The sequence below is a fragment of the Spea bombifrons genome, chromosome 4 (genome assembly GCF_027358695.1).
Source record: "Spea bombifrons isolate aSpeBom1 chromosome 4, aSpeBom1.2.pri, whole genome shotgun sequence".
Lineage (NCBI taxonomy): Eukaryota > Metazoa > Chordata > Amphibia > Anura > Pelobatidae > Spea > Spea bombifrons.
Window position 1 is genome coordinate 14,391,540 of NC_071090.1, and position 144,179 is coordinate 14,535,718.

The 144,179-nt window shown below is 43.3% G+C and overlaps 3 protein-coding genes and 2 long non-coding RNA genes across 10 annotated transcripts in view; all 5 read right to left on the reverse strand.

Annotated features, from left to right (window-relative positions):
* CTNNA1 (catenin alpha 1) overlaps positions 1 to 3,412 on the reverse strand; it is a 19,711-nt gene extending 16,299 nt beyond the window's left edge. Inside the window, exon 1 of the mRNA XM_053465369.1 lies at positions 3,071 to 3,412. The gene's annotated coding sequence lies outside the window, so the exon portion shown is untranslated. The remainder of the gene's footprint in view (positions 1 to 3,070) is intronic.
* Positions 3,413 to 50,238: 46,826 nt separating this feature from the next.
* Positions 50,239 to 81,907, reverse strand: NME5 (NME/NM23 family member 5). Of its 3 annotated transcripts, none has more exons than XM_053465401.1 (7): positions 81,810 to 81,907; positions 70,468 to 70,537; positions 69,400 to 69,563; positions 68,014 to 68,219; positions 62,501 to 62,601; positions 62,149 to 62,267; positions 50,239 to 50,557 (listed from the first exon to the last, which is right to left on the reverse strand). In XM_053465401.1, the coding sequence occupies exons 3-7, from the start codon at positions 69,550 to 69,552 to the stop codon at positions 50,486 to 50,488; spliced, it is 651 nt and encodes a 216-aa protein (XP_053321376.1). In that variant the 5' UTR covers positions 69,553 to 69,563; positions 70,468 to 70,537; positions 81,810 to 81,907; the 3' UTR covers positions 50,239 to 50,485. The 3 variants fall into 3 exon arrangements, with proteins under 3 accessions (XP_053321376.1, XP_053321377.1, XP_053321374.1); XM_053465402.1 differs by lacking the exon at positions 81,810 to 81,907 and adding an exon at positions 77,342 to 77,360; XM_053465399.1 differs by lacking the exon at positions 70,468 to 70,537.
* Positions 57,277 to 61,159, reverse strand: LOC128492732 (uncharacterized). Its single transcript, XR_008354129.1, has 2 exons — positions 60,743 to 61,159; positions 57,277 to 57,655 (listed from the first exon to the last, which is right to left on the reverse strand). It is a non-coding gene; the product is annotated as an uncharacterized LOC128492732 (long non-coding RNA).
* On the reverse strand, positions 58,509 to 59,303 carry LOC128492729 (uncharacterized). Its single transcript, XR_008354126.1, has 2 exons — positions 59,101 to 59,303; positions 58,509 to 58,734 (listed from the first exon to the last, which is right to left on the reverse strand). It is a non-coding gene; the product is annotated as an uncharacterized LOC128492729 (long non-coding RNA).
* A 34,101-nt stretch (positions 81,908 to 116,008) lies between the features above and the next one.
* On the reverse strand, positions 116,009 to 120,436 carry HNRNPAB (heterogeneous nuclear ribonucleoprotein A/B). Of its 4 annotated transcripts, none has more exons than XM_053465394.1 (9): positions 120,368 to 120,436; positions 119,872 to 120,054; positions 118,391 to 118,559; positions 118,162 to 118,320; positions 117,917 to 118,048; positions 117,060 to 117,150; positions 116,629 to 116,784; positions 116,472 to 116,555; positions 116,009 to 116,320 (listed from the first exon to the last, which is right to left on the reverse strand). In XM_053465394.1, exons 2-8 carry the CDS (start codon positions 120,027 to 120,029, stop codon positions 116,485 to 116,487), a joined length of 936 nt encoding a protein of 311 aa, XP_053321369.1. In that variant the 5' UTR covers positions 120,030 to 120,054; positions 120,368 to 120,436; the 3' UTR covers positions 116,009 to 116,320; positions 116,472 to 116,484. The 4 variants fall into 4 exon arrangements, with proteins under 4 accessions (XP_053321369.1, XP_053321365.1, XP_053321366.1 ...); XM_053465390.1 differs by having other exon boundaries at positions 119,833 to 120,054; XM_053465391.1 differs by having other exon boundaries at positions 119,833 to 120,054; positions 120,348 to 120,431.
* Between the last annotated feature and the right edge of the window lie 23,743 nt (positions 120,437 to 144,179).

The window sequence follows — 144,179 nt, forward strand, 5'->3', positions numbered from 1 at the left end:
ATCCAGATTTCCCGCAGCACTGAAGGGGACCTGGATCCTTCTATGCAATGCACGCACACAACCTCCCTTGCTGCATGGCACTTCCATCAGGGCTTCTATGATTCTACGACATGACCTTCTGGTGCTCCGATATAAAAGCCCTGAGCATCGTGTCTATGAGCATCGTGCAGCTATCCACTGGCTGCCCCCACTAGACACCAGGGAGTCTGGAGCACAGGGGTATTGGGGGGGGGGGGGTGCAGAGTGGCATAGAAATGCATTTTTATGAAATTTATGGGTAGTCTTATACTTAAGTTGTTTTTCTAAATATAGCTTTTATTATGCACGTTAATACCCAATTTGTTCATTAAATTAGTTGAACAATATGCATATAGTTTTTTTTTTACCCGATTAAAGAAATTATTGGCAAAGTAATCTATTATGAAAATACAGTGTCCTTTCTTTCTTGTTTTCTCTGTGCTTTGTTACAAGTAGTTAAATACATTTAGTTAAAATGCTTGTGCTCAAGAAATTATATTAAAATTGTGACATGTACTGGTCTGTGGGATAGTGATAACACCATGAGATTTTAGTTTTATTTCTGATCTACATGTACACACAGAATACTGCCAGTTATCTGTTTTCAATCCACAGGACACAGCTACGCCATTAAATTTCAATCTACTAACCAGGAACAGTCAGTACGCGTTGTGCGATATTTATCAAGGTATGATCTACAATTTTCTTAGTATGCCACCCTCCCAATTATTGTCACAAGTTATTTTGAAGTCATAGCATTACATTTTATTCTCAGAAGCCTGTAGCTCCTCCTAAAGATCCTTTTTTAATTAACATGTGATGCCTTTCATTATGAAATATTTGTATCTACATATTATCCTCACTTGTTATTTCCTATAATAAAGCTTTAAATCACTATCTCTCAACAGATGGCACTGTAGTTGGGGAGAACCCGTACAAAAGTTTTGTAACATTTGTCTGCAATTCACCATGCACGTCTCTCATAAGTCTATGGGCAAGTTAATCTGTTGTTTTCAAGTCCTGTTTAATACCAGAACAAAACGTTTGTTGGAAGGCAGCCAAAGAATGACAAGCATGTGAAGCAGCCCATGTACTAGCCACCACTTAAGTTGTGCGCCTGAACATATTTGGAAAGAAAAAAAGCGCAATGCATTTCAATTATCATTTTCATAGATAACAAGTTTACACAAGATATAAACACACCCACTTCATTTTTTAACTGCCAAGGGCATCAGCGCACCCCACAATTTCAGCAAAAAAAAACAAAAAACTTGAACTCTGATGTCCACAAAACAAAAAAAAAAAAGAAAACACATTCCAGTGTCCCAGGCAGCCAGCCTCCACAAAATTAATATAGAAATAGGCAGCAATCATCCTCCTCCAAACACGGCGAGTTGATGCCAAACAGCTCGATTTTGGTCTCACTTTCAACTAGTTCTCCTCTGAATCATTCAGATGATCACTGGCAAACTTCAGACAGGCATGTGCTGTACATGTGCTTTCTTGAGCAAGGGGACCTCGAGGCCGCTCCAGGATTGCAGTAGTACTTCAAGGAGTAGTGTGTTACCAATTGTTTTCTTGGTGACTATGGTCCCAGCTGCCTTGAGATCATTCACAAGATCCATGAGGTGAAATCTTGCATGGAGCCCCAGACCGAGGGATATTGACAGTTATCCGTTTCTTCCATTTGTGAATAATTGCACCAAATGTCACCTTCTCACCAAGCTGCTTGGCAATGGTCTTTTAGCCCATTCCAACCTTGTGTAGGTCTACGATCTTGTCCCAGGACATGCTCTTTGGTCTTGACGGAGAGTTTGGAATCTGATTGCTTCTGTGGACAGGTGTCTTTTATACAGGTAAAAAGCTGAGATTAGGAGCACTCCCTTTAAGAGAGTGCTCCTAATCTCAGCTCGTTACCCGTATAAAAGACACCCGGGAGCCAAACATCTTGCTGATTGATCAAATACTTATTTCACTGCGTAAAATGCGAATCAATTTATAACGTTACATTTCCTTGATATTTATTTTGGATGAATGATATTAATTTGTTTTTGTCCAGATCAACCCCATAGTCACTTTTATTTTTCTTAAATAGAAAGAAAAATGGCCTTTTGCACTGCTTTGTGCTAGGAAATGCACAGACAAAATACTGCCACCGCAAAACAGCACCTTGTTTTGTATAGACATGCCTGGTGTGTCTCCTTATAGTGAGAGAAGATTGTACTACATGTTTTTAAGCATTTATGCAGATACTTTTACTTCTGTAAACACTATCCTTAAGTATAAGAACAGTAGCCAAATCTGAGATAAAGTGTTTTCCACAAGAAATACTAAGTTTCTAGATGAAACATCCAACAAGGAACAGATGAGTTAGGTGGGTAGAACTATGGAATTTCTGGCATGCCAACAACGCCACTGGGCAAATTGATTAAACCCAACCTTTTAAAAGAACTGACGTAGTTGACCCCCCCCCCACCCACACACACAATTCTGTGAGATAATTCCCCACATAATACAAACATTATCTTTTTACAATTTCCTGGCCACGCCCCATCGAAGATGGAACGCCTAAACCCTAACATAAGTTAAAAAATAAATAAATATATATTTTCACAAGAACTCAAGGGAAACTTTAGATTACGAGGAAGTGCAAATACTGCAGCCATATTGAAACGAAACCAGGGAGTTTCGTTTGGGAAAATGGGGCCGGACGAAACACACACGATATATACATAATATATAATCCACTATACAAACTTTGGAATTGGGCCTACAGGAATCGGCTCCGGTAAACTAAAGAGATACATCTCGTGTATTCTCAAACAGCATTCAACAGTTAAAACTGTACGCCACGTTAACTTTTTACTCATTAACAATACGTAATAAAACGGACAAAATAAATTAAATAGCCGCTACGCGATATTCCCAAAACTTAGACAAAACGAATTTTAAATTACATCAAAAAAAACTCATAACATAACGTATACCGGATAAGCACACATTCAAACAGAATTCTTAGGACGTCAAAAGTACGATCCCTAACTCAACTTACCCCAACAATGTATTATGCGTCCAAGAAGAACGAAAGAAAACCACAGACGCTTTGTCTCAACTCCCGAATTCCTATTTCTCTAAACCCTTCAGCCCACGGAGGAAACAGGATGAGAACAGCAGTTCCTGTTTATGGGCTCCTCCCTACTTGCTTGCCCTGATAACGATCCAGAATTTGAACGAAACCAATACGAGTGCAAGTTAGACTGTTTCCTTTCATATGTAAAACTTTAGTTTGAAGTTATGGAAACCTACGGAAAGTGCTTAAAGTGCGATGATTTGAATGTAGGTTTAGAAATAGTAATTAAGCGCGGTAGTAGAGTCTCACGTAGAACGGCTTCGAGTCACACCCTAGTTTCAGGTGGGGTTGGTGCAGTCACGTGGACAGCTGGGAAACCGTAGAAAAAAATGGTTATTGATATGGTTATTTGATTTGTTTTTGTTAGACTAAGCAGATGTTAATTGTTTTATTTTTTAGGGTAAAAAGTAAATGCTGATGTCGCTTCTTTACTATTAAAATGAAGCAACAAACTACTTCATGTAGCTTATTGCCCATTGGTATGTTCATTAAACAATTAGTGGTGGTGAAATTAATTTTGTATTGCATCATTAGCCACCAAAATTTGATTAATTAATTTGGTAATTAATAATAATAATTAATAATTTTTGCACATTATCTTTCTTATTGTGAAATTGTAAACCATTGACTGCAAGTGAGGTCTGCAGTTTTTTACATGTTACTAATGGGTTCTTTTGTGACCTCCTTGGATAAGTTATAGATGCGCCCTCTAAATGTATAACTATATATAAAATGTTATACTGTATTTGCTCGATTATAAGACGACCCTGATTATAAGAGGACCCCCCAAAATCTGAATATTGATTTATGAAAAAAAAGAAAAAGCCTGAATATAAGACGACCCTATAGGAAAAAAGTTTTGCCAGTAAATGTTAATTCATGTAAACCATGTGAACAATGTTTTTTTAATAATAGCTATGATTTAGAAAAATATTTTGTTTTTATTTTCCTTTTTTTTCAACCTGCCCCCTGGCTTGCCACTCTGCCCCAGAAATGCCTTATACCCCCTATATGCCACTGTGCCCCATGATATGCCTTTTAACCCTCTAAATGCCACTGTGCCCCATGAAATGCCTTTTGACCCCCTATGTGCCACTCTGCCTCCAGAATTGCCTTATACCCCTATATGCCACTCTGGCATTTAGGGGGTTAAAAGGCATATTATGGGGCAGAGTGGCATATAGGGAGGTATAAGGCATTTCAGGAGGCAGAGTGGCGTATAGAGGGTTAAAAGGCATTTTTGGAGGCATAGTGGCATTAAGGGGGTTAAAAGGCATTTCACAGAGCACTCTGCCTCCAGAAATGCCTTATGCCCCCCTGTAACGGGTTCACCAAGAGAGCTGTAGTAACTCCCAGAGATCACCCACATGTATACTCCTCTTGTCCCCGGAATCACTTCCAGCACCAGCCAGCACGCGCACTTTGGAACCCTGCTATGTGTACCCAATAAGTAGGCACACAACTACCTTGAATTGAGTACAGCAGGAATGAACAGTTTATAGATGTAAAACAGACTCATATATCCAGAGAACTGCATTAACATAAATTAACAGATATATGCATACAACCCAACCTTTAATCCCCAGGCAGCAATCCTGTTGATGGGATTAATTAAACAATGGAGTTCCTGCCTGTTTGGCAGCCAGGCTGGAGCCATCTCTGACTACCTTGGGGCCTTGTATGACAGGTCATTCTGTCACACCCCCATTTAACACTCCCTCCCCCTCCCTCCTCCAAATTTACCGGAGCTTCTGAGTCCCCAGTGCGTAGTCCGGGCAGCGTGTAGAGCTCTACGCGATTCGCGTAGACAACTTCCGCTGCAGCCGGGAGGAGGTGCGGCTAGCAGACAACCCCCGCTGCTAACCGCACCTCCTCCCGGCTGCAGCGGAAGTTGTGTACTCGAATCACGTAGAGCTCTACACGCTGCCCGGTGCTTAATCCGGGTAGCGTGTAGAGCGCTACACGCTGCCCGGACTAAGCACCGGGGACTCAGAAGTACCGGTAAGTTGGGGGGGGGGGACAGGAGGATCCAAGTCCCCTGCATCGCTGTGGGGGATCTGGATCTTAGTCGCATAGTCAGACCTAGTTGAGGTCTAATTATAAGACGACCCCGATTATAAGATGAGGGGTATTTTTCAGACTGCTGGGACTTTGTTAGGAAGCTGATATTAAGAAAGCATTTTTATAGTACAGAGAATACATGAATGAGTAATTCTGCAGATAAAACCAAGGTACATGTGTTATCTGGGAAATCAGTGGATACTATACCTCCACTGATCCGATGACATCCCATTTCAAACCGATATTGACTTTTCCTGATGAATGTGTTGTTACTTCCCTTCAACAGTTACAATCAGAATCTTTACCTTTACATCTATCAGAAACTGGTTAAGAGAGAGATTTGGAACAGTTGGCATCCACATGTAAAAAGCATAATGGGATGCATTGCAACTTAACTTGTACCAAACACGCTGTTTCTCAAACTAGGTTTTAATACAAAGTTATTAGTAAATATTAATTCATATGTTAACTATTTTTCATATTTAATAAAAACTGAGAAAAAAGCCTTGTTTAAATTTTTTTATTTACCAAACTGCCCCCGGTTATGCACATCTGACCCCCAGCTTGCCACTCTGCCCCCATATATGCCTTATACCTCTTATATGCCAGATTCCACTGTGCCCCCTGATATGCCACTGTGCCCCTGAAATGCTTTATACTCCTTATATGCCAGAGATATGCAACTGAGCCCCCTGATATACCTTTTACCCCCAGATTTGTTTTATGCCCCCCTGATATGCCTAATATCGATATGTCTTATACCCCCTATATGCCACTGAGCCCCCTGATATACCTTTTACCCCCAGATATGTTTATGCCCCCCTGATATGCCTAATATCCATATGCCTTATACCCCCTATATGCCCTAAAAATTCATAATACCCCCCATACACCACTATAACTCACCCATACACCACTCTGGCTCCTCCCCCCTCTCATACTCCACTCTGCCTCCTCCCCCTCCCATACACCACTCTGCCTCCTCCCGCGCCCATACATCACTTTGGCTCCTCCCCTCCCATACATCACTTTGCCTCCTCCACTCTGCCTCCTCCCCTCCCATACATCGCTTTGGCTCCTCCCCCCCATACTCCACTCTGCCTCCTCCCATACACCACTCTGGCTCCTCCCCCTCCCATACACCACTCTGGCTCCTCCCCCCTCCCATACTCCACTCTGGCTCCTGTGAACCTCCGTTTCTGACAAGACACCAGGGAGCCGGGTAGAGAAGGAAGGACACTAGGGGGCGCTTGTGTATACCGGTTTGGGACAGTAAAAAAATAAAACAGAAAGAAAAAAAAACAAATGATTGCGTAATATTGTATATGAAAGATGACACTATATGTCTAAGTAATGCACTCACACTTTGTGTGAATTTTCAGGCTTCAAAAAACATCCAGTCCTCCGGGTGAATATACGGTGTGAATATGTAAGAGAAGCAGAAGATACGTGGGAAAACACAATGGTGTAGTATCTAACAGTCGTGTAACCCGCAAGCATAGACAGACACTTACACTTACTACAAGGGTGTCACACCCCTTAGATGTTTGTTCCTGGTGTTTCTCCTCCGTAGCATAAGACACTTCTCCGTATTCCCCGGATATACGCTGGTGCTTTGTGATAAAATGGAAGTACATCCACACTATGCTTCCATTAAACAAATTTATTTGTAGGCTATAAGCCAAATGTCCCCCGACATTGTAATATGTGCCCCAAATTCTCTATAGAGACCTTAAAAATCACAGGGATAGATTGGGTCCCCCCCAACTGGAGAGGGGGCAGTGCAATTGACAACTTATCAAGACGGGAAACCGAATGGATCTTTAAATTAAAAACCTTTAAGAAGGGAGGTTTGAACATGGAATTAGATATTTTGACATATATGTAACTAGTCACTTCAGATTTAATTAAAATAGGATAAACAACACGTACATAGGTTTCTTCTTCACATTTAATTTTTATTCATTTTTCACAACATTTTCATCATTATTCTTTATTATTATACATTCAGTTAATTATCATTATTCACTATTTCTAATCAATACACCTCTAAGTTCATTTCTGACATTTTTTTTTTTTTTTTTTTTTTTTTTTTCCTCACATGATAAAACAAACACATCTGACATTAATTCATACAATTACCACACCATATACTATGTACACATAATAAATATATTCAGCACGATATGTTATATTTCTCACATGATAAAACAAACACTTCTGACATCAATTCATATTATTACAATCACCACACCATATACCATATACACATAATAAATATATTCAGCACGATATGTTATATTCTCATATCAATTTTACTAATACCCACGCTGATAGCACCATACACCTTTTCACACAAATACGTATAATATATTCTACACCATATCCTCTTGTACTCCTTCGGTCTTTATTATAATTTCATCCCCCGACATCCCTAGTATCACTTCATTGCACAATATATAGACCTCGAAATTTGATTAGGTATCTACGGAAAGAAAAAAGAAATACATGGCTTAATATATATTTTCGGAATTTTCCTATATAGACATCGTAGAGATATTCCTTTTACAATGTATGACCCACGCTCTTTATGTGGAGAAAAAAGAAAAATGTCTTACCTTCGTGGACATAACCGCCGTCCCGTCTCTGCCTGTATTTTCGGTACGACTCCGCATACTCAGGACACAGTGACGCGCGATGTTCCAGATGTTCCCCCAGACGTCCCTGGTCTCCGATCCACAAGGCACGTACGGAGGGTAGATGAAATGCCGATGACGCCGAACGGATTGACGTCAGACGTCGGCAGGCCATGAGGACGCCCGGAACATTTAAAAAGAAAATACACAGCGAAAGATGAACACTCCTGATGAAGTCTTATGGACGAAACGCGTTGAGGATTTTAAGGATTGTTTAGAGCTCTTTTATTTGAACTTTTTTATTCATTTAGTTTTTTAAAGAATATCCCTGAGTGGATATTTGTTACCTTTTATATTTTTAATATTTGGCTTATAGCCTACAAATAAATTTGTTTAATGGAAGCATAGTGTGGATGTACTTCCATTTTATCACAAAGCACCAGCGTATATCCGGGGAATACGGAGAAGTGTCTTATGCTACGGAGGAGAAACACCAGGAACAAACATCTAAGGGGTGTGACACCCTTGTAGTAAGTGTAAGTGTCTGTCTATGCTTGCGGGTTACACGACTGTTAGATACTACACCATTGTGTTTTCCCACGTATCTTCTGCTTCTCTTACATATTCACACCGTATATTCACCCGGAGGACTGGATGTTTTTTGAAGCCTGAAAATTCACACAAAGTGTGAGTGCATTACTTAGACATATAGTGTCATCTTTCATATACAATATTACGCAATCATTTGTTTTTTTTTCTTTCTGTTTTATTTTTTTACTGTCCCAAACCGGTATACACAAGCGCCCCCTAGTGTCCTTCCTTCTGTTTAAAAAAAACACTTGGAGAGTGTTTTTGTACGGGCTGCAGCTGGGTATCCGGAATCTGTGTACAGAGGAAACAGGGAAGTACACTGATTATTATCATTTTTCTCCATATAATCTTTTCAGTCTGTCCTTCACCACTTTGCGTTTTCAGCCGGGTAGAGAGGCAGAGTGGCGTATGAGAGGGGGAGGAGCCAGAGTAGTGTATTGGAGGGTGGCTCCCATACACCCCTCTGACTCCTCCCCCTCCCATACACCGCTCTGCCTCTCTACCCGGCTCCGTTACTGAAGGCACTTTCACTGCAGCTTCATAGAAGCCACAGTGTAAGTGAAGGGCAGTTCTCTGTCAGCCGGTGGGGGTCTGCATCGCACAGACAGACTCCGTAACTCACCTTCACTTACACTGAGGCTTCTATGAAGCTGCAGGGAAAGTGCCTGTCAGTAACGGTGCCGGGTAGAGAGGCAGAGTGATGTATGGGAGGGGGGAGGAGGCAGATGGGAGGGGGAGAGAGACGGAAGTGAGAGAATCCAGGCCCCCTGCAGAGTCGCGGGGGATTTGGATTCCGGTGTTATAATCCGATCTCTGTTTGAGGTCGGATTATATAAGGAGAGGAGTTTTTCAGAGCATTTGCTCTGAAAAAAAACCTCTTTTTATAATCGATAAAAATCGATCCGATTAATCGATAATGAAAATCGTTGACAACGATTTTCATTATCGATTATTATCGATTTTATCGATTAGTTGTTTCAGCCCTACATCAAATAATCACTGAGACAGCTGGATGATAAATCTTCCTATAAGGACCTACCAGCAGACCCCACATCTCCATTCTTAAAAGAACTTTCTTCTCTTTTAGATTTTTTTATCTTGGTATTAATAACCCCTTCGCGACCTTTGCCGGTTCAGGACCGTCATATCAAGAAGGTCACTAAATGACCTTTGACGGTCCTGAACCGTCAAAAAATTAAATAAGCTTAGAAAGTGATCAAGGATCACTTTCTTCGCTTAAACGGCCTTGCTGCAATGCCTCGATGTCGAGGCATTCAGCAAGGCCGATATCGGCATCGGGGGCCATGTCTGGCCCCTCCCCGGGGCGTCAACAGCCGCCATACATTGTATGGCGGCGGACGCCCGTTTTAAAAGCGTTTAGGAGGCGATCAACGATCGCCTCCTAAACTTAAATGGTGTCGCTGGAATGCCTCGATCAGGAGGCATCCAGCGACACCAAACACTTACCTTTAGGTGGGCTGTGACCGCTCCGGAGAGCAGTCACAGCCGCCGCTGCCGGTGATCTTCGCCATCAAGCAAGATGGCGGCGGCCCGGGAAATAAAACAAGAGAGACGAAAAAGTTCGCTAGAGGGTCTCCAGACCCTCTAGAGAACTGGCTCCACTTGCTGGTTGAATACAGGTACTGCATTCAACCATGCAAGTCAATGGAGCCCAGCTTTCTAATCACTATGTGATTAGTAAAATATTCAAAAAAAAAATAAAAAATGGAAAAAAAAAAAAATAAAAAAAATTTGCTAACATTTAAAAATAATTATGCAGTGATGTCACTAGATGAACCATCCAGTACCAGCAAAATGTGTAAAAAAAAATATAAAAAAAGTATTAAAAAAATAAAATAAAATTAAAAAATAAAGTTTATTATTTTGAGCAAGTGCTAAAATTTCTCAAAAATCTCAACAAAGAGTTAAAATAAAAGCACTTCAAATACCCAAGGGGTGTCTAATATATAAAAAAAATGGCTAATGGGGTAAATTGGAGTGGCCTAGCTCACAGATAGGGCATAGGTACAGACTGACCAAAATGGAGAAAAAAAGCGCACTTCCCAAATGTGGCATTTTAAATATGAAACAACCCGACAAACCCATGCATGTCGGGTATCACTGCACTCAGGAGATGTTCCTGAACACACATTGGGGGGGTGTTTGACAGTGGCATATACCAGAACCTGTATATCTATAACTAAAGTACAATTTGTGTGAAAAAAAATAAAAAAAATTACTATTACAAAGTTTGACAAAGTGTAGTTCTATAATTGGTGCATGGAAAGGGTTAAAATAACAGCATTTGGAATACCCTGGGGTGTCTAGTTTTCAAAAATATATGGTTTGAATGGGTTAAATTGAGTTAACCGGCTTCAAAGATATTCCAAAGAGGAGAGGGAGGCACAATGACCAAATGACCACCTGAATTACGCATGCCCCAAAAGTACCCTTTTACCAGCCAAACAATCTGACAAACCCATGCATGTGGGGTATCGCTGTACTCAGGAGATGTTGCTGAACACATATTGGGGTGTTGTTTGACAGTGACATATACCAGAACCTGTATATCTATAACTAAAGTACAATTTGTGTGGAAAAAAAAATAAAAAAATTTACTATTACAAAGTTTGACAAAGTGTAGTTGTATAATTGGTGCATGGAAAGGGTTAAAATAACAGCATTTGGAATACCCTGGGGTGTCTAGTTTTCAAAAATATATGGTTTGAGGGGGTTAAATTGAGTTAACCGGCTTCAAAGATGTTCCAAAGAGGAGATGGAGGCAGACTGAGCAGATTTGTTAAAAAAGATTTGGAAATCATAAAACGCTGCTTGTACTTATTGCCCTATAACTTACAAAAAACAGCAAAAAAACATAAAAACATTGGGTATTTCTAAACTCAGGACAAGTAGTAGAATCTATTTAGCTAGTTTTTTTACTTGCTTTTTTAAGTGAGTAAAAGATTTTTCAAATAAAAGTCATAAAATGTGTTTTTTTTCAATTTTTCACCATGTTTTTTTTATTTTTTTTATAGTAAATAAGATGATATGATCAAAATAATGGTATCTGAAGAAAGCCCATCTTGTCCTGAAAAAAACAATATATAACTTATGTGGGTACACTAAATGGGTGAGGAGAAAATTACAGCTGAACACAAGCACCACAAAAGTGTCAAAACAGCCTCGGTCCCACAGGGTACAAAACGAAAAATGAGCCCGGTCCTTAAGGGGTTAATATTAATGAAATGAACTAGTTATTGCTATTTTTCATTCCTTGTCTAAGATCCATAAGTCGCTCACCAACCCACCGGGTAGGCCAATCCTATTGGTTATCATGGGGTTGTATGAAGGTCTCTCCCGATGATTCACTGGTGATTCATATCTATGACATCATTATATTCTTACATTCCCCATGACAGGGGGCTTTTTGCACCAGAGCAAATGTTGAAACTGAAACGCAATTATACATTGGAAACCATTTTTTTTTATTTCAGCTGAATTTCCTTTGAAACATAATTATTTTGTTTTTGACTTTTTATTTTAACCACTTAAGGACAATGGGTGGTCCCTAAACCCATTGAAAACAATGCATTTTGAGCCCGTACATGTATACGATACATGTGATACAATATTGCATGCCTCCTCCTGCCATCCATTTCAGAGGTATCCTGGTAGAAGAGCTTATTAGACTCAGACGCAATTGCTGTACATTACAAATTACAAGTTTTATTGTTAATGGAGAGGTTAGAGAACCAAGGCTATTGTAAGAATATGATCGATAAAGCATATAGGAAAGTGAAATGATCAGATAGGAGAGCTTTAATTTATGATAAGGATAGAGTAATGACTAAATAGGACCAGGATCTGCCAGTTACATTTGTTACTCTTTTAGTTCAGAGTTCTATAAAATTTTAAAAAATAAGAAACACAAGAATATATACAGATAATTTATTAGGTAAAATATCAAACAATATATTAATTGTTCTCCTCAAAAGTTGCAACAGATGTACTGCACAATATGTGGGCCGCACCTGACCACTTAAGGATCGTATACGGGAACACATTATAAAAATGCAGCTATTGGGAATTTTCATTAATTTTGTCAAATTACAATAAGACATTTATTCATATTGCTAGACTTTATAAGGTTTGCTTCAGTGCTTAATAGAGCATTGAAAAAATGATCACACCTCCGGGAGGAGGAGTTACCGTTCAACAATGTGCCAGAAAAAAAGAACTGGATTTTTACTTTAAAAACACAATGTCCTGATGATTTAAGACATATTCCCCTATAACAGAGGTGTCACTGGGCTGCACACAGCGACCAGAGGACTCCCCATAGGGTTCCCGTGACTGCTGTAGAGGATAACAGCACAGGGGAGCCCTCTATAGCACAGTGGAACCCTGAAGGGGAACCCCCTGATTGCTGTGCTGGGAACTGTAACAGGTGATGTCACCAGTGACATCAAAGGGGGATCCACTGTGCTCATAGATTTCCCTGCAGTCATAAAAGATGCCAAAGTACATTAATCAATGCTCTCTAATAGATAGCAGTGTAAATAATAATAAAATGCAATAAAAAGTAACAAATGAAAAATATGTAAAATAAAAACATATACATTTTTTAAATATCCCATTTGATCTATTCCTATACGGAGATTTTAAAATACCATTCCCACGTCTACAGCACTCCCCATTTACCTAAAATAAACCAATGAAAAAAATAGAAATATACAAAAAAAGACACTTTGCTGACTACTGTTTTAGGGAAAAACAAAGACTATGGGTGTCACGTTCTACCCAGGCTGTGGAGCTGCATATCTCAATCTTGCTTCAGTTTCTCTGTTTTGCTTCAATCCATTCCTGGATTTCCTTATGCTCTGTTCTGATCTTCCATTCATTGTTTCTAGTTCTGCTCTTTGCTTCAGCTCTGTTTCCTTCATAGGTGTGCCCCACCTGCTATGTTTATCTCAGTCTGCAGTCTAAAGGTATGTCTCATTGCTATGTCTCTAGATTTCTTGTTCGTTTCGTTCGTACGTTTCGTTCGTACGTTTCGTTCGTACCGCTGTAAGCAGGGTTTAGTGTTAGGACCCACCGGCATTGGAGTACTTTGGCACAGTGGTGGGCTAAGCATACTATGGCCATAAGATGTGACGGAATCTCCAATAGTTATGAAATAGTCCTATGCTAGTTTCTGTATTTATGTGTGTCATTCTGTGATGTAACCTGTGGGGTGTCCTGTCCTGTCTTGTATCCCCAGTAGAGGGGTGTCCTGTCTTGGAACCCATGGTAGAGGGGTATCCTGTCTTGTTCATGTCTGATCTTGAGTATTCCATGTCTTGTTCCATGTAGTGCCCTGTATTATGTATATCTTGTCAGGTTATGTTTATTCCTTGTCTTGTTCCCTGTTGTGCCCTGTATCATCTGTTTCTTGCCTGGTCTCCCTATCCCTTGCTCATTATGTTTCAGCTATTACTCTGCTTAGCTTCCATACTCCCAGCCTGCAGCATCCTGCACATGAGTCTTGTGCTATGTCTCATGCCTGTTCCCGGGTGCCTGCAGGATTTTTCTTTGCTTCATTCTGGACTACATCAGCTGCTATATCAGGGCGCTGGTATGTGGCTGCACAACCTTAGATGCTCACAACCTGGGTGAGTGCAGTCGCCCTGCACCAGGCTGTGTCCTGTGTCTCCGCTACTGCATCCTGAACTCCATCTTTGGGCTCCCTGGGTCATTACAGTCGTCTGTATGGACCCAGTTCCTGACAATGGGTTCATTTGAAGTGGGGGCATCTAAACTTGGGAGATTTGCTGAACATTAAATAGTGTGGGGGGTGCTTGCAGTCACTTATTTTCTGGGCAAGAAAATGGTGGTATTTCAACACTTCCCATGTCCTAATACTATCACCAGCCTTTGTCAAAGTTTGTGGTGGTAATTTTTTGTGTAATTAAGTTACTACCACAAACTTTGACAAAGGCTGGTAGAATTCTACATGGAAAGTGTTAGAATATGACCATTTGAAATACCCTGGGCTGTTTTCCAAAATTTTCTCTGGGAATACTTTCGGACCCCAGTGGACCTGGCCTCTCAAGCCTCTGAAGACCGTGAGGTAGCATCTCCCGCCAACTTTTCCTCCATGGAGAACAAATCCCCGGCAACAACCTCATACGCCAGAGGTGCTCCAGTTATTCTTTTCTGCACCGTGGAGGACCCTCATTACGGAGCTCAATCAGTTTTTCAGCGATGAGGTGGAGACACTGCTCTTGGATTTGAGCTCCCTGGAACACAAGGTGGTGGTGCTGGAAGACACAGCGGCCGACAACACCAAACCAATTTGCACATTCAGCAGACGAGCGACCGATAGATATTTAGGCTACCTTGGAGACCTCTGACGCTGCATCGAAGATCTGGACAACATGGGTCGTCGGCAGAACATTCGCATCCACGGGGTCCCTGAATCACCACGCTGTTCAACGGCCTCCTGGATAGACCAACTGACCAAGAGGTGGCCCAGGGACCCCACCTAGGGACATAATTTGCCATCTGCCATAATGGTTCCTGCCATAGAGGTGGGTACCTGGCCGCTGAATGGCCACCCGATATCCTTTTTTCATGACCTGTCCAACTTAACCCTGCAGGCGAGACGCGCCCTGTGGCCATTGACATCTGAGCTGCAGAGGCTGAGGACACCCATTTACACTGACAGATTATCAGATTGCCTGACATACCGATTGCAGATTGAGTCTCCATGGGCCTTGAACCTGGAAACATGGTGACCATTCCACCTCTTTATCGACGTTAAAGAGTAACGCGTCGCGGGTACCTAGTGACCTGGGTTGTTTTGGGTTTTTTTCCTCCCCCACTTACCGGGAGAAGTAATGTGGAGAACCTGGATGACATCTACTTTTGACACCATTGGCTCCTGAGCGCCGCAAGCATTGACGTTTGAGTGGACTCTTTCGAAGTGGCGAGTTAAGTGCAGGACTCCTGTCAAGTTCTGTTCTCCGCACATCTCTTGTTTACACACATACACATGTTATTTTTAAGAGTATAATTTTCTACCCCCCCTTTTTTATTTATTTATTTTTTCCCCCTTATTTCCAACCTAAGATAACATACCCCTGGTTGGTCTATAACAGGCTGGTTGATAGGCCCCTCAACACCGTACATTATTTGCTATGCCAACTTATATTACACTGGACTCCCAGATATAGACTCGACCCTCTGTGTGGGACGGTACTTGCGATAAACTACTGTATTTGCTCGATTATAAGACAAGGTTTTTTCCAGAGCAAATGCTCTGAAAAATACCCCTCGTTTTATAATCGAGGTCGTCTTCTAATCAGACCTCATTCTGCTGGGGCCAGGCTGCTTACCGGGCTTTGATCGCGAGCAGCGTCTCTGCTATTAGCAGCCGGAGAACAGGAAGCTAGCACAATCCTCACATAACTCTACCTCCCCCCTCCTTCCTCTGGGGGCGGGGCCAGATAAGTTGCTCGCACAGCCGGGCCCCTGCAGAAGTCTGCGAGTGGGAGATCTGCAGTTCAGGTAAGGGGGTGGGGTGGGGGGTTTGAGCGTGTGTGTGTGTGTATGTGTGATTAATGGAATGAATGAGTATTTAAATGTTTGTGAATGAGTGTGTGTGTGATAGCATGGATGTGTAAGGGGGGTGGGGCTGGTAGCATGGCATAGGGAGGCTGTAATCACACTTCTATCATCCCCAGGTTCCGGTATGTACTGGCTGCCTTGGCTTGATAGGAGTGTGATTGCTGTTAGCAGTATATATATATATATATATATATATATATATCCAGAAATGCATTTTAACCCCCTATATGCCACTCAGCCCCATGATATGCCTATAAGGCATATCATGGGGCAGAGGGGCATATAGGGGGTTAAAAGGCATATCATGGGGCACAGTGGCACATAGGGGGGTATAAGACATTTCTGGATGCAGGGTGGCATATAGAGGGTTAAAAGGCACATCATGGGGCAGAGTGGCAAATAGGGGGGTATAAGGCATTTCTGGGGGCAGAGTGGCAAGCCTGGGGGCAGATGTGCATAACTGGGGGGGGCAGGTTGACAAATAAAAGGAAATAAAAATATATTTTTCTCAATCATAGCTTTTATTAAATATGAAAATTAGTTTACATGAATTAATATTTACTAGTAAAACTTTTTTCCTATAGGGTAGTCTTATATTCAGGCTTTTTGTTTTTTTCCTAAATTAATATTTTGATTTTGGGGGGTCGTCTTATAATCAGGGTCGTCTTATAATCGAGCAAATACGGTAGTTCTTTCCATCAGATAAAGTGTCCGGTATGAGGGCTGCATGGACACTTACTTACTGTTATTATGTCTACACACCCCTTAATTTTCTTTCCCTCGCTTTTTTTTTCCAATGATGGGTTTATCTTAAAGCAAACAGTAGTGATGGTAGTGCAAGGTTTAGAAGATAGTAGCTCAAAAAACACACGTGGAATGACCCCCTATTCCACAAAGTGACAAAGTGCAAACATGTATATTCTGGTGCTTTAGCACCAGAAAAGTGTGGAGCACTAAAATAAATATTTTTTTAAAACTCACCCTTTATAAGTAGTTGCTGGGTGGTAACCTGTAAACGAAAAAACAGAAATACAAAAATAATAGTGCAGTATGTCTGTGTAGGATATATATATATACTATCTATTTCTATATAGAGTGCATACTCACAATTTACACGGAGCCTTTAAAAAAAGCGATCCTGAAAATCACACGACTGTGCCCTTAAGGCGGCACTTTCCTTAACGTCTCTCTGTGGTTATTTTCCTCCTTTGCTCTGAGCCATAAAATTACCTGGCTGTGAGTGTTGTGGCTTGTGCCTAATATAATGTAGGCAGACCCTTCTTTGAAACAGGTAGCAGCTGTAGCACACCAGCTGTACCACACCCTCCCAGTGTTCCCCGAGGGGTGTCTGGTGGCCTTGACAGGCGTAGTTAGTGTTATTACCGGCCTTTTGTCACCCTATCCCTTTTCGCTCTTTCCCTCCCCTCGCTTTCCATTTCCCCTTGCCCATTTCCCGTCCCTCCCCCTCTTTTTCCTTCTCTTTTCTTCTTCTGTCGTCTTCCTCTCCTTCCTTCTTTCTCTGTCTTTCTTTGTTCCTTTCTCTTCGTCTCCTCCTTGACCCCTTGCAGCCCTTCGCATTATGTCGCCTCCCGTCCGCGGAGATCTAACATTCCAACTTGCTTCATAAATTGAGGAAGGGCTGGATTGATGTTGCATTTGTACAAGAGACTCACTTTCATGGGACCCGTATACCTAAGATCACTAACCGGCACTATCCCACCGGTTTCCCCAGTAATAACCTGCTAGCCATAACTAAAGGGGTAGCCACTCTCATCTCTGGAGGGGTGCCCTTCCAGGAGCTGGATACCTGCATAAACCCAGATGGGAGACATCTCTTGGTGAAAGGGGCTATTGCGCACCAGAAATATACCTTTGCTAATGTCTACTTGCTCAAACTTGGTCAGCATGTCATGCTACACACTATTTTGCGAGAACTTACCGACTTTGAGAAGGGGATTTTAGTGTTAGGGGGAGACTTTAATGTGATATTACACCCTACCTTCGATACTTCTTTGGGCAGCACACGGACTCCCCGAGACATCTCCCTCCTCACATCACATAGACTGGTCGATTGCTGGAGGGCACTGCACCCCACTAGCAGGGACTACACCTTTTTCTTCGTACCACATCACTCCTACTCGTGTATCGATTACTTTTTCCTTCCTTGCCAGCACACCCCTTTTTGTGTCAGACTGATATAGGGTTATCTACGTGGTCAGACTATGCTCCTGTGACTTAAGACTCACCTCTCGTGTGTCCCTCCGAGTGCTCCTGGAGCCTCAGCGAATCCAACGAAAGACTTTGTTATACGAGCATTGGATTAAGACCGGAAAATATCTGCCAGTTCCCGAGACCCACTTATGTCCCCAAAATCCGCTCCTCCAGTGGTCAGGCGCGTTTTCTCCCCTTGGATGTCTCCTAATGTTTCCAGGATTGTTAGAAAAACAAGTAGAAGAACTAGATAATCTACTAGTGGAGGAAATAGCTAGAATGACAGTGAAAGGGGATGTTATAATTATGGATGACTGGGGGCGTGGCCTGCATGGCAACCTGAACAGTCGCAAGGGGAGAGAGCTCTGCTGATCCAGATCTTTACTGCACGCCATCTGCATCAATCCGTGGTGATATTTCCACATCCTACAAGTTTTTGTGTTCCCTACGAAATGGCTACCTCCCGATCGCGCAAATTATCTATTATGCCGGGTTATTTTGAGTCGAAGTCTCGGAAGAAAGTTCTCCCTCCAGACTCGGGCCTACCTCGTGCGCCTGACGATGACTCAGATGCCTCCACTGGCTTACCATCTGTGCCGCGTTCTGACGCTTCGTCTCCACGTCAAGCCTCACCGCTGGCTTTGCTCGATGATCATCCTGAGGAACAACTTACCTCGCATACGATGCGATCGCTTTTGCAAGACATGAGGATGCAGTTGAAACAAGATCTGCAAGATATTATCACTTCTCTCCGTCACGATGTTGACGCCATTGGTGAGCGCACTGACCAGCTTGAAAGACGAATGGATGACTTTGCGGACGCACATAATACTCTTACTGAAGAATTCTTCTCAAGCTGATCTGCCTGCCTATACTCAACAACTCTTTAAAGTCCTTTTGGGAACTGACGAGACTCAGGAGATTCGACTGGATCACCTCCACAGGGTCGCCAGACCACAATCGGTTAAAGCTAACGTGCCGCGCGATGTTCTTACCAGAGTTCATTATTTTGATATTAAAGAACAAATTATGCAGGCGGCCCGCCGCAAACCTGACTTACCTCCGCGCTTCCGTGATGTGCAGCTCCTCACCGATTTATCCCAACTCACACTACAACGCAGGCGGCTGTTTTCACCGATCACGACACTTCTTCGCTCTCATCAGATCCCGTACAGATGGGGCTACCCGGTACGTCTCTACGTTTCCAGAGAGGGCTCAACATCTACAATCTCTACGCCTGAGGAAGGCATGCATATCCTACATACCTGGGGCCTTACTACCGACCATCCGCCGTCATCTCCACACGCCGACACCACCCGGAACCGCTCGTCTTCACCAAAGAAACTTTGCCGAGAATGGACAGTTCAATCGAAGACCTGAATCTCCGCTGCATTTGTCCTTCTCATCTTAGTCTCCGTTTGGACTGGTAGTCCTAATCAGCTAAGTCATATCTGACTTTATTTTATATGTTCTTTCTTTTTTTTACTCCACGGTTTATTATTATTATTTCTGGATTTGGTGGTCGTTCTCCCAGAGCATCTTCTGTTCCACTCTAGCTCACCACGTATCCCCGTTGTGCTATCTACTGATTTAGCACATGACCGCTTCTACATGGTTTCATTGTTCTCGTTTTTTGTTTGTTTTCTGTTTTAAATACCATTTACCTCCATTTTATTATTTCATGACACATGATGCCTTCTTCTTACATAGGGCACGACTGCCCAGTGTTGAAACTTGCTCTGAGGTGTGGCGTCTCCCCGCGGGCGCAGGCTATCCACTAGATTTAATTTTGTGCACTTATATTTCCTCTTCCGCTCCCCATGGCTACACTTAACTTGCTTTCTTTGAATGTTAAGGGGCTTAATTCTCCCCACAAACGTAAAATGCTATGGGAGGAGGCCAAAGCCTCTAAGGCTGACATTATATGTGCTCAGGAAACCCACTTAAAAAAAGGTCCACATTCTCCCACTCTCTACTCTAAAACGTTTACCTGGCAATACCACTCAACGGCTGCCACTAAGACAGCTGGAGTATCGATCTTGCTCTCCAAGAGCTTAGCATTTACTCTTCACCACAAACTTGCTGATCCACGGGGACGATACCTCATCCTCATTTGCACAATTAATTCTTTGATATATACTTTAGCCTCTTTTTATGCTCCGAATACTTGTCAATCCTCCTTTTTCTGCTCTTTTTTAGAGAAATTAGATCGTTACAAAAAGGGCCAGTTAATTCTTTGTGGTGACCTTAACTCCCCTCTTGATTTGTCCCTAGAGACTTCGACGACACGACAAACTTCCCACACGAAACACGTCCTTAAAACGAGTTCTGACTTGACTGCCCTACTTCATTCTCACATGCTGTTTGACGCTTGGAGGGTCCTTCACCCGGGGGAGAGAGATTATACCTTCTTCTCCTCCCCGCATAAATCGTACTCCCGTTTGGACTATATTTTTTTCGGATAAACTATCTCTTCAAAAGGTTCTTTCTTGCCAAATCGGTGTAATCTCTTGGTCGGACCATGCTCCGGTCCTGCTCAGTATTAAGATAGCTAACCCAACCTCGGGCAGGGGGACATGGCGACTAAATGACACTCTCTTGCAATCTTCCACTAATAAAACACAACTCCAATCTGACCTATCCCAATACTTCCATGACAATCATTCAGATGACGTGCCCATTGAGACAATTTGGAATGCACACAAAGCCGTTATACGCGGGCGCCTAATAAGCCTTTCAGCTCATGCTAAAAAACAATATACTTTCTCCCGTGAAACCTTACTATATAAATTATATGATTTAGAGATACTTAACAAGCTAAACACCACAGATTCTCTCATAAAAGAGATTAAACGTACCCGTCAGCAACTTGCGGATCATGATTCCCAACGCACATCTTACATGTTGATGAAGTTGAAACAACGCTTTTATGCCAAAGGCAACAAAGCGGACACACTCTTAGCTAGAAAATTAAGACTTACAGTGGCTTCCTCTAGACCTTCTCACTTAAAAGACCACATGGGTCACCTGATCTCCAACCCCTCCGCTATGGTCGAAGTCTTTGCAGATTTTTACGCCAAACTATACAATATCCGTTCCGACACCTCGACTCACCAACCATCTACCTCAGATATTAATTCCTACTTAACTTCCATCCGCTTACCGACTATCTCCCCTGAGGTTGCCGATAGCATTAATACTCCCATCGAATTGAGGGAAATTGAGAGAGCGGTGGCCCAACTAAAAACCCACTCGGCACCAGGCCCTGATGGTTTCACTTCTTCTTATTACAAAACTTTTCTCCCTACATTAGGTCCTTATTTGTTAGCCTTATTTCGTTCATATATGACTTCAGGCACTATTCCACCTGAGAACTTACGAGCCCATGTGATTACGATACCCAAGCCTGGCAAACCAACCGACTCCAATTACAGACCAATTTCCCTCCTCAATTGTGATCTTAAGATATATGCCAAACTACTTGCCAATAGACTAGCTCCCCTTCTCCCCTCCTTGCTTCATCCGGATCAGGTGGGGTTTGTCTTGGGCAGGCAATCATCAGACAACACCCGTAAATTTATTAATCTTCTCTGGGAAGCGACAAAACGCAAATATCCTACCTTATTAGTCTCCTTTGACGCTGAAAAGGCCTTTGATAGGCTTCATTGGCACTATTTAAAAGCGACCCTTATTAAATTCGGCCTCCCCCCCCTTTTTGTTCAAGCTGTTTTTGCCCTGTACTCCAATCCTACTGCTTGTATCTCAATGATGGGTTTTCTCTCTTCCCCTGTCCAAATCACGAATGGTACACGTCAGGGATGCCCCCTGTCCCCTCTTCTCTATGCACTTGCGCTTGAACCCCTTGCGGAAAGCATCCGTTCTGACCCCTCTATCAAAGGTTTCCCTATCTCGGCAGACTCTGTCTGCACTTTAGGTTTATTTGCAGACGACATTTTAGCCTCCATCACTTCACCTACTACATCTTTACCGGCTCTCCTCCATCAGTTTGATACGTATGCCAAAATATCTTATCATAAAATTAATATTGCTAAAACACAAGCCATCTGCCTTAATATGACGCACGCATACACTACACAACTCATTACACAATATCAATTTGATTGGAGGGACTCTTATCTCACCTATTTGGGAATTAAATTGCCTAAAAATATCCACTTGCTCAATGAGGTCAATATTGTTTCCATATGGAAACAAATTAAATCTGATATTTTCCTTTGGAGTCAGTTTGAACTCTCTTGGTTGGGGCGAATCAATGCCCTTAAGATGTCTGCTCTTCCTAAGCTATTATATGTTCTACGTACGGTGCCTGTGGCTCCTCCCCCGATGCTGTTACATTCCATACAAACTTATTTTGTTAATTTCACTAAAATCAAGGGTAAATCACGGATCACTAACCGAACCCGTTTTGTCCCTAGGCTTCAAGGTGGTCTAGGTATCTCGCATATATTATCTTATCATGAGGCCTGTATATTATCTCAGGCCTTAATGTTTCATTCCACTTCCAACACTCCGGTTTGGGTTACACATGAGGATGCTATCCTCTCGCCCTATACAGTCTCTCAACTCTTATGGACAAAACGCACATACCACCCTCCTCTCCCGGACTTACCTCCTACGACTGCCTATATGTTGACCATTTGGACGAAAACCCTCCGACGTTTTCCTTCCCTCGCTAGGTTTTTTCCTTTTACGCCTTTAGAAACATTGGAACTTCTCATTCCTAATTTCACTTTACGCAACTGGCTTCGCCCAACACTAAAGACCTTGGGTGACCTATATCAAGGTAATACTTTAGCTCCTTTCAGCCATCTTACTTGCACACACAACATTTCACATCATGATTTTTTCAAGTACTTACAAATCCGTCATGCCCTTCACACCACGGTCACCCCAGTGACTCCATCTCCCCTTATTCTACACCCGATCTTAAAACTATTTAAGTCGGCTCCGAGTATTAAGGGAGCAATTTCATGTTGGTACTCCCTTTTGCTTTCCAGGTTTACTAGCACTAAATTATCTCACATGCAGGCATGGGAGAGGGAGTTGCAGACCACGCTAGAATCCTGGTTAGAAGCTGAATCAATGATGCAGGGTGTTTCCCATTGTTTGAACCATCTGGAACTCCACAAAAAACTTAGCTGTCGTTGGTACCTGACGCCGGTCCGCCTTTCCTTTATGGTCACTGGTTACTCCAGATCTTGTTGGAGAGGTTGTGGCCAAGATGGCACAATGTTACACATGTGGTGGTCTTGTCCTGTATTAATTCCATTGTGGAGGAAGATATTTTCCATTATCAGTTCCCTACTTCATATTAGATTAGACCCTCTCCCGGAAACTGCACTACTACATTTGTTCCCTGAGACCCCCCCCTAGTCCTGTCCGTAAATTGGTCGTCCATTTTTTTATAGCTGTAAAGTTATGTATTGCACGCTCGTGGAAATCTGCCACCCCTCCACTTCTATCTGAGGTTTTGACTGTCTTGGATAGGCACTGCTCCTTAGAAAAGATGTCACATCAATCCTCTCTTTCCTGTGAACTATATCAAAAAATTTGGTTTCCCTGGCTCAATAATCATGATACCATTTCCCTTGATGACTGATTCACGCATTTATTTACATTATGTCCATTACTGTGTTTATTGCTTACAGTCCCGCCTGACTTTTTTATGTTTTGTAATACCTTTTTATGTTTCGTAATACCTTTGTATTTACTCTTTTTACTTACATCAGCATGTTCAATGGCTTCTACACTCATCGTGAGTGGTCCTACTGTAGGGGTTGACCGCGCTCTCGTATTTGACATACTTTCCTCCCACGCCATCTCCCACTATGCCATGCATTGTATCTTGACCAAATCTCGCCGGGTTATTTGAGTGGACCCTCGCACTGCATGGTAATATGACGATTCTACACCTCACTTGGTTTCTTTATTTTGCCATGAGTTTTAACACATGTGTTGCCTTCACATGAGTCATTTTGTATTTCCAATGTTATTTTAGTTTTTTTTATTTTGTTAGCCCCTTGGGCATCTAGTTTGCGGTTTGTTTTTTTTCTGTTTAGAAAAACTAAAAAAAGATTTAATTCGGATTCATCATTTTTCACTCTGTACTGATTTCATGACAACATACCGCACCAGCCTGCAGGCTCACTCACTTTTATTTGTCGATATGGATCCATTGTATCTTTGCTTGTTTCTTTCTATATCATTGTATCTTATTATGGGTTCCTCTGTACATATTCCGCAGCATTTCATGGGATCATTTTCCTTTTTCGACTGCGGACACTAGATGTATGTATTTTCATTCTTTTGTCTAAGAATCCGAATAAAAATTTTATTTATAAAAAATAATTATGGATGACTTTAATCTCCCTGATGTAAACTGGGAAACGAAAGTAGCTGGTTGTACCAGGAGTGCGGATATTCTAAACGACTTACTGGGATTATCTTTAAAACAGGTAGTTGAGGAACCAACTCGTAAGGAGGCCATATTGGATTTAGTGTTCACAAATGGAGATTTGTTAACAGATATTTCTGTAGGTGAAAGTTTGGGATCTAGTGACCATCAGTCTCTGTGGTTTAATATACGAACAGTGACTCAGTCACACCACACAAAAACAAAAGTTTTAGATTTTAGAAAAGCTGACTTTTCTAAAATGAGAAAATGTATAGAGGAGTCATTATCAGACTGGCACAATTTGAATGGTGTTCAGGAGAAATGGGATATTGTAAAAGCTATTTTATTGAAGATAACAGAAAATTGTATTAGGCTGGTCAGTAAGAGTAAAAAATTAAGGAAACCGCTGTGGTACTCTGCAGAAGTGGCCAAAATCGTGAAAGACAAGAAGTTAGCCTTTAGTAGATACAAAAATACCCAAAGTGAGGAAGATAGACAGATCTATAAAATTAGGCAGAAAGAGGCAAAGAAAGTTATAAGAACTGCCAAATCACATGCAGAAGAACTAATTGCCCTCTCAGTAAAAAATGGAGATAAAACATTGGAAAGTAGTGAATGTTGTGCCCATTCACAAAAAAAGCAGTAGGGAGGAGTCGGGCAACTACAGGCCAGTTAGTCTTACATCTGTAGTGGGGAAATTAATGGAAACAATGTTAAAGGAAAGGATTGTTGAACATCTGAAGTCACATGGGTTTCAAGATCCAAAACAACATGGGTTTTCCTCAGGAAGATCTTGCCAAACAAATCTTATTGATTTTTTTTGATTGGGTGACTAAAGTAATTGATCAAGGTGGTGCAGTAGACACTGCGTATCTGGATTTCAGTAAGGCCTTTGACACTGTCCCACATAGAAGACTTATAAATAAACTGCAATCTCTGGGTTTAGATCCCAATGTTGTTGAATGGATTAAGGAGTGGCTGAGTGACAGACAACAGAGGGTTGTAGTGAATGGCGTATATTCAGAACAAGGTCTTGTTACCGGTGGGATACCTCAGGGATCTGTACTTGGACCCATTCTCTTTAATATTTTTATTAGTGATATTGCAGATGGTCTTGATGGAAAGGTATGTTTATTTGCTGACGACACAAAAATTTGCAACAGGGTTGATGTTCCTGGAGGAAGAAGCAAAATGGCAAACGATCTAGGAAAACTGGAAAAATGGTCAGAGCTGTGGCAATTGGCATTTAATGTAGATAAATGCAAAGTAATGCACCTGGGGCATAAAAACCCAAGGGCAGAGTATAGAATATTTGGTACTGTCCTAACCTCAACGTGTGAGGAAAGGGATTTAGGGGTAATTATTTCTGAGGATTTAAAGGTAGGCAGGCAATGCAGTAGAGCAGCAGGTAATGCTAGCAGAATGTTTGGTTGTATAGCAAGAGGTATTAGCAGTAGAAAGAGGGAAGTGCTCATGCCGTTGTACAGATCACTGGTGAGACCTCACTTGGAGTATTGTGTACAGTACTGGAGACCGTATCACCAGAAGGATATAGAAATGTTGGAGAAAGTGCAGAGAAGGGCTACTAAAATGGTTTATGGATTACAAGATAAACCTTACCAGGACAGGTTAAAGGATCTTAACCTATATAGCCTGGAAAAAAGACGGGACAGGGGGGATATGATAGAAACATTTAATTACTTAAAGGGAATCAACAAGGTAAAGGAAGAGAGTTTATTTAAAAGGAGAAATACTACCACAACAAGAGGACACAAGCATAAACTAGAGGGGCAAAGGTTTAATGGTAACATCAGAAAATATTACTTTACGAAAAGGGTAGTGGACGCATGGAATAGCCTCCCAGCAGAAGTGGTAGATGTTAATACAGTAAAGTCATTTAAGCAAGCATGGGATAGGCATAAGGCCAAGCTAGATATAGGATAAGGGCAAGTACTAAAGGAAAGTACTCAGAGGTTGGGCAGACTGGATGGGCCTACTGGTTCTTATCTGCCGTCACTTTCTATGTTTCTATGTTTCTATGTTTCTATATGGGATTATCTAACAGTTGCCCGGGGGAAATGGAACACCTTCCCCAGGCAGGATGGCAGGGATAACAAAGTATCTTGAAAAAACTATACATAAGACGCTCTCTGCAGAGGAGGTGACCTTCCTTGATGCCCCGATCACACTACCGGAGCTGATGTTGGCCATCAAGACCTCCCAGACGGTGAAGTGCCTGGGACCAGATGGACTCCCATTGAAATATTATTCACAGTTCAAACAGCTCTTGGGCCCTCATTTTGTAGAAGCTTTAATTCTATTTTAGAAGGCGGCCATATCCACGGTCACACAATGGTGGCCTTGATCACCCTCATCCAATGAAGGCAAGGACCCAGAGCAATGCGGTAGTTACTGTCCCATATCCCTTCTCAACTCATACTTGAAACTGTTCGATAAAATTCTGGCCAATCGTAAGAAGCTTGTCATGCCCTTCTTAGTCCACTCACCAAATGGGTTTCCTCCTCGGTCGGGAAGCCCGAGAGCATTATCTGGGCCCTTGCCCTAATGTACTATGCGAAACACACTTCTACCCCAACTATCTTGCTTTCTACTGATGCGGAGAAAGCTTTTGATAGAGTGGACTGGTCTTTTATGATGTCCACTGTAGCTCACATGAGTTGTGGCCCGGGACTGCGTGCCTGGATCCAATCTTTATACCTACCCCCCACCATTAATGGTTCCCTCTTGGACCCCTTCCAAATTCGTAACGGGACCGGCCAGTGGTGCCCACTGTTCCCACTGCTCTTTGCGCTCTTGCTAGAGCCGTTCCTACAGGCTGTCCAGATGAACCCTTGTTAGGAAAGTTACTGTTGAGGAGTCCAGGATGCAGGATAGAGAGTGGTGAGAATGGAGGCCGAGGTCAGGGTTATGGAAGAAGGGTAAACAAGAAGGATACCAGCAAACAGCAAAGTCGAGGTCCAAAGCTAGGGTCAGGATACCAGAGAAGTAGCAGGAAGGTCAGACAATACGGAGTCAGCAACAGAAAGGACAACAGCAAGGAACACTAGGTAGCACAGCACTGGTAGCACAGCACTGCACAGAACGGTCCAGCACAGCAGCTCTAAAGGAATCAAAACAACTGAGCAATGAGCAAAGGCTCAATGTGTCATGTTCCACCCTTCGCAGACTTGAATACTCAAATCTTTGTCCTGCTCGTTTCCTTCTGTAACCACTAGTGACCACCCGTCTCACTCTAAAGCACCCTAACCTAATTACCCTGTTCAGCTGCACCTTGTTACCTGATCAGCCGGCCTATTTAAACCTACCCTCCAGTCAGGTTATTTGCATTGAAGTTAGTGGACCATTTTGCTCTGGCCCTGTACCTGATCCTTACTTGCTATTGGCTTCCTTCGTACCTCATCCTGACTTGTTCCTGGCTTCCTTTTGTACCTGTTCCTGGCTTCCTTCGTACCTGATCATGCATTGTTCCTGGCTTCCAGCAAGCGCCCTGCCAGTGGGCTCCCAAGCCGAGCGCCTCATCCAGAGGGCTACCTGCCGTGCGCCCCATCCAGAGGGCTTCCTGCCAAGAGACTTACCACCTGCCCTCTGATATTCTTTATGCCACCCTGATATGCCGTTCTGCCCCCCTCCCAGGGCCGGCCCTATAATGGGGCAGACTGGGGCAATTGCCCCAGGCGGCACTTTAGAAGGGGCAGCACTTTGCCGCCCCAAGCGTTTTTTTTTTGTTTTTTTTTTGAAGCGGAGGAGAGAGAGAGAGAGGGGCACCGAGTGGTTTTCGCTTACCCGCTCGGCGCCCCTCTCTCTCCTCTGCAGCGAGTCTCCCTGTTCGGTCCCGGTGCCGGCTTGTAATGCAGAGCGCCGGAAGTGACGTCAATTTCCGGCGCTCAGCATTACAAGCCGGCACCGTGGCAGAGCAGGGAGACTCGCCGCAGGACTGTTTAAAGGTAAGTACTGGGGGGGGATCGTAGATTATGGCGTCGGCGAAGTTTAAAATGCCCCCCCCCGGCGTCGGCGGGGGGGCGGCGTTTTAAACTTCGCCCCAGGCGGCGTTAAGTCTTCGGCCGGCCCTGCCCCCTCCCCCAGACTTACCAATGTATCCTCAGACTCCATGGTGTCTAGCGGGGCCAGCCTGTGGACGTCTGCTCAATGGGCGTAGACAACCTCTGCTGCTTCGTCAAAGCATCCGGGGGAAGTGCTGGCAGCATTGAAGTTATCTGTGCGTATCGAACAGGCAACGCAATGCGCTAAGGCAGCCTCAGCTATGCTGGCCGGTAGTTCCGCCGGGGCCACTTTAACGGCGCTAATGCTGAAATATATAAACAAACGGGTCCTGGTAAGCGCAGTGATAGTGTATGTAACAATTGACTGAGTGCTGCTAAAAACCAATAGACAGAGCTCCACAGTTGTCTTACTATAATAGATCAAGAAAAAAAGAAGGTAGTAGCACACATCAAAAAAAATAAAAGGGCAACACAATACTTCCCCTTATTGTTGTGGTAATTCCAGTTCTTCAGGTATGGTCAATTCCAGAACTCAATAACCCAGCAAGAAAAAACACAGGAAACATATTGTAGTGTAGTAATTAATATAACTTTAATAAATAAATAACATATCCACGCTTACATTTAAAAACCAGATCTGTAGTCCCAAAATATGTTCCTTAGTGCACCTGGGGCGGATCCTGTATGTGGCACACCCCCCCACACACACACACAAGATGCTTAAAACAGCATAACTACTATCATTACCTTATTTGCCCAAATATAGGCCGCACTTTTTTCTTTAAAGTGGAAGTGTGGCCTATATTCGGGGTCTAGCGCAGGAATGCGCAATTCGTATCAGCCGACGCCCGGGACATGCAGTTCCGGGCGCCGGGCAGGCAGCAGGGTTAGGATACAGATCCCCCGCAACGCTCCAGGGGACCTTCATCCTACTCTCCAAGACGCTGAGACAGCCTCCCGTGCCGGCATCCCCACGTGGAAAGTGCCGGCAGGGGAGGCTGTCTCAGCGTCTTGGATTGTCTAAGCGCATCGTGCAGACATTCACCGGCTGCGGCGATGTGCGTAAACGACCTCCGCTGCCGGGAAGTCTGCTCGATGTGCTTTAACAATTCTCCAATTCTCCAATCCGCATAGCCCCAAAATAGGCTAACGAAAATGCACACCTCAAACTTTGATTTGTAAACCGACCCTAAAACAAACACCCCAAAAGCTCCACCGTTACCGCCCTCCTACCATCAATGGAACCCTTCCCCCTCCTTCAACCTTTCAACGCCTGTCGGACCGCAAATTCTTTGGTGCTGTCTGGAACCCCTGTCAGTTTAAATAAGAAACTAAGGCCTGACAACCGCGCCGAAGCCGAGGAAGGAGACACCCCGGAGGCCTCCCACCCACACAGAAGGGATAACAGACCTCGTATCCAAGCCCAGCGACCATGAAAGACGCCATTCTCCCATTCCAGCGCTGCCCACTCGACCCACACTTTACTATACCGCCCCCATGTGGCCCTGGAAACCGAGCTCCGAATCCAATGTATCACTCGTCTAGGCCAAGAGCCCACAGGTCCGTCCAGATGAGGTGCCGCAGCTTGAAACTCCACCCACTGAAAGCGAGATATTTTTTACCCCTGGAATGTGCATTGCCCTACAGGTCACATTTAAGCCCAGACAATGCAATACCATCTTACGCAAGAGGCGAACCACTGGAGAAAAAGATGCTGTCAACCGTTGATGGCCTGCACTACCCCTAGGTTATCGCAATGAAAGATAATCTTCTTATCCCTCTATCCCACTATTGGGAACAGCTCGACAAATGACAGATTTTCTATAAGCCCCGCCGCCCTCCATGATTCAGGCCACTCCTCGGCCCACCAGCGTGTGCCCAGAATAGCCACAAACCCCACTGACCCCGCCGCATTGGTATACAAATTAGGGCTGCAACTAACGATTATTTTAATAATCGATTAGTTGGCCGATTATTTTGTCGATTAATCGATTAATCGGATAAAAAAATACATTATTTTAAATTGAAGAAAAATTGCAATAAAAAACGTACAATTTACACTTTCATCTCTTTATTGTAATGGCCTCTCTCTATTCACCTTCTTATTTTACTGACATAATAATAAAAGCTACAAGAACCCAAACACGGTGTTAATACAAAGTTATTAGTAAATATTAATTCATATGTTAACTATTTTTCATATTTAATAAAAACTGAGAAAAAAGCCTTGTTTAAATTTTTTATTTACCAAACTGCCCCCAGTTATGCACATCTGACCCCCAGCTTGCCACTCTGCCCCCATATATGCCTTATACCTCTTATATGCCAGATTCCACTGTGCCCCCTGATATGCCACTGTGCCCCCTGATATGCCTTATACTCCTTATATGCCAGTGATATGCAACTGAGCCCCCTGATATATCTTTTACCCCCAGATTTGTTTTATGCCCCCCTGATATGCCTAATATCGATATGTCTTATACCGCCTATATGCCACTGAGCCCCCTGATATACCTTTTACCCCCAGATATGTTTATGCCCCCCTGATATGCCTAATATCCATATGCCTTATACCCCCTATATGCCCTAAAAATTCATAATACCCCCCATACACCACTATAACTCACCCATACACCACTCTGGCTCTTCCCCCTCCCATACACCACTCTGGCTCCTCCCCCTCCCATACACCACTCTGGCTCCTCCCCCTCTCATACTCCACTCTGCCTCCTCCCCCTCCCATACACCACTCTGCCTCCTCCCCCGCCCATACATCACTTTGGCTCCTCCCCTCCCATACATCACTTTGCCTCCTCCCCTCCCATACATCACTTTGCCTCCTCCCCCTCCCATATACCACTCTGCCTCCTCCCCTCCCATACATCACTTTGGCTCCTCCCCCTCCCATACTCTACTCTGCCTCCTCCCATACACCACTCTGGCTCCTCCCCCCCATACTCCACTCTGGCTCCTCCCATACTCCACTCTGCCTCCTCCCCCTCCCATACATCACTTTGGCTCCTCCCCCTCCCATACATCACTTTGCCTCCTCCCCCCTCCCATACTCCACTCTGCCTCCTGTGAACCTCCGTTTCTGACAAGACACCAGGGAGCCGGGTAGAGAGGCAGAGTGGCGTATGAGAGGGGGAGGAGCCAAGGTGGTGTATTGGAGGGTGGCTCCCATACACTCCTCTGACTCCTCCCCCCTCCCATACACCGCTCTGCCTCTCTACCCGGCTCCGTTACTGAAGGCACTTTCATTGCAGCTTCATAGAAGCCACACTGTAAGTGAATGGCGGTAACGGAGTCTGTCTGTGCGATGCAGACCCTCACCGGCTATCAGAGAGGATGATTCTCTGTTAGCCGGTGGGGGTTTGCATCGCACAGACAGACTCCGTTACTCACCTTCACTTACACTGAGGCTTCTATGAAGCTGCAGGGAAAGTGCCTGTCAGTAACGGTGCCGGGTAGAGAGGCAGAGTGACGTATGGGAGGAGGGAGGAGGCAGATGGGAGGGGGAGAGAGACGGAAGTGAGAGACCGGCCGACAGTGAGGGGAATCCAGGTCCCCTGCAGCGTTGCGGGTGATCTGGATTCCGGTGTTATAATCCGATCTCTGTTTGAGGTCGGATTATATAAGAAGAGGGGTTTTTCAGAGCATTTGCTCTGAAAAAAACCTCTTTTTGTAATCGATAAAAATCGATCCGATTAATCGATGATGAAATTCGTTGCCAACGATTTTCATAATCGATTATTATCGATTTTATCGATTAGTTGTTTCAGCCCTAATACAAATGCAACTGAGCGTTGGAAACCACAGGGGCCTGCCAGTAGACCCTTCCATTGTACGAATCTAAAGAGGTCACCCATGCCATTAAGTCATCCCTCAAGGGGAGGGTGAGCAAGATATAATGCTGTGGTTTTTGTACCCCAGCTGTCACCACCGCCAGCCGCCTACTAAAAACTCTACCCATGGGCAATACCCTGCAAGCAAAATTAAGCTTCCCCAACAATGATTGCAGTTGGCAGAGTTGAACTTTCTGAAGACCTCGCATTCTCGCCACCGAGCCCTTGAGGTCGGAACAACTTGTCCGACGGCAACCTACACTCCATTGCCAGGGAATCAATTTCAATTCCCAAAAAACTGAGACACGTCGAAGGACCCTCAGTCATTTCTGCTGCCAGCGGAACACAAAAACGCCGCATGACCACTTGGACCATTTCCAACAAGTGGAGTCCCCCGAACCTGCGGCACTGATACAGAGAAAATCATCCAAATAATGGAGGATGGAAGACGCACCCGACTCCACTCTTACCACCCACTCAAGGAAGGTGCTAAAACGTTCGAAGTAAAAACAAGATATCGAGCACCCCATAGTCATATCCACATAAAACGGGCCCTCAAACTGACATCCAAGCAGATGGTGGCACGCCGGATGAACAGGCATCAATCGAAATGCCCCCTTACCTGCATCTCTCACCGGTTTTATGGCCGCATCAAAGGATGCATAGGAGACCCTGAATAATTCAGATGCAATGTCGTCTTTCACTGAACCAGACTATGACTCGCTGCATGGCTGCTGGACTCCAGCCGCCCCGGGCAGTGACGAGCCCGACGGAATGCCCTACCCAGCCGTGCCCGGCTGCTTCCACGCGGACCGAAGCTGGCTATCTACGCCCCCAGTGTAAACCCTGCGGCCGCAACACACTCCCAACTATCTAACAACCCCTTTGGCCCCTGCAATAACTCTCTGACTCCATGACCACTAGAGAGGGGAGGGGTATACTCACGCTCTAGTGACTGGCAGCCCGGCTGAGGCGCCGTCTGTTCAGGAACACCGCCATGTGAAGATAAAAACCCGGAATGACCCTCCTGATCTGTTCCTCCACCGCGTTGCGCATGATTCACCAAGCTAGCCGGCTGGTCATTCTGCAGGGGAGGAGTAGGTAAGAACACAGGACCCCCAGCCCCCAAACAGATAAGCCACCACAAGGTGCCGTGACACAGGGACCCAGCTGTGTGGGGAAAACCTCACAACCAGCTGAAGGAATGTCATGGGCAGCTCCCCCCATAACTTCGCAGGCAGCAAGAGGTAAGCGGGTCTCATAGGGTAAAATGGGGCAAACCCAGCACCGATGGCTAGGCCCAGGCAATTCCCGAATACGCCGTCCCCTCTCCGGGATGGGGTCGCCCTCTGTGTCGCCCTCCTGGGCCTACTTACCCCCCCCCGCTTCCGGTATCGGCTCCGAGAACTGTGCGGCACAACGGTGGGACTTTCTCTTCGGCATGACCTGAAGAGATCAAGGACGTGACGTCACGACCGGACAAAATGCTCACGTATCGCCCTGCCACCGTCCTTATCCGCAGCCCTAAGAACATCGAATTAAGGTCCATTCCTAGTCAGGAGAAGCACAGTTCATTCAGGGGGTGAGTCTGTAAGCGATTGCTGGCCATTTGCCAAAAGGTGACAATGACCAGGACCACTGGAGGGACACCTTTTTATCTCCCCAGGGACCCCCACCCCAATAAAATTTACACAAGCTAATGGGCTAGCACTCCCCCGCACTCATACATGCCCCTGTCCATTTAACTTCGCCAATTCCCAGGGGCCTTTGACGATGGTACAGCATCCTACTGAGTAGGGTGACCACATCAGCCATGTTTTCCAGGACACATATAATTTGTACATATTGCTGACCAGACCAGATAAAATGCTGCCCTGCAGTATGGATAATGTATAACCAACTAATTGGTTCCCTTCCATGAGTCTATACATCCCACATACTGCAGGGCAACATTTTATCTGGGCTGGTCATCAATATGAAAAATGTATACATGTCCTGCAAAACATGGCCGATGTGGTCACCCAGAGACAGACATTGACAGTGGTATATAGTGATAGGAGTTATGCTGTACCACCATCAACTAGATTGTAAGCTTGCAAGAGCAGGGCCCTCTTCTCCTTTTGTGTGGTTTTATGTGATTTTTAATTTTACTGACTGAATGTAACAGCACTACAGAATCTGCTGGCGCCATATACATTCATATAATGTAATGTCTGGCTCGGTATACAGTGATGGGAGTTATGATCTACTTTAGAGGATAACTCCCATCACTATATACTGAGCCAGGCACTGATGGATACCTCCCACCACTATACACTGATCAAGACATTGACAATAGTGCAGTATAACTCTCATCACTCTCACACACTTACTAATGCTTTATCACCCTCCCATTCTCTCTCTTTCTCCCTCTCTTTCTCTTTTCCTTCCTCTCTCTTTCTCCCTCTCTCTCCCTCTCTCTCTTTCTCTCTCTCCCTCCCCTTTTCCCTTCCTCACTCTCTCTGTCTCTCACCTTCTCTCTCTCTGTCTCTCAGTGTCTTCCTATCTTTTATCTGTCACTGTCACTTTTCCTCCTCTTTGTTCTTCCTCTTAGCTCCTCTTCTTCTGTGTCCTTCTGGTGCAGTGTTCGCGGCTTCAGTGTTGTGTGCCGGGATATAATATCAATTCCCGACGCACATCAGCAGTTGGCGCGCACATCGTATAACAGACCTCCAGCTCCCTTGACTGATTTTAAGCCGTTTAGAGGAAGATCTTTGATCTCCCCAACCAAACCTCTTCCTCTAAAGGCAGACATTGTAGTCCGTCTCTGGAGGGGTGCACACCTGATGCTGGCTTGGAGGCACCCCCTGATGAGTAGAACCCGGGGCGGACTGCCCCCCGCCTCCCTAGGTACACTACTGGTCTGAATCCTGGGATTGCAGCAGCGATACTGCTATCACTGGCTTTCGTCCTGAGAGTGTAGATGTCTTCTTTCAGCTCCTCCCCCATGAAATGTCGATACGGACGGCGCATTTTGCAATGGACAGCTTTTTGAGTCTTCTCAGCCTCTTTCCTTTAATGTCCAAACTCATTTGCATAGAGCATATTCCATTGAAGGTGTAGTTTCTCATTTATGTATATTCACTTCTCTACATTTATGAATTTATTAAACACTGCAGTCCTTCATAATAAAATTGTTCAATTAAACGATCATGATTATCACAAAAGTGAGTACACCCCTCACATTTTTGTAAATATTTTATTATATCTTTTCATGTGAAGAAATGACATTCTGCTACAATGTAAAGTAGTGAGTATACAGCTTGTATAACAGTGTAAATTTTCTGTCCCCTCAAAATAACTCAACACACAGTCATTAATCTCTAAACCTTGGCAACAAAAGTGAGTACACCCCTAAGTGCAAATGTCCAAATATGTCTCATTTGTGTTACAGTCTCAGGTTGATTGAGGAGCAGGTGTGTTATCGCTCTCAGAACTCTCTGAGATCTACATAAAGATGGCCTAGGCTATAAGAAGATTGCCAAGACCCTGAAACTGAGCTGCAGCACGATGGGCAAGACCATACAGCGGTTTCACAGGACAGGTTCCACCCAGAACAGGCCTCGCCATGGTCGACCAAAGAAGTTGAGTGCACATGCTCAGTGCCATATCCAGAGGTTGTCTTTGGGAAATAGACTTCTGAGTGCTACCAGCATTGCTGCAGAGGTTGAAGGGGGTAGCCTGTCAGTGCTCAGACCACACGCTGCACACAGCACGAAGTTGGTCTGCGTTGTTGTCGTCCCAGAAGGAAGCCTCTTCTAAAGATGATGCACAAGAAAGCCCGCAAACAGTTTGCTGAAGACAAGCACTAAAGACAAGACTAAGGACATGGATTACTGGAACCATGTCCTGTGGTCCGATGAGACCAAGATAAACTTATTTGGTTCAGATGGTGTCAAGCGTGTGTAGCGGCAACCAGGTGAGGAGTACAAAGACAAGTGTGTCTTGCCTACAGTCAAGCATGGTGGTGGGAGTGTCATGGTCTGGGCCTGCATGAGTGCTGCCGGCACTGGGGAGCTACAGTTCATTGAGGGAACCATGAATGCCAACATGTACTGTGACATACTGAAGCAGAGCATGATCCCCTCCCTTCGGAGACTGGGCCGCAGGACAGTATTCCTACATGATAACGAACCCCAAACACACCTCCAGGGCCGGCCCTATAATGGGGCAGACTGGGGCAATTGCCCCAGGCGGCACTTTAGAAGGGGCGGCACTTTGCCGCCCCAAGCGCTTTTTTTTTTTTTTTTTTTTGAAGCGGAGGAGAGAGAGAGAGAGGGGCACCGAGTGGTTTTCGCTTACCTGCTCGGCGCCCCTCTCTCTCTCTCCTCTGCGGCGAGTCTCCCTGTTCGGTCCCGGTGCCGACTTGTAATGCAGAGCGCCGGAAGTGACGTCAATTTCCGGCGCTCAGCATTACAAGCCGGCACCGTGGCAGAGCAGGGAGACTCGCCGCAGGACTGTTTAAAGGTAAGTACCGGGGGGGGTCGTAGATTATGGCGTCGGCGAAGTTTAAAATGCCCCCCCCCCGGCGGGGGGGGGACGGCGGCGTTTTAAACTTCGCCCCAGGCGGCGTTAAGTCTTCGGCCGGCCCTGCACACCTCCAAGACAACCATTGCCTTGCTAAAGAAGCTGAGGGTAAATATGATGTTCTGGCCAAGCATGTCTCCAGACCTAAACCATATTGAGCATCTGTGGGGCATACTCAAACGGAAGGTGGTTGAGCGCAAGGTCTCTAACATCCACCAGCTCCATGATGTCGTCATAGAGGAGTGGAAGAGGACTCCAGTGGCAACCTGTGAAGCTCTGGTGAACTCCATGCCCAAGTGGGTTAAGACAGCGCTGGAAAATAATGGTGGCCACAAAAAAATTCACATTTTGGGCCCAATTTGGCCATTTCCACTTAGGGATGTACTCACTTTTGTTTCCAAGGTTTACACATTAATGACTGTGTGTTGAGTTATTTTGAGGGAACACCAAATTTACACTGTTATAGAGGCTGTACACTCACTACTTTACATTGCAGCAGAGTGTCAATTCTCCTGTGTTGTCACATGAAAATATATAACAAAATATTTACAAAAATGTGAGGGGTGTACTCACTTTTGTGAGATACTGTACATATTCATGCTCACATGCACTCATACATACACATTTATGCTCACCTAAATTTACACATACACATCTGTGCTCACAAACTTACTCATATACATCCATGCTCACACACACATACACATACATGCTCACCTGCACTTACACATCTATGCTCACACACCATTTACACATACACACTCTGACACACATACATTCATGCTCACACACCCATACATGCATATTCACTCACTCACCTCAGCCGCAACTGGATTCAGCCACATTCTTGCCTCCCCTTTTGCACTTCCGCAAAGGGGTGGCGATTCCGGGCACACCCTCCCCATGATTGGAGGAACGGGCAAATGGCTATCCCCACATGGCAAGTGGCGTCGGCAGGGGGGGCCCCTACATCATGCTGTGCCCCCCCCCCGTGTGCCCCCCAGTTGAAATGCCGTCTTTTTTTTTTTGTAATAGACGCGTTTTGTAATAGATGCGGGCAGGGGGGCAACACTGAAGCCACGCCCACCGTCTTCCGCGCGCAGTGCACCAGAAGGACAGGACCCAGAAGAAGAAGAAGAGGAAGAACGAAGAGGAGGAGGAAAAGTGACAGAGGAAATGTAGGACAAGATTCAGGGAGAGTGGATTAGTGAGTGTGTGAGAGTCATGGGTGTTATGCTGAATGTTTGTGAATGAGGGTTTCAGATAGCATGAATGTGTAAGTGTGGGGGGATAGCATGGCATAGGGAGGCTGTGATCATATTCCTTTCATGCCCAGATTCCAGCATGTAGTGGCTGCCTAGGCATGATAGGAGTGTGATTGCTGTCATCAATTATTTTTTTGGTCCAACTTTGGTGTGTTAACACTTTTATTGCACAGAATAATTCAATAACAGTATTAATATATATATATATATATATATATATATAATTGCAAACAGCAATCACACTCCTATCATGCTAAGTCAGCCAGCACATGCTAGAACCTGAGCATGATAGGATTGTGATTGTTATATATATGTATATATATATATATATACTTGAGCACATCTCTTTTTTTTCTCTTTTTTTGTCTATCATGTTTTAATTGGTCTAATAAAATTTTGAATTTTTAAACCCTTATTTGTGGAGCTGGATCTTCTATCTACACTGTTATTTGGATTAACCGAGGATATGGCTCGGCCTTCTATCCCGTGCTCCCTGCAATTTGAAGCGTCTCTGCAAAACATCTAAATGGTGAGCTGGAGTTATCTTTGTTTTTTGTTAAATTTTTTTCTATATATACATATATATGCATATATACATATATATGTATATGCATATATACATATATATATGTATATATACATATATATGTATATATACATATATATGTATATATACATATATATGTATATATATATTAATATTGTTATTGATTTTTTTGTGTTTGGTGTTACTTTTAATAAAGCATTTTTTTTTGTTTGTTTTTCCGTTTTGGCCAAGTGAATGCTGAATTTTCAGTTTCAGTCCAGAATTTTCATTTCGGTGCATCCCTATTATATTCTATGCCAGTCACTAAAGTCGTAAGCCTACATCACATCAATGTTTCGCTTAGTATATAGTGATATGGGTTGTACTGCAGTATTGTCAGTGGCTGGCTCAATGTATAGACACACATTGACGGTGGTACCGCATAATCCCTAAGTAACTAATGATAGCAGTTACGCTGTACCCCTGTCAATGTTTGCCTAACCATAGAAACTAAACATAGAAAGTAATTCTAATCTATTAATAATATAATATTATATATAACTTAACCTCACTTTATCTTAGTGGGCTTGAGAGCGTCTGCTTAGAGTTAAACTAGAATACTAATATAGCTTTAGGTTTAGCATAGTAGTAGGATAGGCGCTTAGGCCCGTGTAAATTCAAAGTCTTTAATTTTTTTATCCCCCTTCTTTTAGTTTTTTTTTTTAGTTTTTTTTTAAACACTACACTACACACAGAATACAAAATTTGAAATAGATCCTCCTTTTGGGACTAACGAGGGACAAGCTCCATCTACCACCAGCACCACCACCAGTTCTAAGATGCAGCCTTTGCGTCAGTCTAATCGGCCAAGTAGGCCAAGCTCTCGCTTATCATTTGGGGAAGCATTGTAAAGGAAAGGCACCAAAAGCAGGCAGTAGTAGTGCTGCTAGGCCCACAAGCTCTATGGTTTTTTACGGAAAGCCTAAAGCACCAGAAGCACGTTCAAAGTTAAAGGGTAGCACAACTAGTACTTCTACTAGCCCAGTGAGTAAAAAGAAGTGCCTTTTGCCCCAAGTAGCATCTTCCCCATCCACGAGCAGCATGCAAGGTACCAAGCAGAGCCAAATTAGCAGCAAGACTCAGAGGGGTCCCAAACCAAAGCGATCTCATTCCTTTGTAGGGAAAACCACCACCACCCCCACCTCTACCGCCTCTACCACCACTAGTGCTGCGCCTATTGTTCCCACCGGTACCGCCACGCCATGTCCTCCTAGTACCTCTAGCAAGCCACCAAGTCCTTACAATATTTTTGTGAAGACAGTTAGAGAGAGGGCTACACATAGTGGAACTCCACCTTGCGAGGTAGCAGAGGAGCCTGAGACTGAGAGGCCAAGTGCAGAGTCTGTTCTTCCTGCTCGCACTACTACTAGTCACAAGTCTCACGACAATATCAGTCTTAGCTCCAGCCTAGCAGGAATTTCATTTGATCTGGCTAATGAAGAACTAGACTATGAGCCAGAGGAAGTAGAGGAGATGAGTGGTCAGGAATCCGATTCCTCAGGGAGCAGTGTCCAACTAGTGCACAATTTTCCCTTGAGCCTCCACCTTCTCCGCTACGATCATCACCATCACCACCACCAGCAGCAGCAAAACCTAGCAAATCTAAAGTTAAAGCAATTAGCAGTCCCAATATGGCCAGTACTGTTACCACCAGTCCCACCACCACTAGTTCTGCCTCTGTTCATCCACCCCGAGCAGTAGGAGCAGCACCCAAGGCACACTCCAAGGCTATGAGCGCCCCAATTTGGGAGCACTTTGAAAATGTTGAAGAAGGGCGCTATGGAAAGTGCAAACATTGCGGGAAGCTAATAAGCAGAAGGAAAGTGTCTGGCCATTTTACCAGTGCTAGCATGAAGCATCACCTCAGCACTCAACACAACGCTGTGCTATTGGGGAAAGATGCAGAAGTAAAACTTAGTGCAGGCAGCATAGCTGGTAGCTGTGGAAAAACCCCAACAGCTGCTTCTGAGCCAATAGCAGCAGCAGCAGCAGCTAGTGCTGGCAGCCAGAGACCAAGGCAGGTTGGAGCACTGCATGTCCAGCCCACCCTGGAACAATTTGTGGCATTCCAATCCAAAAGGTCAATGCCCAAACAGCAGGCCAATAAAGTAACGCGACTTATTGGTCAGTTCATTGCTGTTGGAGGGGCATCCTTCTCTATGATTGAAGGGGAGCCTTTCAAACAATTGATGGCGGCTGTGGCTCCACAATATACAGTTCCGTCACGTGACACTTTCAGCAGGAACATTGTCCCCTCATTGTATCGGTCCTGTGTTGCAGCAGTGAAAGAGGAGCTTTCCAAGGCTGCTGGCCAGTCTGTTCATTTCACAACAGATTTGTGGAGTGCACCTAGTGGGCAGCATGCCTTTCTTTCTTTAACAGCACACTGGTGGCAGCCCGGTGTGCCCAAGGAAGCTGCTGCAGCAGGCTACCGATCATTCCTTCTCCATGCAGAAGTGATGGATCAAAAGCACACTTCACAAAATATTCTGCATGCGATGAGGAAAATGTTTAGCCTTTGGGTGGGAGCAGAGGCAGGCACCAATGTTGAAGTTGGTTTTGTGGTAACTGACGGAGGTGCCAATATGGTGAAAGCGCTGCGAGATGGTCATATTGTTGGTCTGCGCTGTGCAGCCCACATCATCCATCTTGTAGTGAAGGCAGCAATATCAGAAGGAACTAATGTGGCAGCAGTAGTTCTGTCCCGCTGCAGAAAGATCGCTGGGCACTTTCACCATAGTGTTAAGGCTAGCCAACTTTTAAGGGAAGAGCAAGAGAGGACAGGTCTTCCCGTACACTGCCTACGTCAGGATGTCAGTACACGGTGGAACTCCACGTTAGACATGCTGGAGGGAATTTTGGAGCAGCAGAGGGCAATCCATAATCTTGCCTCAGAGCACAATATTGGCATTACATCTCCATTGAATAGGGAGGATTGGACAGTGATCGCCCAGCTAGTGGGAGTCCTTAAACCATTCAGGGATGCCACAGAAAATTTAAGCTCAAACACTGCCAGTCTGGCCCAGGTAATCCCAGTGTTCTCCCATCTAGGGAGCAAGATGGATGTGTTCCTTGAAAACCGTGAGGCTGTTCAAGGTGGCACTCTACATCCTGACGTAGCAGCCATAGTCAGGAAGCTGAAGGATCTGCTAAAAGTACACCTTCGCAAACGCATGGAAGAGAGTCCCGAAATGATGCTAGCGTGCCTTTGCGATCCAATTCAATGTTCTCAGTAGCTACCGGGAGCAATTGGTCAACAAGGTGCGTGACTGGCAGCGTAAAATGGGAATGCTGTCCGAGGAGGGAGAGGTGCAGGAGGAGGAAGAGATTATGTGGTCTGCTACTCCTAGCAGCAGCATCAGCAGCAGTGCCACAAGCATCACAACAACACAGCTGAGTGGAGCATCTGTATTTGGGAAGAGGCACTTGGGAGTATAGTTGGACCATCTGACAGAGCTAGCAGCAGAAAGGAGAGTAGTGCTGCTGAAATGGCCAAACTTTACCTCTGTGAAGTTCCTTCAGCACCTAATGTTGATCCTCTTAGCTACTGGGATGAAAAGAAGAGTGTGTGGCCTGCACTCTCATGGGTTGCGCAGCAGCTTCTATCATGTCCGCCAACCACTGTTCAAAGAGAGCGTGTGTTTTCTATGACTGGAAACATACTGAGTCCACAGCGCTCACGCATGGCACCTCATCTGATGGAGCAGATTGCCTTTCTTAAATTCAATCTGCCTAAATTGGGTTACCCAGCTCTTAGCTTGGAAAGTAAAAAATTTTTTTCTCTAATGTTTAAGGTAGTTTCTCCCCCTGGTTGCACATGTTTGTGGTGTGGCAACGTCTGCTACCTCCACCGGTGTAGCCAATTTACGCTAGGGCCTAGTGTCTGAGTTCTGGAAGTCCGCTCCCAAACGCCATGGACTGACAGACTTTGATGCTTTGCCCTGGGATGAAACAGGTGAGCGGGTCGTCAATTGCCCACTCATTCAACTTTCCCAATGCTGCTGCTGCTGGTTGTGGTGCCAGCGTCTCTTCTCTGCCAGTTCGCTTCCTGGCTAGTGTCATGCCTCAAATGTCCAAAATGTTTAAGGTAGTTTCTCCGTCTGGCTGCGTCTGTTTGCAGTGTGGCAACGTCTGCTACGTCCGCCGCTGTAGCCAGCTTACTCTAGAGCCTTGTGTCTGAGTTCTGTAAGTCCGCTCCCAAACGCCAAGGACTGACAGTGTTTGGATGCTTTGCCCTGGGGTGAAACAGGTGAGCGGGTCGCCAATTGTCCACTCATTCGCCTTTCCCAATGCTGCTGCTGCTGCTGGTGGTGGTGCCAGCGTCTCTTCAATGCCAGTTCCCTTCCTGGCTAGTGCCATGCCTTAAATGTCCCTAATGGTAAGGGCAGTTTCTCCCCCCTGGCTGCGTCTGTTTGCGGTGTGGCAACGCCTGCTACCTCCACCGGTGTAGCCAGCTTACGCTAGGGCCTTGTGTCTGAGCTCTGGAAGTCCGCTGCCAAACGTCTAGGACTGACAGTTGTTTGGATGCTTTGCCCTGGGGTGAAACAGGTGAGTGGGTCGCCAATTGCCCACTCATTCGCCTTTTCCATTTTTCAATGCTGCTGCTGGTGGTGGTGGTGGTGCCAGCGTCTCTTTTCTGCCAGTTCGCTTCCTGGCTAGAGTCATGCCCAAAATGTCCCTAATGGTAAGGGTAGTTTCTCCCCCCTGGCTGCGTCTGTTTGCGGTGTGGCAACGCCTGCTACCTCCGCCAGAGTAGCCAGCTTACGCTAGGGCCTAGTGTCTGAGCTCTGGAAGTCCGCTCCCAAATGCCAAGGACTGACAGTGTTTGGATGCTTTGCTCTGGGGTGAAACAGGTGAGCGGGTCGCCAATTGCCCACTCATTCGCCTTTCCCAATGCTGCTGCTGCTGGTGCCAGCGTCTCTTTAATGCCAGTTCCTTTTCTGGCTAGAGTCATGCCCAAAATTTCCCTAATGGTAAGGGCAGTTTCTCCCCCCTGGCTGCGTCTGTTTGCGGTGTGGCAACGCCTACTACCTCCGCCGGTGTAGCCAGCTTACGCTAGGGCTTAGTGTCTGAGCTCTGGAAGTCCGCTGCCAAACGTCTAGGACTGACAGTTGTTTGGATGCTTTGCCCTGGGGTGAAACAGGTGAGTGGGTTGCCAATTGCCCACTCATTCGCCTTTTCCATTTTTCAATGCTGCTGGTGGTGGTGCCAGCGTCTCTTCTTTGCCAGTTCGCTTCCTGGCTAGAGTCATGCCCAAAATGTCCCTAATGGTAAGGGTAGTTTCTAGGGCTGCAACTAACGATTATTTTAATAATCGATTAATCGGCCGATTATTTTTTCGATTAATCGATTAATCGGATAAAAAAAAACAATATGCAAATTTTTCGTTTATTTAAAAGAATTTAATGAACTGGATGTTAAAAAACAACTTAAAATTTACATTAACATTCTTATTTTGTTATGATGTAATAAAAAACAATATTTTCAAAGTACAAGAACCCAAACACAATATTTATGAAACAAAATAACCCCAAACATTCTGAAAAGAGGTGGACTATTACTGTTCAAGAAACTTTGCCCCAGCAGTTTGCACTTTGCACCCAGCACTTTGCACCCAGCACTTTGCACCCAGCCCTGGCACTTTGCACCCAGCACTTTGCACCCAGCACTTTGCCCCAGCCCTGGCACTTTGCATCCAGCACTTTGCACCCAGCATTCAGCACTTTGCACCAGCACTTTGCACTTTGCACCCAGCCCTGGCACTTTGCACCCAGCACTTTGCACCCAGCCCTGGCACTTTGCACCCAGCACTGGCACTTTGCACCCAGCACTTTGCACTGTGCCCCTGCACCCAGTCTCTAACTCTGCCCTGCACCCAGCCCTGCCCCCACATTCTGCCCTGCCCCCACACTCACACTCTGCCCTGCACCCACTCTGCCCTGCACCCACACTCACACCCTGCCCTGCATCCCCACCCCCACTCTGCCCTGCACCCAGTCTCCCACTCTGCTCTGCACCCACACTCACACCCTGCATCCCCACCCCCACTCTGCCCTGCACCCAGTCTCCTGCCCTGCACCCCCCACCCCCACTCTGCCCTGCACCCCCACCCCCACTCTGCCCTGCACCCCCACCCCCACTCTGCCCTGCACCCACACTCACGAACCGCTCTGTGCGAATGGAGCCACTCGCACAGAGCGAACCGCTCTGTGCGAATGGAGCCACTCGCACAGAGCGAACCGCTCTGTGCGAATGGAGCCACTCGCACAGAGCGAACCGCTCTGTGCGAATGGAGCCACTCGCACAGAGCGAACCGCTCTGTGCGAATGGAGCCACTCGCACAGAGCGAACCGCTCTGTGCGAATGGAGCCACTCGCACAGAGCGAACCGCTCTGTGCGAGTGGAGCCACTCGCACAGAGCGAACCGCTCTGTGCGAGTGGCTCCATTCGCACAGAGCGATTCGCTCTGTGCGAGTGGCTCTGTGCGATCCGTGCACATAGACATGAAGAATACTTACCTCCGGAACGCGTCACATCCGTCACGTAGCTAAAAGAAGGCGGAGACTGCAGAGCGTGTAGCAGAAGCGGGGAACGCTCGCGGAGGTAAGTAAAAGGAGCCGAGTGCTCCAACAACGAATTGATCACTCGATTAATCGATAACGGAAATCGTTATCGATGATTTCCGTTATCGATTATTATCGATTTTATCGATTCGTTGTTTCAGCTCTAGTAGTTTCTCCCCCCTGGCTGCGTTTGTTTGTGGTGTGGCAACGCCTGCTACCTCCGCCAGAGTAGCCAGCTTACACTAGGGCCTTGTGTCTGAGCTCTGGAAGTCCGCTGCAAAACATCTAGTACTGACAGTTGTTTGGATGCTTTGCCCTGGGGTGAAACAGGTGAGTGGGTCGCCAATTGCCCACTCATTCGCCTTTTCCATTTCCTTTTCCATTTCCATTTCATTTTTTTCCGTCTGATACACAACCTACCAAACATAACACACACATAGCACATATAACACAGTGACATAATACATAACACACATAACACACAAATGTACAATTCACAAATCACAAGGACCTTTCCTCCTGTTATTTGCCCTGGCCTTTACTTCTACACTCACTAGCATTAACGCTATAACTCACACTTCACCCTATAACATTTTTCCATCCACATAGCTGCCAACAGACCCAACTTTTTCAGGGACAGTTCTGCTTTTTTCCTGTCCCATCAAATTTAGCTAAACTAGGTATGCTAGCTGGGTAGGGTAGCACTACAACATTAAATAAATATAATAAAGTAAATAATAATAAATATAACTTTAAAATAAAATTCAATAAACCCAATAAAATGAAAATTAAATTATTATTTAGACATAATACATCTTTAACCAAAACAGTGCACTGCTAATAATCTTAAAAATAACCGTACATTAACCCTAAGCTATTTTTTAGTTCTTGTCCAACATTTTTCCATTCGCATACCTGCCAACACATCCAACATTTTTGTGGACAGTCCTGCTTTTTTCCAGTCCTGTCCAGTAAAAGTTGGGTTGTTGCAAAGTATGCCATTATAAATAGGTAGCAAATGTTAGGCATGTATTACAAGTGGTCCAAAATCAATTTAAAAATGTAAAATAATCCCTATTCTTTTATTAAACATCTATGAATGTGTGACTGTGTATGATAAAAACAAAGGAGGCCAAGTTCCTTGGAGCATTTGTCTAGGTCATTTTCTGTACAGTACACCTCGGTACGTGTGTGCAACTCTATTGGTCGTTTCAGCAGGGGGCTCGCCTGCCATCAACGAATGAGGTGCATTCTGCAGTTCTTCAATTCATTTGTTGATGCCAGACCAGCCCCCTTCCGGCAACCAATAGAGTCGCACACACGTACCTTCACGGCGCGAATGCATCTGCTGCTGCTCCGATGTGTTTTTAACCCCGTATTAACCCCTGCTATGCAGCTGGGAGGAAACGAAGATGAAACGAGCATGAAGAATGGCCACGAATATTCTCCCGAAAAGAAGACAGGAACGGGCGAATATTCGCGGAATACGAAGGTTTTTTTTCCTCCGCATACGAGTACGAAGACGAACACGAAGAGCCCCCTGGTGCCCAAGTCTAATAGAAACTATTCAGTTTTAAAGTGTGTGTGGGGGTGCCACATACAGGATCTGCCACAGGTGCCAAATACAGGTACGCCCCTGCATCGTGCGGCAGTCAGACCCAACGGCCATGCCTCAGCTCTTCGTCCCACGTCTTAAAAGGGGTGGGATGAAGGGCTGAGGCACGGACATTGGGCGGCGCAGTGCGTGCACGCCGGCAGCTTTAATTTCATTAGGCGCTGGTGGAGTGACTGCCGCACGGCGGCCGCTTTCAATGTCGCTCGGAGCCGCTTTGATGGCGCAATGGGCCAGTTGACTAGACTTACCCCCCAGGCCTTAGGCTGCCAGCCTTCCCCTGGACGCGGAGGAGAGAGAGGAGCCGAGCGGTCGCTGATGAATACGTTTTGAGCAACCGTTCGGCGCCTCTCACTGTTCCCCGCGAGGCCTCTGCCTTGGTCGCGGTGCCGGCATTTCAAGCTGAGCGCCAGAATATGATGTCAAATCCAGCGCTCAGCAGTTAAGCCGTGCGCACTGCGGCAGAACAGGGAGACGGAGGCTGCGCGATCCCACCGCTGGACTTCTACAAGGTAAGTGAACTTCAAAGGGGGGAGAGGGTAGAAAGTTAAGAGGGGGTAGATAGGGAGTGAGAAGAGGTAGATAGGTTGTTGCTAACCCATTTTCCATTTACGACGCTTCCAGACAGGCATGCACGACTGGATCCTTTCTGTGCCCCATTGTGGGGGGCTCTCTATGTACCGGTATTCATTTTCTGTAAATGTGTTCTGGACAGGGTTGGATGGTGCACATTGAACATGTCGGTCATACTTGTCCTCTGTGCTGTAATGACCCTCCAGTGCTAGTTATTGGCCTTCTTTATCTAGTGTTTGTGTAGTTGCTTTCTTGGATTACAACAACTGCATTTAAATATTGGTTTACTCCACTCAATTTTTGCTGAAGCAAGTACAATATATGTATCACTAGAGCAGAAGCTGATATTAGTGCTCCTTAGTGCAGGTCATACAATTCTAAGAAGTAAACTCTAAATTCCCTAGATAGGGAGGGAGAGGGGGTAGATAGGGAGGGAGAGGGGGTAGATAGGTAGCAAGAATATTGAAATAAAGAGTGAGAATGAATAGATTAATGTGTGGATGCATTAATGAATATGTGTAAATAATTTGTGTGAAAGAATAAATGATTGAATGAAAGTGAATAAGTGAGTGACTGTAAAAGTGTTTGTGTGAATCATAGGTGTATTATTGATTTGTCAAAAAAGCAAAGATGGTATAAGCAGGGTGTTTAAGCACTGGGGACAAAGATGGCACAGGTAGTGTGTTTATGGGACAAACATGGCGTACGTTCAGCTGTTTGGGGACAATGTTGACTCATGCTGGGCTGTTTGGCGACAAAGATGGCACGTCCTATGTATGTGTAATTTAGGTGCTGGTCAGGTTCTATGTGGGCAATGTGGACGCCAGTGTTGGCTTTGGGGTGTGCGACCAGTGATCTATGCCTGTAATTTAGGGGGGTTTATACCTTTTAATGCAGAGTTTATATGTAATTTCCAATTGATATATACCTGCAAAGCTGGGTTTTGTGTTATTCTGTTGATCTGTATCGGCTATGTTTCCATACATTATTTATGTTTGCCTGCAAATAAAGGATTTGTATGTCTTATTCAGTTGATCAATACCTGGAGTGCTGTTTCCATGTGTTGTTTATTTGATCTATACCTTCAGTGCTGAGTGTACATGTGATTTCCAGTTGATCTATACCTGCAATGCTGGGTTTGTGTGTTCTGTTGGTTTATACCTGCAATGTTATGTTTCCATACATTATTTATGTATACCTGCAAATACAAGTTTTTTTTTATCTTATTCAGTTGCATGTGCTGTTTCCATGTGTTGTTTATTTGATCTATACCTGAACTACAGGGTGTAAGTATGGTTAGGGTACGGTATGGTTTAGTGAATGAGGGGACAAAGGGACTCTGGGGATGATTACAGGGGAGAGGACCTCTCGGTGCAGGACTGACTCTCACAGTCTTCCCCTGATCTGCAGTCAGTGTGGCAAATATTTTTTTTTTGGTGTGGTAGCGGAGGGAGTGATTGCATGCAAGGGAGCGTTGAGCGGGGCCCAAGGAAATGCTTGGGTAGGGTCCAATTTTTTCACTATAAAATATATTGGCAACAGGGTCTAATATTTATATATATTGGCAGCAGGGGCAAATATTTATATATGTTTTGGCAGCAGGGGCTAATATTTTATATATTGGCAGCAGGGTCTAATATTAATATATCAGCAGCAGGTGATAATATATATGGGCAGCAGGGGCTAATATATATATATATATATATATATATATATATATATATATATATATATATATATATTGGCAGCAGGAGCTAATATTAACATATATTGGCAGCAGGGGCTAATATTTATTGGCAGCAGGGTCTAGTATTTAAACGGGAGTGGGATTAAAAACAGCGGGAGCGGGATTAAAAAAGCAGTCCCGTGCAGGGCTCTAGCAGGGTGTACTATTTCTATATATCGGCAGCAGGGTCTAATATATATATATATATATATATATATATATATTATGTCAGCACGGGCGAAATAGCTAAGTACATATTATGTAGTTAAAAATGCACGTCTAATGTGTGTGTGTGCGTATATATATATATATATATATATATATATAATATATGTACCGTTTTATAATCGGCCCCCCTACTTTGGTCCCTGGCCCCCCCATATGCCCCCCCTAAATATGAAAGCTGGAGATGCCGCTGCACATGGCTCTGCCTCTTTGCACAAGTGCACTAGAAGTTCAGATAGATTCTTGCAGAAGAGACGAATAAACGCTTTTCCTTCACGTTGTTGCCCCTGGCAGAGACCCACAAGGACCCATGTTAGGGCTGACCCTGGCTCAGCAAAAGTTACCAGTGGGGTTATATTCAGACCCTTATGCGCATGTGTGGAAAGTGATCCCATTGATTGAAATGAAAAGTCAGACAATTACTTCAAAACTTTTTTTTTACTTCAAAACTTTTAGTGAATGCCATCAGTCTGTGGTGCCACACATTTTAGTGAAAAAGAGTCTGAATTTACGGACAACCTGTTAAACACACCATTATTATTAGTACAATGAGAGAATGATCAAATCACAATCTGACCACTAAAATAACCAGTATACTTTTTATTATCATTTTATGGTTTATTAACCGTTAGAGGTGATCTTTGGCAATTTTAGTTTCAAGTTCATTTAATAAAAACTGTTGAAACTGTTCGTATCAGTTTCCTGACTTGTAATTTCTCTTTAGGACACTCTACATTTGGAGCAAACAGTTATGCAGAACGGTGTTCTTATAAACCTCACAAATAAGAAACATCAAAGTATATTAACATTGCAGAACATTTCATCTGTAGAGTTATTCTAGTGGTCTTCTATCAACATAAGGTCCATTTGAGTTATACTTGAAAAGCCAGTCAGCAAGCCAGATCTAAGATTAAAAAGAGAAGAAGAAAGATCCTGTTATTCAATTTGGAACCCGTAGTTTTTTTGTTTTATTTTTAAATCTTACTGAGTGGATCAATCATTCAATGTGTAACATGATACATAATCCTAGACACACAAAATACTACTCCCACCATTTTCCACTAGTATCAGAGAATTAAGTTTTTAAAAACAAAAAGAACCACTTCTGGTTTTCGCATGATATGATGTTTTCAGGCAGCCATCCATCAGTCATTTCTATGTGCTCTAGCTGTATTATTGTGACCTAATCTTCAAGATGGACACCTTGACGCCTTTTAATGCCTTGCAGTTAACAAAAGGAATGGACCAAACAGAGAAGTTTTAGGTTAGCGGTGAACCTTCCAGAGCAGCCATCCTGCCAAAATCTCTTAAAGACAGCTCAGTCATACAGCAAAAGAATGAGCAGAAACACACAAACAATGGGGCTAATCAAAGTTCAGACCTGAACCTCACTAAGATGTTGTGGTAGAACCTAAAATGACCAGTTCATGCTTCACAGTGCTAACCCTTTTAGCGCTTGGGGTACATTTATCCCCATGGGAGGCTAAGAAACATTTCATAGAGTTGCTTAGAGTAAAATGACACTTACATACAACTTACATTTTACCTAAGAAAACCTATATATTTCAAGGCAAGTTAGGCTATAGGTAGATAACTGGTTTAAAGGAAATAATGCATACCAAGGTACAGTGGTAAATGTAACTCCCCATTATTTACTACTAAACTTCAAAACAAATAATAAAAGTAACTGTCCATTCATCCAGTAGAACATTTGTGAGGTCTGGCACTACTGTTGTAATCTCCGCTCCAGTTCATCCCCAGTAGTGTTTGCTGGGCTTGAGATCAGGGCTCTGTGCATTGCAGTCAAGTTCTTCCACAGCAAACTCTGCCTACCATGTCTATGTGAAAAAAACCTGCCAAAATTAACATTACAGCTCCCTTTGCCAGGGATTGGTGACCAACTGGGTGCATGATAAGTGTTTAAATGCTCCTAAAGTGTTTACATTTCTCCCGAAAGTCTTCTGTCTTTTCTCCCGAAATATATACTTTTTGGGGGTATTTTGAGCTGGTGGGCTGATAAACATTCCTCCTCAACCCCCACCCCCTCCCAAAAAAAATCTCTGGATTTTAGGCACAAAACACCCTCTGTAAAAGGTTTAATTTCATATATATATATACATATATACATATATATATATCTATATATATATATATATATCTACCACCACTCAATATCAGTACATTGAAACAGGAAGTTCTACTTACCGAGAGCTTCTTTTCCCTGCCAATCCCTGGTGACACTCAGGATAGACTCCTCCTCCGTACCTGAGATAGGGCAGGACTCAAAAAACTTAAAAGCCCCTCCCCTCCTACTAGCTCCAGTGAATACCAAAGACCACACAGGAAAAGCAATCTGATGCAACAAAATTTTATTGAAAAGGAAGGGAGGGAACAAAAACGTGTCACCAGGGATTGGCAGGGAAAAGAAGCTCTCGGTAAGTAGAACTTCCTGTTTCCCTGCCATCCCAGGTGACACTCAGGATAGATGTACCAAAGCAGAAGGGTGGGAAGACCTAAGGAGACAAAACAGCTTCAAGGACCTTCCGACCAAAAAGAGTGTCCTCCTGAGCCATCTGGTCGAGACGGTAATGCTGTACAAAAGCATGGAGAGTCCGCCAAGTAGCCGCCTTGCAGATCTGGTCAGGCGAAATACAGCATCTTTCGGCCCAGGAAGTGGAGACCGCCCTAGTAGAGTGGGCACGGATCCCCACAGGAGCAGTTTGGCCAGCCGCAGAATATGCCAAGTTGATGGACGCAACAATCCATTAAGCGATGGAAGACTTGGAGATGCTGACACCTCTGTTGGGTCCTGAAGTGGCCACAAACAAACGAGAGGACTTACGCAGGGGCAGAGTCCGTTCCAAATAGATGGCGAGGCACCTCTTCAGATCGAGGGAGTGAAGAGCTTATTCTTCAGCCGAGTCAGGAGCAGGAAAAAAGGTAGGCAGCACGATCTCCTGATTCTTGTGGAAAGCCGACTGAACCTTGGGTGCAAATTCCGGCGGTAGAGAAAGAACCACTTTATCCGGGAAAAAACGGAGAAACGGTTCCTTCATAGACAGAGCCTGCAGTTCACAAATCCGACGAGCAGAAGTAATGGCTACTAAAAAGGCAGTCTTCAGCGATAGAAAGTACAGAGAAACCGACTGAAGAGGCTCAAAAGGAGGTAACGTGAGTCTACGAAGGACGAGATTCAAGTCCCATGGAACCATTCTGGTGACAGAACGAGGACGCATCCGGACAATGGCCTTGGCAAAACGTCTAACCGCAGGCAGAGATATAAGATCGAATCCCAGGAGAGCACTGATGGCAGAGATATGAACCCGGATAGTGGAAGGTTGAAGCCCACTGTCGAATCCCTCCTGTAGGAAGTCCAAAATGGAGGCCGAGGAACAGGAAGATGGCAAAACACCAACCGTGAAATCTCTTCCAGATCTTAATGTACCGCAGAGAGGTAATCCTCTTTCTGCTCTGCAGAAGAGTTTCAGCCACACGAAAAGAAAAACCTTGCGCTCTCAGCAGTTCGCGTTCAACCTCCAGGCCGTCAGGTGGAACACGGCAGGGTTTGGGTGAAGGAATGAACCCTGATGCAGAAGGTCTCTCCAAGCCGGGAGCTTTAGAGGGGGAGAGAGACCTAGAGTGATCAAGTCCGAATACCAGACACGCTTGTGCCAGTCTGGTGCTATTAGGATCACGGAGGCGCGATCCTTCTTGATCTTTTGTAGGACCCTGGAGATCAGAGCAAACAGAGGAAAAATGTAGGCGAGACGGAAATTCCACTCCTGGGCGAAGGCATCTATTGCCAAAGGATGATCTTGAGGCTTGAGGGAAAAGAAAACAGGAACTTGAGCATTGTCTCTGGATGCCATCAGGTCGATCTCGGGTAAGCCCCACTGTTGGACGATGAGGTCGAAGGCTGCCGGATGTAGAGCCCATTCGCCGCTCAGTACTGGAGTTCTGCTCAGGAAATCCGCTTGAAAGTTCAGAGTCCCTCTGAGGTGGATAGCGGACAGAGTCATGAGACGGGACTCTGCCCAAAAGGAAATCCTGAGAGATATACGGAGAAGTCGAGGACTTCTTGTGCCCCCTTGCCTGTTGACATAGGCCACTACAGCCTGATTGTCGGAGCGAAGCAAAATGTCTTTGCCGGTGAGCAGATGTTCCCAGTGATGCAGAGCCCTTTCCACTGCAAGCAATTCCAGACAGTTGGAAGGAAGAAGCTTCGCGGCTGGAGACCAGAGACCCTGCACGAATAGGTCCCGATACGTAGCGCCCCACCCCTTGATGCTGGCGTCGGTGGTGAGAAGAACCTTGGAGACAAGAGACCATCTTCTCCCTGCAGCAAGGGTGCTTCGTTGGAGCCACCAGGCGAGAGAGGCTCTGACATGCGGTGGAAGACAGACAAGCCTGTCCAGAGCCAAAGGGTTGTCTTCTAGATTGTCGAGGATAAATCTCTGAAGAAGTCTCATGTGGGCCAGAGCCCAGGGCACCGCATACCTTGCGGAGACCATCTTGCCCAACAGGGACATGCATAACCTCAAAGAGGTGCGGTGCGCAGAGCGAACCCTGCGCACTAGGAGCCGAATCCCCTTGATCCTGGCAGGAGGAGGGAAAGCTTTCCCGGAGCAGGAATCCAGGCGAAGACCTAGAAACGTCAGTTGTTGAGAGGGAATGGTGCAGGATTTGTCCCAGTTCAGAATCCAGCCGAGATCCTGTAACGTGTCGATCACTGTGGCAAGGTGAACCCGAAGAATCTGCTCTGTCCGGGCATGTATAAGCCAATCGTCCAGATAAGGAATGACTGAAATTCCCTGAACCCGGAAGTGCGCTGCCACGACTGCCAAAAGCTTTGTGAAGACTCTTGGGGCCGCCGACAAACCGAATGGAAGGGCTTGAAACTGGAAATGCTGGACAGTCGAACCCCGAGGAATCGCCACTCTCAGGAAACGTTGATGCGATGGATGGATGGGAACGTGGAAATATGCATCCTTTAGATCCAATGAAGCCATGAAATCGTTGAGGCATAAGGTGTCGAGGGTGGATCTCACGGTTTCCATCTTGAACCGGACAAACTGGAGGTAACTGTTCAAAAAGCGCAAGTCTATGATGAGACGAAGACCCCTCGGCTTCTTGGGGACCAGAAAAACCGGAGAATAAACCCCCTGGCCTTGTTCTGGCCAAGGAACAGGAACCAGGACTCTGAGGTCTGTCAACTGTTGAATGGTGGATAACAGGACCGACCGCTTCACCTGGTCTGGAGGAAGGTGGGAGATCAAAAACCGGTCTGAAGGCCTGGTCCTGAATTGAAGACGATAGCCGTGTGATACAATGGCTCTCACCCAAGGGTCTCGGGTGAGTGAGAACCAATTGTCTTTGAAAAATCGGAGCCTTCCTCCCACCGGAATGGAAGAGGCGTCATGCAGAGTTCTTGGGATCTTGAAACGCTTTGGGAAATGCGAGTCTGTCAAATCTCCCCCTTCCTCGAGGGAATCTGCCTCGGAAGCTCTGTTCTCTGGACGAGGGGTTGAATCTGGAACTATGGCCCCTAGATTGTCCCGGGAAGAATGGCCGAAAGGACTGTCATCTTTTAGAAGGAGGCTTTCGCTGGGGCATCCAGTGCTTGTCCCCTGTGGTTCTCTCCAAAAGGGACTCCAGCTCTTCCCCGAACAAAGTCTTACCCTTAAAAGGGATATTAAGAAGCCTGTTTTTAGAGGCATTATCCGCTGCCCAGGCCTTAAGCCACAGGGCTCTTCTGGCTGCAACTGAGAGCGCCGAAGCTCTGGCTGTCATTCTGATGTTTTCAATGGAGGCATCACAGAGAAAATCCACAGCCAATCTCACCGCCGCAACATTCTTGAGAATGGTCTCTCTGGGGGTCTTGGCAGCAATATCCTCCTCGATCTGGGAGAGCCAAATCTTGATTGCTCTGGAAACTGAGGCAGAAGCAATACCTGGTTTAAGGACGGCAGCAGAAGCCTCAAACGATTTTTTAACTGCAGCCTCTGCCTTCTTTTCCATCTGGTCAGAGAAATGAGAGCCATCCTCCAGCGGTAAAGCAGTCTTTCTGGAGACCCTCATAACAGCAGTGTCTACCAGAGGGGTAGCACAGAACTGAGTAAAGTCTTCATCAAAGGGAAACATACGCTTAACCCTTCTGGACAGGTTAACCCTTCTTTCCGGGTGGTTCCATTCCTGCTTGATAATGTCAGATAGCGCAGGATGAACAGGAAAAGAGGCGGACTGCTTGGAGAAGCTGGTACCAAAGAACGGGTCACTCTTCTGGGTGGAAGACTCCTCCAAATGCATGGCTGACCTGACAGCAGAAATCAAAGTCTCAATCTCTTCCATCGGGAACAAAAAAGAGCTCTCCTCCCGGATCTCTCCTTCCTCAACCTCTGGATAGTCAAATTCAGAGTCAGAAAACAAAGGCTGATGTCCCAGTAGAGCGGGGTCTTGAGCAGCCGGAAGGTGATAGGCAGGAACAGGAACGGTCTGACGGAAGGCAGAGAAGGTAGACTGCATCTCCTCTTTAAGCCAGGTCAAAAACTCTCTACCCCCAGACGGCTCAGAATCCGCTACAGATCTCAGGCAAACGGAGCAAAGCTTCTTCCTTGAATCCTGCAAAGCCTTGTGACACCCAGAACATTGGGCATGCTTGGACTTAGCAACAGCTTTCTTAGGCTTGTCCTCAACAGAGGGCGGCTCAGGGATATCCGGGGCTGACATATCTAAAGCTGTAACAGCACTCAGCCAAATAGCAGGAACACATAAAGAAATAAAATCACCTACCTTTATATATACTCAAAACAGGATGCTGGAATCAGGCAGAAATCCGCAACAGCGGTGAATTGGCGCCAAAAATTCAAATTTGAACGAAAACGAGGCTTGAAACGCACTACAGGAAGTGCAGGAGCCTGGACCGGAAGTCGGCCGCCGCCATTATGGCCGTCGTCAGAACGCCGCAACAGCGGCATTAAGCCCCAGATTCGGGGACCGGGAAGCCTCTCAGGACGAGGGCGGCACAGCCGGAGCTGCCGCGGCACAGCCGCGGACATCGATCCCGGGACGAGGGCAGCACTCGGGACCGCAGCTGCGGACACCGCCGGGACCACGGCGCCGCAGCCGCGGACATCGCCGGGACCACGGCGTCGCTCCCAAGGTACAATTACAGACAAGCGCCGGGCAGCGCAGCACCAGCCGTCCGGCTTAAGGTGCAGGGTATCCCCCAGAAAGGGGGCTTAGCCCAGGGAACACGGCTCCACCTGGAGCCGGAAAAAATAACAAAAGGGATGACGAGTCCTCCCTACCTGATGTAGGGCAGGAAAAAACACTGGAGCTAGTAGGAGGGGAGGGGCTTTTAAGTTTTTTGAGTCCTGCCCTATCTCAGGTACGGAGGAGGAGTCTATCCTGAGTGTCACCTGGGATGGCAGGGAAATATCATTGATAAACTGTTACAAGAATGTTTTTTTTACATGTTTAATCCTAAGGAAATCTACTATTGTAGGCACACTTTTTAACTAGTTTATAAAACTATATTATGATTTATTTCTATGTTTTTTGTTTTTATAGTGACATCACAAACCCTAATCCCTGCATGTTTCAAAAGATCAGCTGGAAGCATGCTTTATTTATTTTTTTCAAACGGCATCAGTTATCATGGTTGCAAGCAACCGTAGGAGGTGGCCTGCTCCATGGACCGACTGTTGTCTAAAAGGAGTGACTGGATCGTGATTTTATTTTATTTACATTTTTTAATCCAGCTATCCAGTTAATAGTAAACAGGAGGTTTTCTTCTTTGACAGATGTCTCCTGCATACTGTTAAATGTGCAACAAGTAAGACGACTGTAAGTTGGCCTAGGATCAAATTGTCAACATTCAGTTGAAAAGAAAGTTGCGCATTCACTAAAAGGAGATCTTGACCCCTTAACGTCCAATGACGGTTAGGTAGCGACCAATGATGTGTATGGCACGTCATTTCATTAAACAAACTTACAAAGTGATCTACTTAACCCCTTCGTGACAAAGGCTGATTTTACTTTTTGTACCCTTCGTGACAATGGCAGTTTTAACATTTCTGCACTACTCGTGTTTAGCTGTAATTTTCTTCTTTCCCGTTTACTGAACCCACACACATTAGATATTGTTTTTTTCAGGACAAGAAGGGCTTTCTTTAGATGACATTGTTTTGATTGTATCATATTATTTACTATAGTTGAAAAATCTTTAACTCATCTATAAAAGGTAATGAAAAAACCTGCTAAATAGATTCTATTTGTCCTGAGTTTAGAAATACCCAATGTTTTTATGTTTTTTTGCTTTTTTCTACACATTATGGGGCAATAAGTACAGGTAGCGTTTTGCTATTTCAAAGCCATTTTTTCCAAATCTGGTAATTCTTCCCCCCATGTGCCATTTCGGGTATCTTTGAAGTCGGCCAATGCAATTTACCCCATCAAGTCATATATTTTTGAAAACTAGACAGCCCAGGGTTTTCCAAATGCTAGTATTTTAACCCTTTCCAAGCACTAATTCTACCATCAGCCTTTAGCAAACTTTATGGGAGTAATTTTTTTTGCATTTGTTTTTTTCACACACATTTTACTTCAGGTATGAATAAACAGGTTCTGGTATATGTCACTATCATAAAACACACCAATATGTGTTAAGCAACATCTCCTGAGTACAGCGATACCTCACATGAATGATTTTGCCTGGCTGTTTGGGGGCAAAAGGGCCACATTTGGGGCATGCGCATTTTCAATGTTGAACTTTGGCGTTTGGCGATCAACTGCCCATGTCCTATTTGGCACATCTTTGAGCCGGGCCATTTCAGTGTGCCCAATAAAGCCATATATTTTTGAAAACTAGACACCCCAGGGTATTTCAAATTCTAGTATTTTAACTCTTTCCATGCACCATATCTACCACCAGTCTTTGTCAAACTTTGTGGTAGTCATTTTTTTGCATTTGTTTTGTCACACACATTTTACTTCAGGTATGAATTAAAAAGTTCTCGTATATGTCACTATCATAAAACACCCCAATATGTGTTCAGCAACATCTCCTGAGTGCAGTGATACCTCACATGAATGATTTTGCCTGGCTGTTTGGGGGCAAAAGGGCCACATTTGGGGCATGCGCATTTTTCAATGTTGAACTTTGGCATTTGGGGATCCACTGCCCATGCCCTATTTGGTACATCTTTGAGCCAGGCCATTTCAGTGTGCCCAACAAAACCATATATTTTTTAAAACTAGACACCCCAGGGTATTTTAAATGCTGGTATTTTAACTCTTTGCATGCACACATTTTACCACCAGAATTTTTTCAAAGTCTGCAGTAGTATTCTTCTGTGTGTATTTTTCCCTCCACACACCTATGTTATGTATGAATTTACAGCTCCTGGTATATATGTGTTCAGCAACATCTCCTGAGTACAGTGATACCCCACATGCATGGGTTTGTCATTTTTTGGGGGAACTAAAAGGCCACATTTGGTACATGTGCATTTTTCTAATTGGAAATTAGATGTGTGGCCATCCTTCCCCCTGTGTTAATTGGGACATTGTTGAACCCGGCCAATTCAATTTACCCCATCAAATCATAAATTTTTTAAAAGTAGACACCCCATGGGCATTTAGTATGCCAGTATTTTAACTCTTTCCATGCGAGAATTGTTTTAAGCTAATATGCTAATTTTAGGACTTGCTCACAAAAATATATTTTATATATATATATATATATTTTAAAATATAATTAACATTTTTTTTCAACTTGAAGGTTCCCCTGATAGTGACATCAGTGGGAAATTTTTACATTTTACTGTTTTTTTTACTATTTTTTTCTAATTATTATTAATTTTATTTTATTTTTTAATGTATTTTTACTAATCACACTGATTAGAAAGCTGGGCTCTATTGACTCGCATGGTTGAATGCAGTGCCTGTATTCAACCTGCAAGTGGAGCCAGAGTTCTCTAGAGGGTCTGGCGACCATCTAGCGAACTTTTTCATCTTTATTGTTTTTTTTCCCCCGACAGCGGCGGCTGTGACAGTCCATCCCGAGGTAAGTGTTTGGTGTCCATTTAAGTTTAGGAGGCGATCGTTGATCGCCTCCTAAATGCTTTTAAAACGGGTGTCCGCCGCCATACAATGTATGGCGGATGTTGACACCCCGGGGAGGGGCCAGAGATGGCCCCTTAGTGACGATCGTGGCATTGCTGAATGCCTCGAGGTCGAGGCATTACAGCAACGCCGTTTGGGTGCAGAAAGCGAAAGTAGATCGCTTTCTGCACCCGTTTAAAGGTGTGCCGGTCCTGGCACGTCAATTGTCGTAAACGACATGTTTTTCCGTGACGTGCCCGGACCGGCAATTGTCATCAAGGGGTTAAACAGTGTTGCTGTGATGCCTCAATGTTGGTGCATTCAGCAACACCGAGATCGCCCTCTGGGGTCATATCTGGCCCATCCCTCGGGGCGTCAATGTCCATCATACACTGTAAGAGTTTAGGAGGTGATTAATCATTATCTTTTTAAGATGAGTAAAAGGTTTTTTTAAATAAAAGTGAGAAAAAGTTGTTTTTCCTCAATTTTTCTACATATTTTTTTTTTCTAATAGGAAATTAGATGATGTCACAGAGCTGGCTAGTCCGACCAACTACCTCCGCTGACTTGTGCTCCCTTAGCCTGGGACACCACCCTTTCCCCGGTTCCCCAGTCACTAGCCGAGACTCAGTGTAGGGTAAAACCATAATGAAGACTGATTTATTTTAGACACAGATGGCTGGATATATCCAGAACACACATTAACATAAAACAAGATATTGGGATACAAACCACCCACTTAATCTGCCTCACAGAGACAACAGGGGCAGTAACGGGATTAACAACACAATAGGGTCGGCATCTTTCATTACACGGAGTGTACATGTCAACAGGTTATTTTCGGATAACAATGAAAAACAATGCCCATAAAAGTAAAACAACAAAAAAAGGAAAATGCCATGCCGTCATGTGTAGATAGATTTAATAATACCACAGTTGTAATATAATTGAGCAGAGAATAAAAATCTATAAACTGCAAGAGCACCATACGTGAATTCTATTGTGACAGGTTGAATAGTAGACCTCGGGAAAAGTTAAGGAGAATCGGTGGGGACACGAAGAGATGGACCAATAAGTCTTGAAAAATCGGAGGAAGCAATAAAGGCATTCCACCAGAACCACCTCCTATTATGTTGGAATTCCATGCCTCTGGAGGTCCATATCAGATTCTCCATATGTTCAATAAAGGAAACCCTCTGTAGCCACATTTGTAAAGGAGGAACTGGGGAAGAGCGCTAGAATCTAGGAATTACCGCTTTAGCAGCATTGAGAAGATGTATTGCTAAAGATTTTTTATATGCAATTTGTGGGAGAGAGTTGAAGTGTAAAAGGGCTGCCGCAGGGGAGGAGAGAAAGTCAAGATCACTGACAACCTGAAGAATCGCGGTCCAATATGGAGTGATCAAGGAGCACGACCACCAAATATGGTACAGGGTGCCCTGTTCAGTCCCACATCACCAGCAGACATCTGACACCATGGGGAGAAATCCACAGGTAAAACCACAGGTGTCTTATACCATCGCGTTAAGACTTTATAGGAACATTCCTGCAATCTACTGGAGATGGAGCCCTTGTGTACCGCATAGAAGACCTTGTCCCAAATCTTGTGGGGTCAGGGATATCGAGAGATTCCCCCTCCCATAAACTCAAAAAGTAAGGCTTTGTTAGTGAGACATATTCTATCAATCTTTGAAGCCGTGCAATGCAATTTACTCCCATCAATCCAATTAACTATTTTTATTAATTTTCTTATTATTATTATTATTTTTTTTAAATGTATTTTACTAATCTCATTCTGATTATAAAGCTGGGCTCCATTGACTTGCATGGATGACTGTAGTACATGTATTCAACCTGCAAGGGGAGTTCTCAGGAGGGTCCGAAGAGACCCTCTTGGAAACTTGTTTATTTTTTTAAAAGACACCACCATCTTGCGAGTGGCAAAATATCTGGCAGTGGCAGTTGTGACCGCTCTCCGGAGGTGTGCCCTGGGATGGGCAGTATTGCTGAATGCCTTGCTATCGGGGGGCGTCCAGAGAGGGGCAGACATGGCCACCGATGCCGATCTCGATGTTGCTGAATGCCTCGACATTGAGGCATTACAGGCAACACCGTTTGGTGAAGAAAGCGATCGGAGATTTCTATCGCTCTATACACCCGTTTAAACTCATGATGTGCCAGACTCGTCAATTATTGTCAAAGGGTTAAGAAGCACTGACTGGAGATCATAGACAAAAAGGGCAGGTTAGTAAATCCTTCTACCAAAGTTAGTTTCCCAGAACTTGAGTGAGCTCTTAATGCTGGCTTAAATATCCTTTTGAAATACATAAGAAATAGTCTTAATAAGTGTGTATACATGATGTTTCTCAAAACCAAGTTTAGTTTACATACATATGGGTCAGCTGGTTTTTCCTTGCAGAGTTCTGTGAGTCCAGAAAGCAATATTGGGTTCACAAAAAGATTCAGGTAATCTTTAGCAGCTTGTCCAATAGGAACTGGCTCAATAATAGCTGAAAAAAATAAATGCAAAATTTTAATTATTTAACAATCTGAAAACAAAATGATTTGCTATCACTGGTTAATCAGCTTTTAAAAGCACAGGTAGTCAGGGTTATTAAGCACGTCACAGTTTAATACTGGCGGTCTAGGGTTATTTTATACAATAAAATGACCCACTAAAAAATATTACAACTAGAAAGTAATATTTTTATTTTATAGACATATCTATATAAAATTAAGTTACCTTCAGGAAACATAAATCTAATTTCTCTCTCTGCAGATATAAAGCAGTTGCTGCCATGGACAGCATTCCTGAGGTCATCTGTCCCATAAAGAGCCCTCAAGCTAGAACATATGGGGGGGAAAAAAACATATAACATGATTAAATCATATAACATTTTCACTATTCGTGTGAAATGTCACTCCACTAAAGACTATACAATCCTAGACAGAACAATACTGCACTAAGAGAGAGAAAGGGCTCACTAAATAGATATCCACAGGATTCACTAAGGTACTTTCTATGAAGTTACTGCAGATTTGTCGGCTGCACATCCATAATCCGAATCTCCCCTTCCACCACATTCCAAAGGTGCTCTATTGGATTGAGATCTGGTGACTGGGGAGGTCATATATATATATATATAACATACATACACACATGGCACATCATTTCATTAACCCCTTGATGACAATTGACGGTCCGGGCACGTCACCGGAAAACAAACGGTTAACGACAATTGACGTGCCAGGACCGTCATGACTTTAAACGGGTGCAGAAAGCAATCTACATTCGCTTTCTGCACCCAAATGGTGTTGCTGTAATGCCTCCCCAGGGCGTCAACATCCGCCATACATTGTATGGCGGCGGACGCCCGTTTTAAAAGCGTTTAGGAGGCGATCAACGATCACCTCCTAAACTTAAATGGCGTCGCTGGAATGCCTCGATCAGGAGGCATTCAGCGACACCAAACACTTACCCCAGGACGGGCTGTGACCGCAGCTGCAAGTAATCTTCACCATCCACAAGATGGCGGCGGCCCGGAAAAAAAAAAAATAAAGAAGAAAAAGTTCGCTAGATGGTCTCCAGACCCTCTAGAGAACTCTGGCTCTACTTGCAGGTTGAATGCAGGTACTGCATTCAACCATGCAAGTCAATGGAGCCCAGCTTTCTAATCACAGTGTGATTAGATAATAATAATTAGAAAAAAAAATTGTAAAAAAAACTGTAAAATGTAAAAATTATTTCCCACTGATGTCACTATCAGGGGAACCTTCAAGTTAAAAAAAAATGTTAATTTTTTTTTAAAAAAAAGGCAAAAAAATTAAAATATATATATAAAAAATATATTTTTGTGAGCAAGTCCTAAAATTAGCACATTAGCTCGCATGGAAAGAGTTAAAATCAATTCTCACATGGAAAGAGTTAAAATACTGTCATATTAAATGCCCATGGGGTGTCTACTTTTAAAAAATGTATGATCTGATGGGGTAAATTGAATTGGCCGGGTTCAACAATGTCCCAATTAACACGGGGGGAAGGATGGCCACACATCTAATTTGGCCTTTTAGTTCCCCCCAAAAATGACAAACCACAGTATCACTGTACTCGGGAGATGTTGTTGAACACATATTGGGGTGTCGTGTGACAGCGGCATATACCAGGAGCTGTAAATTCATACATAAAGTAGGTGTGTGGGGGAAAAATACACACAAAAAAATACTACTGCAACTTTGAAAAAATGCTGGTGGTAAAATGTGTGCATGCAAAGAGTTAAAATACCAGCATTTAAAATACCCTTGGGTGTCTAGTTTTCAAAAATATATGGTTTTATTGGGCACACTGAAATGGCCCGGCTCAAAGTTGTATCAAATTGGGCATGGACAGTGGATCCCCAAATGCCAAAGTTCAACATTGAAAAATGCGCATACCCCAAATGTGCCCCCCCCCCAAACAGCCAGGCAAAATCATTCATGTGAGGTATGAATCAGGAGATGTTGCTGAACACATATTGGGGTGTTTTATGATAGTGACATATACCAGAACCTGTTTACTCATACCTGAAGTAAAATGTGTGTGAAAAAACAAATGCAAAAAAATGACTACCACAAAGTTTGACAAAGACTGGTGGTAGATATGGTGCATGGAAAGAGTTAAAATACTAGAATTTGAAATACCCTGGGGTGTCTAGTTTTCAAAAATATATGATTTGATGGGGTAAATTGCATTGGCCGGCTTCAAAGATACCCGAAATGGCACATGGGGGGAAGAATTACCAGATTTGGAAAAAATGGCTTTGAAATTGCAAAATGCTAGCTGTACTTATTGCCCCATAACGTGTAGAAAAAAGCAAAAAAACATAAAAACATTGGGTATTTCTAAACTCAGGACAAATAGTAGAATCTATTTAGCAGTTTTTTTCATTACCTTTTATAGATGAGTAAAAGATTTTTCAACTAAAAGTTAGAAAAAGTCATTTTTTTCTAAATTTTTCACCATATTTTATACTTTTTTTAATATGATACAATCAAAACAATGTCATCTAAAGAAAGCCCTTCTTGTCCTGAAAAAAACAATATATAACTTGTGTGGGTTCAGTAAACAGGAAAGAAGAAAATTACAGCTAAACACGAGCAGTGCAGAAATGTTAAAATGGCCATTGTCCCAAAGAGTACAAAAAGCAAAATAAGCCTTTGTCACGAAGGGGTTAAACAAGCTTAGAAAGTGATCTATGATCACTTTCTTTGCTTAAACAGTGTTACTACAATGCCTCGATGTCAAGGCATTCAGCAACACCGAGATTGGCATCAGGGGCCATGTCTTCTGAAAGTACTGCAATTTCCACCTATTTTAGTTTAGCCAAATAAATTATATCCTTTTGTAACCATCTTTTAATATCATTTAATATAAAGTTTGCTATAGAACAAAGTTATGTTCAGTTATGTACCACATGCTAAAAGGTATCCCTTAAACACTAAAAGCATTTCTTTTAAAATGTTTTAAATATTTTGGTGAGAAACAAAGGAGTTTTCTAAAGAGAGCAATTCAATATGATTAGAAACCATATTGGACCTTTGTAGGCATGTTTTTTGGGGGGTTTTTTTTTTATAGCTTTTTTTTTATATCCTCCAAGTTTTACACTCACTGGTCACTTTATTAGGTACACCGGTTCAATTGCTTGTTAACACAAATAACTAATCAGCCAATCATATTGCAGCAACTCAATGCATTTAGGCATGTAGATGTGGTCAAGACAACTTGCTGAAGTTCAAACCGAGCATCAGAATGGGGTAGAAAGGAGGAGATTTATGTCACTTTGAACGTGGCACGGTTGTTGGTGCTAGACTGGTTGGTCCGAGTATATCAGAAACTGCTGATCTACTGGGATTTTCACGCACAACCATCTCTAGGGTTTACAGAGAACGGTCCGAAAAAGAGAAAACATCCAGTGAGCAGCAGTTGTGTGGACGAAAATGCCTTGTTGATGTCAGAGGTCAAAGGACTTGTTACAACCAAAGTATGCAGAATAGCATCTCTGGACGCACAACACGTCGAACCTTGAAGCAGATGGGCTACAGCAGCAGAAGACCAAACCGGGTGCCACTCCTGTCAGCTAAAAATTGAGGGTACAATTCGCACATGCTCACCAAAATTGGAAGACTGGAAGAACGTTGCCTGGTCTGATGAGATGATTCCTGCTGTGACATTCAGATGGCGGGGTCAGACTTTGGCGTAAACAGCCAAGTATGGATTTACTTTGCCTTGTCCAGGCTGGTGGTGGTGTAAAAGTATGGAGGACATTTTCTTGGCACACTTTGGGCCCCTTGAGCACGACAGCCTACCCAAGTATTGTTGCTGACCATGTCCATCCCTTGATGGCTACAGTGTAGCCATCATCTGATGGCTACTTTCAGCAGGATAATGCACCATGTCATAAAGCTCACATCATCTCAAACTGGTTTCTTGAACATGACAATGAGTTCACTGTATTCCAATGGTCTCCACGGTCACCAGATCTCAATCCAATAGTGGCCAGTGAGTGTATATACTGTATACACCCAAGCAGATATATTTTAGTCTTTCCTTATTTTTATCATGCCTAATATTTACCGCTTTAGTAGCCCTCCTCTGAACTCAAATATGTCAATATCCTTCTGGAGATAGGGTCTCCAGAACTGTACACAGCACTATACATGAAGTCTGACATATGTTAAGTGGCATAACCACCTCTCTTTTCTTGCTACTCATGCCTAAAGCTGTTCAACCCAAAAAAGTCCAGAGATGGTATGCAAAAAAATAAAGGTAGTGTAAGAATAATAAAGTTTAAGTAACCCCTTTAATTTTCTAGTACAACAAAATTAATTTATCAAAACTATCTGTAGTTTGTACTTTGTACACTTAATATAATGAATATACGCCGCTTAGCCATAACATTATGACCACCTGCCTAATATTGTGTAGGTCCACCTTTTGCTGCCAAAACAGCCCTGACTCATAGAGCCATGGACTCCACTAGACCTCTGAAGGTGTGCTGTGGTATCTGGCACCAAGATGTTAGCGGCGGATACTTTAAGCCCTGTAAATTGCGAGGTGGTGCCTCCATGGCTTGTTTGTCCAGCACATCCCACAGATGCTTGGTTAGATTGAGATCTGGGAAATGTGGATCACTTGAGCTTGTTGTTGTGTTCCTCAAACCATTCCTGAACAATTTTTTGCCTCCTGGCAGGGTGCATTATCCTGCTTAAGGAGGCCAATGTCATCAGGGGATACAGTGTCCATGAAAGAATGTACATGGTCTGCAACAATGCTTAGGTAGTTGGTACATGTCAAACTAACACCCACATGAATGGCAGTACTCAAGGTTCCCCAGCAGAACATTGCCCAAAGCATCACACTGCCTCCACTGGCTTGCCTATTTCCCATAGTGCATCCTGGTGCCATGTGTTCTCCAGGTAAGCGATGCACAAACACCCGGCCATCGATATGATGTAAAAGAAAATGCGATTTATCAGACCAGGCCACCTCCTTCTATTGCTCGGTGGTCCAGTTTTTATGCTCACATGCCCATTGTAGGCACTTTTGGCAGTGGACAGGGGTAAGCATAGGCACCCTGACTGGTCTGCGGCTAGGCAGCCCCCTATGCAACAAACCGAGATACACTGTGTTTGTCAGACCCCTTTCTAGCAGAACCAGCAATAACGTTCTGAGCAATTTGAGCTATAGTAGCTTGTCTGTTAGATTTTGACCACATGGGCCAGCCTTCGTCCCCCACGTGCTGACCGGGAACACTCTACAAGAGCTGCAGTTTTGGAGATGTTCTGACTCAGTCGGCTACCCATCACAACTTGGCCCTTGTCAAGGTCACTCAGATCCTAACGCTTGCCAATTTTTCCTGCTTCTAACACATCAGCTTTAAGGGCAAAATGTTCACTTGCTGCCTAAATTTATCCCACCTACTGACAGGTGCCATCATAACAAGATTATCAGTGTTATTCACTTCACCTGTCAGTGGTCATAATGTTATGGCTGATCGGTATAATTGTTAATAGGTTGCTGTAATATCAAATGAAAGCTTTAATTTTTTTTTTTTAAAAAGTCATATTTTTCCATTTTAAATAAAATATGTGCATCAACATTCTTTTTTAAATTCATATAAATGAACGAGAGGATCGACATGTGATTGTTGAACTTTATGGACTAATGTTTTTAAACTGCAATTAGTTTTATCAAAATTAGTTTGTCCATTTATCTCATACCTGTAAGGATGGGTTTCTTTAGCTTTCAAACTGTTTGATGGTCCAATTAGCTCTTTCCAGTATGAAATTGCATTATGCCTTGATAACATGAAGGCAACAACCGGCCCAGAACTCATGTAAGCAGTCAAAGTAGGGAAAAACATTTTTCCATATTGGTCTGAGTAAAAATCACTGCACTGTTCGGGGATTAAATTAATTTTTCTTTTCTGTTAGAAAAAACAAACCGTTATTCTATGGATTGTAAATTAAAACCACTAATCATTTCAAAATGCAACATTAATAACAAAATAATTAGTTGTTGCCATCCAAAAAAGTACTTTCAAATACATTGTTATATTTTTGTTCTAAGACATGGGCATCCACCTCTGGGTAATACTGATATTAACACATTCTAGTAAAAAAATACCCTTACTATGCTGCCTTTATACTAAAATCAATCTTCTGTTATGTGCTGCCCTATGTAAAATAACAAAATTCACAATACAGTGTAATTACATATGGTTTACAAGGCTTACAAATACTGCTTAAGGGTACTGATGAAAAGTTATAATTCTCGATATGTGGTGTGCATGTGGTATTGTTTTTTTTTTTTTACAGAACAATAAGGATGTGGAGTTCTCTGTCTGCAGAGGTAGTTTTATCAGAGTCTGTTCAGACTTTTAAACAGCAACTGGATGGATATTTTCAAAAATATAATATTCAGGGATATAATTATGGGGAAATAGCTTCTTTATCCAAGGAGAGATCTGACTGCCATTCTGGGGTCAAGAAGGAATTTTTTTTCCTAGTTTATTGCAAACTTGGAAAGATTTTTTTGCCGTCTTTTGGATCAACAGAAACAGCAATTAACAGATGTGGAAAAGGCTAAACTTTATGGGCGCATGTCTTTGTAACTATGTAATGTTCTGGCGCTCCACCCAAGGTTATGCGACACCAGGTCAAAGTGTCCTATGGAGACCTGTGTCATGTTAGCCCAGTCCCCCATATTGTGTAAATGGACTGGTGATCTACATTTTAACCAGTCCACTATACTGGGTCAGAATACACCACAGGCTACGAATATAGAATTTACTTTGATGACAATGACAATGTGGGAAGTTATTACCATAGAGAACGACATTCTCAACACATTAGACAACAAGATGTAGAATCCACTGTGTCTATTTTCCCAACATGAGTAAATATGCAAAATTGTCATCATAGCAAGTAAGTAAACATTCTATTTCGTTGTAATATAAGTAAGCACACTAAAATGTATGCTTCAAAACACACAAAGTTTGTTGGATATTTAGCAGTAATAAGTAATTACTACACTAAATTGTGTGAAAAAATATTGTATCTCTCAGCAAAATAGTTAAACTATAAAGGATTAAGTTCCAGTATTACCTGAACAATGTAGAATCCAGATCTGAGAATTAGGTCTTCAATTTCCTCTTCTTTATGAAAGGCATCAGGTTTAATAAGAGCTAGAGTTCTCTCAATGTAAATCTTGGGACCTGACATGGAATTTTCCAGTTTTTGTTGTTTTCCCACATTCATCTTCCTTTTTGCTGAAAATGCAGAAAAGTAATTTCTATGTTTTTCTCAAATACATACACATGGGTTTTAGCATTCATGTTTTTTTTCTTTGCAGTACTGGTATAATACTTTAATTTTCCTTCTCCAATACTTATTTTAACTGCAACGTGAAGCATACAGTTGTGCACTTCCTGGGCACGTGTTCTTGACATTTTGTCTAAAACGACATTCAGCTCAAATCACATCTACAAGATCTGCATAAATCATGCTGTGAGCTTGGTTACCGTTGACGAGCTGTCCATACATAATTAAGTTGGTAAGATGTTTTGAATGACAGGCACCAATTTTCTTATACATTATGCTATACCGAACTGTGTAGCGCGTGATCATTAAGACAACTATTCTTTGCTCATCTCTTAGCAGCACTGATATTAGAAAGACTCTACAATCAGGTAGGGTAAGACAATATAAGACTTTCCTTTTGTAATACAACCAACATGTATTTAAAGAAAAAATCCTTTTTGGAGGAAAAGAGACTAAAAGATAATGGATTATTGGCTAAATATATGCCTGTAGGATGAATAATCTGTTTTCCTCATGTGAGATTGACAGTCTGAAGAGGCCTGAGACAAACTGTATCCTTAAAAATTTGAAAAACATGTTGAATGTACTTCCAGTTACATCATGTTTGTGATAACTATTGTCTTAAGTTTTAAAAAAATAAGTTCCGCTAAACCAAGACAAAACATAACTTTATTGTGAAGGAACCATATGCTGGCATGTAGAATTTATTTCCCTTGCCAATTTATCCAACATTGAAATCAGAGCTCTAACAAAGAAAACATAAGGGGTGGAAGTGTGCAAAACCTCAATCACAAAGGCTATATCAGCATGATATACAAGGTGTCTCAAGAGATGTCAGTCCACTCTAATTACCTCAACCAAGGCCTCAAAACAAGATGATTCCCTTCTCCAGTAGCTATGAAGTCCCAGCTCCCAGAGAAAGCTACCAGTAGAAAATTCAATAATTTTATGGTATAGCATGACATATCATCTTGCATTTAAAATTCAAAGCCTATGCTCTAGGTCACTCAATGAATGCAGATGGTCCTCTCTGTCATGGAGAGTGTCAGAAATGGTTATCTGTTTGGGGGAAATTAGGGGTTTCCAGGTGCCGACACACCTTTGTCTAGGGTTTAAATCCATGTAGCTCAAATAATCACAAGAAAATGTTTTGTTTTTTTTTAAAGAAAATGGAGGGTTTAATACAGTGATGAAACCTATGAAAGGCTTACACACACAAGGTTGCATTGGGGATGAAAATGTATAGTGACAATTGCAACAAGAACGTAAAAGATCGTAACAACGTAAAATGGCAATATAGTCTTTGCCTAAAGGCAGATGTCTCTATTTTGAATTTCATACAAAGTGATTAAATACTTATTGATCTTTGATGGTTCTCTATGAACCTAAGGTCTTTGAGACTGGAAAACAGGTTCCCATGACAGAAGACAAATATTGAGGCTGTCTGGGGAACCATCATTGGTTGGCTCCCATACACCCCTCTGACTCCTCCCCCCCTCCCATACAGTGCTCTGCCTTTCTACCCGGCTCCGTTGCTGACAGGCACTTTCACTGCAGCTTCATAGAAGCCTCAGCATAAGTGAAGGGCAGTAACGGAGGCTGTCTGTGCGATGCAGACCCCCACAGACAGCCTCCGTTACTGCCCTTCACTTACGCTGAGGCTTCTATGAAGCTGCAGTGAAAGTGCCTGCCAGCAACGGAGCCGGGTAGAAAGGCAGAGCGATGTATGGGAGAGGGAGGAGTCAGAGGGGTGTATGGGAGGGGGGAGAGAGACGGAAGTGAGAGACCGGCCGACAGCGAGGGGAATCCAGGTCCCCTGCAGCGTTGCGGGGGATCTGAATTCTAGTGTTATAATCCGATCTCTGTTTGAGGTCGGATTATATAAGGAGAGGAGTTTTTCAGAGCATTTGCTCTGAAAAAAACCTCTTTTTATAATCGATAAAAATCGATTAGACTAATCGATAATGAAAATCATTGACAACGATTTTCATTATCGATTAGTTGTTTCAGCCCTACACTCTTCTTTCTTCTTCTCACCCAACAACCTGTCCCCTTGACCCCATCCCATCACACGTCACAAAGTCTCTATGTCCATCCCTTGGTCCATCACTTACCCATCTATTTAATCTCTCTCTATCATCTGGAACTGTACCATCTGCCTTCAAGCATGCGCTAATCACACCCATTAGAATCCTTCCTCAGATCCCGTCTGTTTGACTAACTACCGCCCTATCTCTCTGCTTCCTTTTACCTCTAAGCTGCTTGAACGGATTGTGCACAATCGCCTTACTAACTTCCTCTCCTCTAATTCCCTCTTTGACCCTCTACAGTCTGGTTTCAAATCCCTTCACTTTACTGAAACAGCTCTAACAAAAGTCTCCAATGACTTGCTCTCTGCCAAAGCAAAAGGTCACTTCTATATTCTAATACTACTGGATCTCTCTGCTGCTTTTGATACTGTTGATCACCACCTTCTTCTAGACTCACTTGCTTTTATAGGCATTCGAGATACAGCTCTCTCCTGTATCTTCTCATATCTGTCTAACCGTTCCGTCTCTGTCAACTTCTCTGGCAAGACATCATCGCCCCTTCCACTTTCGGTTGGTGTCCCCCAAGGTTCACTCCTTGGCCCTCTGCTGTTCTCTCTTTATACTTCATCTCTTGGCAAACTAATCAACTCATTTGGTCTCCAGTATCATCTATATGCAGATGATACTCAAATCTACCTGTCTTCTCCTGACCTCTCTCCATCTCTCATGTCCCGGATTACCAATTGCTATTTCTTCATGGATGTCACAACGCTACCTGAAACTTAATCTTTCTAAAACTGAACTCATTATCTTCCCTCCCTCCATCTCCACTCCCTGAATTCTCTATCACCATTAACAACACGACTATCTCTCCTACTAACCAGGCCCAATGCCTTGGGGTCATCCTTGACTCAAACCTCTTCTTCATCCCTCACATTCAGTCCCTCGCCAGATCCTGCCGCTTGCACCTAAAAAACATCTCACCTATCCGCTCATTCCTCACCCAAGAATCCACAAACACTCTCTCCTCTACAGTCTTTACTAAATGCCGCTGATAGGCTTATCTTCCTTGCACGTCGCTCCTCTTCTGCTTCCCCCATCTGTAAAACCCTCCACTGGCTCCCAATTACCTTTAGAATTAAATCTAAAATCCTGGTACTGACATATAAGGCCATCCATAATACTGTTCCTCCATACATTTCTGACCTCATTAGCAAATACTCTCCTACTCGATCCCTACGTTCTTCCCATGGGCTAAGGCTCTCCTCCTCACTTATAGTTACATAGTTACATAGGCTGAAAAAAGACATGCGTCCATCAAGTTCAGCCTTTCCTATATCTGTTAATTTGTTGCTGTTTGATCCAAAAGAAGGCAAAAAACCCCGGCTTCGCTCTTTCCAATTTTGCACTAACCAGGGAAAAAAATTCCTTCTTGACCCCCAAATGGCAGTCAGATTTCTCCTTGGATCAATAAGCTGTTTCCCCATAATTAAAGATTATATCCCCGAATATTATGTTTTTCCAGGTATCCATCCAGTTGCAGTTTAAACGTCTGTACAGACTCTGATAAAACTACCTCTGCAGGCAGAGAATTCCACATCCTTATTGTCCTTACTATAAAAAACCCTTTCCTCTGCTTTAGTCTAAATCTCCTTTCTTCCAGTCTAAATGCATGACCACGTGTCCTATGCATAGTCCTGTTTATGAACAGATTTCCACACAATGGTTTGTATTGGCCCCGAATATATTTATATAACGTTATCATATCCCCTCTGAGGCGACGTTTTTCTAAACTAAACAGATTTAAATTAGTTAACCTTTCTTCATAACTATAGTGCTCCATTCCTTTTATTAATTTTGTAGCCCGCCTCTGCACCCTTTCTAGTGCTATGATATCCTTCTTTAGAAAAGGTGCCCAAAATTGCACAGCATACTCAAGGTGCGGCCTTACCATTGATTTATACAAAGGCAAAATTATATCTTTATTCCGCGACTTGATGCCCCTTTTTATACACGACAATACCTTACTGGCCTTAGCAACCGCAGACTGACACTGCACATTGTTGCCTAGTTTGTTGTCTATAACAATTCCCAAATCCTTCTCATTTGTCATTACCCCTAATTCACTACTGTTTAGGGTGTAGGTTGCTTGTGCATTCGCTACCCCGAAGTGCATAACTTTACATTTATCTACATTGAATTTCATCTGCCATTTGAGTGCCCAGTCCCCCAGGCTATCTAGATCCCTCTGCAGCACAGTAATATCCTGCTCGCCCTGTATAACTTTACCTAGTTTTGTGTCATCTGCAAACACAGAAACATGACTTTCAATGCCTCCTGCCAGGTCATTTATAAATATGTTGAATAAAATTGGTCCCAGAACAGAACCCTGAGGGACACCACTTACCACTTTTGACCAGCTTGAAAATTTACCATTTATAACAACTCTCTGTTCTCTACCTCTAAGCCAATGTTCTACCCAAGAACAAGAATTTGCATCTAGGCCAATTTCTTTCAGTTTGAATACTAACCTATTGTGTGGAACCGTGTCAAACGCCTTGGCAAAATCCAAGTAGATTACATCCACTGCAACACCCTGATCTACACTTCTACTTACTTCTTTGTAGAATGCAATTAAATTAGTTTGACAGGACCTATGTTTCATAAAACCATGCTGATTTATGCTAATAATACTATTCTTCCCAAGGAATTCTTGAATATTATCCCTAAACAGCCCTTCAAATACTTTCCCAGCAACGGAAGTTAAGCTCACAGGTCTATAATTTCCGGGCACAGAGTTGGAACCCTTTTTGAAAATAGGAACCACATCTGCCTTCCTCCAATCCTCTGGTACAATTCCTGAAAGAAAAGAATCCCGAAAGATTAGAAACAGAGGTTCACTTATTTCCTGACACAGCTCCTTAAGTACTCGTGGGTGAATACCGTCAGGCCCTGGAGCCTTGTTAACATTAATTTTCTTTAGTTGCTGCAGCACCTTGTCCTGGGCCATCCACTCACAGTTTGACTGAAATTTTTTCTCAGTGGTCCTATGTATCTCCATTGCCATAGGTTCCTCCATAACATATACTGAGGAAAAATAGTTATTTAAAGTTTCTGCTTTTTCCTGGTCCTCCTTAACCAACACTCCCCTCTCTGTTATTAATGAGCCTACGTTTTCATTCCTCGTTTTTTTAGAATTTATGTACTTAAAGAATTTTTTGGGGTTAGTTTTGCTCTCTTTGGCAATCACCCTCTCATTTTCTAGTTTAGCCCATCTAATCACTTTTTTGCATGCTTTATTGGCTTCCTTATATCTTATATAGGATGCCTCTGATTTAAATGCTGTAAAAGCCATTTTCTTATTTTTAATTTCCTGCTTAACGACCCCACTAAGCCACATCGGTTTCAATTTGTTTCTTTTATATTTGTTTCCTAGTGGTACATACTGAGAAGTGTACCCTGCTAATATTTGTTTGAAAATACTCCATTTTTCCTCAGTATTTTTATCCCTGAAGAGTTTTTGCCAGTCAATAAGTTGTAAAGCTGCCCTTATCTTATTGAAATTGGCCTTCTTAAAATTATACGTTTTAGTATTCCCCATGTGCAATTTCTTTTTTGAGTTTATTTCAAAAGAGACCATATTGTGATCACTATTACCCAAGTGCTCCCCCCACTTGAATGTTAGACACAAGATCAACATTGTTTGTTATCACCAGATCCAAACAAGTATCCTTTCTAGTTGGTGTTTGTACCAGTTGTGACATGAAGGTGTCATTTAACAGGTTCAAAAACCTGGATCCCTTGCAGAACTACTAGTCACTCTATCCCAATTTATGTCAGGGTAATTAAAATCTCCAATAATTAACGCGTTACCCAGATGTGCAGCTTTCTCAATTTGTTCTAACAGCTGCTCTTCCTCATCATTATCACCTTTTCCTGTCTACAAGATTTCACTCGAGCTGCCCCATATCTCTGGAATCTACACCCAAGGAACCTTCAGCTTTCACCCTCCCTCCCGACATTCAAGAAACATCTAAAAACCCACTTCTTCAGAGAAGCATACCATCTTAGCTGCTAGAACTTCCTTGTCATTGATACAACCACCACACTACCTCTCACCCTTTCTCTATGCCTTATGTTTGTCACCCCATTTCCCTCTAGACTGTAAGGTTGCGAGTAGGGCTCTCTCCACCAAATGTATCAGTTTGTCTTAGTCTGTCAATTTTGTCTTGTCATATCCCTTGAATTTATGTATTGTATTAAGCGCTGCGTAAACTGTTGGCGCTATATAAATAAAAGAATAATAATAATAATAATAATAATACAAAGAAAAAGAGGTTATCCTCTTCCACTCCTCCACTGGAAGAGTGAACATTTCATGCAAAACAAAAGAAGGGATTCTTTACAGTAAGGGCAATAAAAGGTATGGAATTCACTGCCAGAAAAGGTTGGGCTGTCAAATACAATAGATGCATTCAAATGGGGTCTATTTTGTTTTTTGGGTTAGAAAAGCAGAACATTCAGAACTATATTAATAGTTCCCTCCAATTGCTGGAAGACAGAGAAACTTATTTCTTAATCTTTTCCCTCCAGACTCCCCTACATTGATCACGCTGTGATGAGCAAGTGTGTGCGATTGGCAAGCAGGGGGGAGGGGGCAATCAGAGGTTTTTTTAAGAAGTACCAATATGTCTATAGAGGTCTGACAGAGTTAAAGAACTAGGTTAAAGGATCTAGGGTCCAAAGCTGTGTTTTTGCGTGACCACCCTTTTAGTTTAATGGGAGTAGTAGCAGCCATATTGTGAGTCATGTAAAAGCACGTTTCACTCAGTGAATTTTCAGTTAGGGTATATGTGACTTCCCTGAAGAGCAGTCAACCCTGGGGTTACTTCTGAGTCAGAGACCACCCAGGAGATTGTTTTGATCAGGATCGCTACCCCTTGGTCTTAGAGTCAGGGGAGCTAGAGAGAAATATAAAAGGGGAAATTTGAGCTTTCTATCTCTGTTGAGGTCTGTATCTCTTATAAAGGCCACCTTACTCCCACTGGTTACAATAGTTTAAAACAATGTAGAGGGTTTCTAAGGTGTATTAAGACAGCCGACATTTAGGGAGGTGCACTTTACCAGGGATGATTTATTTCTAGTTATGATCAGGTTTATCAATTAGGACCGTATTAGTGCTAACTCTCACTGTAGAAGGACCATTGAAGGCCCAAAATGAAACCAGTAAACCTAACAACCAGGTAGCAGGCATCAGCAACCTAGCTGCTCTACTGCCTAGGCAGCAAATAGTGAATCATGTGGCCTGAGTAGAGTATATCCAATCTAAACCCTCCAGTTTTACAAGCTGTGTAAATGTGCTACAGGGTAAACTCATGCCTTCCAGGTTTACAAAGGCAGGGACAGCAATATTTACCTACCTGGTTGCTGGAACTTATAGGAACCATCAGAAAAAATGTTTGAGACCTTATTACCTCTTTTCTGAGCACCTATTTGTAGATAATTACTAAGCCAGTGTCTCTTTATTCAAATTTCTGTTTTTCTGTTCATACACCAGCTTGTGGGGCCAAGCAGAAAAAAAAGGTTTCACAGAGCAGCTGGGAAATAAATGCCTAAAAGGGGGAATTCTCAACAATGCACCAAGAGGAGGTTTTGGCAATTAAATTCCAGGACAAAAGTGACGTGTGTCTCCTTACCACCATTCATCATGAGACCAGTCTGCCAGTCCGTGTCCATGGCAAAACTGGGGCCCAAAGGAAACTAATCTGCATAAAGGAGTATAGTAAGTAAAAAAAAGAAATAGCAAATCATGGAAGATACTCATTTTTGCAATGTCAGCTTCAGGTGGTTTCAGAGATTTTATTTGATAACATCTTCGAAACCACCATAACTAGAACTGGTGCAGCATATTACCCATTTAAAACTCCTAGAAGTAAAGTATACTATAGGAAGGAGAAATGGAAAGACACAAATTACTATTGTGGATTGCCCCTCACAGCCAGGTTTGTGGAAAAAATATTAATTGCTTTGTTAAAATCCTCCAATTTTTTTTTCTATAAATACCCCATTTTATTAGACAAAGTGACTACAGACCATGAGAATGACCCTATGGCACAGTATCCAGTGATTTTCATTTAGTACCATCGGGCTTGTAAATTCCCCAAATTGTTGTCAAACCTACACATACCGTATTGGCTCGGATATAGGCCGCCCCCGTATATAGGCCGCACCCTAAAAGTTTGGTGCTTTTTTAAAGAAAAAGTTTTTTTCTTTAAAAAGCACCAAAAAAAAAAAAACATTCTGCCACTCTGTCTCCCCCCCCCCCGAGATATGCTACCACTGTCCTCCCTCCCCGAGATATACTGCCACTGTCCTCCCTCCCCGAGATATACTGCCACTGTCCTCCTCCCCCCGAGATATGCTGCCACTGCCCCCCCCCGAGATATGCTGCCACTGCCCCCCCCGAGATATGCTGCCACTGCCCCCCCCGAGATATGCTGCCACTGTCCTCCTCCCCCCGATATGCTACCACTGTCCTCCTCCTCCTCCCCCCCCGACTTACCGGAGCAGACTCCCGGGTGTCTTGTGGGGCCGGCGGGGGGCATCTACGCAATACACGTATACAACCGGAAGTTGTATACGCGTATTGCGTAGATGTTCCCCGCCGGCGCCCCGCAAGACACCCAGGAGTCTGCTCCGGTAAGTCTTGGGGGCAGAGGTAAAACGCATCGTGTGGACGGTCACCGGCTGTGGCGATGCGGGTAAGCAACCCGGAGGCTGTTTACCCGCATCGCTGCAGCCGGTGACCGTCCAGACGATGCGCTTAGACAACCTCCCGTGCCGGCACCCCCCCCCGTGGAAAGTGCTGGCAGGGGAGGCTGTCTGAGGACATCCGAGAGTAGGATACAGGTCCCCTGCACCGTTGCGGGGGATCTGTATCCTAACCCCGCTGCCTGCCCGGCGCCCGGGACTGCATGTCCCGGGCGTCGGGCACTAGACCCCGAATATAGGCCGCACCCCCACTTTAAAGTCTTAAAGTGGGGGAAAAAAGTGCGGCCTATATTCGAGCCAATACGGTATGTGGCATTTCCATAAAGGGAAATTAGCCAAATATAATTGGGGGTAGTCTTCTGCAAAAACAACAAATGTTGTTAATTTAGTGCTCTAGTTAAGTGCTCTATTACTCTATTATGTGAACTTCCAAAATAAATGGACTTTGAGAAATCTAACTGGAAACTTTAAACAGAAACGCAACACAGACATAGACAAAGTCCAGAAACAAGGAGTCATATTTTGTGCTCCCATTACTATGGGTCTTAAAGTTCCCAAAAAACATATTGCTGAATAGAAATTGGGGTTTTGTGCAGTATGCAACATAGGACTACATGTGTAAAAAAACACACACACACACACAAAATAGAACATTCCAAGTTTGAAAACCAAAATGTGTATGTTCCAATTTTGGCCCCATTATATCCTCAAAACATTCCAAACACATGCATATGGTGCATCGCTTTAAGGCTAGGTTTCCATTTGTTTGTTTTTTTTGCTAAAAACGCCCATAAAAACGCCAATAGCGCCACCTGGCGTATTTTTAGTGGAAAAACGCAGCAGCCAGATGTTAGCTGTTCTTCAATAGGAAATCGCAAAATGCCATTTCCACTTGGCGTTTTTCTGTCTGGCGTTTTTTCAATCTTCTTTGGCGTTTTTCTGCTTTTTTGGGCTCTGTGGCAGTTTTTCAAAATCGCAGCATGTTCACACTCTGGCGTTTTTTGCAAGGAAATCATGGCGTTTTTCTCCAATAGAAGTCGATGGGGCGTTTTTTTTTATGGCGTTTTTTCCACAGTTACAATGCAGAGGATGGACCCAGTATCTGTGTGTCCTACGAGAAATAGGCTGAAAACAAACAGTTTCACACAAAACAAAGTCCTGGACTGGTTCATATTGAATTTTACACCATTTGGAACAAACATGCCATTACAAACAAACATACCCGACGCATCAACTGGATCCTGCGTGCCAAAAGCAACAGCAAACAATTTGCACCATCATTTGGGGCCAATCTTCTTAGAGGAGCAGACATTCGGAATAAAGCATGCCTTACAAACCACAGAAAAGAGACAAAAGGGTCTACCAAGTAAATGACATCAGGAGAGGGCAGATACTTGCCATTTATCCTAATCCCTTTTAGCTGGGTGAAACTTCTAACTTGTAAAGGCTGGAAAAACTGCCTAAGGTCAAAAAAAGCAATTTCCACAGAAAGGCTAAAACGCCAGAAAAAACGCCAAAACGCAGGTAAATGCAGTGGCAGTTTTCTTGGCAGTTTTCTTGGCGTTTTTCATCAAGAAAAAAACGCAGGACAAAAACCCAAGTGGAAACCTAGCCTTAAGCTAGGTTTCCATTTGGGTTTTTTATGCTAAAAACGCCTATAAAAACGCCAATAGCGCCACCTGGCGTTTTTTTGTGAAAAACGCCTGCAGCCAGATGTTAGCTGTAATTCAATAGGAAATCGCAAAATGCCATTTCCACTTGGCGTTTTTCTGTTTGGCGTTTTTTCAGTCCTCTTTGGCGTTTTTCTGCTTTTTTGGGCTCTGTGGCAGTTTTTCAAAACTGCAGCATGTTGACACTCTGGCATTTTTTGCAAGAAATCTTGGCTTTTTTTCTCCAATAGAAGTCTATGGGAGAGAAAAAACGCCATGAAAAAGCCATGTGGGTTTATTGCCTTGGCGTTTTTTATGGTGTTTTTTCCACAGTTACAATGCAGAGGATGGACCCAGTATCTGTGTGTCCTACGAGAAATAGGCTGAAAACAAACAGTTTCACACAAAACAAAGTCCTGGACTGGTTCATATTGAATTTTACACCATTTGGAACAAACATGCCATTACAAACAAACATACGCGACCGGATCCTGCGTGCCAAAAGCAACAGCAAACAATTTGCACTATCATTTGGGGCCAATCTTCCCAGAGGAGCAGACATTCGGAATAAAGCATGCCTTACAAACCACAGAAAAGAGACAAAAGGGTCTACCAAGTAAATGACAGCAGGAGAGGGCAGATACTTGCCATTTATCCTAATCCCTTTTAGCTGGGTGAAACTTCTAACTTGTAAAGGCTGGAAAAACTGCCTAAGGTCAAAAAAAGCAATTTCCACAGAAAGGCTAAAACGCCAGAAAAAACTGCAGAAAAAACGCCAAAACGCAGGTAAATGCAGTGGCAGTTTTCTTGGCAGTTTTCCTGGCGTTTTTCATCAAGAAAAAAACGCCGGACAAAAACCCAAGTGGAAACCTAGCCTTACAGCAACTTTTTTTAGTGCCAACTTAGGCAAAGATTGACAAGGAAATTGATGCACAAAATAAATTAAAATAACAATAGTAGCATACCCTGGGTAGCTTACTAGACTATTCACTGAGCTGAATTTTCTCCAGTCTTTCTCACTTTTGTCTTACTTTTACATTCTGTCATTGAAGTCTGTAAAACTATTTAATAGCTATTTAAGTGAATTCAACAAATTTGAAGATAATACTGTATTCCCCAGGTACAGACAGTGATCACAGCTCTGCCAGCTTTATCAACCAGTCCAATTATCAAAGCAGCACATGTGCTGACCCGGTAGAATGATTAGAGAGGTGAATGCCGACAGTACCACACATGAATAAGTGGTAAGGAAGGGAAACAAAGCAACATGGCTCAAGTGGGTCATCAAAACAAGAAGAAGATCAAGGACAGAAAAGACAAGTAAGAAAAATCAAGGGTACATAAGGGAGAAGATGAGAAAACAGGTTACAAATAGAAGCAGCTGTAAAGCTGTTATTTTATCTCAGGTCCGTGCCGAAGCAAATTTAAGTCTGGTTTCTGGGGAGCTGTAAGACTTTACCTGGTGGGGGTCTACAGGTTGACTACCAATGGACTGCACCGCAAGCTCATAGGCAAAACGGCACTTTGCGAACCTTCGGCAAATAAGGTTTATCAAACGTCTTTAATATTCGCCTTGGTGTTTACTGAGATCCTGGTAAACAGCGCTTTGGATATAAGCTTTTCACACGCGCCCCTGCTTTATGACCCGTATAAGGAGCACGTTGGTCCCACTCCCTTATTACTTATTAGGCTAAAAGTAGACGTCGGTTATATACGGAAAAATGCAAGCAAAATAAATTCGTACCTTACTCTTGAAAGTTTACCGTTTGTCCAGAACCTCTTAATACCGACAGAGCCACTTTCACGTTTTACTGTGTTCCGTAGTGTACGCCTCGCTTTTTTTTGGTTGCTATGAAACCAAATACAACAAGTGTTAAAGCTATGGCACCAGCCGAGGCTCAAACTTAATCGAATGGTTTTATTTCTATGTAGGTATGTTGTTATGGAAACGTACAACATGAATTGGTTATTGTTCCATCGTTCACACTGACCATCATTTAAATGATCAATGAACGTTTTAGAATGTAGGCTTGTGACCTATTCATGTTTTAACAATATATTTTATTTACGCAATCCTTAAAAGTGGTGATCAGATGTCCCGGATTTCAGTTTAAGAGCTCCTGGTTCAGGGCTCTGTTGTCCTCTGAACTTTCTTAATCCTTAAAGTATAGTAACCATGATAACTGTTTTAACCATATTTTTAAAAACGTTTTGTATTTTTTATGCATTATTTCATACTTATAACTTATTAATAAGGGAGAACTGGCGCCACTACCTTCATCCAGGGCCGCCTTTAATATTAGTGATGTACGGATCATGAACGAATCGTTCTTTTGATCCGATTCTTTTCAGTGATCCGAATGAATCGGTTCAGTAGACTGAACGATTCATTTGTAACAGTTCAGTCTGTGAATCATGCAGTTGTAACCTGATCCTAGAGTGAGTCATCTGCACAGCACTCAGACACTGACTCTGGGATCAGGTTACAGCTCATTGATTCACAGAGGAACGATGACTCATAGATTCCGAGAGTCGTTCAGAGATTCGAATCCTTCAGAGACTCTCACTGACACAATAATGTTATAAATATATACATTAATAATCTTCTCTTCCCCCCAGGATTTAGATTCCCCTTAGTTTGACCCCCTTTAACTCTAACTGCACCTTAAGCTAACTTTATTAAATTAATTCAATTAACCCTCAGTCTTCAGCATTAAATTAACACTAAAGACGCCATTAACCATAACTGCCCCTAAATTAACCCTAAAGACGCCATTAACCATAACTGCCCCTAAATTAACCCTAAAGACCTCATTAACCATAACTGCCCCTAAATTTACCCTAAAGACCCCATTAACCATAACTGACCCTAAATTAACCCTAAACACCACATTAACCATAACGGCCCCTCTAATAAGGTGTGTGTTTAGATTTATATGTAAATAGTTTTTGTAACTTATCCAAGAATGCAGGATGTTTTTTTTAAGAGCCAGTTACTCTTATATAACTAAAAACGTCTTTATTTGTAAGACCGAGTTCTGATGGAAGCTAAAGAAGAAGAAAAATTAAGATTATTCCCTATCAGCATTTTTTACAGATTGAATTCTTTGAATACTATGGTTTTACATATCAGGACATAATAACAATCATCTGGTCCTTAACAGGTCCAAAAATTAGGTAAATACAACCTCAGATGAACAACATGTGTAATTATTTATTCAACAACAATCGGGTTGAGGTCTGAACTTTTACTGGGTGCACCCCTGGACTAGTGGTAAATAGTAAATAAGGTTGAAAAAAGGTCCATAAAGTTCAACCCTTCTACCTAACCTTCCTATTCTTGATTCAAAAGAAGGCAAAAGACCCCTAATTAAGCTACTTTGAATTCTGCCATCAGGGGGAAAAAAATCTTTCTTGACCCCAAGAGGCAATCGGATTTCTCCTTGGATCAAGACGCTCTAAACTATTAATGTTATTCTATTTATAGCCCTGTATGTCATGCCTTTCTAAAAAAATATCCAGACCCCTTTTGAAGGCTTTATTATCCTCACTGTAAAGAATCTCTTCCTTTGTCGTCTATGAAACCTGCGCTCTTCCAGTCTCAGAGGATGACCAAAGTCCATCAAGTTCAACCTGTATACATATAGTGTCCCTACTGTGTTGATCCAGAGGAAGGCAAAAAATCCTTATGAAGCAGATGCCAATTGCCCCATACCAGGGGGAAAATTCCTTCCCGACTCCAAATATGGCAATCAGAATAAATCCCTGGATCAACGTTCTGTCCCTAATATCCATAACTTGTAATATTATTGCTTTCAAGAAACACATCCAGGCTCCTTTTGAACTCGTTTATTGAGTTTTACCATTACCACTTCCTCTGGCAGAGAGTTCCATAATCTCACCGCTCTTACTGTAAAGAACCCCCCCGTCTGTGCTGGTGTAGAAACCTTCTTTCCTCCAGCCGTAGAGGATGTCCCCTTGTTATAGATACAGTCCTGGGTATAAATAGGTCCTGGGAGTGATCTCTGTACTGCCCCCTTATATATTTATACATAGTTATTAAGTCCCCCCTAAGCTGTCTTTTTTCCAAACTAAATAACCCTAATTCTGATAATCTTTCTGGGTACTGTAGTCCTCCCATTCCCCTTATTACTCTGGTTGCCCGTCTTTGAACCCTCTCCAGCTCCATTATATCTTTCTTGTACACTGGTGCCCAGTACTGTACACAGTATTCCATGTGTGGTCTGCCTAATGACTTGTACAGTGGTAGAAATATTTCCTTGTCGTGGGCATCTATGCCCCTTTTTATGCACCCCATGATTTTATTTGCTTTAGCAGCAGCTGCCTGACACTGGTCGCTACAGGTAAATTTACTGTTAACTAAAACTCCTAAGTCCTTTTCCATGTCAGTCGTCCCCAGTGTTTTCCCATTTAATACATATTCCCAGCCTGGATTTTTCTTCCCCATGTGCATAACCTTACATTTATCTGTATTGAACCTCATCTGCCACATCCAGCCCAAGCCTCCAGCCTATGCAGATCCATTTGTAATCGTGCACTGTCTTCTATTGTGTTAACCACGTTACAGAGCTTAGTATCGTCTGCAAAGATTGATACTTTACTATACAATCCCTCTACAAGGTCATTAATAAATATATACCCACATACACACATTCTCCCCCAGCCCAAGCATTCTCATTTTATGTACCAGCCTTTTATGTGGCACCGTATCAAATGCTTTGGAAAAATCAAGATATACGACATCCAGCGATTCACCCCGATCCAGTCTTGAGCTCACCTCCTCATAAAAGCTGATCAGGTTAGTTTGACAGGACCGATCCCTTGTAAACCCATGCTGATATGGAGTCATTCATTTCTTTTCATTGAGATACTCCAAAATAGCCTCTCTTAGGAAACCCTCAAACAGTTTACACACAACAGAAGTTAAACTAACAGGCCTATAATTCCCCGGGTCACTTTTTGTCCCCTTTTTGAATATTGGCACAACATTTGCTATGCGCCAGTCCTGGGGAACAGACCCTGTCACTATAGAGTCCTTGAATATTAGAAATAGGGGTCTGTCTATTACATTACTTAACTCCCTTAGAACGCGGGGGTGAATGCCATCTGGACCTGGTGATTTGTCTATTTTGATTTTTTTTAGGCGGCACTGCACTTCTTCCTGGGTTAGATAGGCGACATGTACTGGGGCATTTATCTCATCCTGCTGTATATTACCTGGCATTTCATTTTCCTCTGTGAATACAGCAGAGAAGAATATATTTAATAGATTAGCTTTTTCCTGATCCCCGTCTATAACTTCTCCCTCATTACTTTTTAAGGGGCCAACACTTTCATTTTTAACCTTTTTACTATTTATATAGTTAAAGAACATTTTGGGGTTTGTTTTACTCTCTTTGGCAATGAGTCTTTCTGTCTCCACTTTTGCTGCTTTTATCTGATTTTTACATATTTTATTTTTTTAGTGCTTCCTCACTGCCTTCCTGTTTTAGTAGCTTAAATGCCTTTTTTTTGCCATTTATTGCCCCCTTTACATTTTTATTTATCCACATTGGTTTTCTCTTGTTCCTGACTCTTTTATTCCCATACGGTATGTACCTTTCACAGTGAGAATTTAAGATATTCTTAAAAATCTCCCATTGAGTGTCTGTACTCTTGTTTTTGAGGACATTTTCCCCATTTACAGTGTTAAGGGCTTCTCTTAGTGGATCAAACTTTGCCTTCCTAAAGTTCATAGTTCTTGTGGCTCCTCTAAGAGTTCCCTTATTGAAGGACAAGTTATAATGTATTATATTGTGATCACTATTTCCTAGATGCCCCCCGACCTGCACATTAGTTACTCTGTCAGGTCTGTTGGTTAATATTAAGTCCATTAGGGCGCCCCCTCTGGTCAGGTCCTGTCCACATACAGACATTTGCCCCTAAGCCTATTTATGTTAATTTGAAGACTAGCCTTTTATGTGGAACCATATAAAATGCCTATGAAATAATTATCTGAACTCTTGTCTACCTGCAGCCACTAGTGGCCTCCCTTTCCTCTCAGGAGCCTATACAATTACTCGGGACAGCTGAACCTTGTTACCTTGTTTAGCCCTTTCCTCTTATACCTGCTCTGCCGTTTAGTCTGGGCCCTTGCATTTGTTGGGCTTGGGTCTCTGTTAGTTTGCTTGCAGCTACAGATCCCTTGCTTTGCATTGCAGTGTGTTTGGGCCCTGATTGTATTAAAACAGTCGTTTAAGGCAGCAGGCTGCCTACCTTAAGCCTGAGTAATTTTATTGCTCTGGTGAAAGGAAAAATGCCTGCAACCATCAACTTTGCGTCTGTTAAGGACGGTAGACTCAGAAATTCGATTTAAGATTGAAGTTCCTGTGAGCGAGAAGGAAGAAAAAAGGAACAAAAGTATGTTGTAGAGGAGGAGCTAATTAAAACACTTGGACTGGATCTTAAAGACATCTACTGCCTGTAAGACCAAGTGAAAAGTACATATGTAGTAACACTGCTGAACATCGGTGCATATCATACCATCTACAAGAGCCTCAGAGAAAGATTACCCTTGATTGGATGGACTCCGCTTCACGTTGCTGTATGGCGGTGAGGAAAACCCTCTTACTGTTCACATGTATAACCCATACGTGTCTGATGAAGCTATCATAGCCTGGTTTATCGCTATTGTAATACAGTATCTAGCCCACAGAAGGTACAGAATGACATGGGGATATGGAACGGTAAGAGGAGGCTCCTTGTGCGGTTAAAAGAGCACAAGGAAGGGGTCGGTGGAATAGTGCATCCACCAGAGTTTCTCAATCGGTAGCAATAGGGGATACTGTTTCTACCCAGGGATGCCTAGGCCCCTATGCAGGAACAGTGGAGAAAGGGGCTACTTCAGTACTGGCTGTGATAAGTCCAAGTTGTGCAACAGATGTGGCAAGCCAGACCACGTGTATAAGGACTGTCCCAGTAAGCCCTGGCAGCAGTGGCGTCTCCAGCTTTCATATTTAGGGGGGGCACATGGGGGGGCAGGGAACAAAGTAGGGGGCCAATTATAAAACGGTACATATACACTATATATATATATATATATATATATATATATATATATATATATATGTATATATACATACACACGTTAGACGTGCATTTTTAACTACATAATATGCACTTATCTCTTTGAAGTAAAGACCGTGATTGAAATATGATTTCAAAATAACAGCTAAACTGGCAGTTATTTTTCATTCTTTAATATTAGCCCCTGCTGACAATATATATTAATATTAGACCCTGCTGCCGATATATAGAAATATTACACCCTGCTACCGATATATATTAATATTAACCCCTGCTGCGGATATATATTGATAGCCCCTGCTGCGGATATATACTTATATTATACCCCGCTGCCGATACACATAAAAATTATACCCTGCTGCCGATATATATTAATATTTGACCCTGCTGCCAATATATATTAATATTAGCCCCTACTGCCAATATATATTATTAGTCCCTGCAGCCCATATATATTAATATTAGCCCCTGCTGCCGATATACATATAAATAATAGACCCTGCTGCCAATATGAATATAAATACTAGACCCTGCTGCTAATAAATATTAATATTAGCCCCTGCTGCCAATATATGTTAATATTAGCCCCTGCTGCCAATATATATTAGCCCCTGCTGCCGATATATATTAATATTAGCCCCTGCTGCCGATATATATTAATATTAGACCCTGCTGCCGATATATTTAGTATTAGTCCCTGCTTCCTATATATATTAATATTAGCCCCTGCAGCCAATATATATTAATATTAGACGCTGCTGCCAATATATATAAATATTAAACACTGCTGTCAATATTTAAATAAATATTAGACCCTGCTGCCAATATATAAATAAATATTAGACCCTTCTGCCAAACCATATATAAATATTTGCCCCTGCTGCCAATATATATATAAATATTAGAACCTGCTGCCAATATATTTTATAGTCAAAAAACTGGACCCTACCCAAGCATTTCCTTGGGCCCCACTCAACACTTGCATGCAATCACTGCCTCCGCTACCATACCAAAAAAAAAATATTTGCCACGCAGATCAGAGGAAGACCGTGAGAGTCAGTCCTGCACCGTGACATTGAGAGGTCCTCTCCCCTGTAATCATCCCCAGAGTCCTTTTGTCCCCTCATTCACTAAACCATACTGCTCTTTTACTTACACCCTGTAGTTCAGGTATAGATCAAATAAACAACACATGGAAACAGCACATGCAACTGAATGAGATAAAAAAAAAATTTGTATTTGCAGGTATACATAAATAATGTATGGAAACATAGCATTGCGGGTATAAACCAACAGAACACACAAACCCAGCATTGCAGGTATATATCAGCTGGAAATCACATGTACACTCAGCACTGAAGGTATAGATCAAATAAACAACACATGGAAACAGCATTTCAGGTATTGATCAACTGAATAAGACATACAAATCCTATATTTGCAGGTAAACATAAATAATGTATGGAACTATAGCCAATACAGATCAACAGAATAACACAAAACCCAGCTTTGCAGGTATATATCAATTGGAAATTACATATAAATTCTGCATTAAAGGTATAGATAAACCCCCCTAAATTACAGGCATAGATCACTGGTCACACACCCTGCCTGGCGTCCACATTGCCCACATAGAACCTGACCAGCACCCACATTACACATACATAGGACGTGCCATCTTTGTCGCCAAACAGCCCAGCATGAGTCAACATTGTCCCCAAACAGCTGAACGTACGCCATGTTTGTCCCATAAACACACTATCTGTGCCATCTTTGTCCCCATTGCCTAAACACCCTGCTTATACAATCTTTGCTTTTTTGACAAATCAATAATACACCTATGGTTCACAAACACTTTTACAGTCACTCACTAATTCACACAATCATTTATTCTTTCACACAAATTATTTACATTATGTGCATCCACACATTAATCCATTCATTCTCTCTCTTATTCTGACTCTTTATTTCAATATTCTTGCCACCCTCCTTTCTCCCTATCTACCCCCTCTCCCTCCCTATCTACCCTACCTAACCCCTCTCCGTCCCTACCTAACCCCTCACAGTGTGCAATCGCAGTGTGCGCAGCTTCACTGCTGAGCGCCGAATATGACATCATATACCGGCGCTCAACTTGAAATGCCGGCACTGCGACCAAGGCAGAGGCCTCGCGGAGAAGAGTGAGAAGCGCCGAGTGGTTTCTGAAAACTTATTCCTCAGCGACCGTTCGGCGCCTCTCTCTCTCCTCCACGTCTATTACAAAAATATTAAAAAAAAAAGACAGCGTTTCAATTGGGGGGGCACAGCATGATGTTGGGGGGGCCATGGCCCCCTCTGGCCCCCCCCTGGCGACGCCACTGCCTGGCAGTCCTGGGCAGATATGGCTGCTGGATGGCTGGGAAATCAAATCCAAGTCCAAGTAAGCCCTCCTCTACAGCTGACCCGAAGGAGCCACTGGATGATCCTGCTGTGCTGGTTGCAGTGGGATCAGTAATGCCAAGCAATCATAAGAAGGAACAGGCTTCCCAGGCCTCCCCAGTGGTGGGTCCTGTGTTTTTAAATCCCTGTGTAGGTCCTTCTACCAGCCATGAGAGTTACTTTCCTGTTGGAGATCCTGAGAGCAGTCCTGACGACAGAGGTGTAAAGCCCAGCAGTGAGATCTCGCAATCAAGTCTGGAACACGAGTTAACGAGAGTTGTCGTGGAAGAGACTGTCCAATCCCAAATCTCCATTAACCCTGCACATATGATTGCTCTGATAGAAGCAGGTGTGGATTATCCAGCTGGTCCCATGCCTAAGAGGGAGAGGTCTGACAGTGAGTGCTGTCTGGCACCCCTTCTGGAGGCTAAAGTGGAGGTCCTGAGAGACAACGCGGAGGAGGATTCCAAAGTAAGGAGACCTTCCGAAATCATCTGTCTGGAAGGTGCTCGAAGCATACAGAGCTGTGCAGGTGTTGCTGGGATGGGACTTTCTCTGTCTGATCCTTTTTTCATCATGGATTACAGCAGCGTATCAGAAGTTTTGGACTCTGAAGGTGAGATGGACGCTGATAAAATACACTAGACCTCACACTGGATCTCACTGTTGTCTCACTTAATCTGAGGAGCTCTGTCAGAAGGGCTGCTTTGTTTGCATATTTACAGACTCTAAATGTGGACATCATTTTCTTACAGGAGTGTGCAATAGAGCATGGACTGTTTTTTATGGACATTTAAAGAAGGACTGGACCGCGGGGCCCTATTACTGGTCCGGGTCAAATGATAGTAAAGCCACTGGGGTTGGGATCCTTTTTAAAAACAAACCTGTTGTTTTAACTTTTAAATTCTTTTATTGAAATTGCTCCCGGGAGAGCAATTTTAATTGATGTTGTTTTTAAAGGTTTTAATGTGCGTCTTATAAATGTATATGCTTCACCAGTTAAGAATGAAAGAATAGAAATTTTGTTTGCCCCAGGTTCTTCCCATCTAATAGTTGGAGGTGATTTAAAGTGTATCCTGGGGGCGTGGTTAGCCTGGCAAGGAAGATGGCCGCATAGTCTGAGAGCTCCTCGCCACCCGCTCCTAATTATCGCGTATTGCACCAGCTAAACCCGATATGGGTAGAACCAAACGGGCTCCCTCGGACCCTGGTACCCCAGGGACCAGTAGCAAGGGTCCTGGGACATCTCTGCGTGAATACTTTCACACGCCGGCCTTACTTCACTCGCAGCCGGAGGAACCAGAAATGGCGCCGACCCCCGCGTGCTCGCAGGCCTCAGGGGAGGATTCACCTCAGCGCGGCCCTGAGAGCCCTCCAGAACCCTCCGCCAGGGACTGGCGTCGCATTTTCTCCTCGCTGCCTACTAAAGAGGACTTTAGCCTCCTTGTTACGGAGGTGAAGCAAACAGTCCGGGCCGAGGTTACGGCCTTGCGGGCGGACATCTCGCGATTGGACGTGAGGGTTTCGTCTGCCGAAACCAGGACGCGGGACGTGGACCGACAGCTCTCTGCTTTTCAGCACACCTGTTCCTCCCAACTCGCCACCCTGTTTTACCACCTTGAGGATTTGGATAACAGGGGCCGACGCTCCAACATACGCGTGAGAGGTATGCCTGAGGGCGAGCGCCCTGAAGACCTCCAGGGCCTTCTGGACCGCCTGTTTTCCTCGATCCTGGGCTGGCCGCCCGAAGCCGGGAGGAAACCCATCAAGTTTGATCGGGCCCACAGGGCCTTGCGTTTCGGTGGTGGATCAGGGGACCCTCCCCGGGACATTATTTGTTGCCTGCACAGTTTCGCTCTCAAGGAGGAGATCATGCGGGCGGCTCGTGCTCAACGGTTCTGGTCCTTTGAGGGACACAGGGTCTCCCTTTTCCAGGACCTTTCCCGCTTTACCCTCCAGGCTCGGCGTGCGCTCCGCCCGGTTACGGCAGTACTACAAGACCACCAAATCACCTACAGGTGGGGATACCCGTTTTCCCTGATGGCGCGCAGGGGCACCGCTTCTGCCACGCTCCGTACTCCCGCGGATGTTGGCCCCTTCCTCCGCGCCTTGGACCTACCGACCGTGGAAGTGGAGGATTGGCTTCTGAAAGATCCGGGCCCTGGGATGGTGAACCGAGGTGATCGCCGACCGCGACCTGTTCATCGGGATGTGGCTGAGAATGTCCGGGACTTACCCCGAGAGGATTGACTGCCTCGCTCCGTGCCCCTTTGCCTCGGTTGTGCAGGCGGGCTTGTGCGGCTATACGCCTGCATCTCTCCGACGTCTGCAGTCGACGAGACAGTGCCTTCCGCCTCTCGACCCTGTACTGACTTTGCTGCTTTTGCCATGTCGGACTCATGGCTCACGTGAGCTATTCTGTTTTTTTTTTTGCTTTCTGTTTTTGTTTTGTTTTATTTATTTCTCTTTATTGTTTTTCTGGTTTTTAAATTTTTTTTTTTTTTTTTTTATTTATTTTTTTATTTATTTATTTATTTATTTTTTTTGTTTGTTGTTTATTGTTTCATACCAGCCTTTATGGTGGCGGCTACTGTGGCGCCCCCCCTTCTGAGCCCCGTTTGGGCCCTAACCAGGCTTCCTGCCGTTGGGGTGATACTGTGCGGTCATACACTCATACACTTTGTGTTATTATGGTCCGCTTCCCCTTCGGTGGCGTTACGCTCCTGCACACGCCCCTTGTTGGTTGCCGCACCAGGTGAGCCTCTTGTGCGCTCACCAATTGTGAGACGCGCTTCCATTATGCTGTTGCTCGCGTTACCTTGTACCCTTTCTGTGATTTACTAGGGTGCTCTTTTTATTGTTGTTTTGGCAGAGCGGGTGGAGGGACACTCTGTTATTGTTCTGTCATTGTTACGTTACTACTATAAACGGTTATACTGTTGCCTTCGTTATCTTACATTCCTTGACTACTAACTTCTCTGCCCCACGTGGGTTCTAGTGTCCTTGCAGTGCTCTATTGGTGGCCCTTTCCGCCTCTGCTGAGGTTTGGGTTTCCCGCCGGTAGACGACACACCTGCCCTGTGATTCCCCTCCCCTCCTTGCCCTACCTTCTCTCCTCTGCCCTCCTGTTCCATACTTCCCTGGTTTTCCCCCTCCCATTTCTTTTCCTGGGTATCGGTCCACCACCGCTCTAGATGGCCTTCCAACCGGCCCCCCTGACGTTCTTCTCTGTGAATGCCAAGGGCCTTAACATCCCTGAAAAGCGCTCTAGGGCCCTTAGGGAATTCCGTTTACATAAAGCATCCGTTGTCTTTCTCCAGGAAACACATTTCAAGGAGGGTCTGGCTCCCAGTTTCCGTGATTCTCACTACCCCACTGGTTATTTTAGCAATAACCCTGACGCTAAGACTAAGGGGACTGCCATTCTACTGGCCAAGTCGCTCCCGTTTTTGGTTACGGACACTTTGTCCGATGGGTCCGGTAGATTTGTCTTTGTGAAGGGCACTATCGCCGAGGTTCTGTACACATTCGCCAGCATCTATCTGCCCAATAGGGGTCAACACACTGCTCTGCGCTCCATTATGGCTTCCCTCTCTGTCTTTGCAGAGGGACTTCTCGTTTTGGGCGGTGACATGAACGTCCCGCTGTGCCCCGAACTGGATACCTCGGCTTGGTCCTGCTGCGTCCCACACGGTCATTTGCGCTCCATGCGCAAATTGTTGGCCGACGCACATATGATTGATTGTTGGCGGTCCATGCACCCCGTGGATCGTGATTACACGTTTTATTCCTCGCCTCATAACAACTACTCCCGCCTCGATTACTTGTTCCTCTCCCAGTCCCATCTCGACCTCCTACTTACGTGCTCGATACTGCCGATGACCTGGTCGGACCACTCCCCTGTGACGCTGACCCTGGCATCCCCTTTGTATAGGGCTAGGGAATGGACGTGGCGGTTAAATGACTCCTTTTTGTTGGACGAGGGGCTTGTGGCTCGCGTACGCTTGGAGTTGGAACGGTACTTCTCGGAAAATGACTCGCAGGGGGTGCCCCCCCCCGGTTGTCTGGGAGGCCCATAAGAGTGTCATACGCGGTTTCTTTATCCGGGAGGGTGCGCAGCGGAAGAAATTACGCACACAGGAGATAGACAGGTTGACGTCTCGCATCGCGCACCTAGAGGCCACACATAAACGATCCCAAACTGACGACATACATGGGGAGCTGTTGTCTCTGAGGGGCCAACTTTCCGACATCCTGAACTCTCGCTTCCGGCGGGCCTCCCTGTATAGCCGCCGGTTCTTCCATGAACACGGCAACAAATGTGGTAAACTCTTGGCGAAAATGATAACTCCCCACAGAAAGGCTACCCATGTTCATAAGATAAGGACGGCCGCGAATACTGTGTCCTCCTTTCCTTCTAAAATTGTTGACGCCTTCCACTCCTATTACACAGATCTTTATAACTTGCCCCGGGGGGACCACCGGCTGACAGAGTCTGACAGACGCGCGCTTATACACCGCTACCTTACCCAACACGTACGACGCAAACTTACGAACGAGCAGGCTGCCGAGATTGACAAGCCGATTTCTGTTGAGGAGCTTGCCCTTGCTCTGAGGGCTTCGCAGACGGGCAAATGCCCGGGCCCGGACGGGTTGCCCTTGGGTTACTATAAGACGTTTTCCGACAGACTACTTCCCTTCTTGCACAGAGCTTTGAATTCCCTCTTGGAGGGCCATAGCTTGCCCTCTCAGACTTTGGCGGCCACAATAACTGTTATCCATAAGGAGGGTAAGGACCCCTGCTTATGCCAGAGCTACAGACCTATATCTCTGTTGAACACAGACTTGAAGCTTTTTGCAAAGGTCCTGGCAATGCGGCTTTCGGAGTTTCTCCCCCATCTCGTGCACCCCGATCAGGCGGGGTTCGTCCCTCGCCGTGAAGCGCGCGACAATACTATCCGGCTCCTTAATATTGCTCACGGGGCGGGGGCGGGGGGTCGCCGTATTTTGTTCCTTTCCACCGATGCCGAAAAAGCTTTCGACAGGGTGGACTGGACGTTTCTGCGTGCCGCCTTGGAGCATCAGGGTCTCGGCCCTTCCATGCTTGCATGGATTGCTGCTCTTTACACCACACCTACGGCCCGTATACGAGTTAATGGTGCTCTGTCACCACCTGTGTCGATTAGCAACGGCACCAGGCAGGGTTGCCCTCTGTCCCCCCTCTTGTTCGTGTTGTCCCTGGAGCCCTTTTTGGAAGCTGTCCGTGCGTGCCCCGATATCCTGGGGTTTCAGGAGGGAGGGAGACATCATAAGGTTGCCGCCTACGCGGACGACCTACTTTTTGTGGTGGACCGCCCTGAGATCTCCTTGCCAAGCATTCTCGCGCTGTTCCGCTCCTACGGGGAGTTATCCAACCTCAAAATAAATTTTTCGAAATCCGAGATCTTGAATGTCTCGGTGCCTCCGCAACGGGTCCCGGCCCTTGCCTCTAGCTTTCCCTTTCGCTGGTGTCCCGGGAAGATGAAATACCTGGGGGTTTGGTTGACGACTGACCTTTCTCAGCTGTATGATGCAAATTTTGCCCCTTTATTGTCTACTTTAGCGTCCGACCTCCGGGAGTGGATGCCCCTGTATCTCTCCTGGATGGGTCGGGTGAATGTGATCAAAATGAACCTGCTCCCACGGGTCTTATACCTGTTTCAGACCTTGCTGATCAGGCTTCCCCGGGACTTTTTTGCCTCTCTTCGCTCTGCGGTCATTAGGTTCGTTTGGGGTAACAGGAGCCCGAGGCAGAGGTTCTCACAACTTACGCGGCCAAAGTCCGCGGGCGGACTCGCGCTGCCGGACTTTCACAGATATTACCAGGCTACTCACCTGTTGCGCGTGGTAGAGTGGAATGTGGCGGGTCCGGGGCGGAAGCCCTGGGTCGCGCTGGAACTGGGCGACCTCCGGGGCCGGGTCCTACATGCCCTCTGGGGCCCTGCCGCGGGGGCTCACGTGACGTCGCATCCTCTTGTCTCGGCGACCTTGTCGGTGTGGAGGGCTACGGGGCGCAGGGCTGGTCTCTCTTCGTCACCGTCGCCCATGCTGCCTCTCTGGGACAACCCAGACTTTGCTCCGGGTCGGCTCTGGGGGCCTGAGGGGTATGCGGGACTTCCCCTTCCCGTCCGGGCTCTGGACCTGCTGGCGGGTGGGTCGGTCATGTCACTTGGGGACCTGCGCCCTGCCGCTGAATTTTCCTGGTCTGACCGATTTGCACACCATCAGGTTACGCACTACCTCAACACCCTTCCCAACCGCCAACATTTACACAGGGACCTAACCTGTTTTGAGACTTGGTGCTCAGGTGAGCACTCCCCTAAGGGTGGCATCTCTCTGCTCTACTCCCTGCTCCTGACCGCTTTGCACACTTCGAAGCCTTCCTTCTGCACGAGTTGGGAGTCCTTGAGCGCTGAGGCTCTTACGGATGAGGACTGGGAGAAGATATTCATTCTCACTCACAAAAGCTCGAGGGCGACTAGGGTGCAGGAAACTAATTATAAAATCTTGACCCACTGGTATCGCACGCCTCAGAGGCTACATCTTATGTTCCCCGGTTGCTCGGATAGATGCTGGCGATGTGATGGGGATGTGGGCACGATGCTGCACCTGTGGTGGGATTGCCCCCGGATCCGGCCGTTTTGGAGGGAGGTCCACCGTGTGATCTCGGAGCTCTCAGACTCCCCTCCCCCTTTCCATGCATTGTCGATGCTGTTGCACCACACTCCTCATTCTCTCTCCCACTATAAACGCTCGGTTGTGCGTCATCTCCTTGACGCGGCCAAGGGCCTCATTCCTTTGTATTGGAAGCAAGCGTGCTCCCCGCCAATCCGGGAATGGATGTCCAGGGTTGAGGACGTCCGTAGGGTCGAGGATCTCTCCGCTGTTTCTTTGAAGCAGAGGGAGAGGTACACGGCCACTTGGTTTCACTGGCTCTCTTTTGTGCACCCTCATGACATATAGTTGGGCCTCTCCTACGTTCACCTTTTACGCTCTGTGTTCTCGCTGACACTGTGTATGGGACTCTTCTTTTCATGGTTTATCATGGGACCTGCGTGCCCCCTCACATTTCTGGGATTGTCGTTTCTGCTGTAACCCCTGCGCGGGTTCTTATGCCCTTTTTGTTTTGATGTTCTGCTGCTGTGTATGGACGTGTATACCTGTCCCCTTCCCGTCCCCCACCCTTCTTTTTCCTTCTGTATCCTCTCCCCCAACCTACCCCCATAAAATTACTTCAAAATTCAATAAACTTTGATTTCGAAAAAAAAATAAAGTGTATCCTACCGGGCGAAAATAGAAGTGGAGGGGATGAGAACCAGAAGGTAGATAACATTTCTAAGCTGGCGAAAAGTTCTATCATTACATAGTTTTATAGGCTGTACAAAGACATGCGTCCATCAAATTCAGTCTTTCCTATATCTGTTAGTTTTTTGCTGTTAATCCAAAAGAAGGCAAATAACCCCACTTTGGCTCTTTCCAATTTTGCACTAAACAGGGAAAAAAATTCTTCTTGACCCGAAGATGTCAGTCAGATTTCTCCTTGGATCAATAAGCTGTTTCCCCATAATTAACCCCTTGATGACAATTGCCGGTCCGGGCATGTCACGGAAAAACATGTCGTTTACGACAAATGACGTGCCAGGACCGCCACGTCTTTAAACGGGTGCAGAAAGCGATCTACTTTCGCTTTCTGCACCCAAACGGCGTTGCTGTAATGCCTCGAACTCGAGGCATTCAGCAATGCCACAATCGGCACTAGGGGCCATCCCTGGCCCCTCCCCGGGGCGTCAACATCCGCCATACATTGTATGGCGACGGACACCTGTTTTAAAATGTCGATGTCTCGATCAGGAAGCATCCAGCGACACCAAACACTTACCTCGGGATGGACTGTGACCGCTCCGGGGAAAAAAAAACAATAAAGATTAAAAAGTTCGCTAGATGGTCTCCAGACCCTCTAGAGAACTCTGGCTCCACTTGCAGGTTGAATACAGGTACCGCATTCAACCATGCAAGTCAATGGAGCCCAGCTTTCTAATCACAGTGTGATTAGTAAAAATAAATTAAAAAATAAAATAAAATTAATAATAATTAGAAAAAAATAGTAAAAAAAAAACAGTAAAATGTAAAAATAATTTCTCTGGGGAACCTTCAAGTTGAAAAAAAATGTTAAATTTTTTTTAAAAAAAGGCAAAAAATAAAATATATATATATATATATATATAATATATTTTTGTGAGCAAGTTCTAAAATTAGCATGTTAGCTTAAAACAATTCTCGCGTGGAAAGAGTTAAAATACTGGCATATTAAATGCCCATGGGGTGTCTACTACTTTAAAAAATGTATGATTCATGATTCATGTAAATTCATACATAACATAGGTGTGTGGGGGAAAAATACACACAAAAGAATACTACTGCAAACTTTGAAAAAATTCTGGTGGTAAAATGTGTGCATGCAAAGAGTTAAAATACCCTGGGGTGTCTAGTTTTCAAAAATATATGGTTTTGTTGGGCACACTGAAATGGCCCAGCTCAAAGATGTACCAAATAGGGCATGGGCAGTGGATCCCCAAAAGTTCAACATTGAAAAATGCGCATGCCCCAAATGTGGCCCTTTTGCCCCCAAACAGCCAGGCAAAATCATTCATGTGAGGTATCGCTGTGCTCAGGAGATGTTGCTGAACACATATTGGGGTGTTTTATGATAGTGACATATACGAGAACCTTTTAATTCATACCTGAAGTAAAATGTGTGTGACAAAACAAATGCAAAAAACTGACTACCACAAAGTTTGACAAAGACTGGTGGTAGATATGGTGCATGGAAAGAGTTAAAATACTAGCATTTGAAATACCCTGGGGTGTCTAGTTTTCAAAAATATATGGCTTTATTGGGCATACTGAAATGGCCCGGCTCAAAGATGTACCAAATAGGACATGGGCAGTTGATCGCCAAACGCCAAACACAGGAGCGTAGCGTAGTACAAATAATCAGGAACAAAAATAATAAATAAAAATAATAAATTCAGGGGTCAGGCAGAAGAGTAGTCGGGGTCACAAGCAGAGGTCAGGGCAGGCAGCAAACAGCAAAGGTCAAAAACTAGCCGGAGTCAGGACCAATAAATATCAAGCAAATTCAGGAACGCTAGTGAAGGCTATAAGGCACGCGCCCCGTCAGGATCCAGTGATCTCTGCAGGGACGCGCGTCTATCCGCCGAACGGACCTGGCGGCGGCTCCTGCCGACGGAACGAGCAGGGGGCTGGACGCGCGGGCTGCGTCTCTGCTCCCCTACCCACAGGACAACGGAGGAGGTAACAGTACCCCCCCCTACTATGAGAGACATCCTGGCGATCAGGGGCAGGTTTCTATGGAAATTTTTTATGGAACGCACGAATCTTAGCAGGAGCATGGACATCGGAGGCAAGAATCCAGGAACTCTCCTCAGGACCATATCCCTTCCATCTGATAAAATATTGAAGCCTCCCTCGTTTCCTTCTAGAATCTAAGATAGACTGCACTTCATATTCTTCCTCCCCTTGAATAATGACAGGATCAGGAGTGCGAACCATGGAGGAGTATTGGTTAGCAATTACAGGCCAGAGACCAGAGAATACGTAACTTCATTAATTCTTGTCTTGATTTTATAGGGACCGATATATTTAGGACCTAAAGTTCTGGCAGCTTGTTGAAGTTTCAGATATTTTGTGGAAAGCCACACATAATCACCAGGGTTAAGCACAGGTCCTTGCGAGCGATATTTATCTGCCGTTTTCTTTTGCAGCTTTTTAGTGCGCTTCAGGTGTTCGGCAAGAGCTGCCCAATGGTCCTGTAAAACACAAAATTGTGCTTCAGCTGCCGGAACCCCTGTGGTACTGGTGTCCTGAGGCCAAAATGAAGGTTCATATCCATGAACTGCTTTAAACGGAGACATTTTTAAAGATTCGTGATATGAACTATTGTAGGACCATTCAGCAAGATGTAGCAGGATTGACCAATCAGACTGATCCTCGGAAACATACATTCGAAGATACTGCTTGAGAACCTGGTTGGTTCTTTCAGCCTGCCCGTTAGATTGAGGATGGTGAGAAGAAGAAAAATGCAATTCTATCCCCATGAGTTTGCACATTGCTCTCCAGAATCTGGAGATAAATTGTGACCCTCTGTCGGAAACTATTACTTGAGGGACTCCGAGGGTACTAGCTGACGGGAGTTTGGAGAGAGCAATGAAATGAGCCTGTTTGCTGAAAAGATCAACAACCACTAAGATGGTAGTGTGACCCCTGGAGGAAGGAAGATCTGTGACAAAATTCATGGCTATATATTTGCCATGGACGCTCAGGAACCGGTAGCGGACATAATAATCCAGCAGGTCTGGTGCGTGGTATTTTATTGTGACCACAAACGTTACAAGCTTGTACATAGTCCGATATGTCCCGAGACATAGTAGGCCACCAGAAATGTCTCTGGAGAAGAAATTTGACGTTACGAGTTCCCCGATGACCAGCTACAGGTGAGGCATGACCCCAGGAGAGAACAGCATTACGAAACCGTGGTTGAACATAGAGTCTACCAGGAGGGGTTATATGTCCTTTAGGCCGAGGCGTTTGCGACTTAGAAATATGCCACAAAAGTGTACTATGGATGGTGGCAATTATCTTTGTAGACGGTATGATAGGTTCAACAGGAGTCTCTCGATCAGGTGCCTCATGCTTCCTTGACAGTGCGTCAGCTTTAGTGTTCTTGGAACCCGGAAAAATTAAAGCGAGTAAAGAACAAGGCCCACCGAGCTTGCCGAGGATTGAGTCTTTTAGCTTTCTCGATATATAGAAGATTCTTATGATCAGTCAGAATCGTAACAGGAACCGCAGTCCCCTCAAGCAGATGTCGCCATTCCTCTAAGGCCAATTTAATAGCCAATAGTTCACGGTTTCCAATATCATAATTTTGTTCGGTGGTAGAGAAAGTCTTAGAAAAATACGAACACGGGTGAAGGCGATTGGAAATTTGATTCCGCTGGGACAGTATGGCTCCCGCTCCAGTTTCTGATGCATCAACCTCCAAAATAAAGGGCAAATCAGGATCAGGCCGTTGTAAAATAGGTGCCGATGTAAAAGCCAGCTTCAGTTTCTCAAAGGCTCCTTTAGCTTCCGGGGTCCAAACTTTTGAATTAGCCCCCTTCCAAGTGAGAGCAATTATAGGAGCGATGATCTGAGAAAAATTTTGAATTAAACGACGATAGTAATTGGCAAAACCTACGAATCGCTGTATACCCTTAATATCAGAGGGTTTCTTCCAGTCTTTGATGGCTGCCAATTTGTCAGGATCCATTTCCAGTTGCCCAGCAGGTAAGATATAGCCCAAAAACTTCACCTTGTCACATTCAAATTCACATTTCTCTGCCTTAGCAAATAATGAGTGTTCTCGTAATCTTTGTAATACTTGGTTAACATGTTGCTGATGCTCCACCAGATTCTTAGAGTAAATCAAAATATCGTCGAGATACACCATAATGTGGGACAGCAACATGTCACGGTAAATGTCATTTACAAAGCTCTGGAATACCGCTGGGGCATTACATAGCCCAAAAGGCATCACAAGGTATTCGTAATGTCCGTATCTGGTATTGAAAGCCGTCATCCACTCGTCACCTTCTTGAATACGAACCAGGTTGTATTCCCCACGAAGATCAAGTTTAGTAAAAATGGTGGCATCTCTCAGTTGATCATACAGTTCTGTTATGAGCGGCAGAGGATACTTGTTCTTAATGGTTATCTTATTTAACCCACGACAGTCGATGCAGGGGCGTAATAAAGAAGAAGCCTGCTCCCGCCGGGGATGCTGAAGGTCTGATGAACCCCTTTTTTAGACTCTCATCAATATATTGAGCCAAAGCCTGATTCTCAGGTTGAGATAAGGGATATGTGTGTCCCTTGGGTGGGTTGGTGCCAGGTAACAATTTTATTGTACAATCATATGCGCGGTGGGGAGGCAAAGTCTCTGCCTTTCGTTTAGAAAACACATCTAAATAATCCCAGTACTGAGAAGGTACCCATTGACGTGGATCCTTAGCAGGAACTTCTAGAATTAAATTCAACTTGGTGGGAGTCTTGCAGCAGTTCTCTAAACATTCTTTAGTTCCAAGCCAGAATCTGTCCTTCTCTCCAGTTAATGCTGGGGTTATGTTGTTGAAGCCAAGACATTCCTAATATGATGGGTATATGTGGGCTGGACAAAACATCAAATTGTATTTCTTCAGAGTGGAGAATACCGACTACGGCACCAATAACTTCCGTTTGGAGTGACATGATCCCAGTACCTAATGGAGACCCGTCTAGAGCAGCGATAGAGGTCTTCAGAGATTTTGGCTGTAACGGAACATTATTTTCCAGAGCCCAGGTTCTGTCTATAAAGTTCTCAGCGGCCCCTGAATCGATGAAAGCTTGGGTGGCCACTTGGTGGCCTGGCCACTGTAGCATGATGGGAACAAAAAGTCTTTGAGTCTGAGGAGGTGTAGCAACAGTAGCACTTAGTGAAGCACCTCCTATCTCCACTAAGTTCTGGCGTTTCCCGACCTCCTGGGGCATGTATAAATCAAATGTCCTTTTTTGCCACAATACAAACACAACCCCAAAGTTCTGCGGCGCTGTTTCTCCTCAGCTGTAAGATGAAGTACAGGGCCTATTTCCATAGGTTCATCAGCAGCAGGTTCTGTAGGGGTCTGAAAAATTGGACGAACGGGAGGTCTAAACTGACGTGGCCTTCTGTCGCGTTCTCTGTCTCGCTCGAATCTTCTTTCTTGAACTCTGGCTTCTAGACGCAGACATAATGTAATCAGATTTTCCAGATCATGAGGTATGTCATGATAGGTGAGAGCATCTTTTAAAGACTCATTTAGACCCCTACGAAAGGCGGATTTCAGAGCACTGATATTCCAGTCGGTCTCATATGCTAACGTGCGAAATTCTACGGCATACTGGGCCACCGTTCTTCTTCCCTGTTGAATCTCCATCAAATTGGATTCAGCCGCCTCTCGCCTCCCGGGAGCATTAAACACTGCCCTGAACGAAGCAATAAAAGCGTCAGCATCTTCCAGAATGGGTGAATTCTGTTCCAACAGAGGTGATGCCCATGCTAACGCTTCTCCTCTTAAAAGGTTGATAATAAATGTCACTCTGTTATTATGAGAAGCAAAGGTGTGAGGATGAGCTCGGAAGTGTAGAGTGCACTGATTCAAAAAACCCCTACATTCCTGGGGGTCTCCGGAAAATGTATCTGGCAAAGGCATCTTGGGTGCTTTGACCGACGTACCGAATCCAGGTGCTGGTGGAGATGAATCAGATGATGCACCTTGGCCGACGGGAGGAGACAGGTTGGTAGCCATGGATCTGAGGAGGTCAGCAACATCATCCAGTTTCCGTTCCAAAGACTGTAGTTGCGATGCATGAACCGCCAGGACTTGATCCTGTCTGTCTTGACGATTGGACATCCTTGCCAAATCTGCGGGATCCATAAATTCAGGGGTCAGGCAGAAGAGTAGTCGGGGTCACAAGCAGAGGTCAGGGTAGGCAGCAAACAGCAAAGGTCAAAAACTAGCCGGAGTCAGAACCAATAAATGTCAAGCAAATTCAGGAACGCTAGAGAAGGCTATAAGGCACTATCACAGGCAAAGGTGAAGTGCATACTGAGGGTTTAAATATCCCTCTCAATCACAGGATCCTCCTACCCACCTAATTAGGGGGAGGAGGGAAAAAGCTAAATGTCGCTTTAAGAAGCGACATGAATATTTATGAGTTAGCCGTTAGCGCATGCGCGAACGGCACTCCTGACGTCGAGGCACGCGCCCCGTCAGGATCCAGTGATCTCTGCGGGGACGCGCGTCTATCCGCCGAACGGGCCTGGCGGCGGCTCCCGCCGAACGGACCAGGCGGCGGCTCCCGCCGAACGGACCTGGCGGCGGCTCCCGCCGACGGAACGAGCAGGGGGCTGGATGCGCGGGCTGCGGCTCAGCTCCCCTACCCGCGGGACAACAGAGGAAGTAACAGTATCCCATTAATATGTATTTATGGTTTTAAAGAAAATGGCATTCCCAGATAATTTTATTCAGCATATTAATGTTTTATATAAGTTGTCTTTTAGCAAAATTTTAATCAATGGCTTTTTAACTCAGAAAGTCTCTCTTAAATCTAGGGTGAAGCAGGGATGTCCGCTTTCACCCCTTCTTTTTGTCTGTGCCATTGAACCCTTTTTAGCCCTTCTACAAAAGGATAAGTTTATCCGGGGCGTCCCCATCCTGGGGGAGGGGCAGGGGTAACCCGAAAGCTGACAATGGAAGGGAGAATTTTAATCATCATGGCAATACTCTTACCAATTATGTTGTATTTAGGAGTGGTGTTCTGACTTGTACGTAAAGAAACTTATGCCTGTTTGTTTATTTGGCTTGCTGGGAGCTGGGGCTTGGAAGGGGGAATATGATGATGTTAAGAAACAAAATAAAGAAAGTTGCTGTTAAAAGTCATCTCTGAGTGTCTGCAGTTTATGACAATATTACATGCGGCTGGTCATATTTTTAGGAAATATAATTTTTACTCGCTGTCTTTTAACCCTCCTGTGCTTTTAAATCCGCCAAAGCAGTTGGTCATTTTATCACCTCCAAGATTTTAGCCCGGATACTTTATCAAATCCAAAGAAGTTGACTGATGCTATATTATCAAAGAAACAAACTGAACAAGTGGCACAATACTCTCTCATAGAGTCCAGAAGAGTTTGGCAGAATGTATGTCACCACTTTCTAGCCAACTCTCAGAGAGATCTTGCATGGCAGGTCTGGAACTGGCAATTTCAGCACAGGAGAGGTCTTAGTGCCACCGCTAAGTGCGGTGTACCCAAGATGAGACAGTATTACATATTTTTTGGAACTGCTTTTATGCACAGGACATATGGAAAAAGGGAAGACCCACTTTTAAAATGGATTTGTGGCCTTCGGTTTTTAAGCTATACAGTTGTTTTATATGGCCTTTTTACCTGTCTCACAGCTGACCAGTAGTGTGTTTTATGGATTATGATAAATTGTGTAAAAAAAAAAAAAAGCAAATTGGAAGACCAGGGATATTTTATTGCTTAATAAAGAATATATTCCATTTGTCTTAAGATGGCTTTAAGTGGTATGTACACACACTTTTAAAGGATTGTAAAGGCATAAGTTCAATGAACGCAAAACGACTTTGGTGCCTTAATATGTGGAACATTTTACTTGCAAGAACGTCCCAAAGACTGGTTTTACGTATTTATTGTAATCTTATGTAAAATGTTTTAATTTATTTCCTGTGTATGACCTTGGCTACATTCTCAATCCGGATTTGTGTACCAGACACTGGCGTGTCCCAGACCTACCTACTTTCCAAGCCATGTGCCCTGCCTGACGGCTTGGAAGCCCTCAGGCAGGACACACGGCTTGTATGTCCTGCCTGAGGGCTTCCAAGCCGTGTGCCCTGCCTGAGGGCTTCCAAGCCGTGTGTCCTGCCTGAGGGCTTCCAAGCCGTGTGTCCTGCCTGAGGGCTTCCAAGCCGTGTGTCCTGCCTGAGGGCTTCCATGCCTTGTGCCCTGCCAGTGGGCTTCCTACCGTGTGCCCTGCCAGTGGGTCTCCAGTTCCAGGCTTGTCCGGCAAGACTTTCCAGTCCATGTGTTACGATTAACTATATCCTGTTTATGCCTCATTCCACTGTATATACTGGTCCTGTTCCTGATCAGCCAGCTTTCATCAATACAATCTATTCTTGTATACCAGCCTGGTGTGAGACTGTTCTCTCTTGTCTGTACTTACCTGTCTGTCAATATGCATCTCGGATTCCGGCCTCATATATCCCCTGACACTGGGCCATTGCAACACCTTGATTCTTTTATTGTGTCAGCCATTCTTTTGTAGATTTGCTGGTGTGCTTGGACTCATTGTTCTGTTGCATGACCCATTGTCGGCCAAACTTTAGTTCTTGGACAAATGGCCTCACATTTGACTCTAGAATACTTTGGTTGACTCAATGACTGGAAGGTTCCCAGATCCTGTGGCTGCAAAACAAGCCCAAATCATCACCTCTCCACCACCCTGCTTAACAGTTGTAAATGAGGTGTTTGCTGATATGCTGTGTTTTGGTTTTGCCAAACCTGGCACTGTGCATTATGGCCAAACATCTCCTCTTTGGCTTTGCCTGTTGTAAGGATAATATTGTTTCAGAAGTCTTGTGGTTTATTCTAATTGTACTCTCATGAGCTTTAACATTTAACATGCGGAGGCCTGTAGAGTCTGATATGTACAGTAACCTCTTGAAGTTTTTGCAATTTCTATGAGCATTGCACGGTCTGACCTTGGGGTGATATTGCTGGGACATCAACTCCTGGGAAGATTGGCAATTGTCTTGAGTGTTTTTCACTTTTGAATAATCTCATCTAGATTGAGGGGCAGCAACAATTGCTTTTCTAAGATCATTGCTGGTGTCTTTCATCCTTGGCATTGTGTTAACACACATGCATGCTCCAGACCAGTAAATTGCTAAAATGTTTGTTTTTATAGAGGTGGTCACACTTGCTGATCAATTCATCAAGGGCAATTTGATTAGCAGCACATGTCTGCTACTTAGCATCCCATGGAAGCAGTAAGGGTGTACATTGTTTTTCACATATGGCTTCTGCATTTTGGCTTTATTATTGTTGAATAAATCATGACATGGTGTCAACACTCAGGTAAGCAGGTCGGGTAAGAGCCCAGTTTGAGGGGATGCCTGGGGCTTTGTCTGTACTGTATGATACCAGACAAGAAGGTACAGACAGGCTGTCCATTAAACAGTCAATTTCCCAATTACTTTTCCAATTACCCTTGAAAACGAGGGGGCTACACAGTAAAGAGCTCTAATTAGAAAACCCTTCCTTCAATTATTTTGCACAAGTGTTGAATAATAGACGCAATCAGGAACAGTACAAATAGTTTAAGCAGGCAGTAATCAATCGAAGAAGAGAATGTCAAGCAGACGTCAAAGCCAAAAGCAAACAGAGTAATGCAAAAGGTGAAATACCGGGTAATCCAAAGGAAGCTGGGGTTTTCATAGTGGTATCCACTCCTCCCCTATCTTGATTGAAGCCTTTATTAGATTGGATGGCAGAGGGTTGTGTCTCTGGAAGTAACACATACCGCTCTGCTAGTTTGGTTACAGACTGTTGGATACCTAGTAATTATGCAACCAGGTTCTCCTCCACAGATGCAAAAGGCTGCAACATTACTCCATGGCTTCTGCCTACTCTGCAATTGTGGACTAAGCGCCGCTACTTTAGACCCCTGCCTCGGCCTGCTCCGGGACCATGGAGCTGTGCAGTGGGGGACAGGCAGAGGAGACCCTTGACCATGCCAGGTAAGGGCCAGTGGGGCCTGACAGTGGGTTTTCCCCCATACAGGAATAACGAGAATTCTTTGGATTGTCCCCTGTGTTTGTAGCCCCATGACATAGGCTGCAGCATACCCACATGTACACATGGTGATGCACAAAATGAGACAGAATGGTTAACAGAATGGTTAAAATAATGGAAAGAAAACATGTTGTAGGCCATGGCGCTAATTCAAGTGGTTGGGGAATTTCTTTTTTGTGTGGATTTTAGACCTGATTTTTTTTGTATATGAAGTTATTAAGGGTTGATAGTTAAGTTGGTTAAGCCAGTTAACGACCAATGACGTGCCTGGCATGTGATTGCATTAAACAAGCTTAGACAGCGATTTATAATAGATGTTGAGGCATTCAGCAGTATCGAGATCGGCATCACTGTATGGTTGCGGATGCCCATTTTAAAAGAGTTTAGGAGATGATCAACGACCATCTCCTAAACTTCAATGGTGTCGTTGAGACCTCCTGAGAACTCGGGTACTGCATTCAACCATGCAAGTCAATGGAGCCCAGCTTTCTAATCACAATGTGATTAGTAAAATACTAAACAAATAATTGGCCTTAAAGATACCCGAAATAGCACATGGGGCAGAATGACCAGATTTGGGAAAAAAATGGTTTTGAAATAACAAAACGCTACTTATTGCCCAATAACTTGCAGAAAAACATAAACTCAGGGTATTTCTAAACTCAGGACAAATAGTAGAATCTTTTCCACATGTTTCTTCATTAGCTTTTTTAGATGAGTAAATAATTTTTCAAATTAAAGTGAGAAAAAGTGTTTTATTTTTCATATTTTTTATAGGAAATTAGATGATATGATAAAAAAATGGTATCTTGCCCTGACACAAACAATATATAACTTGTGTGAGTACACTAAATAGGAGAGGAGAAAAATACAGCTAAACACAAGCAAGGGTTAAAAGTGCTTCTGTTGGTGAAACATTTGTTTTTATAAATGTTTATGCTCCTAATGTAGGTAAGGACAGTTATTTTTTTTCTCATTCCAAATCTGCTAAATAACTTTATTAAATAAATCAGATATTTGACAATCTTCCAAATCAAAGGCTAAACAGTTTTTCTGTATAAGAGCAAGTTATATTTTATATATGGCAAAATTGGCTTGTTTTATGGTTATAAAATAAATTTTGTTTTTTGCATTGTGTTTAATTTTTCCTAATGGTTATCACATCATGATTACTGTCATTTTAACAATTGTCTTTTTCTAGAGCTTAGCTTTGTGGTTTGGGTCTTTTGCAAACAAAAAAAGAAGCAGGTTATCCTCTTTTTGTTTTCACTGCAATGGTGGGATATTGGTATATGTTCAAATTAAGCAGTTTGTGTCAATAGTACTCTGAAAGTGTTACAAACGTTCAAGTTCACATATATACTATATGAGTCTCTTTTCGTCCTAATCCTCAATGAGGGACTACCCGTCCACCAAAACTGTAAGAAAAGGAGATAGGAACCTTCCCCAAGATTAAACGGAACCTTTCTTAAATGTCCAAACTAAGTCCTAACTCAAAAAATAAATAAATAGATAGATATCCACAATCACCTTACACCTCACAACTGTTTTGAGAGCTGTATTGACAGTTGTGTGGTATAATAAAGGTTAAGTTTTAATCTTGGGGAAGGTTCCTATGTCCGTTTATTAAACATTCAAGTTCTCATCACACCTGGTTGAGATACTTATAATGTATTCATCTTTAGAGCAGCAACAGTTTCATGTTCAGTTTGAGTTTTAAAAAAAACATTGTTATAATTAGCGATTGTTAGTTTTTGTTTGGATTGATGAGAAAGGGTTTGTACAGCAGAGGTTTATACTCTACATGAAGCCTCTTGATGGAGAAGAGCTAGTGTATTCCTCTAGTGTAGTGTGTTAAAATAAGCAGTAACCTTAAACCTTTAAATCAACACTATCTGGCAGAGAAATGTTATGAATCAGATTGCTTTCATAGATTTAAACCCTTACAACAATTTACATTAATTTGAAATACCCTGGGGTGCCTAGTTTTCAAAAATATATGGTCTGGTGGGGTAAATTTAATTGGGCAGTTTTAATTATGTCCCAAATAGGACATGGGCACAAACTGACCGATATCAAAATTAACAATGTGCACCTCCCAAATGTGGCCCTTCAATCCCCAGGCAAACCTATGCATGGGTGGTATTGCTGTACTCAAGACCTGCTTAACATATATTGGGTTGCTGAAATAACAAAGGTTAATAGTGACAGCACTCAAAAAATAAAGTTGTGAAAAAAAAAATACCCAAAACAAAACCAATAAATAAAATTGTATCTGAAGATATACTTCAGAAAAAACTTTTGTTTCACAGGTGGTGTAAGTTCTCAAGAATCCCAGGTAACTTTGCAGGTCAATGCCTGACCTCTTAGTATTTTGTTTCTTTACAATGCAACTTTAAGGTGACCTTGATGGCGTGCTTGAAAACAGTTTTCTCAAAAAAAAGTTTAAAAGTATAAATATATAAATATATCTTTAATCTTGTATAAAATCTGGTAGCTTACATTAAAAAGTGATATAAAACGCCCCGTAACTTCCGCTTGGGTTGTGGTCCTATCATGTATTGTTCGTATGAACTTCTGAGTGTGCCGCTCTTCCCCTCCTGTTTTCGTCAATACACACAATGCATTTCACTCCAATAGCTTCTTCTGGTACGTGACTCTTGTATTCGCGTTGCATTATTATTATTTTTTTTTAATTCTTTATTCATTTTATCATAGAAAAAATGTAAAAACACATAGACACATATATTCCATCTCGCTATAGTACCATTAGTTTCATACAGCATATGTAAACAACATACAATTTGACAAGAAAAAAAGAAAGAAAAAACAAAGACATAGTGCCAACCGGAGGGAAGCGGGAGAGGCAGGAGGGAACACCATAGCATTGCTCTCAACACTATTGTTTTATAGCGCAGGGCCCAAATGAGAAAAATGGTCAACTTTCTTTACCCACTTGTTCCACATGCTAAATTGTTTGGGGACTTAAGAAAAGACCAACTCAGGTCTCTCTCTATTCTAAATTGTACGAAAATCGGATTCTTAACTTCCCCAAGGCAGGGTAGTTGTTTTTTCCAATTATGGGCTTTTATAACTTTAAGTGCCACAAAGCAGTGAGTAATTAAGACAGAGTTCTTCCTCCCTTGGGGGGAAGTCCAAATGTAGTAGTGCTACTTCTGGTGTCCTGTTTAACTTAACACCAGATACATTTTCGATGAATTCGAAAGTCTTAGTAACAGATTCTTTAATTTCTTTACATCCCCACCAAATATGCAAATAGGTTCCCTCTTTTATACCACATCTCCAGTAGAAGGGTGAAATAGAAGGGAACATTCTGGCCAATCTGGAAGGAACTAGATACCACCTATTAATTACTTTGAAGTGATTTTCTGTCAGATTAATGCAATGGACTTGTCTAAGGGTCCTATACCAGACCCTGTTCCACTCCTCTAGTTCTATTCTTTCTCCCAGATCCTTCTCCCAAGCTTTTAGTTGGGCATGTTTTCCTTGATCTTCAACACTACGTACTAAGTCTATTGCCTTGGATATATCCTTTAATACTCTTTTGTGATTAAAATGTTTTACAATCTTATTCCAAATCTTAATATCCCCTCTATGCAAAAACTCCTGCAGAAAATATTTAACTCTGAGATATTGAAATATCTCAGATATTGAAAGATCAAACTCTGAGGTTAGAAGAGGAAAAGCTACTATTTTACCATCTGTGGGGATTCTAAGAATGTCCTTCCTTCTCTACCTGGCCAACAAAATGTCTGTCATATTATACTCGAACGTACTTAAACTTGACCAGGCAGGGAGACCGAATTGTATTCCCAATTTCTTCTTAATACTTTCCCAAATGGGGAGGATCTGTTCCCATATTGTATTTTTGCCTAAGGTATCCATAGTAGTAACTCCTAAAGCTTCAGTTTCTATTTCGTACCAACCCTCCAATTGGGCTGTCTCTACTTGAGCTCTATACACATGTATAATTAAGTTTGATATATATTGGTATCTAATATTAGGGAAATTTAAACCTCCCTCCCATATTCTTTGGGACAGTACTTTATGACTAATTCTAGGTTTCTTGCCTCTCCAAATAAATGAAGAGAAGCTCGATTGGGCTTTCAACTTTCAGGTTCTCTGAGTGGAAGCATTTGGAATAAATATCTCTACCGGGGGATGATGTACGAATTGATCACATGGATCCTACCCCACCATGATATTTCCAAATGCTTCCACCTCTTAACACTTTATTAGTTCGTCTTAGAAGAGTCATAAAGTTGTGTTTCATGAGATTTTCAACCCATTTAGTGACTGTAATACCCAAATACTCAAAACCATTCTTAGCCCAAGAGAAATCATATTTGCATATTTGCTTTTTATCCAGGGCCCCATTGTACGTATTTGCCACTCAACTCCTTTGTAGCTCTCTAACCCCTTGGGACTTGAGGGAAAAAACTGTGTATATATATATATATATATATATATATATATCTCAAATAACAGATGGAATAAGTATCTTGTGATAATACCTTTTTTATTGGACTAACAGAATTTTGGAATGACAAGCTTTCGGGAGCTCTTCTCCCTTTCTCAAGTCTAAAACATTTCTGAGCAAAACGACACATAGAATTCAATGTTGTGTGGCAGGGGAGGGGGGCTTACTACCCAGATCTGATAAGGGAGGGTGAGATGTTGTAAAAGTATGTGTACCTCCAGAGGGTCATAAATGTTCTGAGTGGGGAATTTTGAGGGGGGGTTTAGCACTGCTGAAGATAAATTGACAAAAAAAAAACCATAAGATACTAGTGCTCACATACAGGGAATAGGAATGCAGTGATGAATATAGGGATGGAATGTCTACACATGTTATCATATATACAGGTACATATAGATGAACATGGTGCACTTAAAAATACAGTACATATAGCAGGTGGGGGGGGTTATGTAAAACCTGTGTAGTGGGACAGGGAACCCAAATCGACATTGAGTCCTCTATTCTTGCTGTTGAATAGTTGAATCATTCTGAGTTCAAATGTTTGTATTTCTTTGGTATTACTGAAGTCCCCTTTCAGTACTTTGATTTTTAGGTCCTTGATAGAATTGTCATTTTGGGTGAAATGGTGTCCCACAGGGGTGCAGTAGGAATTTTCCTTGTGATGTTTAATGGAATGTCTGTGCATGTTCATTCTGCCATTTAATTGCTGGCTGGTTTCTCTAATGTAGCATCCTAGGTCACATTTCGTGCATTGTATCATTTACACTACATTGCTAGATGTGCAGGTATATGATCCTTTAATACTGTAGGTCTTGCTGTTGTGGGTGGCTATGTTGTCTGTGCATATGTGTTGGCAGTTTGCAGCAGGGCCTTTTGCACGGTGTGGTCCCTTTTTCTTTATTCATTCTGTCAGTGGGTAGTTTCCGGTTAATTAATTTTTGTTGCAGGTTTGGGGGTTGTCTGAAGGCCAAAATGGGGGTTTCAGGGAAGATGTTTTTTAGTGTCTCATCTTCTGCTAGCATTGGCTGTAGGTCTTTGATGACTTTCCGGATTTCTTCAAGCGATGGGTTATAGGTGACTACAAGTGGTACACGTGTAGAGATTCTTTTTTCTCTATATTTATCAGGTGTGTGCGTGGAACTTTGAGAGCAGAGTTGATTCGTTTGTTGCATCTGTCTGTGGGTTTTCTGTAAAGAGAGGTGTGGGTTGTACCATTGGTACATCTTACAGTAGTGTCCAGAAAGTTTACAGATTTTGTGGAGTACTCCATTTTTAGTTTAATTGACGGGTGGAATGAGTTAAAAGAGGCATGGAATTGTTTCAGTTTTCCTCACTTTCGGTCCAAATGATGAAGATGTCATCGATGTACCTGTAATATTTGTGTGGTTTGGTGTCTTGTGTTTCACAAAATCAGTTTATGTATATAAGTATTGTATAATGCTTTGCCCTAAAATAGTATTTCTAAAATAAGCAGAGACAAAAAAAAAACCAATTCCCATAAATCAGTTTGCGTGTATAAGTACATTATAGTGCTTTGCCCTAAGATGTGTCCAATGGTATTTTCAACTTTTATTTATGATCTAAATGCATGTGTATATAGATTCTAATACTTTGCCCTGAAATATCGTTCCTAATAACATGTAATATTTCCATATCTCTATCTACATATCCCTAATTATCAACTTTGTATAATACCCTAACAGCTTTCATAATATTGAACTCTTGTAAGAAATTATGACCCTCTTACAGGGTTATTCTTTTAGGGAATGTGTGACGAATAAAGCACAAAAGTGTTACTTTTTTTAGTGTACTGATTACTTCCAATCCCATCACATAAGATTCTACCTAGTATTATCTGCTGAGCTCTGATGTCATCTTTATCCAGCACACATGGTTAAAATTCTGTCCATTCCCAGGTACTTATTTGGGTCTTTTAACACGTTTGGTTCCTGGGATTTTAATAATAATTTAATATAGTTTTAAATAGAAAGAGTTATAGCTATTTGGATGGTAAATAGTGTGGCTCAGATAGGCGTGAGTAAGGGGTGTGGCGTGTGGGCACAAGAGCTCGACCACGCGATACAATACATGGTGCTGGTGTCTTTGCCCATAGTGCTTTGCCCTAAGATAGTATTTCTAATATAAGCATAGACCACCCATTTAACATTGTGTCCAAAGGTATTTTCATATCTTTTATTTGGGATCTAAATACTTTACCCTGGAAAAAAAAATATTCCCATAAGTCTGTTTTATGTGCATAAGTATAGTATAGCTAAAAACAGCTAAGTTAAACCATCCCTTTACCATTGTGTCAGTGTAATATTTTCATATCTCTATCTACATATCCCTAATTATCGACTTTATATAATACCCTTTATATATTTATAAAAAGAAAAAAAAGTAGAATAGTACTGTGCATTTAGATTGGAGTTATTCATCTTAACATATATATATATATATATTACAGAGGAGGTGCTGCTATGTCTAGGTTCAAATGTAAACGGATCAAGTAATCCACCATATGCCAGTAGTGGTATATAGGGAGGTATAAGGCATATCTGGGGGCAGAGTGGCATATAAGGGGGTAGAGTGACATATAGGAAGGTATAAGGCATATCTGGGGGGGGCAGAGTGGCATATAGGGAGGTATAGGGCATATCAGGGGCAGAGTGGCATATAGGAAGGTATAAGACATATCTGAGGGACAGAGTGGCAAGCCTGGGGTCAGATGTGCAGAACTTGGGGGGAAGTTGGCAAATAAAAGAAAATAAAAACAAGAAATGTGTTCTTGTACCTTTTAAATATAGCTTTTATTATGTCAGTAAAATAAGAAGGGAATTAGGGAAATGCCATTGTTATAGAGATAAAAGGGTTAATGACATGTTAATGTAAATTTTCAGTTTTTCATGCTGATGTTTGTTTTTAACACCCAGTTTGTTCATTGCATTATTTTAACCCCTTAAGGACCGGGCTCATTTTTTCTTTCTGTACCGTGGGACCAAGGCTCTATAACATTTTTGCGGTGCTTGCGTTCAGCCGTAATTTTCTCCTCACCAATTAAGTGCACCCACACACGTTATATATGTTTTTTTCAGGACAAGATGGGCTTTCTTGAGATACCATTATTTCGATCATATCATCTTATTTACTATTAAAAAAATAATAAAACATGGTGAAATTGTGAAAAAAAACCCACCTTTTATGACTCTTTAAAAAATAAATCTTTTACTCACCTACAAAAGGAAGTAAAACAACTAGCTAAATAGATTCTACTATTTGTCCTGAGTTTAGAAATAACCAATGTTTTTGTTTTTTTTTTTGCTGTTTTTTGTAAGTTATAGGGCAATAAGTACAAGTAGCGTTTTATGATTTCCAAACTTTTTTTTCCAAATCTGGTCATCTGCCTCCATCTCCCCTTTGGAACATCTTTGGAGCCAGTTAACTCACTTTACCCCATCAAATCATATATTTTTGAAAAGACACCCCAGGGTATGTCAAATGCTGGTATTTTAACCCTTTCCATGCACTAATTATACAACCACACTTTGTCAAACTCTATAGTAGTATTGAAAAAAAAAAAGACCTGCGACATGCCTGAACTGTCAATGGATGTTACAGCGTTAACCCTTTAACTGAAGTTGAGTTTCCCAATATTTTAGTATATTGTAATTCAGAGGACAAACATAATAATTTGGAGGGAGCAAGTAAATTGGACAAAAGCAGTGCAATATATGCTTTTTGCTGGCCAGTTACAGTGGACCTAGACATTCAAAACAGCATCAAAGAGCTCTCCGGTAACCTGTTCATTAGCAGAAATGTGCAAAGAACAGAATTCATAGACAAGGGAAGGGATTCTTTACAGTTAGGACTATACATTTCAGAATTCACAGCCAAGGATGCTGGTGTTATCAAATACATTAGATGCCTTCCAAAAGAGGGGTGTGTTTTTTGTTTTTGGAAAGGCTTGACATACAGGGCTATAAATATGATCATATTTGCACAATTATAAGAACCCTCCTAAATTTCAATATTTTTCATGGGGGGGAGCTTGAACACAATACCTTACAGGAAAAGACTTTACATGTGAACTAATATTTACCGAAAACTACGGTTGAGAGAAAAAAAAAAACATTTGTATGCCACTCTGGCCTCTCCGATATACCGATGCATCCCTAGACTTGTCCCCTATGCTTTACTCCCTGGTGTCCAGTGGGGCAGGTGGTTTATGTCTGCACATTGACAACTTCTGCTACCCGTTCTTTCCACCAGGGCTGATAACTGAGCACTGGAGGGTCATGTCAGTGCTCTGTCATAGAAGCCCTGACAGGTTGTTTCAACCCAAGTAAAGAAAGTTACTTTCATGAAGCAGAATATGGATATTAAAGTGTTATTCAATTAGGAGATGAGAAACAAAACACAAGTTTGAAATAACAGGCCAACACAATTTACTCAAAGTTTGTTTTATTTCAAAAGCTAGAATAGCTTCAATAGCCATGTTATGGTGATTTCAAACACATGTAAAATACCTTACAATACATTAGATTCCAAAAAGGTACCAAAAAGTACAGTAAAATTAACACTTCCAGTACAGGAAATGTATGACACAAAACAATACAAAATAAAAAGGTGGAAAGTGACATGGTTCCCTAGGATGTCATTCTGTACAAATGGAGCAATAAGTCCATAACTCCCACAAGGTATTCCCTAGACGAAGAACTGCAGCTTTAAGCAGACCCCAAACCAGTTCAGTTTTTACCTATTAATAAAACCATTGATTAGTTTTGCATTTCTAATTCACAAATCAAATTGCCACTAGAAACGATAAGCAGGAACTGTTGAATGACACCTGCTACTATGTGTGGAACTTGGCAAGTGTTAATCTCTACTTTACAAAAGCCATAGCATACCTGAAATAAATGTTCAATATGGCTTGTAGTTATTTTGATGACCACCACGCCTGGGAGCCTTTCCATAGTTTGCACTTCCCTGACCTGCAAGAGAGAGCCATTAAGCTAACTTATATTGTTCCACCCACAGTAACCAATGATTTCTAGTATAACTTACTGTAATCATAGCCTGGCCCATATCCATAATATCCATAGCCAGTGTAATCATAGTTGCCATAGCCACCATAGCCTTGCTGGCCATAGCCATATCCCTGGTTCCCATAGCCTTGGTTCCAATAGTTGTTATAACCTTGATTCCAGTTTTGTCCTTGAGCTGTTAATACATAATGTAGGCATCAACAACTTAAGTAAACTAAAGCATGGGCAGAGGAACAAAAATAGTATATTTTCCAGCATTAAGAAGGCCTGGAATGGTGCATGTAGGCCTGGATGACAAGACTGAACCAAGCACCACATCTGCTAGGAAAGATTGACCAGGGCTGTGTCATGTATATACATGCTGTTTGCAAGACATGAGCTTGCATGTATATATGTGACACATGAAGCACTGAATGGCTTATCCACTATAGGAGCATTATTTGAACATACCTTTTCCACCTCTGCCTCTGCCACCAAATCCTCCTCTCCCACCATACTGCTGCTGGTATACTTCTTTTGGTTGTGCTATCTTTATTTCACACTGCAAACAATCAAACCAATGCGTCAATACAGCAGTACAGTTTGTGGATCCACACATGCAACTTTAATAGCAAATGTCAACGAGCTATTCAAACATTAGTCTAGAACGCCAATTAGTCTAAAACTAAAATTTTAATCACTTTAAGGTAGGAGTCTCACAGAAGGGGGGGGGGTCTGCCAACTTGTGTTACTTTAAACTGTACTAGATTATGCTAGCCAAACCTGGAGAGCGCCATTGTTGGCATCAGCTTATTGCAGCTGATCAAGCAGCCCCCCCTCCCCCCAAACAGGAGATGCTGATGCCTGTCCCCCCCACATTAGTCGTTAACATTCTTTACCACAGGCAGCACAATAGTCTGTTTTAACATAGCATTAAACTTGAGATATTCACGCTAGCACATACAAAGTCATACAGCTGTCTGAACACATGAAAAACCTCAGATGCATTTTTAATTTTGTAACTATTCTAGTTTTTGGATTCAGTTTGAATCTAGTTACCGTTTTTCCAGATGCCACTAATCTCCTGAACAGGATTTTAGACATTGTTCATGAACCGCTCTTCCGTTCAGTGGCAGTATCCACTGAGAAATGAGGCTGTTGATCCCTCAATTTAAGATGCAAATACAGCTCGACATACCACTGCACAGTGTGCTTGGAGCCATTATAACATTCTCAACAGATTCCAATTTCAGATAACGCTTGTTTCACAATAGAGCTGCAGTAGCTTTAAGCTGGTCTCAAAACACAAGCACTTTGGGACGCCTCACCTTGCTGCCGCTAACATTATGGAATTTTTTCTCCAGGATTTTTTTCACCGGATCTTCTTCTTTAAATGTAATGAAAACAAAGCCCCTTCTCTTGTTTGTTTTGGGGTCCATTGGCAGTTCAACTGCTTCAATCTGGAGAGGAATAGGTAGAATGAAATTAAGTCATCTTCACCAACTCAAACTAGTGAATAGACTACAGTGTTTGAGTAATGTTATGTCACTAAAGTTATTTTTCTTCAACATACCTCACCAAAGGTTCCAAAATATTCTCTTATTTTATCCTCGCCTGCTTCTGGATTGAGCCCACCAACAAAGATTTTTTTAATGGGATCCTTTTTCATGGCCATTGCCTTCTTGGGATCAATTAGTCTCCCATCTAGTCTGTGTTCCTTCTGTTCCAAAACCTGTGAAAATATTCTAGTTAGTAACACCTTGTCACAGAATTAGAAAATTCGGCAAATTTATACTACAGACCTTATCAACACTTGATGCATCTTTAAACAGTATAAATCCAAATCCTCTAGATCTCCCTGTATTGGGGTCCATCTTGATTGTGCAATCTGACACTTCACCAAACTTAGAAAAGTAATCTTTCAAGTCCTTTTTGCTTGTATCCCAACTTAGGCCACCAACAAACATTTTCCTAAAAATCACAAATGAAACATATCTAAATAAAAGTACAATTGTCAGGAAATCTGACATTAAAAAGTTTAGTCAGCAGTTCATACTAGTCTCATAAGGTTGTTGAGTTTACATGTTATTAATACTATACACACAAACGTGAGGTAATTAGAGGGAACGTTACTTGTTTGAGTTTGGTAGTCAAAGGAACACATGTATGAACATTAAAGCACTTTGTAGGCATTTTATTACGCATATAAGAAAAAACCTGCAGTGCAGTCACTTTTCCACATAAATTGCATTTGTTTGAAGCAGATCACCGGCAGTGAAGCATGCCAATTGATTTCAATGGGCTTTCTGCACATAGCCACAGGTAGCCTTGTGCAAGACAGCACTCAAGCCAACACTGCATATGTGGTTATAAGCAGGAAGTGTACCCAGCTGAGCCAATTGTGAAGTTGTATTTTTTCCAACATTAGCATTTTTAACCATCAATAGCACCAGGCACAAATTTAAAGTGGGCATGCATCTTAAGCAGAAAGAATATTTTTACAGAGTTTCTAGTGTTTTGTACTTTCCATGAAGCATACTCAGAAAATACATTAACTCACAACTCCAATTACACACTTTAATGTGTAACGTGACAGATCAGATACTGTATAACACAAGCTTACTATACTAATTGACCCCTTGGCTGAATGGGAAAAGAGTGGTAACGAAGCACAATTTTGAAAGTGATTAAGAAGAACTGATAGGAACGCTAACTATTTAACCAACTTAATAAAGGTTACTGACACAATGCTAGTGTTATTTCATGCCTCTACTAGATTAACCATACAGCACTATTCTTCCAGTAGAATGCCACAATAATCTATGCAACATCTTTGGGTAAACAAGTCTGCATTGTCTGTACAATATAAAAAGCCATAGTACACAGATAAAGACACAACATACTTTAACAATGGTAAGACATGGATATAATTGTTAATAAAAAGGCATCTTGAAGTTACAACCAAACACAAGCCTGAAAATGTAGATAATACAAGTAAATTGAAAGAAAGCAATCAATTACCACAATGTACACTGGTGTTTATCATACTATTAACAATGAAACAGTAGTTTAACATATACCTTTAAAACAAATATTAAAATGCCTCGGAAAAAGTTTGGCTGATGACAAACAATAGCGAAAAACTACACCACATGGCACCAAAGGCCGGCCGAACAAAGAAGGTGTAGCCATACAACCACGTACCCCGCCTCCATAACAAACGATACAAAACAAAGATACTTACATTCCTTCGTGTAAAGGAGAATTAATGTCAGCTACGCACCCAGCGTCCTCATCACCTTTGGTAGAGTTTATTTGATCGCATTCGGCGCCGTTTTGCTCTTCAGGGGCGGCGGCCTCGTTGACCTCGGCAGTGTCAGCTTCGGAAGTTTCATGGCCATTCTCTGTGGTCTCCATGTATTGCTGCTCAGTATCAGACATATTGTTTAAGTAGCCTGGTTCACGCCTGTAACAAAAGACGAAATCCGATTTCAACACATAGCAAAAGATCAACCTGGCCTAACGACGAAAATCGACATAGAACCATTCAAAATAGACCAGTTAAAATACAGTTGTAAGCTCTGCCGCTGGCAGCAGAGAAAACGCTGCGTTCAGGCCACAAAACGGTTAAAAAAGTTAACCACTGAAAGCCACCTGCGAAACAATTAACGAAATCGCACCAACTACGCCATAGAATAAACTACCCCGTCCCCGACACAAGCGCTTAAACACCAACCCAAGAAAGCAAATACGAAAAACCTTAAACTCGCTGCACCAACCGTTCGCACTTTCAAAGATGGTCTCTCCCAACAATGCTAACTCGTGGCTACTTTTATAGAGCCGAATGCTCGCACAGTTGAACACTGCCAATTGCCATTGGCTGCCTCTTTTTTAAACGAGCTTCCCCGTTGGTGGGCTCGTCTCAACGTGAGGATTTGGCTAATGACGTAACAATCTCGCGGCACTATTGTCGGAGCATCTCCGTAACAGTCGCCATGTTTTTTTATGATTTACTTTTAAAATATGTGCGCTTAGATAGTTTGTAAATGTATCCGCAATAGAATACTTTATTTAAAATGGTGGCATCAATATGTTGAAGATACCTCTCTGTGTAATTGAACACTTCTATATATGTAGTTCTGTCGGCTGTTTGTAATTTACAAATACTCGCGCTTAAAATGTCTTCGGTAAAACCAGTGAATCAATATACAAATATTTTTGCACTCGTTCAATGTTCTATTGCATTGGATATTTTGTCTCTCCAGGCGACACGTATTTCAATTTTAATGCTTTAACATAATTATTTGGAAGCATTCCCAAGTTTACGATGGCGCCTGCTTTTCACGTCATTTATAATACTGCGTACACGTACTATGTAACGGTTTCATTTAAATACGTATGTACAAATATATCACATGATGATATATTGGCATGAACTCACACAAATTATTTCATTTTATTAACTCTTTGAGTACATTTTGTACTGTGAAAACTTATTTTGGCGATATGATTGTTTCCCCATGATTCCTCAGTTTACTTTTCTTATCACTTTTAGATGTGTAGCCCAATACTTGATATAAGAAATATATAAGAAAATATCGTGTGTGGGGGAAATCTTATCTTACCACAAAGTATTTAAAGTGGCTTGATTTTGGAAATGCCTCAGATAGAATTTCTAATTATGTATCGTGCAATACAAGGTATGCAATTTACAGTTTCAAAGATTTTTTTCACCCATTTGGTTTTACTGGATTGCAACCAAATCATCTATGTACAGCGCTGCTGAATCTGTCGGCGCTTTATAAATAAAGTATAATAATAATATGAATAAGACAAAGAATGTATTTCTTGTGTCATTTGCTGTAACAAGAAAAGGAATCAATAGCTCCCCCTATCCACAAGAAACCCCATTTTACCCTCAGTGCTTTGTTGTTTTTTTTTTTTTTGCCCTGCCCTGCTAGTAGGAGAGCTGTTTATCCAGGCTTAGAACTAGAGGCTGAAAGATAGATCCTTGGGTGGAGCAGTCAACTTGCCTGAGGAGTGTTTGAGTATATGGCCTACTTCTGCGCATGCACATGATTGGATACGCATTTATTGCTCATCCATGTACAGCGCTGATAATGGGACACTGCAGGCCTTCTAGACAGCAGGAATTTGGTGGAGTATTTAGTAAACAGAGGCAGACTATTTAACCCTTCAAAACAGGGCCCCCCCCCCCATGTTTGCACTAAATGACCAAAGCAGTTTTTGTGCTTTTGCTATGTATTTATTCAACTCTGATTGCCCACTAACTCATTTACTGCATCCCCACACATTATTGGTTTTTTTCAGCACAAGTAGGGCTTTCTTTTGAAATAATAATTATATATATAAACCATCATTTAGTATGAAAAATATCCAAAAATGTAGGGAAAATAGGAAGAATTTAAAAAAATGTGGTATGCTGGGAGTTGCACCCCAATAACAACCCAATAAACAAAAGTATATGTTTTTTGAAAGTTGACATCCCAAAGTATTTTACTAGGGGCATTTTAGCACTTTTGCTTTAACTACTGTAGTGCCAGTCTGTCCTAAACATTGCAGTAAAATTTAATTTTTAACAAAACCATTCTATCCAAATGCAGTATTTCAGTAGTGTTTTCCCTAGGTATGTAAAATTACTAAAACAACTCAAGATTTGTATTCAGAAATAGGGCTGCAACAACGATTTTCATAATTGATTAGTTGAATCGATTTTTATCGATTTATAAAATGAGTTTTTTCAGAGCAAATGCTCTAAAAACTCCCCTCCTTCTATAATCCAACCTCAAATAGAGATCGGATTATAACACTAGAATCCAGATCTCCAGCAAAGCTGCAGGAGACCTGGATCCTCTCTGCCACCCAGTGAGGGTCCGTGCAAAACGCGCAGACATCCTCCGCTTCTCTCCTCCCCTCCAGTTCCGCTTCTCCCCTCCACTACCGCCGGGGCTTCGATTACTGAACCCGGCATCACATGACCTTCCGGTGCAGCTTCCACCATGGAAGCCCCAACGGAAGTGGAGGGGAGAAGCCGCACAGTGGCATAAAGGGACTATAAGGCATACCAGGGGGGCACAGTGGCATATCGGGTGTATAAGGCATATCGGGGCACAGTGGCATATAGGAGGCTATAAGGCATATCGGGGGCACAGTGGCATATAGGGAGTATAAGGCATATTAGGGGACAGAGTGGCATATAGGGGGTATAAGGCATATCAGGGGACAAGGTGGCATATAGGAGGTATAAGGGGGCACAGTGGGATCTCTGACATATAGGAGAGTATAAGGCATATATGGGAGCAGCGTAGCATATAGGGGGTATAAGGCATTTCTGGGGTAGAGAGGCAAGCTGGGGGTGAGACATGCATAACTGGGCAAAAATAGTTTACATGAATATTTACTAGTAAAGCTTTTTTTGGTATTTTTGGGGTTCTTAAATATAGGTTGGGTTAAAATATAGCTTTGATTATGTCAGTAAGATAAGAAGGCAAATCGTGAAATGCCGTTGTGATAAAGAGATAAAAGTGTTAATGGCACATCTTAATGTGGCGTATATAGGGTTAAAAGGCATTTTAACTGCGTCCCCTGCTGCTAACCACACCTCCTTCCAGCTGCAGTGGAAGTTGTCTACGCGAATCGTCTACCTGCTGCCTGGACAACACACCGGGGACTCAGAAGCACTGGTTAGTTGTTCGGGGGGCATAAGACGGAGGATCCAGGTCCCCTGCAGCACTGCGGGGGATCTGGATCTTAGTCTCATAGTCAGACCTATTTGAGGTCTGATTATAAGACGAGGGGTATTTTTCAGAGCATTTGCTCTGGAAAAAACCTTGTCTTATAATCGAGCAAATACGGTAATTATGTATTTTTTTACTAATGCTTTGTGTTTTTTCATTATTACCTTAGATGACCCTTCTCTCTTTCTAGGGCAGGGTCATCCAGGGGCTGCCATAATGATCAAATCACTCCTATTGGCCAGGAGTGATCTGATCATCATCAGCCCACTTTTGATTTAACTTAACTTACAGCAATTGACCTGGAAGCACCCTTGACTTTCAGGTCAGTGCTGTTATTTTTTAACTCTTTCAAAGCTGTAAGAAGAGGAGCACAACATTGACTGATATTTAGTCCCCACAAGCTTGTGGGGACAGATATTAACCCCTGCAATGCCGCGATCATGCCATACTCAATTGCGACATTGAAGGGGTAAACACTGTACGATCCGCATTTAAACGATGCTCAATTGGTACTTAGGGGCCCAAAGTGTGCCAAGAAAATATACCCCACACCATAACACCACCACCATTATCAACAGTTGATACAAGGCAGGATGGGTACATGCTTTCGTGTTATTTACGCAACATGACCCAGCCATCTGAATGTCGCAGTAGGAATCGAGAATCATCAGACCAGGCAACATTCTTCCAGTCTTTGATTGTCCAATTTTGGTGAGTCTGTGTGAATTGCGGCCTCCCAATCCCGGGAGATCAGCGCTTTCTGAAATACTCAGACCAGCCCGTCTGGTACCAACAACCATGTCACAATTGCTGTATTGTACTTGTTGTTATCTGTAAATTTTTTATCTTGTACAGCGCTGCAGTCGGCGCTTTATAAATAAAGTATAATAATAATAAGGTCACGATTGATTCAAGGGAGGAGGATATCATCTTGCCTCTTTACAGGTCATTGGTAAGACTTCACCTTGAATATGCGGTACAATTTTGGGCACCGGTCCTTAAAAAGGACATTATGGAATTAGAAAAAGTGCAAAGGAGGGCTACGAAATTAATAAGGGGATTGGGAGATACTAGTTATGAAGAGAGACTAAAAGAGTTAAAATTATATACACTGGAAAAACGGCGTCTCAGAGGGGATATGATAACATTATACAAATATATGCAGGGCCAATATAAAGAGCTCTTCGGTGACCTGTTCATTAACAGAAATATACAAAGAACAAGAGGTCACCCTCTGAGACTGGAAGAGCGCAGGTTTCATAGACGACAAAGGAAGGGATTCTTCACAGTGAGGACAATTAACGTATGGAATTCACTTCCAAGGGAGGTAGTGTTATCCAATACATTAGATACCTTCAAAAGGGGCCTCAATATTTTCTTAGAAAGGCATGATATACAGGGATATAAATAGTATAACATTAATATTTTAGAGCTTCTTGATCCAAGGAGAAATCCGATTGCCTCTTGGAGTCAAGAAGGAATTTTTTCCCCTGATGGCAGAATTCGAAGTAGCTTAATTAGGGTTTTTTTGCCTTCTTTTGGATCAAGAATAGAAAGGTTAGGTAGAAGGGTTGAACTTGATGGACTTAGGTCTTTTTTCAACCTTATGAACTATGTAACGTTCAAAGAGAGAGAGAGACGAAAATTAAACATGAGCACATCAGAAATGGTAAGACCGCCTCGGCCCAGAAGGGTACAAAAAGAAAAGAAAAACAGTTTGGACCTTAAGGGGTTTAATGTTTCCTCTTAAACCACTTGAGTGTTGCTTTAGCAGTTTTCTTAGGGTCATTGTGCTACTGGAAGGTGAACCTCCGTCCCAGTTGCTGCCACCACCATGCTTTAATGTGGTAAAAGTGTTCTCGGGTTCATGAGAGGTGTTGGGTTTGCACCAGACATACCATTTTCCTTGATGGCCAAAAGGTAAATTTTAGTCTCATATTACCTTATGCCATTGTTTGCTGTTTGCCAAAAGGCATGTGGGAGACTCCCCAAACACATTTGTTTTTTTTTTTCTCTTTAAGCAATGGCTTTTTCTCTGACCACTCTGTGGAGTGTATGGCTTAAAAATCTCCGCTGTGGAGCTTTGCAGCTCCTTCAGAGTTATCTTTGGTCTCTTTGTTCTCTGATTATTTGGCTCCTTGCCTGGTCCATGAGTTTTGATGGGCAGGCTTGCTGTGGTGTCATATTCTTTACATTGCTCAATAATGGATTTAATAGTTTCCGTGGGATGTTTAAAGTGTTGGATATTTTTTTATAACCCAACCCTGGTCTGTACTTCACAACTTTGTCCCTTACCTTGATCTTCATGGTGCCGCTTGGTGGTGTCCTTTGCTCAGTGGTGTTGCATACATATGCAAAGAGGGTGAATACATATGCATGCACCACTTTTTCATTTTTTAGAACTTTTCTTTTTTAAAACATTATTTTCTTCATCTCACCTCACCAATTTGGACTATTTTGTGTATGTCCATTATATGAAATCCAAATACAAGTCAATTTTAATTCCATGTTGTAATTCAAGAAATAGAAAAAAATGGGCGGCTGAATACTTTTGCAAGACACTGTATGTATGTATAAGTGCATGGTGTTGGAGGGGCTATACCTGTTATGGTCTAGCTGCTTTTCTGCTGCATTGCTGGAGGCTATACAGCCTGGCTGGGTTGCCATGGCTACACTCCTGTCACTCCTGTGACTCAGCCCATTGTCCAGCCCACAGCCAGCCCCTTTTGGCTATTTAAGCAGCTAAACTTCGCGTCCTCCTTGCCCTTGTGTTGCTCCTGGCTGCAAGTGCTGTTCCTGGCTGCAAGTGCTGTTCCTGGCTGCAAGTGCTGTTCCTGGCTGCAAGTGCTGTTCCTGGCTGCAAGTGCTGTTCCTGGCTGCAAGTGCTGTTCCTGTGTTCCTGTGTTCCTGTGTATGACCTGGCTTCCTCTGACGTCCATCCCGGCTCCTGATTCCTGGCTTGTTCCTGACTTCGCTGATCTCTGTATTCCTGACCCCGGCTTGTCTGAGTACCTGTCTTGGTTCCTGACCCCGGCTTGTCTTTTGGTATATGCTTTTGGATCACGATTTGTCTTTGTTCACTATTGTCATTACAATAAAGGTGATTGCATTTTTACGTTTTGTGTCCGTCTGGTTCCTGGTCCCTAACATTACACAAGGGCCATGAACCCAGAAGGGGCAGGCAATCCACCAAATGTTTTTACCAGGGTGGACCAGGTAGACCAGCGCATGGACCAATTTGCGTTAGCTCTCCAGACCTTGTTGCTCCGTACTGCACATCTGGTTCTGCCAGCTCAGGTCCCCACGGCACAGGCTGCCTCTATACCTGCTGCTGCATCTGCTCCGTCTGCCACTGGTGATTTTAATACTGCCAGAGGCTTGACAGGGTCCGCTCCGCTTCCCGAGCGTTATGGGGGCGACCCTAATTTGTGCAGAGGTTTCCTGAACCAGGTCAGTATCTATCTGGAGATGGTACCTCAGGCCTTTCCGTCTGACAGGAGTAAGGTGGGCTTTGTGATTTCTTTACTCTCAGACAGGGCCTTGGCATGGGTGAATCCCCTTTGGGAGACACAGAAACGTTTAGTACACAATTACCCTGAGTTTGTTGCGTCTCTAAAATGGGTATTTGATGTACCGGCACGCTCTGCTTCGGCTGCCAAATGATTAATGTCCATTCGGCAAGGTACAAGGACGGTTTCGACTATGCTATTGAGTTTCATACCCTGGCCGCTGAGGTTGGTTGGAATAATGAGGTTCTCGTGGCTGCTTTTTCTAATGGGCTCTCGGATATACTTAAGGATGAGGTTGCGGCCCGGGACCTTCCCAGTGAGTTGGAGGAATTGGTCTCTTTTTGTATCCTTATTGACTCACGAATCCGTGAGAGACCATCCTTCCGGGAGCGCCTGCGGAGGCCTCCTATACGTTTAGCCCCGAGCTTTTCATCCCCACCCGTGCCTCCCTCTCCTCCCATGCCTCCTGGTCTCGACACTTCGGGCGTTGTGGAACCCATGCAGCTTGGATTTACCCGTCTCTCGGTTGAGGAGAGGGCCTTTAGGAGGAGGGAGGGTCTCTGTCTTTACTGTGGTAAAGCAGGGCACCTGCTGCGAACTTGCCCTACACGTCCGGGAAAACGCCTGCACCTAAGGCTCCAGAGGGGACAGTCCTTAGGTGGCGTCTCGGCGTCCCCAGATGTCCAGAAGGATAAACCTCTAGTCTCGGTGGGTCTCACTTGGGGCAAGATTTCCGTCATTTCAGAGGCACTCATTGACTCGGGGGCAGCGGGCCTTTTTATTGACAGCACCTTTGCTCAGAAGCACTCTATTCCGTTGCAGCTTCGGACTGCTCCGCTTGCCATTGAGGCGATCGATGGCAGACCGTTACAGCCCCCGCAGGTCACCCATGAAACCGCTCCTTTGTCTATGGCTGTCGGGGCTCTCCATCATGAAATTATTCAACTTCAGGTGATACACTCTCCTCATTATCCTGTGGTTTTAGGATATCCATGGTTGCGCAAACATAATCCTGTGTTTGATTGGGTAAGGGCCGAAGTCTTGGCATGGTCGCCTAATTGTTCCAAAACATGCCTAGGGAGAGTGGTGAAGGTGCTAACCACTTCTCCGGTCTCTTTGTTGCCTGAGGAGTATCAAGAGTTTCAAGATGTTTTCGATAAGGGCCGGGCTGGTGAGCTCCCACCTCACCGCCCGTACGATTGCGCCATTGAGCTGCAACCTGGTGCCATACCACCTCGAGGTCGAGTCTACCCATTATCTGTCGCAGAGAATAAGGCCATGGAGGAGTATGTTGCGGATGCGCTGTCCCGGGGGTTCATCCGTAAATCCTCTTCCCCTGCTGGGGCCGGATTCTTTTTTGTGAAAAAGAAGAGCGGCGAACTGAGACCCTGTATAGATTACAGGGGGCTCGACCGTATCACGGTTAAAAATGCCTACCCGATTCCACTCATTACCGAGTTATTTGATCGCTTAAAAGGGTCCAAGGTATTTACAAAGCTTGACCTGCGAGGGGCGTATAACTTAGTAAGGATAAAGGAGGGCCACGAATGGAAAACCGCGTTTAACACCAGGAGCGGGCAATATGAATACCTAGTTATGCCCTTCGGTCTCTGCAATGCCCCCGCGGTTTTCCAGGAATTCATAAATGATGTCCTAAGGGACATGCTCCAACAATGTGTGGTGGTATACCTAGACGATATTTTGATCCATTCCACCTCCATAGAAAGCCACCACGCTGATGTAGCCCGAGTCCTACAGAGGTTACGAGAGAATAATCACTTTTGCAAATTGGAGAAGTGCGAATTCCACCGCAAGCAGGTCACCTTTCTGGGGTACGTAATTTCAGAGGTCGGTTTCGCTATGGATCCTGAAAAACTCTCGTCTGTTCTCGAGTGGCCACAACCTGTAGGTCTCCGCTCCCTTCAACGGTTCCTCGGCTTCGCTAACTATTATAGGAAATTCATTCGGAATTTTTCCTCTATTGTTAAGCCTCTTACGGACATGACCAAAAAAGATGGCAATGCCTCACTTTGGTCCCCAGGGGCCATCAAAGCTTTTGAGTCATTGAAGGCCGCTTTTGCCGCAGTTCCTGTTTTGGTACACCCGAAACCCGAACTTCCATTCATACTTGAGGTCGATGCGTCTGAGACAGGGGTAGGCGCCCTCCTGTCTCAACGTCCTACTCCTGAGAGCCAGTTGCACCCATGTGGGTACTTCTCCAAGAAGCTAGGTGCTGCGGAATGCAACTATGAAATTGATGACCGTGAGTTGCTTGCGATAATACTGGCTCTCAAAGAATGGAGGCATTTGCTTGAGGGAACTTCTGTACCAATCCTAATTCTCACGGATCATAAAAATCTCACCTACCTGTCCGAGGCTAAACGCTTAACTCCGAGGCAGGCCCGTTGGGCATTATTTTTATCCCGTTTTAATTATGTGGTCTCGTACCTGCCGGGGACCAAAAATGTCCGGGCCGATGCTCTCTCTAGACAGTTCTCGAAAGCTAAAGAGGAGTGTCCTCCTAGTCTGATTATTCCCCCGGACCGAGTACTGGCTACCATACGTACCAGCATAACATCTCCCCTCGGGGACAGAATACGGGCCGCTCAGATAGATGCACCTACTGAAACCCCCTCAGGGCGATGTTTTGTACCTGTCAACCTGCGTACCAAGTTACTTTCTACCTATCATAATCCTAAATCAGCAGGTCATCCCGGGAGGAACCAACTTCTCTGGTTGGTTTCCCGTCTCTACTGGTGGCCAGGAATTAACAAAGATATTGTTGCCTTCGTAGCAGCCTGTCCAGTCTGCGCGCAGACTAAATCACCCCGTCACCTTCCAGTGGGCCTTCTCTCACCTTGCCATGGATTTCATAGTCGACCTTCCGCTGTCTAACGGTAACACAGTTATCCTCATGGTTGTTGACCGGTTTTCTAAAATGATACACTGCATACCATTCAAAAAGCTCCCTTCCGCTAAGGAGTTGGCTACAGTTTTTATCAAGGAGATCTATCGGCTACATGGGGTTCCCAAAGTCATACTTTCTGACCGGGGTAGCCAGTTCGTCTCGAGATTTTGGAAGGCCTTCTGTGCGCAACTGAGTATCCAACTCTCCTTCTCCTCGGCCTACCACCCACAATCTAATGGGGCTGCGGAAAGGGCCAATCAGGGCTTGGAGCAATTCCTGCGGTGCTACATCTCGGACCACCAAAATAACTGGTCGGATCTGCTACCCTGGGTGGAATTTGCTCATAATAGTGCTGTCTCGGCCTCTACCCGGTTCTCCCCTTTCATGGTGAATTATGGGTATCAGCCCTCCATGATTCCTGATAATTTCACTTCCCAGGGGATTCCGGCACTGGAGGATCATCTCCAGCAGATCCGTTCCACATGGGTGCAGGTTCAGGAGGCACTTCAACGCTCACAACAGTGTCAGGAGCTCCAGGCTAATCGTAAACGCCTACCCGCGCCTTCCTATCAGGTCGGGGAGAGGGTCTGGTTATCTTCCAGAAATCTCCACCTCCGGGTGCCCTCCCAGAAACTGGCTCCCCGGTATGTGGGGCCTTTCCGTATCCTTCGACGGGTAAACCCTGTGGCCTATGCCCTGGATCTTCCTTCTAACATGCACATCCACAATGTGTTCCATGTCTCTCTGTTGAAACCTCTGGTCTGTAATCGTTTTACTACAGTCGACTCTCGTTGGTTCCGTGGGAAGCTCCAGTATTTGGTCCATTGGAAGGGGTACGGTCTTGGGTTCCAGCCTCAGATGTCCATGCTCCCGCTCTCCTTCGTGGCTTTCAGTGTACCTGTGCTTCATTGGTTGATGGCAGACGAGCCCCCTGCTGGTGACCAATAGAGGCGCTCGTACAGACTTTTAAAATCCTAGACCACTGGTCTCCCTGCTCCAAGAGTTAAAGGTCCGTACGACCAATATGACTCGCTTGTACGGACCTTTAACTCTTCGAGCGGGGAGAGTCTCCCCAAGCCAAGTTGCGCCGTCAGGAGTTAAGGGGCCGTGCGAGTGGTTGATGCCAGAGGAGGCCCCTGCAGGCGACCAATAGTGTCGCTTGCACAGCCCTTTAACTCCTGACGGGGAACTTCTAGTCTCCCGGCTACAAGAGTTAAAGTTCTTTAACTCCTGACAGCGAACCTACAGATTTCCGCTCCCGCTATCTACGCAGCATCGCAGCGGAAATCCTTAGGTTCGCCGTCAGGAGTTTTTTTTTTTTTTTTTTAAATCATATTTATTATTTTTTTCACAGTTCATACAGGACAAATAATCATAAAAAAAAGGCAAAAAACAACATAGATATGCATACAAATTCATACCAGCATAACCAAAGATTAGTTATTCGTCTTCTCGTATCATTAGGCCTCTATATGGTCATCTCATAATAAGCATCAGACAACATAAACATCAGAGAGACAGGGGGAAAAAAAAAAAAAAGTGGAGTCAGGAGTAGGATTATTTACTAGATTACGAATTCATATCATACATTTCATTAATTTTTTTAATCCAGCCTTCACAAATTTCTGATTTTCTTTTATACGATAAACTGATCCAACAAAGACCTCTTTCCATTTGCAATTGGAACAATATTTGTTTTATTAGTGATATCTTAAATATTGGTTTAGATTCTTTCCAAGCTCTAGCAATTAATATCTTAGTTGCCGCTAATACATGTATTATTATTATTTTTCTTTCCTTAGATATATTCTTTGGGAGAATATGAAGAGCTATCTTCATATTTTTCTCAATAAGGATATTATCCAGTTTTCTTAATAACTCATATGCATATTCCCATAACAATCTAATTTCTTTGCATCCCCACCAGATATGCTTGTAATCCCCTTTATCTACATAACATCTCCAGCACACGTCCGGTGTGTTAACATACATATATTTCAGCTTCGTTGGAGTCAAATACCAACGGTGTATTACTTTAAAGTAATTTTCTCTAATTGTTATAGAATGTAGGGTATTATATGTCATGTTAATTGCTGTATACCAATCCTCTTCTGTGATCTGTAACCTTATATCTTTAGTCCATTTCACTAAAAAATTTTCTGGTGTAATCTCGTCTAATTCTTTAATTAGTGCATATAAATTAGTCATAACATTCTTTATACCTCTCTTATTAAATATTCTTTCAAGTTTTCCGTAAATCCCTTTATCTGTCTTATATCGTGCATATGTTAGATAAGATTGAATTCTTAAATATGTGAAAAATTCCGAATTAGGCAATTTATATTCTAAGACTAACTGGTTGAATGTTTTTATTTAATCGTCGTTTATAATATCTTTGATCTCTAATATCCCAGAATTTTTCCAATTCTTTAAATTTATATCTGGAACATTCATTTCTATTAAATATATATCTGCATTATCTAAGATCTTGTTATAAAAATTAATTATTTTTTTTAAACTTTCTCCATTCACCTGTATTGTCTTTAATTATGAAGCTTTTGATCTCACTGACTTTACGGTTTACATTAAGACAATACAAACATAGGGGCGCATGTACATGTGGGAAAAAAGAAAAATAATAATAGTGTAATAATGTATAATACCAAAAAATTATATGTAAGTGTTGTGAATGCACTCACAGAACGTAGAAGGTAAACAGGCTCTTCAGAATAAAATGTTTCTTTTATTTCTTCATATTTCTAAAATATCCAAATAAAAGAGAGAAAAAAACCAATGGTGCAGTATTTTCTTATAATGGTTTAAGAAAAGTTGGATTGCACTTACAGGATAGTCGATAAAATCAGGCACTTCAGTATAAAGTCCACGGGTACAAATGAGAAATCCTTTGAATGGTCCTCAACGCGTTTCGCCTTTCGGCTTCCTCAGGAGAACAATAAAAGGTTATATCCGCAGTTTGCAGTTTGCGGATATAACCTTTTATTGTTCTCCTGAGGAAGCCGAAAGGCGAAACGCGTTGAGGACCATTCAAAGGATTTCTCATTTGTACCCGTGGACTTTATACTGAAGTGCCTGATTTTATCGACTATCCTGTAAGTGCAATCCAACTTTTCTTAAACCATTATAAGAAAATACTGCACCATTGGTTTTTTTCTCTCTTTTATTTGGATATTTTAGAAATATGAAGAAATAAAAGAAACATTTTATTCTGAAGAGCCTGTTTACCTTCTACGTTCTGTGAGTGCATTCACAACACTTACATATAATTTTTTGGTATTATACATTATTACACTATTATTATTTTTCTTTTTTCCCACATGTACATGCGCCCCTATGTTTGTATTGTCTTCTGTTGAACACTGAGAGGAGTGTTATCTTGGGCCGCGGCAGTACTGTGAGGAAGAGTATATATATATTTTTATATTTTTATCTCTATTCACTTACCTGGTGTTTATTTCTTCTTTCATTCTTTCGGTTTACATTAAGGTCAGATTGCCACATGTATGCAGATAGATGTTCAATATCTGACAAATATTTCTCTAATTTATACCAAGGTTGGTTTAAATTTGAATGGAGTTGCAAGTTGTACATATGTAGTAAAAGGCTGGCTTCGTATACAGTCTCTACCCTAGGGTAGTTTAGGACACCCTTGTCCATTTTTTTTTGTCAAATATTTAATTCCCAGCCTCATCCGTTTCCCTTTGTTAATAAATTTATTTATACTAAATTGTAGCATATTCAACCAAGGTTTCGGTATTTTCAGAGGCATGTGACGAAACAAGTATGTCCATTTAGCAAGTATATATGCATTGACAACATTTATTCTGCCTAACCATGATAATTTCAGATTTTCCTATATTCAATTCATAGTTCGAAACATTTGAGTATTGTTTTATTATTGACATAAGAGTCTCTATTGATTTTTCAGGATTCTCTACAGTTATAAGAACATCGTCGGCATACATGCTCACTTTTAGTTCTTCATCTAAAAATCGGAGACCTTTAATATTCTCATTATTTCTTATATCAATAGCTAGGACCTCCATAGATATTATATATAGTAAAGGTGATAAAGGACATCCTTGCCGCGTACCATTTTTCAATTTGAACCAATTGGCCTTAATATTTTGCCCGATTGTTCTTGCTGACGGGTTAGAGTACAGTGCCTGAATTGCTAACAGAAATTGGCCATTAATCCCAAAAGCCTTAATTGATTGGAACATAAATTCCCAGCTTACTCGATCAAAGGCTTTTTCTGCATCGAGTGTCATTAGGCATAATGATTTTTTTTCTAGTTGTGCACAATCCAGAACATCAATAGCTCGTCTAATATTATCATATGTATATCTTTGAGGGACAAATCCAATTTGATCGGGATGTATTATGGTTGTTATCACTAATTTCAATCTTTCGGCTAAAATTATTGCATAAATCTTCATGTCTACGTTAATAAGTGTCTCACTTCATGTCTCCCTGCTCCAAGAGTTAAAGGTCCGTACGACCAATATGACTCGCTTGTACGGACCTTTAACTCTTGGAGCGGGGAGAGTCTCCCCAAGCCAAGTTGCGCCGTCAGGAGTTAAGGGGCCGTGCGAGTGGTTGATGCCAGAGGAGGCCCCTGCCGGTTGACCAATAGTGTCGCTTGCACAGCCCTTTAACTCCTGATGGGGAACTTCTAGTCTCCCGGCTACAAGAGTTAAAGTTCTTTAACTCCTGACAGCGAACCTACAGATTTCCGCTCCCGCTATCTACGCAGCATCGCAGCGGAAATCCTTAGGTTCGCCGTCAGGAGTTAAAGGTCCATAAGAACGACTCTATTGGTCGCCAGGAGGGCCCCTGCAGGTGACCAACAGAGTCGCTTGCACGGCCCTTTTACTCCTGATGGGAACTTGGCCTGTCTCCCTGCTACGGATTTCTGTTCCCGGATTTAGCTAGTTTCTTTTAGGAGATCTCTCATTGTGGAGAGGTGGAATACTCCAGAGAAAGACTTATAACCTCCAGGAGAGTGTTTCTCCATTGTCCCCATTCACAGGGGAGCTTTCAGAACTATACACTGCACCTACGATTGATCCCTCTACGGCTTGGGCTACTATGAGGGCAGTTATCTTTCTTGAAGATTCCTCTAATTTTTCTGACCCAATAGACGTACCTAGAGCATTTGGCACCCTGTATGTGGCAAACCCCCCTCAAATGAATGTTGGTCAGAATATTATAAATTTCACAAATTTTTTACTGTATGTCAACTGGAAAAAAAATGAACTCATACATAAATTCAATACGTTTAAATAAATAACATTTACTGAATAGATATGGTACAGCGTAATTCCTACCACTGTACACTGACCCAGACATTGACGGTAGTGCAGCATAACCTCTATTATACACTAAGCCAGACATTGACGTGGTAGGCCTCTGCCCCTAAAACAGCCTGCCTGTGCTACCTCTGCCGCTGAAGCACCCTGTCTGTGCCACCTCTGCCCCCTCTAATCAGCCTGCCTGTGCCATTTCTGCCCCTAAACACTAACTCACTACTAACTTACTAACTTAATTCGTTCACCCACTCACTCTCCCACACCCCCTTACCTCTCTTGCAGATTTCACTGGCCCGGGGGGGCTGGCCGTGCAGACGTCCCGCTGCCTGACACCCGCCTAACGCAGGCCCGCAGCTTACTGTCTGTGGTGCCCTGCGCGGAAAAAGAGTTTCCTCATACAGTACGCACAGCAATAAGCTACAGGCCCGTGTTAGGCCACCGGGCACACCCCTGATGAGTGGCACCTGGGGCGTACCGCCCCTCTTTAGGTATGCTACTGGGTCTCTTTATGCCAGGCATTGCTGCAGCCTCTATTTCTCAGTCAGAATTTGTTTGCAGCAGTTGGAAGATAGTTTAGCTGGAGGAGCTAAAGAAGAAGACACCCTGTTGCTGACATCCAGGGAGCAGATGATGTCTTATGCAATGCAGCCAAGGAGTCAGCCTTATCTGTTGTGTCCAGAAGGGACAATGCTTCTAAGCATTGTTTGTGTGGTACTTTTGGCAGTAAAGATCTTTTTTGGCTAAAATGAGCCAAAGGGAATAAGCACTACCGTAAACTGTCCAGTATAATAAGCATAATTTATCTCTTTTTCCAGAGTACTAAAATGGCGGTTATATTGTACAAAAGTACAAAATTGTTAAAATATGCAGCATGATCACTCCCATGTTGACCCTGGGATCACCGGTTTAATGGCAATTGTGTCTGAGCTGCCATAGGAGGAGAGTTTTCCACCTGCTGCATCATTGCTCTATGAGCAATCACGTCATAAGCAATTGTGTCATATGGAGCACCAGCATTGAAGAAGTTGGAAAACAAAATAATAACAAAAAAAATCAGGTCAGTTGCTGTCGGTTGTACTCTGCAGCAGTACAAACGGTTGATGATCAGATCACTCCTATCTGATCTTTTATGACCCCTCCTGACATCAGTGACTCCAGGTTATAAGGTAAAAAAGGTAATAAAAATACATTTTAATATTATTCTTACATTTTTATTATATGACTGGTACTAGTACTGTCACTGAATAGTGACATTTTAGATTTTGGATTCACAGATCAATGTCAGTGGCCTAAACTTGTTACTTATAAGTGATCAAACATTTTTTACCTAATAAAGTGCTAATAATTAATTACTCTTTAGGTCATTGACTAGTCTCATTAATCCTCACCCAGTGACCTAATCTGGTGGGCGCTTCTTATACACAAGAACTTTACTTTTTCCTACAAAATGAAGTGTAACTGTTATACCTGCATATTATTGACAGCAGAAAACTAACATAAATTGGACAAATCCAAAAGTGCAAATTGCATACTACGAGAAGATGCACATGCACAAAAGTTAAAAACAAAAACAGGCCATACGCAAATTAGGCTACATTTTTAAATGGGGTCCGAAGTCAAATGAGGATGCAATACATGCTTACTATCACAAGAGGCCACTGGTGCACATTAGTGTATAAGAATGTTCATGTGCAGCCACCAGCCATTTTATAAGATGGATTTTCTTTATTCTTTTTTTTGTTTGCAACAGAGCTGAAATTTGAGTCCTTATTTGATCACTATTATAAAGTGACTTTTTTCCTTACGAGTGGCACACAGAGGGTGCTTAGATGTGCCTCATCTCCTACTGGAGGGACTTCAGAGTGAGATTTTTCTATTTTAACCCCTTCACCTTAATGTGTAGTAGGTGTGTGTGTGTGTGTGTTTGGGGAGGTATTACTTAGATTTTAAGCACCCAAGGCCACTGGGAGACTGGAGTCAAGCTATCAGACACTTTCAAATCAGTGGTCATACCATCAGACACTTTTTCTTTAGATTAGCAAAATGTGCATAAGACCTGCAAATATGATAATAATCATATAATGTTGCAATGCTGAGTGGATTTTGCAGAGTTCTCACACAAATATATATCCCTACAAAATTAGATACGTTTATTAAACAAATTAAAGGTAAATATCCGCTCATATCTAGCAAATTACCTTTTATAAAATTTCTGCATATATTACAAAATTCCACCATTGGACCAATACATTTACACTGCACATATCTCACCCCCCCTCACTATTACCGTATCGGCTCGAATATAGGCCGCACTTTTTCCCCCCACTTTAAGTCTTTAAAGTGGGGGTGCGGCCTATATTCGGGGTGTAGCGCCCGACGCCCGGGACATGCAGCCCCGGGCGGCGGCCAGGCAGCGGGGTTAGGATACAGATCCCCCGCAGCGGTGCAGGGGACCTGTATCCTACTCTCCGATACGCTCAGACAGCCTCCCCTGCCAGCACTTTCCACGGGGGGGGCGGTTGTGGTGTGCCGGCGCGGGAGGTTGTCTTAGCGCATCGTCCGGACAGTCACCGGCTGCGGTGACCGTCCGCACGATGCGTTTTACCTCTGCCCCCAAGACTTACCGGAGCAGACTCCCGGGTGTCTTGCAGGGGGCAGGGGACATCTACGCAATACGCGTATACAACTTCCGGTTGTATACGCGTATTGCGTAGATGCCCCCCGCCGGCCCCGCAAGACACCCGGGAGTCTGCTCCGGTAAGTCGGGGAGGGCAGAGTGGCAGCATATCTCGGGGGGGGGGATGGTGGCAGCATATCTCGGGGGAGGAGGAGGAAGACAGTAGCAGCATATCTCGGGGGGGGGGGAGGAGGACAGTGGCAGCATATCTCGGGGGAGGGCGACAGTGGCAGCATATCTCGAGGGGGGGAGGACAGTGGCAGCATATCTCGGGGGGGGAGACAGAGTGGCAGCATGTTTTTTGGTGCTTTTTTAAAGAAAAAAACTTTTTCTTTAAAAAGCACCAAACTTTTAGGGTGCGGCCTATATACGGGGGCCTATATACGGGGGCGGCCTATATCCGAGCCAATGCCAATGCCAGTTGCAGTCTACTGGACTGAAATTTGGGGAGCTATATCTTTAAATTTCCACAGTAAAAATGCACCATATTGTCAGAAAAAATAGAGGTCGGTGTGTTTGAGATATTTGCAGTGTAATTGTATTGGTCCAGTGGGGGAATTTTTTTTAACCTCATGGACCAATACAGTTTCACTGCACATATCTCAAACATACACCCCACTATAATATAATATAATAATAATTGAAAAATCCAATTTTCTATGTTATGGGCTGATATTTGGAGCGCTATAGCTTTAAATTTCCACAGTAAAAATGCACCATATTCTAAAAAATAATAGTGGGGTGTATGTTTGAGATATGTGCAGTGTAACTGTATTGGTCCAATGGGGGGATTTGTTTTAGCCCCCTGTAGAATGTTGAAAAATGCCAGTTGCTGTCTACTGGGCTGATATTTGGGGAGCTATATCTTTACATTTCCACAGTAAAAATGCACCATATTCTCACAAAAAATAGTGGTGGGTGTGTGTGAGATACTTGCAGTATAACTGTATTGGTCCAATGGGGGATTTTTTTAACCCCCTGTAGAATTTTGAAAAATCCAATTTGCTCTGTATTGGGCTGATATTTGGGGCACTGTATCTTTAAATTTCCACAGCAAAAATGCACCATATTCTCAGAAATAATAGAGGGGCATGTGTTTGAGATATCTGCAGTGTAACTGTATTGGTCCAATGGGGGAATTTGTTTTAACCCCCTGTAGAATGTTGAAAAATGCCGGTTGCTGTCTACTGGGCTGATATTTGGGGTGCTATAGCTTTAAATTTCCACAGTAAAAATGCACCATATTGTAAGATATTGTATAGGGGTGTGTGTGAGAGATATGTGCAGTGTAAATATATTGGTCCAATGGTGGAATATTGTAATATATGCAGAAATGCTAGAAAATGTAATTTGCTGGATATGAGGGAATATTTACCTTTAATTTGTTTAATAAACGTATGCAATTTTGCAGGGAGATATATTTGTGAGAACTCTGCATAATCCACTCAGAATTGTAACATTATATGATTATTATCATGTTTGCAGGTCTAATGCACCTTTTGCTAATCTAAAGAAAAAGCGTCTGATGGCATGACCACTGATTTTAAAGTGTCTGATAGCTTGACTCCAGTCACTGACTGCAGCATGGGAAGGGTGAGCATGATTGGGGGTACCTGCTACCCTTACGGGTTTCTATGTATGCTTTTACCTCCACATACTGATTTGCAAGGGAGAGGGAGGTATAAATGGGCATATACCACTTAGGGTTATTTAATTATCTCCCACATATACAATTGGGGATAAAGGGGGCTATCTGGCCCCCTTTCTTTATACGGGGTCTTAGGTATCCTTATTTTTAAATTGTTACTCTTCTTTTAAATAATATGAGGAAACCCTTGTCTGTTACTCACAAAATGTAAAGTTACAGGCTCTCAAAAGCTCTGGCAAACAATTCACAGATAAGTGAACCTAAGAATTATTTTGCAAGTGTTAACATGTAAGGGCATGTAACTGAAGTTGTGTTAATCTTTAATACCCAAATGATTCCTGTACCACCTTCTCAGAGAAAGAGATGTGTTTATGTTCTGGTCTTTATCATTCCACATTTCTCAGGTGGTTTCAGATTGATGATAAATCTGAAATTTCTAGATTGATTTATTGTCACTATTTCAAAATTGGGTACATAAAGTTGAAACTAAAAGTTGTAAGGTTGGAGAATGTCTGGCCACATTGAATCTACAGGATACTTACCATTATGTTCCAACCAGAAGAGAATGTCAAATATGTTTGCATATGGTAGTTTCTTCAGCCATGAGGATTCAACATTTATCCCTGCATGTATTCGTAGTGCTGCTCTTAGAAGTCTTGATTGTATTGATAAAGGAAGGTATAAAAATAACCATATTCAACTATATATATTTATTGACTACACAACTCATTCACAATTTATGATGGATTATAAATCAGCAATCAGACTTAATTTTTGACATTTGGTAGCGCCAAGCTTTTTTTCCTTCAATTTTTCCTCCCTGCTGGACAGACAATTTCAGAATCCTGTGCTGGCAAAGTATTCTCTCAGGTGGTGGTTACAGAAGAGAAGACTGTTATGCACAAAATCTTAATGAATGGCTCATAGCAAAGATGCATGCCTAAGGGGCTTGGGAGCAACTATAAGCTAGAGCTACTAGCAACGTGGAAGGCCTTGTTTACCTGCGAAAACAGGTTTCTTGGGAACCAAGAAGCTTTGGTCTGGGAGAGTTGATCAGGAGGATTGGCAACAGAGCCAAGAATCGTATTTGTCATCTTTTTTGCTGTACATATTAGAAGATTGTTTATACAACATGCCCAGTGTCACGGAGCTGGATAGTCTGACCGACTACCTCCGCTGACTTGTGATCCCTTATCATGGGACAACACAGTTTCCCCGGTTTCCCAGTCACTAGCCGAGACTCAGTGTAGGGTATAAACCAAAACGAACACTGATTTATTTCTCACATAATATATATCCAGCAAAACACACATTAACATAAAACAAGATATTGGGATACAAACAGCCCCCTTAATCTGCCTCCCAGAAACATCAGGAGCAGTAAAGGGATTAACAATACAATAGGGTCCCAATCTCCACTATCTATTACTGGCCAAAATCAGTCCAAAGGTTTGGCCGGGGTAAATGTCTGTAGTGGTGGAACTTGGGGAGGAGGGGGAGAGACTGACTTATACAACATTAAACTAAAACAATGGTGGTCACTCCCTGGTGGCAGTCTGCCGGAGATAATCCCCTCAGCAAGTGATGGGATGATATACTGCTGGGGATAGCCACAGAAGTCCTTACAAAGTCAGGACCCATAGTTAATAGGGAAGAGGCTGGCTGTCAGGCCTCTCCAGTGGCCCCAGTGATGGAGGGTTCCGTCACACCCAGTTTCAATAGTGTAGTCGTTCTTCACACGGCAAAATATAAGTTAATTTGTATTTTTAGAGAGAGACATTGTATGAAAAGTCTTAACCCAGCGTTTGTAGCAGCTCTACCACTTGCTCTGTTGCTCTTGGACAAGAGGTTGTGTTCTGATCATCTGTGGGGTAGTGTTTTTAGTCTGTCCACTGCTAGGGACCTTGTGGCGGACTGATTTCCCATTGTATCTTGTTTCCTGTCACACTAACTCTCTGACATGAAGCTGTGAAGCCCAGACTGGAGTAGTCTGTTTGACCAGTGGAACCCCAAAGACTCTGAAGGTGTTCTCCATCCTCCAATTTTTTTCCAGCAGGTTTGAACCCCTTGAGTTCTAACGACCATGGGTCTTCTGATGATCCTCCCAGGTCACAGAGAGCTAGCTGGTTAGATAAACACTGGTAGTCAGCCAAGCCATAGTAAGGAGTGAAGAAAGCAGGATAACAATTAACAAGCCAAGGTCAGGACAAGTGATGTTAGGATAATCATATGACATGCTGAGGTTAGGATACCAGAGGGTAGAATAGTCAAAAGCTAGCTGGCACAACAACGAATGGAGTATTTGTATTATTATTATTATACTTTATTTATAAAGCGTCGACAGATTCCGCAGCGCTGTACATGATGAAAATTTTACAGATAATGACAAGTACAATACAGCAATTGACATAAAGATACAAGAGGAATGAAGGGCCCTGTTCCCGCAGGAACTTACAATCTAGGTGGATAAGGGTGAGAAACAGGAGGTGAGGACTGCGTGGTAGTGAATGATGTTAATGTAGAACGGGATAAGGGTTGTAAGTGTGTGAGAGGGAAGTTTTGATGTTTTATGTCAGTGGTAGGCTTCCCTGAAGAGAAGAGTCTTGTAGGCGGGCGTGGGAGGAGGTGATAAGTGAAGATGCAAGGAGCAGATCATTGTTGGATCTGGAGTATATTTGCTGATGAGGGAGGATAGGTAGAGGGGAGTGGCGTTACCGAGAGCTTTGTAGGATAGAGTTAGTACTTTGAATTTAATTCTGCTATGGATGGGGAATCAGTGGAGGGACTCGCAGAGAAGTGCGGCAGATGCAGAGCGTCTGGTGAGATAGATTAGTCTGGCAGATGCATTGAGGACAGATTGGAGGGGGGATAGTCGGGAGAGAGGGAGGCCAGTAAGTAGGTTGTTGCAGTAGTCTAGACGGGAGATTACGAGGGAGTGGATTAGTTGTGGCAGGATTTTGAGGGATAAAAGATGTGAGGGATAAAAGATAGGTTAGAGTCTAGGGTCACTCTGAGGCAGTGGACTTGTGGTAATGGAGAGATAGTGGTACCGTCGACAGTGATAGAAAGGTCAGAAAGGGGAATAGAGTTAGAGGGAGGGATTAGAAGGAGCTCAGTCTTGAGGTGGTGAGAGGCCATCCAGGAAGAGATGCCAGATAGTCAGCTGCTGATCTGAGAGAGGACAGATGCAGAGAGATTGGGGTGGAGAGATAGATTTGTGTGTTGTCTGCATAGAGGTGGTATTTGAAGCCAAAGCTGTTGATAAGTTTGATAAGTGAGGAAGTATAGATGGAAAATAGTAGAAGATCAAGAACAGAACCCTGGGGTACTCCAAAAGAGAGAGGCATTGAAGAGGAGGAGTCGCCAGCAAAAGACACAGAGAATGATCTGTTGGAAAGATATGAGTTTATCAAGGCGAGAGCAGTGTCACGGAGACCAAGAGAGATGAGAGTCTGTAGGAGGAGGGGGTGGTCGACTGTGTTGAATGCAGCAGAGAGGTCAAGTAAGATTAAGATAGAGTAGTGGCCATTGTTTCTAGCAGATAGAAGGTCGTTTGTGACTTTGGTGAGAGCAGTTTCAGTCGAGTGCTGTGGGCGGAAACCAGATTGCAGGGGGTCGAGCAGGGAGTTTAGATGCTATTGGAAGTAGTGATATGGGAGCGGTAGTTAGCAGGGGAATTTGGATCAAGGAAGGGTTTCTTGAGGATGGGAGTGACCTGTGCATGTTTGAATGGGGATGGGAATATGCCTGCAGAGAGTGAGGAGTTGAAGATGTGAGTGAGGGCAGGAGTAAGGCTAGAGGAGAGTGATGGAATTAGGTATGAAGGGATGGGGTCGAGATGGCATTTAGTGAGGTCTGAGGAAGCGTGAACTTCGTTCACTGTGGTTGGGGGGAAGGAGCTGAGAGAGGCAGAAGGAGTATGAGAATAAACAAGAGCAGCAGACCATCTGAGCACATACATGAGTTAGACAGAGGTCTAAAAAGCAAAACCTAATGGCCAAGTAGAAAACCTGTGTAGTGTAATAAAAATATAGGGCCAACATAAACTTCAAATACCGTATTTGCTCGATTATAAGACGACCCTGATTATAAGACGACCCCCCAAAATCTGAATATTAATTTAGGAAAAAAATAAAAAGCCTGATTACAAGACGACCCTATAGGAAAAAAAGTTTTACTAGAAAATATTAATTCATGTAAACTATTTTTTTCATATTTAATAAAAGCTATGATTGAGAAAAATATTTTTTGTTTCATGTCCTTTAATTTGCTAATCTGCCCCCCAGTTATGCACATCTGCCCCCAGAAATGCCTTATACCCCCTATATGCCACTCTGCCTCCCTGATATGCTTTTACCCTCCTATATGCCACTCTGCCCATGATATGCCTTTTAACCCCCTATATGCCACTCTGGGGGGTTAAAAGGTATATCATGGGACAGAGTGACATATAGGGGGTATAAGGCATTTCTAGAGGCAGAGTGGCATAAAGGGGGACACTTACACACCCAGACACTAATTTACCCACTTACATACCAAGACACTTACATACCCACTGTGACACACATACCCAGACACTGATATACCCACTCAGACACACTTCCAAACCAAGACACGCACTTAAGCACTTCACTCACCGCGATGGCTCAGCAGGCGCTTAGTATACTGCGGCTCCCACGGCATTACGGCATGACGCGCTGTGACCCCGCTAGGCCCCGCCTCCTGCAGAGAATTAAAGCGGTAAATCTACCGGATCCGCCT

What these genes read in the sequence shown, in the direction of transcription:
- NME5 (XM_053465399.1), bottom strand. Translation starts at nt 69,552, where the DNA reads ATGAATGTGGGAAAACAACAAAAACTGGAAAATTCCATGTCAGGTCCC. An exon ending in CTGGATTCTACATTGTTCAG is followed by an intron (nt 68,220 to 69,399) that starts GTAATACTGGAA and finishes TTTTTCTAACAG; the next exon opens with AAAAGAAAAATTAATTTAAT. An exon ending in AAAGAAACCCATCCTTACAG is followed by an intron (nt 62,602 to 68,013) that starts GTATGAGATAAA and finishes CATATGTTCTAG; the next exon opens with CTTGAGGGCTCTTTATGGGA.
- HNRNPAB (XM_053465390.1), bottom strand. Translation starts at nt 120,029, where the DNA reads ATGTCTGATACTGAGCAGCAATACATGGAGACCACAGAGAATGGCCAT. An exon ending in ATTTTGGAACCTTTGGTGAG is followed by an intron (nt 118,049 to 118,161) that starts GTATGTTGAAGA and finishes ATTCCTCTCCAG; the next exon opens with ATTGAAGCAGTTGAACTGCC. An exon ending in TGGGCCAGGCTATGATTACA is followed by an intron (nt 116,556 to 116,628) that starts GTAAGTTATACT and finishes TCTCTCTTGCAG; the next exon opens with GTCAGGGAAGTGCAAACTAT.